Below are 144,179 nucleotides of genomic sequence, written 5' to 3' on the forward strand. Positions count from 1 at the left end.
CTCTGGATATACTTACCTGGCACAACTATGAGAGTAAGAGTGTTTATTCTCAGGACCTTACATGTGCTTTTTGCATACCAGCAGCTTTGCAAATATTTGGTTTAAAAATTCTTTGCCATTTGTAGTGCATAATTAATTTCATATACATATGTGTATATATATATTACCTATGGCCGTGTGTACAAAAACTCTAAAAGGATCTAAAAAAAAGACACCACACTTCGTAATTCATTTTCTAGGATAAACTATATTTTTAATTAATCCCCTTTGAAATTGAAGCTGTTGTTGATCTTTTAAAATGACTATACATTATTCAGCACACTGTTAGATGAACACAGATTTTTTTCCCCCTCCACTGCAAGCAAAGTTTAGAGAATCAGTATTACTTCTGAGGGATAATGATTATGCTTTGATTTTGTTTCTTAAAGATTTATAACTAGACTTTGTGATTGTGAGCTTTTTTAAAAAATTGTTAAAGTTCAAGTAATCAAGAAATAATGTGCAGAAATTAACTTCTTTATTATATTATATATTCTAGTAAGTAAAGATTGTTTGAAATGCATGAATAAAAAATCAGTGAAATTACAGGAGGAACAATGTAATATAGCAATAATAGGTGCATTCATTGTGCATCTGAGAGGAGGAGGGGGAAAAAAAAAAGAAGAAGAAGAGGAGTTTTCACTCGTTTTGGCCTAAAACATTGTGTTCAGGTATCCAGGACTCTGACATCAGAACCCAGATAACACTGGTTAGAACCATAGGGCTTTACAATAAAAGCTAAAATATTGACCATATGATGGCAAAAAGTCTTTATTTTGCAGTTAACTTATTGTCTTCTAGCTACTCTCCGATGAAGTTGGTGGTGCTGTGGAGGAGGATCTCCTTCTTCTTGACAAAGATCGTGATCGCTCAGCACTGTAGGTAACGTGCTGATCATAATTCTGCATCTGAGCCTCAAGGAAATCCCTGTGTTGCTGGCTGATCGTCTGGCTAATCAGTCCAGGGAGAGCTTGAATACTACCAATTAAAGTTTCCAGTTTAGTTTCCAGAGTAACAATTCTCTTCTCAAAATCTTCACTTCTTTCGTTTAAGTCAGAGATCATGTCATACATGATGTTTTGAGTCTGAAAGCAGAAGAATGTAAACAATGGTTTAGATAGATCTTGCAAATATTCTAACACGCAGTCAAATATACATATGCACTCCACACACACACGCACACACACAAAAAAGAAAAATGTAATAAGATGTAGCTTTGTGAAATAATTATGCTTGTAGAATAAAATTATTTAGTATATAAACTTGCTACTAAATTTATTGAGCAGAAATGTAATGTGTTTTGAGAAGCACTTTGAAAGTCAAAATGTAAATGAATTAGATAAAACACCAGACCTTTTTTCAGAAGCTCAGGTGCTTAGAAACGCACCATAATGAGACATGAGCCAAGTTAGTAGTGTAAGCCATGAGAAGACTAAGCATGACAAAGCAGTTACGTACCCTTGACTCTACTGCATTTCCTCTTAAAAGTTTTCGTTCTTTTAAGAAGAACACAAATTTTGTTCATTTGTTTTCTCCTTACATTGACCAAAGTTTCTTATACCGCCTGTAGTAATAGCAGTTGAGTGGGCTGGCTTTGAATTGCAGTGCAAGGAGCACAACTGAATTGCGTACTCTTCCATTTCTGTGTTTTCTTATTCACCTTCCCTCTACAAAAACAGCATATGGCTACAGGAATTATACAGGATGAACTTTAAAATGTCACAGCGAACAGAATTGACGTCGCAGAGGCCATCACTTTCTGTTTTTTTCCATTTCCTTTTGTTGTTTTTTTTTGTTCAAGTGAGGCAGGTAAGTGGTGAAAAACACTGAATTTCACCTTCTTGTGAACTGAGGTTTTAGATTAGACTTAAACTAAAAGTATATATAATTCAACAGACAAACCGGCTAAAGTTCACAAACCATCCAAAGAGAATAAAAACTAACTGAAGGACAGACTGCCTGAAATATAAAGTACTTCCGATGAGTGTAGATAACTCATTTCTCTGCTCTTCCTTTCAAGATACCATAACATAATCCCTTGAAGGTGAAGTATTCTTCATTAAATAATCTCTGAAAAGTCCTTATCAGTTGTTTATCAGGAAGCAGTAGAGTGAAATGTATTTTCAATAACTCAAATTGTCAGGTGATACTCTAAGGTAAAGGAGAAATAAACACTAAACTGTTAATTTCAGTGTTAGAGCCTGTGTGCTATGATTCCTCAAGGTAAAGCCACTTTCATTGGAAATGAAACCACTTCAATGCACAGCACTGCATTGCTGAGGCCTGGCTGCATTTTGTCAGAGGCACAAAGAAGACGTTTCATTTAATAAGCCAAACCCAAAACAAATCCATATTTTCATCTCCTAAACAAAAACCACAACACACACACACACACACTTGTCAACAATAGTTGCATTTGCAAACTCTTCCATTTTGAAAGGATGAATATTAAAACAAGAATAATTGCCTACTAACCTTTGCCAGGTCCACCAAAGTGTTGGCTTGGTCATTCAGTTTCCTTTGTTCCATTTTCACACTTCTTAATCTAAAAAATGGAATTTTAAGTCAGACGCGTGTGAGAGATCACATAAGAATTTCTAAAAAGCATGCATAAAACGAGAACAAGTAACTGCATGGACAATGCCTTGAGTACTTTGTGTAAAGTCAAAACCGCTCATGTGCCTGCTACGATGAGAAGCATGCTTCTTCAACACCACAAAAAAAGGAAAGAGCAAGGAAATGTGATGTCCTTGAGAAAACCGTTTGCCATGATTAAAGTTGAATTCAAAAAGGGAGGTAACAGTTTATCCAGACTACATGAAAGAAAGCCAAAACATTCCTCAAAGCCTCAGTATCGTGACAAGTAGATATAGGAAGAAACATAGAACAACTGTTTTGTTTTTTTTTTTCATCAGTGTTGTAGTAAGCAAGAATCTTCCCATGCCTACATGACTAGATACAGGTATTAGCCCTGTTCTGTCGGAAATGGATTGGGTTGGCAGGTGTTCGAACCTGATGGAAATACAGTGATAAGTGAGTTTCACATTCATTTAAACACAACTCCCATCTGACTAGCAGCTAAATAACCAGCATACTTGCCAATACGCTTAATTTTCTTACATAACTTGTGAATCTAAATATGCTTACATTTTAAACTCACACTAGACATACCTTCACAAGGTACTATTTAAACTAAAGCAGCGAGAAAGTATGCAAGAAGAAAATTATTTTTCACTTTAATACCTAGCTGTCTGCATTACTACTAATTAGTTGTGCACAATATTTGAAAGATACACACACAAAAGTTTTTATAGGTTCCCTGAATCAAAGTAAATTAACTACTGAAGGAGTGGCTTATAGGTGTAATTCTCACAAACAAACAACTTCTTGTGCAAACATGAGTGCTTTGCAGCAGAGAATTACGTGCACTTTCAGTCATTCTTCTGCTGAATGCTGCAAGATACAGCATTTTTCAAAAAATAACACTGATTTACAGAAGACACAAGGTGCCATGCAGTCTATAGTAGGTTATGGGCCAACTGAGCTAACCATCTGATAGCTCCCAAATGAAAATAACTCTGGCAGCATTTTGTGGCGTATGATTTGCTAGCTGCCCTTGGCTGCCTATTTCTCAATTATTGTGCAACTTAGAAGATTAAGTGTATCTTGTAAAGCAAACATGATTTCACTTAGCCATATAAACCTGTTTTTGTATAAACAAGAACTGAAGTCATAACAGTGGCACCAGAGTGTCCGGTATCATACCCACTGCAGCTGTAAAGGAGTTACTCTTCTACATTTCTGTGGGCCTCTAAGTGCTCTAAACACTAATGTGGAAATTCTGATCCCCTTTAAAATAATGACAAAACTGCTAAAATCTGCAGTGGGATCAGAATTGTTTCTCCAGTTTTCTGGAGCTAAACAACATTCTTCAACAGCTGTATGTTTCTATGAGGGCTTAAAGTTATTTTATTTTAATCTAGAGGCAGAATTGGACTCCTTTCCAGGGATGCTTAATTTTCCCACGGGGAAATGGCTACAAATGAATTCCTAAACACAGAAGCAGATGAAGATACATGTTTTTTCAAGAGAAGTCTTCTTGGGAATTGGGAATTTTTTGTTCAAATCTGTAGTTACGCACATATTTCTTATAATATCTGGGCTAACCTCCCTGAGAAAGAAAGTTATGAAAAGTGAAGTGACTCCAACTGTTTGCACAAAAATTGACATTCCAGAAGCCTTTCCCTGAAGGCTTCTTTTGGAGCACAACATTAATTCAGATTGTAGGAATGGTGCTTTCAGAGGCTTATGAGCTGGAGCTATTCTAAAGCAAAAATACGGAGGCATCTCTGAAGTATGGAGATGTATCTTTGCAGTCTCAAAGAGAATAACTAGTAATAGGTAAGTATGTAATGATTTGACTAGAGAATAGTAATCCTACTGTTTCAAAAGCTCTCTCAGTATTTGCAGAACACGTGCTTTCTGCTTTCCTTATCTACCTGCTAAGTGAGCATGTCAACTGTAGAATTTTGAAAATATTTAGAAATCGGAAAAAAAATAAAAAAAGGTACTAGCTGACACCACTGTGATAATTCCTAACCATAGTCAACCCAGAACATGTATCCCTAGGTAATGGCAAGTTTTTAGCTGCATCAGCCAGATATAAAGAAAAATGTCAGAGTTTTGTTCTTAAATTCTTTAAGAGGAAATATGAAACATGTTGACTTCATAAACTTCACTTATCACAGCAAAAGATCATGATTCTGGATCGCGTTTCCATGGCAGCAATCAGACCATTGAAGTTCACAAATAAAAAATCTATTTTTGCATGCAGACAGTGGTAAATTCTGCAAATTTAGAAAGGAATAGCTCATAAAACTTACTTCCGAGCTCTATTTTCATTTTGTTGAAATAAAAAGACAAAACAAAAGAAAAAAAAAAAAAAAAAAAACTGTAAAAGATACTAAAACAACCAGGTGAGCACAGTGAGCTCAATTCAGCAGATGAGAAGTACTAGGGAATTGCCACTGCTTCCAGTCAGTAATTGCCACAGGTGAAGTTATGATGAAGGAACCTTCGAACCTTCTCATTAACTATCATCTGTACATTTGCTTAGCTGTAATTTTCAAGAAATGGCTTCTAATATATTATTTTTTATTATGACAATAAGATCTTCACCTTATTTAGTATGCGTGAGAAGCAAAATCATCCGGGCCAGTCATGGAGAATAACATTTTAGGACTGAACTTGTGAGTTTGAAACTGTTATCAGAGCCTGCTCTGGTTTTAAGTATGAAACTGGCCCTGAAGCTTCATTTGTTTTATTCCTGTCTTCAGCCAAATGATTGGAAAGCTGAAGGAAGGGGGCCAGGAAAAAAATCTAAGAATCCATAAAGATAAAAGAGAGCCATATTCTACCATGAATTTCTTGGACCTTTGAAAAAAGCTCGGAGATGTACAGGGATAGAAAATAAATCACATTCGACTACTCAGCTGCAGCTAGAGGACAGCAAACTGCTAGAGCAATGTTTTCATCCATGAGGCATTCCTTAGCATACTGAGAAAATTTTTCGTGGTTGAATATAACACATTTTGCATACACAGTGCTAAGGGGCAGAGTTACATGTATTATTAACACACCTGTCTGAAGTTTGGCTGGCACAGCAAGGAAGAAACTTACTGCTGCCATGTTCTCCACCCAACCCAATTAATGAATTTTTCGTTGTGCAGGACAACAGTTTACACACTATGAAGCTCTCCTGCGTTTGAATGATACATGAGCTGCAGATCGAGCCTGCTGTGCCTTTTAGATTCTTCTTTGCATACAAGTGCACACACACATACACACAAGAAATAGTAAGGTTAAAATGTTAAGGAATAATCTTTGCAATAAGGCATTCAAGGCTAGCAAAGGATATATATAGGACATGCCATCCTGTACCCTAAAACCCCTGCCCACCCTCTCGCTGTCTCCCTTTCAGTCCTTTAAGCTGAAAAGGATAACTCAACTAGGCTAATACACTTAAATTAATTAATAAAATGCCTCAGCATTTGCAGTCTTTTTATTGCCTCAAGTATATCTGCGGCATAGTAACATTTAATCCTGCAAGTTTCCTTAGTATGAAATAGTAATCAAGGTTATTGAATGCTTAATACCTTCAAGGCTTAGCTACCTATTCACTTAAAACATTGTTATGAAACTGAGAAGCAATGTCTGTAAGCCTAGATTTACTAATAGGAAGTAAGGTAACCTTGCTTTCCTTTCTCTCCCTCATGGAAGATGAGCCAGGAATCCTTTTACTGCACTGAAGTGGATCACATGGACACTCTCCTTGCAAGCTAGCTCACATAGACTCACAGTGAGAACTTACCAAAATATCAGTTCAAAATGAACCTTAAATACTTGATCTACATTTCCCCAAGGATCTCAGAAAACCCATTTCATAGGCCATACAACAAATGGCTTCCTCAGACCAGATGCAGTCATCTAGTAGAACGGACAAATAGTAACATGAGTGCTGACCACTTCTTAGGATGAGCTCGTAGTTCCTGGGGACAAAAGACTCTTTCTCCCCCTCCTCCCATGTATCCAAAGAGTAATGGAATCATCACAGAGGTCTGTTGAGCTTTATGTGCTTTATGGCAAATACATACTATGAATTTCAGTTGAATACTTAAAGTCTGGCATTATTATATTACTGCTCACAGTCCTCATGCTTGTCTTCAAACCTTTGGGAGTTCATTAGGGAGGAAGAACTCATTGGAATTACAGCAGAGGTATTCAAGGGTTGTACAATGTCTGTTGGAATATGATAATTTTCTGTATATTGGGTTCATACCTTACACACCAACACCTGATATCCTCTACTGAGGAAACAGAAGCAAACTGCTGTTAAGCTATAAAAAGGAAGCTTGATGCATACTCTTAATTAAATACTACATACATAATCATAGCCTCTCTTCTACTATATCATTCTGATCTGAAATTACCAAATCTACGAATGATTTTTTTTTTTTCTTTTCTTCTATCTGTTGTAGCTTGTATCTTACTACCTGTAAACAAATACATAACAACAAAGGACAGTTACAGTGGCAAAAGAAAAATATGTCTTAGCTATTTCAGGAAGCATGGGAAACTAACAAAACTACAAACAACTCTGATTTAACTTGTGTTGGGCATACAGAGTTAACATACCTTCTGTTGTAAGCAGGTATACAGTAAAACCTTATTTTTGTCAATCTCAAATAAAAAACTCGAGAACAATATTTTGTGAAAAGGGAGAGAGATTAGGAAATAGAAACTAAAAGAAATAGAGAAAAGGAGGGGAAAAAGGAGAGAAAACAGCTGGAAAGGAAAACCAAAACAAAATAGTACTTACTGATGAATAGCTTGCAAGAATTTGCGTTGATGCTTCCTTACTTTTGCATGGTCTATCTTTTTAACCAGCTTTGTGTTTTTATAAATTAACCATGTTTCCCTGAGTACATTGGCAGCTGCATTTTTCACCTGTTTAATAAAAGAAAAACACCAACCTGACAAAAAAATATTATTATGTCATGGTTTTTTTTTTTTGTGTGTGTGTGTGTTTGTTTTTTTTTTATTATTATTATGTCTCTGCCAAAACATGGGAAATGGGTACACGAAGAAGTTGCAGCAGAAACAGCAGAAAACAGAAGCTGGATCAAAGGCACTACTGAGCAATTTCTGTGTTGTTACTTATGATACGGCTACCAGCTATCTTTGCATCTGAGAATCACCTGTCCTCCTTTAACAGAGCTTGCACCATCTGCCATTTGTGGCAAAACAAATTACAGCAAGAAAATACTGATAATTATCTGCATGGTAATTCACTGCAGTATTTTACCAGATCATAAAGTTCTTCTCGTTCTTGTTGTACTGTTATTACCTTCTTTCTCTTCGCAGTTTTTACAGCCTTTTAAGCATCCTCAGCTGTTTGAGCGTGTTTTTGTTGTTTACATTTTTCTGTCTTGTTTCTTTCTTACCATTCTCAGTGGAGATGAAAAAAAAAAAAAAAATCTCCCTAATTAATGTAGACAATGTTTTGTTTCTTAAGGGTTTTGGATTTTTTTTTTTATTTTAATGAGACTTTCCATAAAATGTTAAAGAGTACCCACAGTTCCTTCCTCCGTTCCTTTCAAGAATGACTGAAAACAACCAACAAAGAATTTCAGTGCAGTATTTATTAACAGAATTAGTAGGTTAGTTGCAAAGGCTATTGATTTTTATATTTTCTCCTTCCAACTGTACATTATGCCAGTTGCTGCAGCATCAAAGTAAGCTACTGCATAGGTAATGGCACTGTAAGAATGCAAAGCAGGAGGTTCCCACCTTGTATGTGCATTGCAGAACCCTGGGCTTGACTTCAGTGGAAGCTACGCCACATTTTAGAGACTTCTGCACAATCTGTGCCTTGCCCTTGCAGTTTTCCCAGAAGATGTGGCTAACTTCAGGTGATGTGGAAACCTCTGTAGTATCTGTGTAATGCTGGCCAGTAATCTGTTATGCACCTCAGACTTGTTTGCTTGGTTTGCTTTTCGTTTGCTTTGAGTGTCACAAGTTTGAAGCTACAAAGCACCACTCAGGTACACTATGAGACTGATAATTAGATTTACATGAAGGTATAAAGGAAAAGCTTTAAAAAGCACAAATGAACACAAGGCTCAAAATCTGGCCAATCTTTGCAAAGCCATCTTTTCTCCTAAAGGACATTTAGAGTTCAGTTGTCAGTTTCAGTGAAAAAATATTCCTATCAGATATTTCAAACAGCAACTTCTTACCTCACCATGGGCAAGCATTGAAGCTGTCTGTAGCTCCTACTCATTTTTGTGTTTCCTCAACAGTGACCTGTTTTTCTTCTATAATGGACTTATTTCATTTTCTAAGATGTTATTTGTGAATTAAAAAAATAGGAATGTCTTATACAAATTGAAATAGTTTCTTTAATGAATTCTAACAATTTCTGAAGTCTTTTTTTTATTTTGTTTTGTTAAATAATCACTTTTGAAGTATTTCTGTTATCTACAAAACATCTTTCAGGGTGCTTCATTACTGTATGCAGCTGAATGAATGCTGTGCTGAGCACACCAAGCATTTGCAAAGACTCCCTCATTCACAAGGTATGAATTGTTTTTTGTTTTTTTTTTTAAGTATATATTCTGCATAGCTTGAAATTCTTACTTATCAGTCATTTCACCTATTTTAGCTATAAATTCTTCTCCTATGCCTTGGATTTATTTAACATATAGCTCTCTAGGTTTACCATATTTTACTGTTGTTTAATTCAATTATCATCCAGCTGGAAGACCCTCCGCAGAAGAATACTCAAATCATCAAAAATCTGCATTTATCCTCAATTCCAAGAAAAGCTCAGAGCATTTGATTTCCTCCTTTCAAAATCACGCTTATGAAAAAGTCCAGTAGAAGAATGGAGCAGGAGACCACTTAAAACAAATGCAAAAATAAGTTAACATACATTTCCTTTTCAGTTGTGAATATAAAGTGTGACTTACTCTTTTAGTTAGCTGGGTGTCCATCATGAAATTATGCACATGTTTTTCAGCTTTGGTAAGTTCTAACTTCCTTGCCACCACAGCTACCACCAGTGCAGTGCACCCAGCACCCTGAAAACAATAAAACAAACCCCCAAAATGTTACTACTGCATTTTGCAGAGTTTTTAGTGGAAGTTTCTCCTTTGTTGTAGAAATACAGCACGCATCAGGTATTTCAAACCTGTTAAATACACTGAAGATGCTACAGCTATTTCTATTGAAAGTAATAGAAAAAGTCAGCAGTTACAGGCTGGTAAACTGTCAAAGCATCCAAATAATTAGTGAGCAGCATAGTTTAAAAGTCCTGCTTTGTATTTTTCCTGCAGTGGTTAAAAATTTGAATACATCCCATTTCTAGTGCATAAGAAAGGGAGGCTGGTGAACAAAACACCTTCCAAAACCCACAATGTTAGTAAAGAAATGTAAAATATACCCTGCTCTTAACAACTGTCTCAAAGTTACAGTAATTGCAAAAGATGAAATAGGATTAGATGAGCATCTAGAGCACAAAAAAAAAAAAAAAAAAAAAGTATCTTTAAATTTGTTTTATGGGCCAAAAATAAACGTGTTATAAATGCAGTATTTACTCATTTTAATATACTTCTAAATTGCCCTCTGAAGATTTCACTAACTTTTTCCTATAATACTTCCACTTTGCTTATTACCATTTAAAACACAGCACACGTATACAACACATTTAGTAAAAGCTGGATAGAGAAAATACCAAGTTCCTAATTGGTGCTGTCTGTATGTATGCATACACATGCATATGCACACATCCATGCTCCTAGTGTCCAAGTTCCTTTGTTCCTTTTGTTCTTAGTCCAACTAAGCTAACTATCTTTGTTACCATTATAACTTTTGTGCTTTTTGGGGGAGGAGGAGGGGAGGGCAGTGAAATGGTTAAAGGGGTTAATGGGAAGAATAAGTTGACTTAAATGTGTAAAGTATTAAAACCTTAACAATAATCTTCACCAAAGTTGACCTCTAGGTGAACCTCACAACCAAGCACTATCTGATTATTATTGAAATATGTAGCTTACATAAAACATCTCATCAGGAAGAGATGTAGCTTAAATAAAACGTTATGAGAATGTATTAACCTTGCCTTGTTTATAAGCATGGTATTCAATGCCTTAAGAAGGCATAGTACACAAACTCCTTTGGTTCTTCCTTGAGAATTGGCCAGGCTTGAGGTGAAATCCAAAAAGGAGAATGAAACCAGATGTTTCTGCCCTTGAAGTAAAGGAAACTTGTTTATCCAATGATATAAAAGCTGGACCCTCTTGCAGCGAAGTTGGAGACCTCACCTGGATGGATACATCGCATAGGATATCCTAGTTGCTGGGAAAGACTCTCCAAATCCTTGCTGTAACCGGGGTTCCTCAGTGACTGTGGTTCTGGATGATGGTAATGTATTAAGGGCAATTGGTGATGTTTCTTTCTTAATCACTGTAATTAATCTTACATTGTAATGATTAGATGCATTACCTTGACATGTTCTATTGCTTCTTTCTTATTTCACCGTGCCTTGTTTTGTTCTTGCTGTCTAATTTCACTTATTATTTTATTGCTTTAATGTAAGTAAAGATAAACCCACTTCTTCAACTTTGTATTGGTGCCCTTTGCACTTTGAAAGGAAAAGCGATTTGTCATATAATGAGAAACAGCATGCATTATATACATCTCAAGGTATTATCTACTTGAACACCATTACTAAAATCAGCCGGGTTTGTCTTTTTTTTTTTGTTTGTTTGCTTGTTTTAAATCTTTACATGTTCTCTTTCTTTCTTTTTTTTTTTTAAAGCATAAAAATCACATTAAATAAATAAGGCTGCATTTAAACTTGCATGTTCAGTCCAACCTACATGTTGTTACACTTGCTTCAGTTATTCTCTAGTGTAAAGCAGTCTCTTGTTGCACATTCAAACTTACTCTATTTTCAGCCACAGAACTTCCTTCCACTTTCTGTATTAATTTATTCTCTCAGTTTCTTTCTGCTCCAATATCTGCCTTGGTGTCTCCAGAAGATGCAGATCTCTGAAGCTAGCTTCCTAAATACAAATTCCACTACTAAACACATAGAGAGTGGAAAATAAACTCACTGGAACTCCTTATTCACAATGTCTCCAATTAAGCCTCCATTTCAATGATAGATCATTCCAGGCAAATCATCCGCTCTCTCAGACAGACCTGATCCTTGCAAAGGTACAGCACTCAACATTCTCTTTAATGTATCCCTTGTGATTTTGCTGCACTTCCCCATCTAGCTTCTCTTCTGTCCTCCACCCAAGATTTCAAGCTTTGCTGTGCCCTCTCCATCTGCTCGCCAGCCCTCTGTGTTGAGCAAAGCTCTCATATATTTGAAATCTCTCTTCATGAGACAAGGGCAGAACAGGGACAGATATAACCATTCATTTGCTTTCCCACATCCCATTCTATGACAGAAAATATGAAGACAACTAACACTGGGAACTGAGGATTCAGGAATGCACCCAGCTTTTTGAGGTCTGGGCAGGAGCTGCTCTCTACCATGTACCCTACACCCCCCACAAACAGTCAGCTCTTTTCCAGTCTCCTTCCTATGAAGGACAGCAGGAGTGAGCTGCTAAAATGCAAGACACTTCCCTACGGGCAGAAAAATAAGAACAACTCCATACAATAGGAAGAAAGGAAAAAAAAAAAAAGGGAAAAACAGAAATTTTTTGGCCCACTCAGGATAACAAGCCAAATGTTGCTCCAGTGATGCAATTTGATTTCTGCCTGCTTACAGCAAGAATGCTCAAATAGGTTGAAGCGGTTAAAACAGTCTGGTCTGGCAAAGTAGTACAAAACAGCTGTTTATGCCAAGGAAAGACAAATACTAGAATCCCCATATGTTCTGCCCCCGAAATAAAAAATCTGGAGGAAAGGTAACAGGCAGAAAGAACACGGTTTGAGTTGCAATTAGGCTTTTAGGACCCATCCTACTCTTTAAAGTGACACCACAGTTACATGGGCCAAAAGCTGCCGAAAAGTGTAGTTTTATATCGCATGTGAAAGAGCCCCTGCAGCAGTGAAATAGTGTCACTGGCATGCTATGAAAGCTCCCTCAATGGCACATATGGGCTACTGTCTTCATTACCACCAGAACAGATTCTTGCAACCGTGCAGCATTTTAGATGCAATTACCCCTCTTCGCTTTTTAGCTTTCACAGTTTCTCAAAACTGCAGAAAAATTTCGCACGATGAAGGTTTGAGCATGTAGCTAACTTGCTCCATTTGCTAGAAACATGCAAGTAGATAAAACAGAATTAACCATCCAGCATTTCTTTCACATGCTGTATGAAAAAGAGTTAGCAACCGTAAAGTTTAAAAACTAATCTGCTCTCCAGAAAAATCACAGAATCACAGAATGCCTTCAATTGCAAGGAATCTTAAAGATCATCTACTTCCAACCCCTCTGCCATGGGCAGGGTTGCTAAGCAATACATGAGGCTGCCCAGAGTTCCATCCAACCTCACCTTCAGGGATGACGCATCCACAACATCTCTGGGGAGCCTGATCCAGCACCTTACCATTCTCTGTGTGAAAAATCTCCTCCTAATATCTAACATTAATCTCCCCTCTTTCAGTTTAAAACCATTCCTTCTTGGCATATCACTATCAGTTTGGGCAGAAAGACAGTCTCCCTCATATTAATAATCTCCCTTCAAGTGTTGGAAGGCCATAATGAGGCCTCCCCAGAGCCTTCTCCTCTCCACGCTGAACGCTCTCAGCTGCCTAATCTTTCTCCACAGGAGAGGTGCTCCAGCCCTGTGATCATCCTTGTGGCCCTCCAACCCCCACCAACAGCTCCACACCTTTCTTGTATTGGACTCCATGGGACTCCATGAGATGCAGGCCAGGACACTGTCGGCCTTCCATCTGTGAGCACACACTGATGGCTCAAATCAAGCTTTTCACTCACCAGAATCCCTAAACCCTTCTCCATAGCTCTGCTCTCAATTTGTGGTGCTACATACCTCGGACTGGCCCAATCTAAGTGCAACACCTTGCATTTCCTCTTGTTGAATCTGATTAGGTTCACAAAAATGTGCTAGCTGAACAAACTTAACTACCAAACCAGGAGAAGCATAAAAGATAAGAGCTGAAAACTGGCTTCTCTAAAATGACAAAGACTCTGCTAATGAACTGAGTAAAGCCTATATTATTGTTGTAAAGATCTACCATTGACAGACACAGATCTTCTGAATGCTTGATTGATATAAAAGATTCTCTGCTGGTGTTCACAAAGTACAAAGTCTGAAAATAGAGACAACACATCCTCGGTCTTTCAAATGGGCTGAACAACAAACGTTGGCCTGGATTTGACTGCATAGTGGTATCATATCTACATCCTTTTGATCATCAGATCTCTCTTTTTAATTTAAAACTTGCATTTATGATCAGTAAAACCTTGAAGCATAAGATTTACAGCCTTTTACACCGGGCAGAACTCTCTTTGATTGCCAAACCTTGTAGCTGCAGTCCTGTATGAAAACATTTTGCTTTATCTGTGAACAACTTCAGGACACTCTTTGTATCTAATATTCTAAGCATGCTATCCTATCTGGAACAAAGAATGATGACTCAAGTTTAGATGCTCACGTAAGTAAGCAGTAATCCAGGAAAGCTCTCCTTAGCTACTTTTATTGCATATAGTCAAAACAAATTTGCATGAATAGAAGTGTGTGTGGTTATACATATGTGGACTCATATATGTACTTACAAACTTGTTAAATTCTTGTAGACTTATTTTCTTAGTTTTACAAGCCTAGATGATGACTGAAAAAGTGGAAGAATGGACTAAGTTGAGACAAAAAAATACAGTATGTCAACAGGCACTGGCTTTTTGACATGTTTATGCTATTACAAAAAAAAAAAAAAAAAAAAGGTGAAATTAATTGAATTTGAAGTTATATTTTAAATTTACCAGCTGAAAAAAATCCTAAATATTCTCTTCAGAACAAAGTAACTATGACTTGACACTGCCTTTCACTTTGCCATTAGACCTCAATCTGCTGCATTCCCTAACTGCTCTGACAGTTAAAACTCTCTTCTTGGTATTTAGATCTGAATTTTTCTAAGCACTGCTTCATCTGCTTGAATAAAGCAAATTCCCTTCTCAATGGCATCATACATGGAATGTTTAACCTCAGTTTCAGTATTTTACACCACTAGGCTCTTCCAACTCATCAGTATGGAAGCAATGTATTGTAGTTCTGATAATCCCCTTTTCAGCCAAAAACCTTTGCACTGTCCCTTGGTTAAGAAAAGCTTCTCCCCAAAAAGCCCAAATCTAATATGTAGTTTTCTTTCAAGTTACATGCTCCCCTACCATGCATTCCAGCCTTTTTTAGGCTATTACTCCAAATCCAAACAAAACAATACTGAGGATTCCTGCTATGCTAAGATCACCTATTTAGATACCACCTCCTCGTTCCCCATTTTACATCACTAAGATGCTGAGCTGTTCAGGAATTGGGAATATCTTATTTCTAGTATTTTAATACAGTATCAATAGGGTAACATGTTTAAAGTATTGAAAGATTGCAGTACTGTAAATGACAATAAATAAATATGGTGGGTATTAACCAACATCATTAAAGATTATGTACACATCATAATGCCAGACCTGACTGTCTTTTTTCTCCTCTAAATCCTGCTGAGCTTATGCATTAATGCATTCTTACATATAGCAGATGATGTGCCTTTTGCCCTCTATCATTCTCTTCACTGAAGCAGCTCACCCTCAGCTTTACGTCCCTATCAGGATTGCCTGTCCAAAGCTGACTAACTTCTAGTTCCAATAGGAAATTGTACAATATGGCAAACCACAGCAGACATAGTCCTGTCAGCTAGAGGTAAAATCTATTGCTGCCCAGAGTGATTAACATGACAGAAATCAGATCTGATGATAGTGAGGTTATGAAGTTTCGGCTGAGATCATGCCTTTCCTACCACTCAACTGACACAACACAAAGTGACTCCAAAACTGCAGAGTTCAGATTAAGAGGTAATAAAACCTAGCGCTTGCAATTAGTGCCCACAAGGGCACTGCTGCAGTGAAAAACAGAGAGGTTCTTGAAGTATCTGCAACTACAGGGTTATGTTTGGTGGTTACTTTTGTTATCTCTTTCACAATCTAAGACAAGGAGAGATAACACTGGCTGATAAACTGCACTGGAAACAACAGCAGTTCAGAAGGCTGTGATTCAGAGAAACCCTATACTTCAAGTAAATGCATCTGGCATTTCCAGTTGGTTCTTTCTTCGGTAAGGTTCCAAAATACATTTACAAGACAACAGTGAAATTTCTACAACAGTCTGGAAGTCATATATATAATATACATTATAAGTATAATGTATATAATATATAATATACATTATAAGTCTGTTCATGTGGCTCTCTGGAAGGTGGAATTAGTGGACCACAAAGGGAAGGGAAAAAAAAATCTTGCTTGAAGTAAAAAAAATATATATATATCCAAAACAAGCAATGGAAAAGTTGAGCGAGGACTCCATCCACAAGACAGAGGCTATGGAAGAGGTGTTGCATGAATGTATTTTGCATTTGTCAGCATTCACTGGGAGAGATGTGTAACTTTGCAACACTGAACCAAAGGAAGATGAGTAATAGGACAAAAACTATACTGTCTCAGTCAAAAATATGACTGAAAATAGTTTTGTATTATTTATGTTTTCATATATTCAGTATTTGCATTGCTACTATTGTCTTCAGGGGAGTTTGCACTGCAGCTAGAATTCTGTTGGATTATAAATCTCTCATCCATGAACAGCAGATGAGCAGATTCCTTTACTTCCCATTAGCCCATAAAGTTTTCAGCAATGCTGCAATAAATAAATAATGAGAATTTCATGTCATACAAAAATAATTGAAATTGATTAAATGTTCCTACGCAGTAAGGGGAAGTGGCAATGGAGGATGAAGTGAACTCTTCTTTAGTAATGCAAGTTGAGTACAGGGAAAGGCTTCTGGAGAAAAGAAATACAATCTCACTTCTAAGAAGGAACCTGTAAATGGCAGTGTTGCTAACTCAGACAAGTCCAGTAACTGAATGCACTGTGGTGGCTGGGTTCCTGGGAAACTCGCAGTGGCCATAAAAGCAAAACTTCCCTTTTGGCAATCATGATGCTGCATACTTAAGATGAAAAAAACTTTTTACTGAGCAAGGAGGCAAAATCCCATTGCACTTAACAAGCAGGCTCATCAGCCTACAAAGCTGATGGGAAACATTAGTTCAATAATTCAGAATGATACCTAATCATGACGTTCTTGCCCAAAACGTATGGTAAATACAAAACTTTCCTAAAAATACGTGTAAAAAAAGTATACCAATGTTCCTGTGTTAAATCTGAAGTTATTGCAGATGAAACAAAACCAACTTATATACTTTCAAAAAAAAGTACAGGTTATCTATCCTATAACAATCAGCTCCAGTCATATTTATGTAAAATGAAGATATCATGGGACAACTGCTTTTCATTCTAGTTAGTAACTGTCTGCCTATGAACTTCAAAAATCCCAATGAGATATGAGTGGGAAAAAGTTCTCCTCTCACACTTCACAAGCTTCCCTGCTCTGCAGTGAAAGAGGCAGAACTGGAAACCTTCAGATCCCTCTCCTACACTGCAGGGAACTTCTGCTCCACACCTGAAGCAACTCCTGTCCTCCTTCTGACCTTGGTGTCTACAGGGCTGTTTCACATCCTTCACTCTCCTCTGCCCCTGGGCAGCAGTTTTTTCTCTTTCTTAAATACGCTTTCTGGAGGTGCAACCAGTATTGCTTATCTCCAGCCAGCAGCTGGTCCCTTCTGTAGCAGCTGGAGATGGGTCTGACTGGATATGAGACACCTGCTGGCCTCTTCAGTCTTCCCATCATCACAACACTGCCATGTAAGCACAATATACACCTTCTAATAGAGGGACTCAGACATTCTTTTTAGAGGAACTCATGAGTTTCCGATCTGTGAAACTTTCAATAGTTTCACTGCACAGTGCAAAAACCTTTAATTGTCTTTTCCATTTTATGTTTCTGCTTGACACGCTATTTAGTTACATTCTATTTTTTTAAGAGGAATTGAAACAGTCTGTTTTGAAACCTAACATCACTTATTACTGAATGATAGCATATACCTGAAACGTAGACCCAAAACACTACCAATTTGCATGAAGAGCTTCTCATATATTTCTATACTTCTAAGGAAACAAAAACTGAGCTGTGTTCCAGTTTTTAACTACTCCTATAGGCTTTTCATCAACAAAATTAGTCAAAACACTGCTATCTTTTGCCATCAAGCAATGCAAATGGTAGGAATTTTAGAGATTCCGGATCAATGTGCAAAATGTTCTAAGCAAACCTTTAAGTGCAAACACAAACTATTACTCCTGTTCTGCTACTATAAAAAGTGGACTCTCTTCTATCAGTTCAGCCAGATATCAACCATCAATTCAACCCACCAAGCAGCATACAAGCGTGCAAATCAAAACACGTATCATAAAAAATTACATAATTCTGCAACTCATCAAAGAATCAAACAACGTGAAGAACTACCTTTTTATATAAAATCCCACAATGTGTTAGACAATATTATGTGAAGCTCTATGTACAATTTTAGTACATTATCCATATGAAGTTCTGTAACACAGTTCTGCTATCTAGCAGCTTCTTATTTAGATACTACAATCTAGAAACACATCGACTACATTGTAACTACCCAAATAGGAGCTCTTCATCTAGATAAAAGGGGTTCAAAGATGCTACTTAAAAATGTTCCAGATTAAACATCAACTTTATTAAATTTAAGAAAATCGTCATATTTAAAGTGTTTCTTTCATAGGATAATTTGGAGATCTTTTCAACAACAGAACCGTTTAAGCTGCAATTTTGGCAACAACGTGCCAAGACTCTGAAAGAACAGTTACTTCATCTAAAGCAATCTTCATACAAGCCACAGCCAACAACCTTGCATACCCTTGCCACTCATAATTTTCTTCTGGCAGGATAAATTTGGCTTACCAGTTCAGCATGTCTGCTTTTCAACTACGGGCAGCTGGCCCTTCAAGAAGATTCTGCATCCTCATTTCTGAATCATATAGTAAATATATATATAGTAAATGCACAAGCTCACCACATAAAGTTCAACATAAAAGGAAAAGAATACTTCCCAGTCCTTGCAAAAGTTGCTTGTATCTGCAGTCATAAGAATGGACTGCTATTATTTAATCCGGCATACAGTTTTTATATGTAATATTATTAAAAAAAAAAAAAAAGTTACTTGCTAACAATTGTGCCACAAACTCCACAGAATTGCCATAATATAGCAGGAAGAACCAATTTTACTTTTTCTAAACATAAAAATTATGAACTGATATGAGTAGATGCCCTGGTGTCACATGAGAGCAGGTGCTTCTCAGTATCCTCTGAGATCATTCATTCATTCAAAGTCTTCTCTTCTTTTGGTCAATAATTACACAACTTCCCACACGTTTTCAAACTTGCCCCCTCTTTTTACTCCTACCAATATCTCCTTTAAACCACTCCAAGGCCCTGCCTCTACAAAGTCATCAAGCAGATGAAAATGCTGCATACATAAACCAGCACAAAGTGCTCCAACTGCATTTGAGCTCAGCCAACTCAGACCAGAACCCGAGAGGTCTGCTTGAATGTGCAGTGATAACTACTGCACAGTGAAGACAGTGTGGGTCTCCTCATCTCTTCTATACTCTGCTCTGACAACAAGGATGCCACTTGTTTCTATCCATCTCTCTTGCAGGCCTACCTAATGCAAAGAGATGGAAGATGACATGTTTATTATCTGATTCATAGTTCACCTGATTCGTAGTCTGCAACTACTGCCTATTGAAATCTCATTGGAAGGCACTGAACAGGCAATCCAGTGATTCAGTTCAGTTTAACTTCTCAGTATACAAACTATTTCTGCATATACCCATGCCACCATTTCTGTACTACACTGTATCAGTATCTTCATTAAAGGTTCAGCCTTTGTCCCATGCAGTCCATTTTCCATCTCACAGAAGGCATTTCCTGAGGCAGAATTGGTACCTGGGCTCCTCCTTCTCTGGAGTTAAGACACCAAAAGAGCCTTGCTTAAGCCACCAGATTTGCAAAGCCAATATTTACTCTACAGTGATCTGTGTCACTACATCTGCATTCATAAGTATTTCTATTCATTCTCCTTTTTACTTTTTTTTTTTCTTTTTCTTTTTCTTTTTTTTTTTCCAACGGGGACCTTATCCAAAAGGACACTGTGTTGGTTATCCACCAGTCTAACAATGCAGTTGCTACTGGATGTTAAGGAGTTACATTCCTCCTCTTCAAATCGCATATATCATTCGATTTTATTTCTTACAATTACTGCACAGTTATCCTGGTATATCTTTTAAATAGACTATTAATCATCCCCATTGAAATAGGAAAAAAGAACAATTCCGTTCTTTTAATATCCCGCTTTTTCCCCAACAAACACAAATTGCTTGCTTCAAGAGGTGCTTTTGAAGAGTGGCTGTATTTAAATAATTACCTTCAAACAATTTAGGCTGCAGGATAGTTCATTATTAATTCAATGTTTCTTACTTCATATCTTTCAGATCCTTACCAGGAAATAAAAAATATTAAAAGAGGAAAAAAAGTAATTCCAAGATCTGAATTTGTCATTGCTCTGTAATTTTCTTCTGAAAGATCATCATTTGCCAAAGCCATTTTGCTGAGAGTTTTTTAGAATGTAATTAGGGATGTCAAGCTTTCAGAGATGTTTTAACATACCAGCGACTCTGCCCCTTTTATTTTTTTGTCAAGAGTGTCTCTCTCGATGTTATATATCCCAAACTCATTACCATGCAACTCTGATTAGAGACTTAGTGGTTCCAAAGTATCTGCAGAATATTTAATCGCTGGAAAAAAAAAAAAAACAACTGGAAAACATAAAACAAACAACAAAAATCCATACAACCCAAGAGCAATTAAAGACCTGAAGGAGTCAGAACATTTTACAAGTTTGGTTTTCAAAGGAACATATCTTGTTTCTGCTGTGAAAAAGAAATGGTTTTTTTTGTGTAAATGGTACATAAACAGTACTTCAATTTTTTTCCAAGCAATGGAAACAACTGACATATTACTTTGCATCTGAATGTAAGTAGTACTGTGAAAAGCAAAATGACAAATATGTCCTATTGTTTCATTTCCTATTTGGTTAATTCACAAGTGTGCAGAATAATATGTGCAATAATCCGTTATCGTGGTTTTGTTTTTACTTTGTTTTCATCTTAATAAAATAATATGGCTACCTACAGCCAGTAAAATAACAGATTGGATGCTGCCATTTACACTACCATAATCCCAACAGCAGTGAAACCCATGGATTAACATCAATTCTCATTACACTTCTGCACAGCATTGAAGCTCCTAAGATTTCTGTTACTGTAATTTTTTTCATACTGAAATGCCAATAGCGCTGAACAATTTGAATGCATATTCATTGCAAGCTAACCTAGAATTTAGCTGCTTCTGATCAGAAAGTCTAGTCAGACATGATAGGAGGAGGAATAATGACCTGATACCTGCATTTTGAAGCATTTGCTTCTTATTTCTCAATAGTGCTTAGAAAGAAGGAAATTATGATAGAGTTCTGTATCCATTCCTGTGGCAACATCTCCTGCTCGTCCTCCTTTTTTCCAAATGAACTTAGAACCACTTTTCATTCTCTCAGGTATCAAAATCCAGCTCAAAATGGGGAAAAAAGAAACACAACCCAAGAGATGGCAGATCTGAGCTTAAACAACCACCTTTAAAAAAACCACCTGAGTCATTCCTCTGTGGAATGGCTATATCTTCCAAATAAATTGTAAATTCTGTATTTAAAGAGACATGCATTTGCCATTACCAGCAAAATGTAGTGGAAGTATTTTCTAGTAAAGGTCAGAGACCCAAAACCCTATTAGACATTCTGTTTGTTTGCTTGCTTTTAAGAAAAGGAAAAAGTGTAAAACATCACAAAAATGCATTAACCTGTTGTACTCTTTGCAGATAAAATGCACTTTTACAAAAAACACATTTTCCAAACGTCTGTTTAACTGAGAAAATTTTTTGCTACCATTTGTTTTCAGCCATAATCCCAATATATCTGCATAAAAAGAAGGTAGATGCTTAAGCTCCATTGTTTATGATCAGTAGCAAGTGTTCAAAAAACATATACATATCTCTCATATATAGTATATACAGTGCTCCTCTCAGTCACATTTATACAGGAGTCAATACAAATAAGAATGGTACGATGAGGAGCTTCTCTTATTTACAGTAGATATGCATAGATTTCCCAGACATTGTAATATGTACTCATATGTTGTCCTACTCCCTGTCTAAGTTTGACCAATTTTGTGTAATATAGAAAAACTTAAGCCCATATGCAGAACAGTTAATTAATATATACTGAACACGCATGGCCCATCAGTGATAACAAAAACTCCAAGTACACCAAAAATTGCACTGCATAAATCCCCTTAAAGCAATGGAATACTACATACAGTATGTTATCAAAATTATAAGAAATAGAAAGAAATTTACTTGAACCAGGTACAAGTAAAATGCATTATCAGAATACAAACCACCATGTTTTTACATTTGGAACTATTTTCAGAAATAGAAAGAAGAATTGTAGCAGTGGTCCAATTACACATTTCCAAAGACAACTGAGAAGATGTAATCTACTATTATTTAATGAAAGGTTCTATTAAAATTTTGAAGATGAAAATTACGACATGGTGGAATTTGTTTTTCTGTATTTCATTACACGTATGTTAAATTCTACCTCAAGAGGAAGTAAACCCTTTATTACCATGGGATGAAGGCCATGAGAAGGATGCAAGTGAGTCTACGTACTTTAAGAGGGTATCAAATAAAAATTTCTCTACGACTACTACAAGTTTTGGGATTAATTGCAGCAAACAATCTCATATCCAATGAATAAATTCAAAAACACTCACCATGATTCCAGTGAGTAAGCAGACTCCTTTCCCACAGTACGTATTAGGTACCATGTCACCATATCCAATGGATAGAAAAGTTATCGAAATCAACCACATGGCTCCAAGGAAGTTACTAGTAACATCCTGCTGATCATGGTACCTGGAAAGAAGAAGAAAACAAATACTTTACTATGAACATTTCAGTTAATTTTTAGTGCTGTAATAAAGAAATCCAGCAACTGGCCATATAACCACAGTTGTATCCCACAGTTGCTTATTTTTTTATTATTTTATTATCTTGTATGTTAGTATTTATTTATATTAGATTCTGTTACTATCATCAAAGTAGCATAAATCTCTTGGTTTTTATTAAAATTTTTCCACCAGGGCACAAGACCTCCTAATCCTCTGCAGTGTCACAAGACATCAGTCTACTATTGTTGTTGTAGTGAGAGACATAAAAGGATGTGTGGGCAAGCCGAACTCAAAGCAAATCTTCGCCTTATAATTAAGAAAATCCCCCTTTTGTGAAACTAAATATAATTTCCTACGTCCCATTTGTTGTCTTAGTTTCAGTATTCAAGTTTAATACAATTATTTGTCTCCTTCAAAGAAAACAAGTTCTGTTGAATAAATTCACCTTCACATGAAATATCAACTGGGAAGCCATGATGGCACATTTTAGGCATAAAATCTATTGTTGACACTCATCCTGTGGGGGAAGAAGGTCTAACAGAGTAACAGAGATGGACAGAGCTGCTCTGCATTATAGACTATCTGCAAAAGCTTCTTCAGATTGCAATAATGCCCACAGCTGCTGTGAAACCTTAGGTTAGTTATTGATGCTGTTGGATCATCACAAGTAGCATTTCAGCCAGTCTCCAAATCAGTAAGTCAAAGAGTGCCATCAGAGGATTTGCTCATAAATCCGAAAGCAACCTGCTTTTGACCACCAAAATAACTGCTTTAGTCTTCTTCCTGGAACTCACTCTCAAAAATGGAGCAGGAATGCAGAATAAGCAGAAAGAAACATTCAGGAAAACTGCTTACATTCACTGCAAGTATATGCAAAATGACTTTGTTATTTTCTTAGAAGTCTCACCTATGATTACACCAACCTCCGAACTCTTTACCTGCCAGCGACTGCATCAACTGATCCCAACCATCTCTTTCACCGTTTGCCTGTGCCCTCATCTCTGTCAGTTTCAGTGCTGTCCTTCTCACACCCTTCATGCAAACTTTTGAAGGTGTTTTGTTCTGTTCTGCATCTAGAGGAATGTGGTAATAGCACACATAGAGCTCCTAATGATGAGGAGCTGACTTAAATAAATACAGCCAGAACAAGAATGGTAGTAACAACAGCAGAGCTGTAAAATTGATTTAACTCATCTCCACTAAGCTCTGCACAACAAAACGAGATCTGGCATTGCTTTTTTCCAGTCTGCTCTACACTACATCTTTTAGATTTCATTCTGCAAACTTAGCATATAAGAGCTGTGAAAAATATGCCGCAGAGAGAGAAAGACATATTTATCCCATTCAGGAGGCAAGAAGAGAGCCTGTGCTTCATACAAGACCCTACAAAGTATCACATATGTGATATGACCCAGAGGCTTTGGATGAGCTTCACAGAAGTGAGCTAAACTCACAACACGTACTCTAAAGCTAGCAAGTCAGTTACATAACAATAAATGCTCATGTAAGTACTTGTAAGATACTTCCCTAATGCTTATCTTCGGGTTTTGAGCCTGGTCATTTCTGTAGTCCAGATGGAAATCAGTTTATCTGCAAAGAACATACATTTTTCCTACATCTTGTCTGAATTTCTACATCTTTTAAATTTTCAGTGCTAACTATATAATGCTATACTATACTATATATAACTATATAGGTGCTAACTATAGAAATGCTGATAGGACATAAAAACTGCCAGAATCTCTCTCATCTGATTAAGATTTTAAGGTTATGGCTCAGCAGTCAAATGATGCACACTATTCAATAATCATCATCAATGCTTACGATTTTGTTGTGACTGGGATGCAAAGAATACTGTATGTCTCCTGTATGGGCTCAACTGCCCAAGAATGGCAAAGCACTCCAGCTAGAAGCCTATTACAAATACTATTTCTCTCACAGCTGTACAATGAGGAACTTCTCATATTAAAAATCCTCCAGTAAAACTGAGACAATGTAAAGAAGAGTTACTGTCCTGATACTCCTGGTCTATCCCAGATTTACAGGGAGATGGACTGGTTTTGTCATGTCTTTCTGTTTTCTTTTGTAATCTGTCTGGTGATTTTTAAGTTTCTGTGGAGAAAATTCTGGTGCATGCATAAGCCATTCTGATTTTAGTAAGATGACAAGAATATCCTTTCAAGTACTATGCTATGTCATTATGCAATGTGATTACTTGGGATTCAAGACCAAGTTGCAGGTGGAGTCTCCTTCCAGTAGAGTGGGAGCAACACCAGAATCTGCAAGTTTGGATTTTGGCTATCCTGTGTCTGCAACCAAATTAAGCCAAAAAACAAGAAAATAACCAAAAAGAGGAAAAGTAATTTCTTAAAGGAGAAGGAATTGCAATGTCATATTTGTACAGCCATGGGAACCACTGAAAAGAAAGACGGGAGATATTTCACCTTTGTTTCGAGGAGGCAGACAGAAAATTTACCCTTTCTGACTTGCTTTCAAAGTCACCACAACTGTAAAGACTGAACTTCTCTGTTCATGCAGGAAAATAAGCATGTCTATCTATCAGTGCACCTCTAATGTCTGTCTCTCAAGGCTTGAGAAAAGCCAGCCACATCACTGTGTTCTTCACTGTTGTGACAGAGCTGGTGTAGTGGACATTATACTGAGGATAAAAGCTACCCACAGCAAACTGGAACAACGCTGTCTCACTCACTGTTAGCTGTCATCAACCTCTACAGACATTTTCTCCTTCCGGATGGATCTTGAAAGATAGACTGGATACAAAAGGCTCTAGAATTCAAAAACACTTTTCCTAAACTACCCATTCACTCTGTTTGAGTGCTATGAAAAAAAAAAAAGGAAACTCAAAAGCTCGGGAAGAATATCAAAATAAATCAAAACTTTCTTTCAGAAAATAAGTTGCGGACAATGCAAAATCCAGTCATTACAAAACAAATTCTAAAACTTATGCTTTTAGGCATTAAAGTTTAGTTTGATAAAGGCTCTTATGTTTAACAAAGCTCTTTTTTTTTTTTTTTTTTTTAATCACTAGAAAAATTATTTAAATTCCACTATTCTTAGTCAATAAAAACTTGGACTAGAAACATGGTGAGTCATTTAAAATTGAAGATACAAGTTAACACTTAATTATGTTAAAACTGCAGCTATATACAGTTTGGTTTCCTGGATGACATCCAGCCTCACAGAGCAGCAGAATAAAGGGACATTTAGAAAAGCTGTGTACTCCCTGGAGGCACGAAAATCCTTGGCTGAAGTTGCACAAGCAGAAGTATAATTTATTGCTTCTGTTTTCCTTCTCCAACAATGAATGTGCTCGCAGGCAGGTGGCACTACAGCTGGAACTTGCTATTCTGCAGAAAAGCCTCCTCCTGTAAAATGCCACAAGTCAGTTTTCACTAACTAGCATGTATCATTCCTGAAACTACTCTAATTTAAACCAAAAATAGCTGAATGGTTAGACTTGTGCAAAAATAAAGTTACTTGATGCCCTTCCAAACCAAACTGAGTGGGAGTTTTACCATTCATCTCAGGAAGATATAAATATATTCCTCAGCTGCTAGGGTTGTCAAAGCTATATTCCAGATTCTTTACTGAACAACATTTTCTGCTGCTTTCACTGTCAGTATAATGATTTTCAGTTCTGTTCTCCTTCAGAATTACGTTCCTATTTGATGATGTTTCATTTCACTGATAAAACATCTCCTTTCTAGCCTCATGCAGTTATCACAAATGGGTATCTTGACATTTAACAAACATTAATCTTATAAAGTAATAAGTAATAGGAAATCAAATAAAATACTTAGCTTAACCACTGGCACATTAATTGATGGTTAGCAGATTCACTTTAGTTCACCTTGCCTCTAAAGCCAGCCTCTGATAACTTCCAACTTTTTTAGTTTTGCTTTCTTTAACACGTCAGTGAAACAACTGAAGATGAAGGTGAAAAGATTTTCCTTTTAGTAGAGAAGAAAATGGTCAGCTTTGATTCAGTATTTTGATTTCAGTAATTATGAAAGAATCTGAAGCTTGCAGTACAAAGCCAATCTGGGCAGTTTACTCTTGTGAAGTCTTAAAAACTTCAGACTAATTATGGCTGGAAACAGATTCAGGCCATTAAATCAGAAATTTGTCAAGATTCAGCACAGATGCTGATTGATCTAACTAGGTATTAGCACTCAATTACAGCACTGGGCCATTCTGTTACTAAGTGCTTGTTAAGTCTTTTTTAGACAGTAGACACTGGTAGCTTTTTTTCTGTTAATACAGATTTTTCTTTTGTTGAAATAAAGAAGAAAATAAAAGAAACCTACAGTTGCATTCAGATGAAACAGGAACACTGACTCACCCAACGATGTCACTGGCAGAAATGCTGCCTACTTTCATGGGGGGGATATCACACCTTCCCTTTTTTCTATCACATCTGTTGAAATCTTCAAATGTTTTATGAACAGCATCAAAAATGTTTTGCCAAAAAACCCCAAATTTAATCCAGTAGCACTACTGAACCCAATCGAAACAACTGCTGCAATCAAGCAGTCTGCATTCCTTCTACAAAGGTTAAAATGATAATTAGTTTACTATTAAGAATATCAGTGGACAAATACATGTAAAATTAACAAAACCAACAGGAAAATGTTAAGTAAACATTATTACACGAGCAGCATCTGTACTATATTAACAAGCTGGAGAGAAACAATAATCTAAAAGACATCAACTGACAGGAGAAAGAGCAATCAACACAATAACAGAAGGGTGAGATGGCATGTTTTAAGAAAGTTTATCATTATTCTGGAATATAAATCATATTTTAAACATAAGTGTGGAGACATACAAGGATTTGAACCCCTAAATACTTTCATATATCAATGCGTGGACATGGGGTAAAGTGCCTTTTGAAAGTTATTTGACTGACACTCCTGAAGGTCTTGTCTTGCTTTCTTGGAGCTGACACTCTTGTAAATCACTATACCTGTCTGCAGCACTTGGAGGTGGAAAGAGTTCATATTTTTTCCAAGAAAAGCCACTTGGTTTCAAATCTAATCAAATATATCAACGTTACTAAAGTTATTTGAAGTGTTACCTACATTTTCTTCTTTATCTTTTAAATAAATGTGAAAGTGTGAAGGAAAGCTGCAAAGGAATTCTGCAAGTGCTGGGAAACTGGTAAACTTGTAAAGGTGGGATAGACAGCAATCTGCTAGAGACTGCAGCACAGATAGGAGTGCTCAGTATACATACACAAATAGTTCTAACATTGGGAATAATGTTAGAACTACTGCTTCAGGTCTTAGACTATATGAAAATGAGTTGTATGGAAGTTCCCAGATAGTTTGTTCAGGGAAACTCTTTCTTGCCTTGTTACAGAAGTGCATGCACACACACACACACACAAATCTCACCCTTAAGGGCTTATCCCCCAACACGATCATGTTCTTACTCCTACCATTTTCTTTTCAGCAATGTCAAGTTTTTTTGTCCCTTCCAGTGGTGTAACCAAAGAGAAACGTTATCTCCATTAAATTCCACAGCAAAATTCCCATTGCCTTCACTGGGATCAGGAATTAGAAATCCAATTTCTTTTTGTCAAAGTTTCAGCTGAGGATTTTCTAAAATGTTTCCAGTTAGTGCTTCCATGCTCACCCATTTCAGAATTTTTACTATGCCTTTGTTTTCATCTCACATCCTGGGTGCCAGGAAACCTCCACTGTTATGTGTATGACTATCAAGAAACATTCCAAGAAAATTGCTAAGCTAATTACACTTCCAGCTTACAGGAAATGTAAAATGTGATGCTTTTCCTCTTCAACATTTAGAAGCATAATAACAAAATAAAATGCTTATCTGGGGACTTAACTATAACATATCCTTCCAGCATGCTTGAGATTCAGTAGAATGATGAACAAGCTAAAGATCTTGGAAAGCCATCTTCTAAGTCTTAAGCCATAAACAGTCCTTAAGTGCTGGAGGCCTGAATGTTTTGCTGGTTCTGCATTCTGCCTGTCAGCAGCCTTTCTTTTACGAAAAACAAAGTAAAACAGAAAACAAAACAAAACACACAGAGAAACTGCCTGGAGTCATCCAGTTGCACCCATCATGAAAAGCAGCACTGTTTCTCCCTATTAATTCTGTTACCGCCATAGTCCCCACAGCAACTTGTTAACAGCTTCCACTTCTCTTTCACCTCTTGGTACATTGCATCTTTGGTGTTCCTACTGCTGAATCTCTGAAGAAAAACATTAATAACTGATAAAATGCTTTTCAGAATGTGTGTGGGTTTGTTTGTTTGCTTGTTTTTTGTGAATAATATGAATGAAATACTTTACTGGAGCTTTAGCATACTTCTTAGAAAGCTTGCTCTCACTGCCTCCTTAGACTACATCAGCAGCCAGAAAAGAAATGTTACCATCACCATCCAAACAGAGCCTGTTTTTATTTTGTTTTTTTTTCTACTCTTTTGTCTGTACCTCCCCGCTTACCACTTTAATGCAGCAAAAAACTCCATTTGTTTTTGGACAAGGAGAATAGTGTGGTTACTATGAAAAACAAACATTACTTATAGTTACAATACATGCTCAATTTGGCTTTTAGCCATGAACTACAAGAATATAAACTTGAACATTCTGAAAAGCATATATGATGTCATATTTGTCCCAGTTTTGTTGATTCTAATAAGATTTGCCTGTGTCAGTTTTCATCAGTTTTAAAGGAAAAGAATCTACAGAAATTGTATATAATTCTAGAAAATTGTGAAAGTGCTGGAAAAAAAACAGCAACAAATAAAAATTATACATATCTGGCTGCAATATGTTTTAGCATCAATCTATCAAAATTAGGGAAAAGCTAGCATGGAAGGTACTGAAAAGATCTTTTAAATAGAAATGTTGCATGGTTCAGAAAACAGAATTCCTAGACTGCCTGAATGAAAAGGGAGAAGAAAGTTAAATACAGATAAAAGGAGGTAGCTTTATTAACAAGTGGTATTTCTTGACATTAGATAAGATGGAAGAACCATATTTCAGGAAGATTTAAAACTGAATCCAGTGGCATGAATAACAAAAAACAACCAAGGTTACAGTAGCAAGACAAAAATGTATACAAGACATGAATCCTCAAATTTCATAGCACAAGGCAAAGAGTAAATGTCAGGCAGTAGGACAAAGTTATACCTACAAACACGTATGACAGATCTGCTAATCTCTTTATGATTCACACTTGACTTCAAGCAGAAGCGATGTTAAAAATGAACAATACACACAGGTATCTGCATGGGCAGAAGGAGTGAGCTACACTTATACCTCACAGCAGGGCAGCAGCATCACGAGCATCATCTTTACTGTCCAGCGCTGCAGACAGCCTGAAAAGCACGAGTCCATCGCAGCAGAGGACAGGAAGACAGAAGAAGCAAGCAGGAGCTAACCAGGAAGGGCCACTGCCTGATACAGCACCACAAACAAGGCTGGGGCTCAGGCTCTCCAAGTTTCTGACTAAGCCCACGCTGTTTGCAGCACAAGGTCCAGACCTATGGCACCGCACTGCTGACGAAGGTGGTGAGCAGAAGCCAGGATGCCCTCACCTTGCACAGGGTCTCTGGCTCAATCCACAGACAAGCAAGCTGAGGGACCACAGAGAGCTTGACTGAAGAGGAGAAACAGCTGCTATTTTGTCTGGCGCAAAAGAGAAAAATGAGCAGTGCTACTTCAACTTTGAATTGAATTCAAGATAGAGAGAGGATGACTCTTCAGTCTACTGGAGAGATACTGCCTAAAAGGCTTAGAAGAGGAGTTGGGGAAAGAAACACATCAGCACCAAAACTAGACAAACCACTTCTCAGTAAATAACAGCTCTGCTTTCAAAGCCAAGTTTATAAAATAATCCGGGAAGTCTTGAGACTACAAGCACACTCAGTAAGAAAAATAAAAAACAAAACCTCCTGTAGATGCTTTTCCTATATCATGCTATGCTTTTCCAGTATATCATTTTTTTACCAAATGAGGTTCAGAACAGAGGCTGTTATAAACATACAGCGAGTTAAAAGAATGCTGTAATGCATGAATGTAATTGGGCCAAACTAAAGCAACATAAATGGCCTTGGAGCAATACTTTTTAACGCTGTATTTTGTAATCTTAGAAAATAAGACATATATCATGTGTATTTCCTTTCTGCAGCTATCCATTTTACAAAGTCTGAAACTTGGTGATACAGTAAGAATGAATATTATTTCAAAGATTTGCTGCAATTTTTCCAAGTTTCTAACAGAAGTAGATGAAGCTGTATAATTACTGAAATATCAATCTTTGAAAAATCAAAGGAAGTTGTTAATGAGCTCTACAGTTAATCCTTCCGTATATCCAGCAGCAACTAATTCCCTGCTAAAATTTTCCTTTATTTTGCATCTTTTATTTTCTCCAGAGATACCTTGATACTATTTTACTTATAAGCCCCCGCTGGGAGTTGTTCTGTTTTCTTCCGTTGTTTTTTTGTTTCTTTCTTTTTTTTTTTTTTTAAGTTCAGAATGCCAAATATAATCATACTTGCCAGAACGACATAAAGGTTAGCCTTCCTTTTCTCCTGGATGCACATGTGGGTAAATGGGGGATAACAGGAGAACTACAAATCATACAGCAAAGACGATGCTGAATTCTCAAAGAAGACTTAGTGAAAAACCAAGCATTCTGAAGGTGTTTTTCTCCCATGGAACTAATAGCAATTATCAGTATGCAAATTATTGCTTTTCAGTATCTTGCTTTTTACTGCAGAAGCTGATGTATTTCCTCTAACCAAAAGGAAGTACAAGCTCAAAGTCATAAAGCCCATTCTATGTGCCCAAGCATGAGAACCTCAACAGTACTACCAGCATAAGTACTTATTCTAATGAAAAGCACGTTGTAAGCAGATGACCAAAAAAAGGTCTGAGAGAATTTATCATTTTCATTAGAATTTAAAAGTGAAATACTTAGACTCATTCAAATGTTCTTGGCACACAGAATCACAGAACGGCCCGGGTTGGAAGGGACCTCAAGGATCACGAATCTCCAGCCCCCCTGCCATATGCAGGGCCAGCATCTTCCACATTTAATTCTAGACCAGAACAATAAGATTGCCCTGCGCAGTACCTTGGAAGTAAAAATTTTACAAGAAACAGAATTTCTTTTTAGCTGGATCTTTGTGGTAAAAAAATTATCTGACTGCCTTTTTGGACAAAGCTCACAATTTGTACCATAGGCAAGTCTGGAAATGCGTTTAATTTAAATCAGTTTAAAATGTACTTGTTTAAGGAATGTATTTTAATATCCTTCCTGAAAGTGACAGGTTGCATTGAGCTCAGCTTCCTGAAGTCACATTGCTTGAAACTATACAGATTTTACTGCATATTCAAAAAACAATTCCAAACATAAAGTCTGTATACTTTTCAGTCACCAGATATTTGTGCCAGTTTTTACCACCAGTTGGTTATCGATGTACTGATGGTGAAAATTAATACACTCACTATGAAACATAAAGAAGTATAAAATATAATTATATAACACTACATAGCATATTAGACAAAGAAAATACTTGTAACATATTTTTACATGTGAAGCTTTAGCACGAGGCAATCAATGTTAAAGGAAAAAAGTGTTCCCCTTTTTCAATTCTGTCCTTTTCATCTCTGATCAAAAGGCTGGGAAAATACTGAAATCATATTGCCTGTAATAAATCTAGAGATAATAAATCCAGAGACACTCACCTACTAGACGTCAAGAAAGGTCATTTACGCAGGAGACAAAATTTTTGTTTCCCTTTGGATGGTATGATGCCTCCACACTGTTGTATGCCTTACATCAGAGTGAAAGCATACACAGATCACTCATGGGACAGAAGTTCTGTCACAAGTCTCACAGTGCAACTACACACTGAAATAATAGTTTCGGTCAGGCTATCAGAAACATAATGCAGCTGTAGGGCTTAGCTACAGTGATGGTAATAAAGGACTACTTTCTTCATTATAGGCCTCTGTGGTGTCATATTTGAAAGGAGAAGTGTTGTCCAGATAGAAAATGCTTAAGAGGTTTCTGCTGTTCGGTGTTAAAAATGCCAGATGCAGTTATAATTCCCTTTGCTCTGTTTTAGACAGTGGCTTAATATCAAATTCTGTGTGAAACTGTGTGAAGTCTAAGTTCTCTGCTTTCTTCTTTTATCTTCTCATTAAAATGAAGGTAAAAAACAAACTGGTATTGCTAGTTTTTCAGTTTCAAGTTTGTTTGCTTTCAGGACAGCATAACTCTCAAGGATCATCTGTCCTGTAGGGATCACTCTTATTTACCGAGAGAAAAAGAAAAAAGAAAAAGAACAAAGATATAAAGAAAAAAGATCTTGCAATGTTTTCTCTAGATATCATGTACTAAAGAGACTTCCTTGCGCCTCCAAACTCTCCTCACCGAGGCTCTTTTATTGACTGATACTTGCAGTAAATACTTTCTGACCTTTCATTTCTCTTAATTCCAGTAAAGAAAGGAATGGAATTCTACGCTCTCAAGGAACTTCAGCAAGCGATGTTTCAGAAAGACAGAGCAGTTACATATTGTTACTGTGCTGTACTGCAGGTAAGAAGTCTGAATTCACAGCTGAGCCCATCCTGAACTTACCTTTTTCACTACCTACACCTGCAGCATGCGTCTTGTGGCTTACAAGCTGAACGTGTTAGAAAAATCCTCTAATGATACAGAATTTACCTATTGTCTATGGATTCCTCAACAGAGCTAATTCCTAGGCAAATCATACTTTCATACTTAACTCTTTGGACAGGGTGCAGGTGAGAAAGCACAAAACAAGGAACTGAGTTCCTGATGAAGTAAGGATGCACAGGGTGGGAACACACGACTCTGTTCTTTCTACACCTTTATTGGTTTGATGTGAATATTTTCTTTACTTTCACCTGTCGCTAATTATTCCTTTTCCAGATTGTGTTCATTAAGGCTGTCAATATAATAAGCATTAAATTTCAACATAGCCAGCAAAAGCAAGAAGACATCTGTTAAAACCTGAAATCTAATTCACAGTGGTCTCTCAGCCCTGTACAGAAGGTGAGGTCATGGATGGGGCAGACTCATGGAAGTGCATACACATGAGCAGGTCTAGTTCTAGAGAACTACCCTTGGGGAGCTACTAATCGTCCTCCTCCATTGAGTTTATTGGCTGAATTGTCCTTCTGTAAGATTTTACATATAAAGGCAACTGAATCCATCTAAAAAATAAGTAAATAAAAATCATTTTAGGGTTCTACAAACACCGTTGCAGAGGTCTGCCGTCTTAACTTTCAGCTGTCCTCCTTTGATGATTATCACTTGAAAGCATTCCAAAGAACAATAAGAAGAAATCTTTTTATTTATTTATTTTTGCTCTCATTTCAAGTAAGTAATGATGACCAACAACACGGAGGTCAAACACACCTTACTCCAATAGAAATCCATAACACTACAGAATAAAGAAGTCAGATATGCACAATAGACGATGTTTGTTCTAGGAGAGGAAGAAAAGAAGTAGATACCAAACTCAAGGTATGTGTCTTGCTCTACTGCTATTGGGACCACTTTATACCTAAGTTATATTTCTGCAGTTAAAAAGTATTCATTGTATAAATGTGCTAATAGGACATACTAACTAAAAAAAAATATTTGAGTAAAATTACTTCTTATTTTAACTTACACAATAATGATCTCGGATTTGTCTAGATTTTTGCACTCAAGAAATTGAATTGTATATTATTCATAGTGAAGGAGGACAAAGACCTTCAACGATACTAATTTAAAATCCCTGGAAAGTATATCAGATGCAGTGTCTTGATTCTCCACACTACTCATCTCCACTTAATTCCTCCCTTAGCCACATGAGCTGTGACAAAATAGAAGTATGAGCAGAGCTGAAGCCACAAAGCCACAAAGCTTCCTGCCTGGGATAGCCCATGTTTTCTGAATGTCTCTTCCCAAAGACTGAGAAATCATAAAGTAAGCATGCAGAATAAATTAAATTACCTGTATTTTGCATACAGACACACTTCCTTTCTGAACAGAATGGGTAGAGCTATGTTGGACATCTACCTGAACAATAGTTTTAAGCAATATAAAAACACTAGCACTTCTAACATTCTTTAATAGTTGCAAATCTAAAACCATTTGGGTAAGCAATGGGTCAGGATGACATTGTTTATGAAAATAGCACAACAGAAGGATGTATGTCCTAGAAACCAGATAAGCATTGCCTAATGAGCCGTACTGTTTATGGAAACTCAGTGGATTCTTCTAAAGTAGTGTCCTTTAGATGAGTATAGCTCACTCTGACACGAAAATTATACCTCTGGAGACCCTTAGTTATGGAGCAAATGTAATAATATCAAAAGTTTCTTAACTGAAAGTAAATCACTAACCACTCACCTGAGAGAGGGCAGATATCTGGGTGGGTCCTAACGTAACTAACATTGTGAAAATAGTACAAAAATGAAAGTTAAGGAATTAACTTAGTGGAATTCTCACCTAGCACCCAACTTTGGGCAAATATGAAATAAACAAAAATCTGTACGTAAAATTGTTTAATTGCATACTGATTATGCAACCCCATATATAATACTACAGTAGAACTTTATGCTGGTTAAGTTTGAACCAGCACACCAAATGTGTTTATAATTCTCTTCATGGAAGAGACAAAAGAGCTTAAATGACTTTAGAATCATGGAATCACTCAAGTTGGAAACGACCTTAAAGAACATCAAGTCCAGCCATGAATTTTGTTCAAGGGCACAACAGACCTATAAAATAGATTCTCTATTTCGTTCTTCAACAAACATTATGTAGTCTAAATAATTAACTGCATTTTCCACTGAAGTTTTGCACATCTTTATATTTTTAGAAATGTATGAGTTTTATGTTGGTATACTAAGACCTTCAGTTCGATGTTCTATCCTACACACAACACAGCCTGTTACCTGAATAAAAGCAAAACAAACAATATTGACATCATTAAAGCCATGCTAACATTATTTCTAATATAGATTTGTATTTTTGTTAAAACAGAAATGAAAATGAACTGATCCAATGTGCACTTCCTGGTACAGATTGTTGCACCTCCAAAACACACTGGAACATTTATCCTTGGCATTTGATTCTTGACTAATTATCTGTGCCAAAGTGTCCTGTTCTAAAAATTAAGAGAAATCACATTTCTTTCCTCCAGAAGTACAATCAGTGAAGGACAACAACATCCTGCTGTGGAACATTGATTGCATCAGCAGTTCTGCTTTCTAGCACACAAAGAACAAAGAATGCAACCGAATCAATCTGATTGCAAGGAGATACAACTGTTTGAGTAAATATCATGCTAAATGCAGTATTATTAAAAATTACCATGCACCACCTTTGTTAAACATTAGTATGCTTAGAACAGATAGAAAAGTAATGCTGGAAGTATTACTGAGAGCTGACAAATGGCTCTGGTGTTAAATTAACTAGACGAAAAATATATTTTTCTTTTGAATACCTTGGGAAAAAATCTACTGCAATTTAACACTGAAGATTAAACAGTCAAGGTTACAATTTTAGAAGCTTATTGGTCTGAAGGCATATAACGATTTTCTGAGGAAATGAATGATTAAAAACAGAAAGATAGGTACTTCTGCACGAATATTTAATCTGAAATCTCACTGTCTAATTTCAGGCAATGCTGCATCTCTATGATTTTAAATATGACCTGCAAAGGTTATATTGTTCTTTCTGAAACACAGTGAAGAATTGCTTTCATTAGATGACTCTTACTTAACGTCAATCATTTGCAAGGTCATACATATGCTAATGCATGCCTAGAAGGATGCAGTCCAGCCTGAGGACTGACAGTAAGGTCACAAAGAAAAACATTTTGTACAATTCTTAGGTCAAAGTAATTAAAATAAGAGACAAAATTATCAAAGCTACCAGAAACAAGCCTGAAGTAGCAGATGGACAACACATTTGTTCTCCACCAGTGTGTCACGTTCACCACAATGAGTCTGGAGGCTGGACGGGGCAATGTTTTATAAGCCCGTCTTTAAGCTTCACCCTCAGATGTACTCAAATAGTAAATTCAAAACAAATCATTGAACACTGTGACACAACTGATTATTAACTAAGTACTTTCCATGCCCTTCAACACTCTCCTCCTGTGTTGGAAAAAGGAAACCATTTCATCTCTTTGAACATCATGTCCTATACTAGTCCTCAAAAGCAGCAGAATACAAGTCAAAAAAGGAAAATGCCTCCAGCCAAACTCCGCAGCTCCCCTCAAACTACATCAAGCTGCATGCAAGAGGACGAAAACATTTCTTGTTCCTTTCACATCAGTTCCTTCACTTTAGCACCTACACAATCAGCTAGGCAAACACTGCCTTCTGACTTTCTGTTGGTTTGTTTCATTTCAAAACAGCCCAACAGCATGAGACAGCTAATACGCAACAAACCAATGGGGGGAGAGAAAAAAGGCAGCATTGGTTCTTGCAAGACTACTTCTTGCAAGCAAACACTAGGTACTTATGTGTCCTGAGTTCAGCTGAGACAGTGTCAATAACACAGTGATGTTTTGGTAATGGGCATGCATGCCCAGGACTGGGCCACCTGGTGGAAGAGCTGGCATCATTATGGTCTGGTAGCAGGGGGCAGGGCAGAGCCAGGACAGTTGGACTGAATAAAGTAAGGGGTTATTCCATATCCCTCGCCACCACAGGAAAGGCTGTAAAGCGGTGGGGAGCGGGAAAGGGACCAGCCAGGCACCAGTCAATGGACTTGTGTTGCTAGCAGGGCATTGGACAGCAGGTAGTTGTTAGCTGGGCATGGGTCAGTGGGTGGGGAGTAGTTGTACTTTGTTTGTTTTACACATATATATATAAAATATTTTTATAATATTAAGTATTTTATAATATTATAAAATATATTTTAGTACGTAGTATAGTTAGTATATATAATATACAGCATATTAATATATAGTGTACATATAATAGTATATCATGCAGTGTACACACAGTTATTATTGCATTTTCCTTCATTACCTTTTCTGTTTTAGTAAACAGTTTTTATCTCATTTCACAAGTTCTATTTTGCTTCCAGTTCTCTCCCTCATCCCACAAGGAGGGATGAGTGGGCAAATGACTGTGTGGTGCTTAGGTACCTGTCAGGTTAAACTACAACATTAAACAAGGGTTTAATTGTGGGGTTTTTTTTTCTTTTTTTCAGTAACTCTCATGTTTGTAAATAAATAAATAAATAAAATAAAATTGACCAGCTATTCTAAAGTCAATAATTAGACAATGACTTAAGTCCTACTAAAAAAAAAAAAAAAAAAAAAGAATTAAAAAAAAGAAAAAAAAAGAAAGCATTAAAGGGTTAGAAAAACCTGGATAATTTATCACCAGTTACTCAGTCAGTACCTGTTCCCAAACACAGATCTGCATGGCTCAAGTGCCTTACGAGAGAATGAGATCACTGAACTCCAACTTGAACTGGCACATTATTATACGTAAGCCACAAGCTTTTAAGACAATTAACTAAACATCTTTATCCGTTTGTGCTCTACTGCACAATAGCCAGAAGACTGGCACTTTCAAAGAGTGTGCCTCACAGCTCTCTTGCTCTGTCACTGATCCTAAGGAAGAAACAATCAGAGATACAAGGATGAAAGAAACCACAACTTCTGCTGCTTTGCTGGAGTGACAGGATGCAAATGTTTACCTTTTCTACAAATTAAAAACATGGGAACACCCATTCTGAAATGGGCATGCATAATATAGTTGTGCCTTGGGCCATAATAACTAAGTTTTCCTCTAACTAGCAGGACTGACACCCTCCTGATGATAACAGCAGTTCACAATGCTGTCACCTATCTGATTACAGCTGCCAAGACATACTTTTATGACCTAAGACAAACTACGCTCAATGCAGACAAAAGCTTCCCACAAAAATGCATTTGAAACATCAAGCAAGTAAGATAAATCAGACAGGGACACATTTTATTTACATGCCAACTCTTGTTTCTCAGAGGACATAGCAACATAGGATACTTGGAATTCCAATACATAAGTGCCAGCAGCCACACACTGCCTTTACAGTTACTTCGTTAACGCAAAACAGCTGGCATGAGAAGTGGCAGCTGCCATGTCGGAATTTCTCTGACGAAATTAAATTGATTTTTGTGAACGAGCCTTTCATTAACTCCATCAGGTTTAACAACACACAGTCTCCTAACAGTAATAAAATTATCCAACTTAAAACACTCTGAGATTTTATAAACATGAAGGAGTTTGAGTGCAGAAAATTATAATTATCTCCTTTCAGTTGTAATCCACTTTCTCTCCACTCACAGAGGGTGTTCCTCCCTCTCAGGGGTTAGTGGCAGTTTCTAAACAACCAAGTAGTGTTCTGCTGGTCCAGGCTCCTGAAAAGGAGCTGTGAGAAAGCCAGATTACTGACAGAGGTGCTATAAATGACAAAAATAGGATGGCAGACATGTTTGCTAGTCTAGTTGGGGTCAGCAAGGATTGTCCATCCACCACTGGTGGCACTGTGGGAGCTGGCAATGCAGCAGCTGGCAGGACGATTGCTGGGTGCTGAGGAGGATGACCCTTCACCATTTCATTGAACTCATGGCTTCCAGGCCAGCAGGAGGCTCCTCAGGAGTCTCACTGAGGTGAAGAGTACCTCAACTGTTAGTCTACCAGAGCACTAAAGCCCAGCTAGCTTCTGGTGCACCAGCAAGTAATAAAGGCTTTCCACTTTCAAGTACTGTACAACCTGCTCACAGTGTTTCTGCATCTTCTCACAATGCCCAAATAATCTTACCCAACAGAGGGGCCACGACACTTCAGGTAAGGAAATTAAAGCATACTTGCAGTGACAACCCCTGAATTGCAAAAAACTCTGGAAATGATAGCTTTTAGTATGCTAATCTGCAAAATCCTGGTCTTTGTCAGAGTACATTCATTTGTTCAGCCCACACAACTCTAAATTCCTTGGGTTTTAAATCCTTTTTGCTTCGTACTCCAAAATTGCAGAGGACTGGAAATATTATTAGTGCAAATTGTCCAACAAGAGAAAACAAATGCTAAGTGCCTAGATTTATATTTACTCGAGCTTACGACTATTAAAAATAATCTCTAACATGACGACCCTCTACTTTGTTATGCCATCAAAATAAAATAAACACCTATGAACAATCTAATGCACTCCAAAGATTAGGATATAATCTTGCAGTCCTGGCATAGCCATAATACTTGGTAATATAAATCCCATTCAGTTTCCATTAAGTTAATTGCTGGTTTATACCACCAGGAGATCATGGTCAGAGACTACCTTAGCATTAACAGTAACAAAAATCTTCTGTCCTACAGTTTGTTACATATTTAATCATTTTGTCATTTCTTTTCAATGCACTACAGCATATTTTATTGTATCAAAGACAGTCTTTGCTGCATACTTTTAGTATTTTCACCTTGTTAAGCTGCCTTGCAAGTCCAATTTACTTTTAAATACTTACTGTATTAATGGAAAAATTAGTCTTTTTAAAATAACAATAAGAAAGAAGCCAAACAGCTGTTTAGTTGTAACAGATGTTACTGCCAGACACTCTCATCTGTCACAAATACAGAGATAGACAACTCAAGGTGATTCTAAATTGCCTTTCATATACACTGGTACCAGTAGGACTAGTTGCACATCTTTTCAGACATGCATCCCTATTTCCTAGCGTTGCAACACCTGCTTTCAAATGCATGCACAATTCCTTACAAGAGATACTTATGACTAAACCCAAGGCTCTTCCTAATGATTTGGCATGATCTGCACATTTATAAACAATCATTTTTGCTCCACCCTCCAGATCCTTGAAGTCAGTGATAGTCCTTTGGCTTCCACTAGTTCCATATCAAATCCCTGACAAGGCTGTAGCCTTGGGCCAGTGACACCACCCATCCCAGCTCCCACCCTTTCCAGGTAGCTGATAATCTGGGGCACTAGAGATACTTTTTATCTTCACTGCGCCTTCCCAGCAGTCAGAGATAATCTCTTTTGCTGGCATCAAAGGACAGGCTCACACACTGCATCATGCATTTCATAAAGGAGCACACTGCAGAGACACCAGCTTAGTGTCAGGCCACTCCAAATCCACATGATGTGCACTGGCAGCATGGTTCTGTGCAGGACAGCTGAACACCTGCCTAGCAGTGAACGTTAAGATCCCATCACCTGTGGAGCTGCTCACTCCTGCTCCTCTGCTGGACAAGTACAACATGGTGCTGGCAAATCCCTATCCTGCTTTGGCACTGCTCTCCAGTGTGAACACTTAGCATGGCCAGCATCCATCCAAATCAAACAGCTCAACTTAAACTTCTATAGCAACGTGTGACCACATTCATCTTCATCTGAATATAAGTACTTTCCAGAAGTAATTTGTTCTCTTTTTCCCTCACTAAAAAGCGTAACAAGCATCACTCAGTACTGCAGTGTCTTAGGTGGAAGAGACTCTCAGATATAACTGTGCTCAGCAGTGCACAGACATGCACTGACAGCCCTGACCCAGAAGCCTAGTCTGAGAAGCAACTCATTTTGTACCAATAGCTTCAGTTTTCCACTAACACACCATAATACGGAGAGCTGCTCTTGGGGAAACTCAAGAGGAAAGTTGCCAATGGATTGTATTTAAACCAAAATAAACCCTGTGTATTTCAGAGAAAAATACCTGCAAGAAGATTCGCGTTCTAATTTCTAACTGAGAAATGTTCTTGATTGTCCCTACAGTCAGAGCCTACAAGCTCTGGAGTACTGTAATAACATGACTGTTTTTGGAAGCATGAGTGTATGTGATGGAATACATCACCTCCTTCAGGGTTTGATAATTAAGAAAGTCATGCATCTCAACCTTCAGACCAAACTCACTGCTATCGAGCACTGCATCTGAGAACACTGTGATCCCAGAACATGTACAAACCCCACTGACAACAATGGATGAAGAAGGAGAACAAGCTTTTCTAAAAACAGGTCATCACGCACTCCTCACTCAGTTTCCCAAACATAACTGTTTAAAACATACAAATGATACCGTGTAGGGTATTTTTGTGAAGAGATTTAAATTACTATAGATTAAACAGGATTGAAATAGATGTCAGGATTTCAAACATGATTGAAGCTTTACAGAAATACTGCTGCCAGGATGTAAGAGGCCCCATGTTTTGGACCAAAATAGGTGAGTGCCTTGTCACTTGCAATGAATTTGGAAGGCCTCCCCTCTAATACTTCATTACTTTCTTTTGACTAAATAAACTTTCTATAAAGCCATTTAAAATAAATAACAGGACACGCAGAAGAAGCAAGCAGACAGAGTCACAGGTGTGGCTCTTGCACTGCACACAGCTCCAGGACCGACTTGTGGGTGTTACACTGAGGTGATTCTCACAAATACATGTGGTTGAAATCGCTCCAATGCAGCAGCACCTTCTTCCTGGAGCACTGATTTCCTACAGGCAGGAAGACACACAGGCAGAGCTGTGCTCCCTTGCGCCCCACCAGGAAAGGAAGCTGCCATTTCAAAAGTCTGAATCAATATAACAATATCTCAGCAATATTCCAACCTTTCCCTTCAAAGAGCACTGGTTTTTAGCATGAGCCTTGATGAAAATTAGGGCTCCCTGCAATTGCCCTTGAACTTTGTTACATGTTCAGATATCGAATGTTTCCATTGGGTTTATGGGCTCGTGTATACAACTGAACTGTATTCAAGAGAACAGGATCAGGGATCCTCTATGAACAGTCTTAATACAATACTTTTTGAACTGAAAATGAACAAGCCAGTAGTAAATTCCCTGGTAAATTGGGGGAAAAAAAATATATATATACATATATATATGTGTGTGTAAAGCTATGGCACCTATGGGTAGCAAAGTCTCATCTGTTGAGTTGTACATACTTTCCACATATACATTAACTACACGGGTAATATACAGGAAGCCATACTTAACTGTTACAGCTGTTTCCCTATGCAGCAGGATGGCCACTACAGTGATGTCTCTGCAATATTAGTTACCAAGTGGCTGAACAGCTGTAGCAAGTACTATAGCTGATTTTGAACTTGACAAGGTAGAAAACAACGCCAACAAAAATATACATATCTGAATGTGCTGAAACAACCAGTAGGAGCACAAGAAAATAAAGAACGTATCAAATATATTAAAAGCATCTTCTAATGTTTCCTTTCTTTGTCTAATTTCTTTAAACTCCTCCCATGCCAACCATCTCTAATTCATCAGTAATTCAACTTACAGACTTGGATTTATATAATTGAATCTTAATTTCTTAAATAGAAGGGATGATTTAATGCCTACAGTCTAAGTTCAGCCAGTATACTGCCATAAAGAGTTACCAGTGAACTGACTACCATGATACAAACTGCTCAATGTAGCCTGACAGCCAGATTAGGAAACTCATGGAACAAGTAGTAAAGCATAAATCCCCATTTATGGGTGTATTTTCAAATGCATTAAGTTACTAGAGCAAGAAGTCATATTTTCAAGTGATAACAAACTGATTTCTGGTTCAGTATGACTTCTTTTTCCTAAAGACTGCTTTTTTTAAGTGGTACAGTAAACAACATTCCTTTTGAAGCAACCCATTCTGACTAGTTTAATGTGTTGCTTAGAATAGGTAGAAGAGAAAATGAACTACTGCTCTTAAAACTGTAATAATGGAAAAGCCAGAGGTTGCATCTTTGATGCTAGTATTGAAATGATGATATAAAAAACAGTCCATAAATTGCTCTTTTGCAAAGCTTTTGGAAAGGCTGCAAGAATGACCATCACCTTCTGCTGAGCAAAAGACAGATCATTCCCTGCAGTATGTTTTGTAGATTACAGACAAATGGAAAAAAAAAAAAAAAAAAAAAAAAAAAAAGCATTTTGTCCTTGAAAGCTGATAAGTAGCCTTTGATAGGCATTCCCATATCTTCAGCCTTTTGCTGCTGGAGAAACAGCATCATGAGACTCTGCAGCTACGTATGCGCTCTTCCACTTCATTCTGTTCTTATAATGCTGCACGTAAATAGAAGGGAATATGGCCTTAAATAAATAAATAAATAAATGGAAAGTCTTCCTACTCTAGTTAGATGACCCCGAAAACATATGAAGCAGTCACAAGATCTTTCTTCAGAATAAGGAGATCTGCTTGTTCTTGTTTTTCTATTCTATTTTGCCTTTTGCACTCCATTCCCCCAAGCTAGGCCTGCTATTTTTGGACTAAAGAAACACCCATCTACTGGTTTTAAAATCCTTTGTTGAGGATGATGACTATATCCCCTGGCTTACTGTACCAATTATTGGTACCTGTCACAATTACAAGATTAACTGTGCCTCTGTTTCTTCCATTAAAATATTTTCTTGCCTTTGAAAAGCTGTAGAAGAAATCACTTAGCTATTAATCCTTCTGGATACACCTGGAAAATGAAATTTTTATTTAGATCACTTGTTCTCTTTTGGGCCTGGTTTACATATATTGAACATACACTGATGTACTTCTATGATGAACTCTTTTGTTGCCTTCAGCATTTGATCAAACAATAAACCTGATGTCTACTGCTAATATCAGGCATTAAAAAATGATAATTCTATTAAAGATTGAATCTGTTTTTATTTAGAAGTTGATTTTGAGATGTAAACACAACAAAAGACTAACCTAACATTTACAGTTAATCTGCACTCAGTTTGAAAAAAAAAAAAAAAAAAAAAATGAAGACTGGAAACTGAATAATTCAGCCTTTTATAGCACGGATTCAAGATGAGAATGAATCGTACTGAATCACTGTTGTGTTGTACATTTAAACAGCTAACTTTTATCGTGACTGAAGAAATCTGACTGCAAGTAGCGTATGTTAGTTTCAGCAGGACAGGAGAAGGTAAAGAACAGCAGTAATTTACAGTATCACCAATGCACAAACATTTTATCTGCTGTCAGTAACTAGACTCATCGGCTACAAAAAATAAAAATGATATATCTTTGCTTCTGAACTTCTGGGACAGAAAAAGTTGTGTGTGTGTTTTTTTAATATTTAGCTTTAAATCTAAGAATTCGCAGTGCTGTGAGTACTGTGTCCAGTTCTGGGCTCCTCAGTTCAAGGATGCCAGGGATCTTGTAGAGATAATCTAACGGAAAGCTACAAAGATGGTCAGGGTCTGGAGCACCTCTAGTAAAAGGATAAGTAACCTGGGACTGTTCAGCCTAAAGAAGGGAAGACTGAGAGGAGATCTAAGCACTGCTTATGAACATTTAAAGTGCCAAAGTCATGTGGAAGGGGACAGGCTCACTTCAGTGGCATGCAGCAAGAGCACAAAGGGCAACGGGTAGGAGTTGGAACAGAGGGAGTTCCATACAATCATGAAGAAGAAATTCTTTACTGTGAGGGTGACAGCACTCTGGCTACTCAGAGAGACGGTGAAGTCTCCTTCTACAGAGATATTCAAAACCCATATGGATGTTTTCCTATGCAGCCTACTATAAGGAACGTTCTTTAGCAGGGGGTTGTACTGGATGATCTCCAGCGGTTTCTTCCAACCCCTGTGATTATGTGATTCCACTTTCACATGGTGATGGATTTCTTTGTTTTGGTTTGGTTTTGTTAAATCAAAGGAAAAAAAAAAAAAACAAACACAGCAGAGGCTGATAGGGGAAAAAAATGCTGACTAAACAACTTAGTCCAAAGCGACTTCACTGCCAGGTGTTAGAGAGAGGTACAAACAGAACTGAAAATGGTGCCAGAAACGTGGTCTCTGCGGAGGCAGAAAATCCAGCTCTGTTTTCAGTTCTGCTGCTGTAAATCCACACTAACTCTGGGCATGTGATATGAGCCATTATGGACATACAACAGTGTAATGTGGGCAAACGTGGCACATGTCATCCTGATACACAGGGTATGTTACAGCCCTGTATGCATTCGGAAGGCAAGCTTTTGTGGGCCTTTTTTTTTATGCAGAGAAAAAGAAAAACAGCAACTACACTCTATGTAACCTAGGAGAACACAAATCTCACGTAAGAGGTAACTTTTCTAAAAGTGTAAAGCATTTTTGTCAGAGTTTTCAAAGATGAATGCTATGCACAGTAACACAAATTCTTGAGAAACAGAAAAACTGTATTTTAACTGCTACAATTAACTGGCATGCATAGAGGTATTTCAGTAACAAGTATAAAGGACTGCGAAAAGTAATCTGCTTACACAGTTCATGATTTACCTACAAAAGCAATGTGTCATAAGCGTTCTTGATCACGAGTCTCACAGATATTATAAACACCAACCTATATTGAGTAAGCACTAATAAGAAATTAGGTTTCCATTATGAAGTTCACATACGATAGGCAGCAATATATCAATGCTGGCAATAAACAAGCAGATATTTACACATGTAATGTAATCTTCCCTGCAAATGAGACTTAAAAACAGAAGTAATAAAAAAACAAGAGTGCCTGACTTGTAGTACACAGTGACACTTCAGTGTTTTCACCACCTTTTCCTCTCAAACTCTGCAGGCATGTTACTCTGGAGCCCTGGCATCCCAGCTGCACTCTGTGCATGAGGGCTGTCCACCATGATTATCGCAGCCACATTCTTGCCCTTGTGGTTGACCTTAAACTGCAATCCTGGAAAATACCTTGCTCATCAACCCAAAGTGTCACTTGCTATAATTAGCATTCTGCGAGCTAACAATACAGCCATTAAGGCACTGGGATAGACACATGCCCTGTCTTAGTTCAGCGAACATCAAGTGATCTGTCAGATGATCATGAAAGTAGTGAGGTCTTTACTTAAAACAACACAGGAAGGTGAGCTCATCTGCCTTAACACATGTAAACTGTCTCTCCCTGGAAAAACAGATAAAGATGCACTTTCGTGTTACTTTCCTCACCAAGAAATGCAGTGCTTCCAAGTCTCTCCCTATTCACAGGACAGGCTGCGAGGGCATAAATCCGACTTTGAATGGAACAAAGTCTAAAAATCTTGCTGCCATTCAGTAGCAAGGCTACCTGCTGAGAAACCACAACTTCACAGTAACGACATTAATTGCAGCCACCTGCCCTCTCATCAAAGACACTGGAAATAGTATAAGAATTTTAAATTTCCATTCTGTCATGTTACAGCTTTGATCTGACTACTAAGTCCTATCTCTATGGTATCACTCTGGCTTGGATGGCCAGGAAACAATACAGAAATACAAAAACAATTTGTGCAAAGCTTTCCATAAAAATACTACATAGCAGTAGCATGAGTGATTTTCAGAACTGTTCACCACCACTTGATTTTGTTCATGTAAATTTCCCTGTCACGAGAAAAAGAAAAAAAGCACCAAACTGTTTACTGTTTCCTATTTTTTGCTAAATGTATCAAAACATATTACAGCTCTACACATTCTGTCAAGCACAACAGCAAATACTTCAATGGTAACATCTACTTATACTATTACATATATTATTACATACTGTTTATATTATGTAGTAATATAATAATAAACAATAATATATATTATTTATATTTTTATATATAATAAATTGTAACATCTATTTTCTGAATCATTTTCTGTACGTAAAATAGTCCATTCTTAACAAATAAAGATTTCCTCTACTTAAAACTGAGAAAGAAAAAAAAGAAAGAAAGAAAGAAAGAAAGAACAGATGAAATAAATGTATTTTATTAGTGTAAACTAAACTTTAACTATGGAGCAAATCAGAGCCATTAAGCTCTCAGGGGACATCCCCTGGAACCACAGCCCCTGCACAAATAGATTTAGTGGCCATATTTGCCCTTTCCCATGACAAATGGCATTTATATCTGTCTACAGCTATGCCAAAGAGGACGTTTCACTTTAGGCAGCAGAGTGCTGAGAGCATTCCCACGTGTGGGGTCTGGAGTTTCTCATATGGAAGTTGTGGAGTTTTTTAAATGCACTACTATACAGGCTATGAATATACTAGTCTTCGGTAGACTAATTAGTAACTGGAAGCTAGAGCCATTACCATTCATTTGGCAAAAGTGCTTACCTAATACCTCAAAGAAAACTAGAAGGCAGATCACACAAAATTGAGTGTGAAATGATTACGAGTGACACAAGTAACTAATTCCCAAAGCCAAAATATATCTCTACTAGTGTTTTTTAAATGTAAAAATAACAAATTGTCATGTTTGAAGGAGCACGACCTTTGACAGGACTCCACTGATAATAGTTAGTTATGCTTGAGATACATCAATCTAACACTCACTTCCATATTTACCTTGTTTTAGTTGTGTTTTGCTTTACTTTTAAGAAGTGATTGATCATGCAGCTTACTATCCCAACAATAACAGTAACTCTAGGTGCACCAACTTCAATTTAGTGTGGAAAATTCATTACTGGTTTGCTACCAGCTTGAAAAAAAAAGTCAGTTTTGTTTGCAACCGTGGAGTTCAGTGTCCCTGATTCCACAAATAAGTTTCTTTGCAGTATCACAGAGATGCAGAAAGGGCTCAGTTCCTGCTCAAAAATTTTCACTGTGACATGCACAAGTTCTGTATGTTTGAATGCGCACCTTTTTAAAATTAACATAATGACACTTCATTGCTACTTTATAATAATAAAACCCAGTGATATGCAAAACAGTGACAGCAATGGATGCTGAAGTTACTCAGAGCCTCTTCACAAGTGAAAATTGGGAAATTCTTAAGTAGATGTTCATGAATTCCTGTGCTATGTTTCTGTGGAGAGAAAACAGGAACAGAAGAATGCAAGAGAAAAGAGGAGAAGTTCTGCAAAAGACAGTCGCACTGGAGATAAGAACATGTTTATTAAAATATAACTGCTATAGCTTGTTTCAATACCTAGAGTGCTTTACCAACCTCCACGGCAGGGAATATTTTGAAACTACATTACTGTTAATCTGGCTTTTTTCTTAATTTATTGCAAGTCAAGTAAAACCACAAGGCATAACATCCACAAGTAACCTGGCAGTTGGCATGCAATTTAGCTGCTGATTTAAATCAGTTAGCTGGTAACTACACAAATAACTCCCCTACCTTGTTTCCAAAATTGGCAGACATGATAAGAAAGAGGAAAAACAAAATGGTCAACAAACAACAAAGCAATAGTAATGACTTAAATATGCTGAAGAAAATCTTCCTGTCTACATTAGCAGAAATTTATCACACGATCTGCTCCAGCTGTTAAGTCTTTCAGAAAGAATCATCATTTCTCCTTAAAATTAGCTCTCATGTTCCTAGATAATTCTATCCAATCAAAAGTTCGTTACCATTTTTGTTAAAGTTATGCTCAAAAAAACTCATTCTCAAGGTGGCAGAACTGATTCTGCACCTACACTGAAGACTGTGAGAAGGGGAGGTTAGAAAAAAAATCACATGAAACGAACAATCTAGCTCTCAAATGCAATTCTTCTGATGTTTAAGAGAAGAAGGAAATGTTATATTATTGCAACTTATCACTCTTCCCCTTGATTTTGCCAGCTTCCAGAAAGACATATTTCCTTTCTATTTTCTTTAAACGGGACAATAAAACTCAGGAATGAAAAAAAAAGAAAAAACCACAGCAAGAACACACACACACACACACACACACACACAAATACATTCATTGAACTTTTACACTGCTATTTTACTCTTAGTAAATTCCTACTCATACACAAATAAACAAATGCAAATATCAATGCAGAATACCTGTTAAATATATTGCATGGCATCTGTCCCCTGCGTTTTAGCCAACATATCCGAAGTTATACCAAAACACTTAAGTCAAACTGCAATTCTACTGTAACCAGTGCAGCATAAAGTTCTCTTCGCAGTTCCTTCAGATTAAAAGGCAAGGTGTTCCTGACAATCAGTGATAGTGCTACACTGACAGAACTTCAAATATTCAGTACCCAGAAGTTCCATCCCATTTCATGTTTAGATCCCCCAAAATAAAAACTGAGGAAGTAAAACAAGAGATTAAGATAGAAAGAAAAGAAAGAAAAAAAAACAGAATAAGCTTACCTTTCACAAGCTCGGACAGTCCACGCAGCAATTATCCACAATGAGATACTAAAAACCAACAGTACTGTTCCTGGACATATTGTCATTAGAGTCTTCATAACAAAACGAGTATTGAAGTTTATCTTATTTAATGCTCCAATGCTTCTAGATGAGGCATCAGTGAAAAGTTTGCTATGCAAAAGCATAACTCTGGCGATAAGATATAGTCTTAAGAACATTGGTATAGATAAAATAATATCCACATCAGCTGTTGCTGTGGATGGAGCGTAAGAAAAGGCAAGTCGAGCTGTCCATGTGAACGTATAGTTCCCAGGTATGGGATGTATAGCACACACCAGTATTTCCAAGCAGATAAAGAAAATACGCTCATAAGTCATGGCTATTCTCCAGTCATCTGCTCCATTGTCCACCATGAACAACTGAAATAATAAAATATAAAGTTAAATTTAGTATGTCATTAACAAACCATTTGTATAATTCCATTCTAAAACACCACAGCATTCAGAGCTACCAATGACTACTAAAAAGAAAATAAATATGCCATTTCAACAAATCATATTACTACACTGCTATGAAGTGAAACATAACTTTGGTTACACCAAAAATATTTTTTCACCGTTTTTAAAGTTGTATATTTTCATACATTAAAAAACTGTATTTTGACACACAATTTCCTAAAAGTTCCTCACTGTTTTTCATTCCTCATAAAACAAAACTCTGAATCAACTAAACTTCAAAATCAATTGCTACTCAAAGCTCATAAACTTGAGAAAAAACGAAGAAGGTATTTTCAGAGTGGAGAGGTAAATAACAAACTGAACATTCTAAGGCTAAGCTCTCTCTCGAATATAGCCATGCTTCAGCCATCACGATATTATAGCTTCTGAAGGCTATGCAAGCTTTCTTCAGTCTTCAAGTACCGACACAGATCGATAAGGAGTGTAAAACATTCTCAGAAGCTGAACAACTCAAAAAGATACTACATAAGGAAAACCCGAATAGCCTGCAAACATCAGAGCAGACCAGGCAGCCAGGCGACATCTATTAGCAGTCGAAAATCAAATGCACTTGTTGGTTCTTGTATAACCAGGCCCTCAGTTCACCAACCAGGAACAAAAGCGCTGACACACTTCACACTGTTTAGTAAATTCCTAGAGAACTGTGAAATAAATACTTAAATAATATTTTTCACCAGCAGTGAGTAGGGGTATGTAAGAGTTTGCAAACAGGCTATGTGCCAAAAAAGGAGTGTTATGACAAGGAAGATACAACTTGACCACAGGAGAAGACTCACTTTGGCTGTTGTCTAAATCTTGACAGAGCTGTTCATTGTATGCATGAGTAAAAATTAAAAAAATAATAATAACTTAAAATTGGATTACTCAAAAAAAATCAGAAGCAATTTAAAGAATGAAAAAAAAATAAATACACAAATAAAGCTCTCCTCGGTAATAGAAAACTATTTCCAGCATGCTACACACGGCGAAAAATACAATTCCTCATCTGCACTGTCATTTATCCTTTCCCATCTTTTCCATCTACCACTTTCCTGCTCTGCTCTGCACTGGTATGGCCTCACCTCGAGCAGTTTCAGGTGCCACAACGTAAGGACATAAAACTACTAGAGAGGATCAAAGGATAGCTATGAAGATGACTAAGGATCTGGAGGGCAGGATGTACGAGGAGTGCCTGAGGTCCCTTGACTCAATCAGTTCGGAGATGAGCAGACTGAGGGGAGGCCAAACGGTGGCCTGCAGCTCCTCACAGGGCATTGCTGATCTCTGTGACAGCAACGGGACGGAGGGAATGGCTCAGAACTGCATTGGGTGTTAGGAAAAGGTTCTTCACCAGACACTGGTCTGGCACTGGAAGAGGCTCCCCAGAGCAAGGGTCATAGACCCAAGCTGCTGGAGTACAAGGAGCATTTGGACAATGCCCTCAGATACAGGGTATGAACTGTGGGTGGTGGTCCTGCGTAGCACCTGGAGCGTGGTCACCCTTGTGGGTCCCTTCCAACTCAGGATGTTCTGCGATCCTATGAACTCCCAAAAGTTTAGAAAAGGGAGCTTGATCTCTCTGTAAGTTGTTTAAGACACACACTCCGCAATCTCCTCCAAGAAAATTCATTTGTCTTTCGCAAAACTGATCCAGTAATTTGTTTTTGGAAATGATCATTATAAATTTATTGTAGCTGTACTGACATTAAAAGAAACAAAGAAGCTAACTGTAGTAAGAAACAATACAAAGTAGATTGTTGTGGTCATATCTTACATTTCTTTATGCTCTTTCCTTCTGTCTTACTTCACTGGGAATGTGTGGCAAGGTTTTGATAGCTGGGGAAGCTGCAAGGATGGTCTCCCTGATTACCATGAGACATAGTTAAGCCTGTTAGTGAAGGTGGTGCCTGTTCCATGGAAACATATTTAAGAAAAGCTAAAACACTGCACGGCCAGCGTGGAGTAAGGAAAGAAGTGTGTGAAACAACCCTGTGAACACCAAAGTGAAAATAGAGGGGCAGGAGATCCTCCAGGCACTGCAGCACGCAGCTCTCCCTGCAGCCCATGGAGAAGACACATGAAGGACCATGGAGAGAATGGTATTCACTGTTGCCCAGGAAGGAACCCACATCACAGCAGCTGCCCATTTCCTGAAGGCACTGCTGCCTCTGAAAAGCCCAGACTGGAGCAGATTCTCCTGAGATGGCCCACAAAAGACCTATGCTTGGAGCAGCGTGAGGAGGAAGGACAGGTATTGTAATAATCAGATCACAACCCACATCCCCCACCTCTCTGTACAGCTTGGTGAGGAGATGGGGCAGAAGGAGAGAAGGTCAGCCTGGGAAGAATCAACAGGAAGGGAGGATTTAGTTTTTGTCTTTGTTTCTTAACAGTCTACTCTACTTTTAATTGACAGAAAACCAAATTTTCCCAAATTAGTCTCTTTTGCCAGTGGTGATTAGTGATCTCCCTATTATCTCAGCCCATAAATTTTTCCTCTTAATTTCTTTCCTTTTCCTGTTGAGGGGGTAGGCTGGCACTTGGCTGCTGGACAAGCTCTGCCCATTGCACAAATGCACAGATCTTACCTCCACTGCAACAGTATTAATAGCAAAGAAACACAAAGTGTTAAATTAAGCTACAGAAACACACTGGGGTTAGCATTCGCTAACACAAGCACATTCACCTTCTTTTACGTGAGATCATTATGTATACTAGAAATTAAATGTAAAACTGATACTGGTAGGAAGACCAATCTATTTATTTATTTATTAACTTAGTGGAAGTACTAATTGTTATTCAAATTACATTATGGCTCAAGCCCATTTGGTTCCTGTGATCAGCCTCTAAATGCCAGTCATATCAAAGTAGTGGTAAAATGGCTATCAAGAGGTGAACCTGCAATACAGATGAATATTAACCACATGAGGGCTGCTTTGAAAGTAATGCCTCCTATTCTACTACATCAGGCCAGAGCCAAAGACAGATGTTGGTGGCATGGCAGTAGAGGTTGAACCTTCCCACCACTATCCCATGACATTTGGTTGCCATGCAACACATGGCAGCAGATGGTCAACCTGATAAAATGGCATCTGACATGGAAGTGTGTATGAAGAAAAGGTGCCTAGCTGAATCCCTCTATGCAGAAAAAACAAATGTGTCCATTGACATATTGATGCTTGCTGATCGTTTATGGAGACCAAACACTGCATGTGAGCACAGTGAGGCGATGTGAGTGCTCCATTTCAGCTGATGATGACTGTGGGTCACCTCCGCTCATGCAGATTTTAACAAGAGCATCATGCAGGCTGTTGCTCATTGCTGGCAAAAATACATAGCTAATGGTGGTAACTATGTTGAAAAAGTGTTTTGTAGCTGAGAATTTTCTATATATATATATATATGTATAAATAATGTAATCGTGGTGTTTGTATCTGCTGTAGTTTCCATGGAAATAAATAGGAGGCATTATCTTCACAATGACCTATGTAAAAAAAGAATATTTATATATATATATAACAATATAGCCAAATTTCTCAAATATTGTACAGTGTTCTGATGGAAAGACTAAGTGAATACCAGGGCCAAGTATTCTAAAGTATACCTTAAGTGGCCAGTGTTTTAAAATTTCTTTTAGAGTTACAAATCCAGCTGAAAAATACAATGGTTTTCATCTGTCCTTTTTACCCAACTTCTCCACAGATTTCTAAAATAATGGTATTTAATGATATATAATGGAGGAAGCAGTTCATAAAAAATGGTATAAGTACAGATTCAATTTAAAAATGAGAATAAAAGAATGTCTACATTAGAAGTTGACCGTACAATCTTTATGGAAGAAAATGTTATTTAAGCATTGATTTGGGGGGAAAAAAAAAAAAAAAGAAAGAAAAAAAAAACTTGGAAGTGTCATTTTAAAATACTTGAAAATATGTTCACTTTTCAGTAGAATAAATCCTGACATGCTACAAAAAAAGAATTTTCTCAGTATTGCTCAACAGAACAGGTTGTGCCTTGCAGGCACAGGAGATGCCTATCAACTTTCCTATCAACCTCAGATGTACCAATTGCTTCTGAGATAAATAATACCTGAAAGTGGTAATATCTTCAGTTATCATATAATGATATTTAGAAGATGAAAACTTGGAAGGTAGAAAACAGCAGAAGCTTCTAATGACCACAGATCATATAAAAATTTATATTTTCACAAAGATATTAATGTTTCAAAACCATGTTTTTAGGTAAATTTCCAAAAAATTCTGTGTCTCTACATTCAAACCATGATGGCTATCTAATACTAGCCTGTAAAAAAGGCTGTGAGTAATAATTAAATTGGGACATATGGAGGAAAAAAACATCTCAGATGCAGGTTTTCCTGTACATTTTATACATTTGCAACTATGTAACCTTGTAAATGCAAATTTCAGTTTTTCTGTGGAAGATGTTTGGAAGGTATTTGTGAATGCCTGTTTGTTTGTCTGAGTAAATTTCCTATTCAGAAAGTGAGAAAGGTAAGTGAATGAAAAGGGAAAGAACAGCACACACAAATGCACAAGCGCTCTCAGCTGCTTTCAGTCAATCCTAATAATAATAATGTATATTAATAATAATGCATGCAATAACCATGCATTAATTTTCAGAATCTACTCCTGTTTGAATGGCGAATCATGCTAGTAATAAAAAAAGAGAACACAATAAAGGAAAGAACAAACTCCTCCTATAGAACTGAGTCCTGTGCTTCACAGACAAGGCCAAACTCCAGTTGAGGTCAAAGATGCTATGTCTGTTGATAGCTTTCCAATTTATTATAATTATTACTTTAGTGTTTAAATGCAAGGTAAGTGCTTAAGCAGCATCCTGCAATGTTCTTCAAATAAAGAATTAGACTTCCATGTGGCACCTAGGGTTCCCAGAAGTCTGGCAGTCAAAAATGTTCTCCCAGCATACAATGAAGATCTGAAGACAGCACAAGTGCAGGAAGAACAATTTAGAAGAATGGAGACTGCACTTCTGCTTCTTTCCTCTGCAAAATATGAAACTAACTAAAAGTCAGTTTTCTTGATTTATAGCATTTCTTGCTTTGTTTTAGAAAGTAAGGAAGAAAAAAAAAATTATGTTATTATATAGCAGGTGTGTTTACTAGAGAACACATTGCGTGATCCAGAGCAATCCAGATCAGCTGCTTAACACACTTAACAAAGGTAAAATTAAAAAACATACATAGTTTTAAAACCTAGCTTTGTTCCCAGCAATGGAACAAGGCTGTCTGGATCTAGCAGGGTGCCAGGAAACATATCACCAGCTAAGCTAACCATAGTGCAGCCTGCTCTGAGCCCACATTCCATCAGTAACCACCCCATACTACACTCTGCTTCTCCTGACTGGTTCTTGCTCTCAGTGCCCAGAGTACAGCAGGACATGAGCTATGCCAGCTTCGTGACACCTGAAAGAGAAAGCTGCAAAGAAACGTTGGATGAACCGCTCAGATTCGCTTTGCACTTTCGCCAGTACAAACAAGTGATCACCATGAATGAATTATCACACCAATAAACCCCAAACAACTGAAAATAAACAAACAAACAAACAAAAAAACCTCTAAAAACTTCTTTTTTAGGTGGTCTGCTGCAACTAGCAGAGTAATGTTGGCAGTATGGGGATGGAAACATTGGTCTCATTCCAAAGTTAAGACCAAATTAAGTTTTGCACTGAATCAGCAATGCTGCGACTGTCTACGAAACACAAAACACAACTGATCACAAAGTAACACAGCTATTTCACCAAACTGATTTCCAGATCTGCGAAGACACCTGACGATCTGTTACATTTTGCTCTCCCTTCCAAGTAACAAAGAACTTCTGATTCTATCCACATAAAGAAGCCAACCTCAAAGGTTGGCTCAACCTCAAACCACCCACATTTCAACATTTTTATGCTATTTTTATGCTAGATAATTATTTTCAAAATGATCACTTAGGACTTGTTTTTCTTCATTCAGTACTAAAAGTAACGTGTTGAGCAGATCACTGCACGAAGATCTGCCACTGCACAAAATGGCTGCGCCTGCTGCTCTTCCCAACGCCAGAGAAGCCTCCATCTTCAAAAGTGATCAGCTTCTTAGTATGGAAAGTGCAACCCATTAAAAAAAGGATGTATTTGCTGAATAACTTGGCACTATTTTTGAATGCAAATAGGGGACACGGAAATGACAGAGCAAAACACTGAATCTGAAGCTGGATAAAATGAGCTTACTCATTCATTCTGCTGAAGGAGAGCACCTGCAATTCTAAACTTGGAATGTGTTTTTAAGGAAAAATTGGTTCCAACACATTGTATATACAAGTATCTGTTTTCTCATCCCCTTCCTTATCATCTACATTTGACATAAATTCTTTGGGTATTTGGGAAATTTTGTGTGTTTGCTTTTTAACTGATGAGTTTTTTATTTAACTGACCACAAGTGAGTACACATTTGCACCACGGGAATCATAAAGTTGTTTTTTTAGAGTCTTTGCCACTTCAGAAACATTTTAAACTGGACACTTCACTTAAGATTAAAATTAAAGAAACTCCAAATATAGAAATGCATGATTTAACCACTGTACTTAACTACTGAAAACCAAGAACGGGGCAGCAGGAGAGAATGGAGTTTGATTTATCTGTGAATTTAAACATCTACATGCACAAATCTTGACTGTATAGAGGCATCCCTGCGTCTGTCATTCACCCTGGCAGGTAAAACTGGGACAAAGCAGAAACAGCCACTATTTATTTCATACCTTTTACTTCTGAAAGCCTGATGTGAGTTTCTGGATAAACCATGCAGCAGATAAAGTCTTTAAGCTGCTTCAAAGATTAAGTCAAAGTACCTTCAAGAAAGCAGCTTTCAACATCAGGTTAGACAACATAAACACAAGTTTCTTTAGAAGTATTTACCTAGACTCGTTCATAAGCAAAATGCTGCTTCATTTGATCGCTGCTAGTTACGACTGAAGTTGCTTCACCAACCCAAACAAAATACAAAAATAAAAAACACTTCAAACGACAAACAAGAGCAACAAAAAAAACCTGAACAACCAGCAAATTGCAACACCTCTTGGCATGTATTATTCTTGTTGCTGCCTTTTAATCATTTGAATGTTACAGCTTCATCAAGCCTGTCTGGTTAACTGGAACTAAAGATGCAGTGTCCTCCAAGTCACTATTTTTCAAAAAAGCCTGCAATCAAATAAGTGAAACAAGTTTGCGCTGCTACCAACACTATTATCTTTTGTGCCTTAAAAAGTAGCTACTCAAGATGTTTTAAACAGCTTTGTTTTCACAACCGTTATGTTCAATATGATAGCCCACAGCAAGGAAAAGCTCGATGACCAGCAATGAACACTCAAAGGAGACAATAAAATGGTGCTACGGGAGCCCATACACATTTGTTTCTCAATTCTTATTTAAAATACACTGCTTAAAAGCATAAGCTCTTTCTTTGCCTCTGGTATCATCTCTTGGATACCCAGACTCAGCATCCAACTAGATACTTTCCTGCAGAGGAATCCTTATCACTGGCTGTGGTTTTGCAAGACATATTACACTGGGAGTTACGTCTGAATAGCCTTTAAACAATCTATTATGATGCCTGTGGCTCCTGTTCTTGCCCACAACTTTGTTATGTGTATTCAATTAGAAATCAAATACGTTACTCTGTTGCTCAGAAATACAGAACCCAGCTCATCCCTTTTCATCACAATAGCTCTACAACATTAACAGGCATAAAAGCTTAGAAGATGCTCCTTGACAGAATGAACTGTTATCTCATAAATTTGTTTATTTAAAGGGGGGGGGGGAGGGCGGTGGGGAAACAACAACGGAAAATAACCCTCAAAAAGATTAAGAGTGAGTAGCTATTCTAAAACATAAAGACAGTAAAGCTCGTCCACTGGTTTTAATTTACGTGCCATTCACAGGTTCATTTCCTTTCAGTCACAAAAAAGATTGTTACTTCTTCAAAAGGGATTTAATTATGAACGACCTGTGACTCTCCAGCAAAATGAATGAGATAATGAAGCTGCTTAGGTGTGCACAGCTCTATTCAGAATTCATCCCTATTCATTCCTTCATGGAGTATCAAACTTAAAATATCAAAATAAAACTATTTTCATCAAGGAACATTTTTCACACTGGTGAATGAATGCAATTGCAGGAGACAAGAGCTGTATGAATCAGTAAGTTACAGATGTATGATCCCCAGCATCTACATTAAAACTATACTATATAAAATACTGTCGTGTTTATATTAACTGAACATTTTTGGCTGCAAAATACATCAATTTCAAGTGTAAAATGCACATGTTTTACCACATTCCTTACACAATATTTTTTTTTCTAGTTATAGATTCACTCCTGTGATTATCTCTTTTGATCTTCTGATAGCCATAAGAAAAAATTATCTAATGCAGTTTTAATTTAAATAACTGGACAAAGCTAATTTACACAACTTCAATAAAAATAAACTGTGGCACATAGATATTTCACATATGATATTCCTGAATGGAATTATTTCCATTCATATTTTCGGTTCTGTGTAGTTCATATTATTAAAAAAAAAAAAAAATCTCCATGAAAAGTCAAGTGCTATTTTTCATTTAACCGAACATAATTTACTTCCCCACAATATTATTCGTTTTGCTGCACACTTTTAGAGTTCCTTGTCAGTTAATAAAAGAATGTTTGCAGAATGAACAATATGCTCATCTTACTGAAAACTAATTATAATATCAATTATAACCTCTCCTCTTAGAGGTATCTGATGTTTTAAAAGGAGCAGTTATTCATCCTCTAGTAAGGATATGTGACAATGATTTTGTGACAACGTGGAGTGGGGTGGAGATCCCATGGCCAAACCCCATGATCATCCTTCAAGGACGAAGACTTGTTGATACGTTCAGAACTGATAAACTACCCTGTTTTCCTGAGCCAGCAGTTTTGATTTACTGTACTGAATTGTATCACTCAAAATCTAACCTGAGCCCCCCCGGTCCCTCTCATATCTGAGGACAAGCTGGAAAGCAACGGTGTTTACTCTCTGCCAAACTGGTCTTCATGAGACACATTCTCATAAAAGACACTCAAAACAACAGCGCGTGTGAATAGGCAGTCGTAAGTACTGCCAGGCCAACCATTAAGTGGTCCGTACATCATAGAAAAACTCCTCCTAAATCCTAATAGAGGCTGTTGGAAGTAAGCATCTTACACACACAGCTTCAGTGCAAAAGGCCTCCAATCCTTTCGGATGTTGAATACTGAAGGATTTCCTATTCTGCCTTCCATATCTTGTACACAACAGTGCTCCTTTCTGTAGACAATGGGCACTTGTAACACCTTGGAAGTCAAAAAGGCTCTGAAGACAAAAGGTATTCTAAAAATGTATTGAACGGAACTAAAACCAAGTATTTTTCACATAAATAATCACTGCATTAATCTGAATCCTATTTCATTTTCTGCTGCATCAAATGTGTATTAAACAAACAGAATCATAAAACTATAGAATTGAGTTGGAACTCAACAAATAGAAAGCGATTTTCAAGTCTATAAATTAACCTGCTGAATTATAGATCAACAATTATAAATAGAAAGAAATCACTACTTCTCAACAGACTGTAGATGAGAATTATCAAAGCTTATTTCTTAATTTTCATGTTATTCAACATACTTCCCCCCCACTTTTTTTTTTTTTTTTTGCTGCAGCAGCAGCAGAAGTCTTAGTCTATGTTTGTTATCCCTCATAACTCAACATAACCTAGGCAAAGGCATGTCTGATATTACTTTTTGCAAAAAGTCAGCAGAAGCAGCCAATATCTCATGCACGTGAACCACCACAGACAAAGCAAAAAAAACCTACACAGATAAAAACAGATAAGTAATCTGGCCTGCATAGTACCCATTACTACTTGTGATGAGTAACTGTAACAGAGTTTGACTTCAATTTTGTTAGTGAATGCAGGACTTTTACTAAAGAACTTTCCATTTATGTTAGTTGGATAAAGAAAGTCCATGAACAATTTTTTATTATAGTCATGTATTACAGAATTAATTCGCACAATACCGAGGTCAAGACACATATTTATCTCCAAATCCATTAGCATCACATTGTTCTGTAATGGTGGAAAAATAACATAAGGTCAGAAGGTGCCTTATCCCTGTAGTTCTAGTGGTTCTGCTGTGGAAGCCACAGCTTACCCTCAGCTTTGCACTTTGCAAGAGTTCTACCTCAGCATGAACTAGCAATATATTTTAGAATTGATTAGAAATTGTCAACTATCAGAGAAAAATAATGATTTTATTCACTTCTACCCAGCACCAATTATTTTGTTTGTTTCCTGTATGACTGAGAGCATCTATATCAGGAAGATGGAAAAAGAGGTCCAGATTCTGTCCAGGAGAGCATACGTAATTTATTTGGGACATGTAACAAAAAGGCACATAAAGTCCTTTGTTTATGGAATGGATAACCTAAGTAGTCCACCAAAACAAAAGTATTTCTGTGGACATATACCTCCTCCCTAGGGACATGCAGTTTTACTATGTGAACTGCATGTTAAATTGCCATGTGAACTTTTTAATTCCACTTTATTAACCTAAAAGCAAATTCCATTAGAGAAATGTGAAATAGAATAGTAAGTTGCTGAGAAACAGTAGCTGTAAGCATGTTGCACACTGCAGTTTTAATTATGTAAAATAGCATTCAAGTAAGAAACTATTTATGCATTAAGTGGGTAATTAGAGCAGTGTACATTATTATGATAATTGGATCATGCTGCGTTCTTCACTTTTCCTCATCTATATCTCCAAACTCTCAACTGAAGTAACAGTAAGAGAAAAACCTATTTTAGACTGTGACAATGATGAATTACATCTTTCCTAGCAATCTTCCAAACACGGGACACTTGCTCTGAAGAACTTAATCAACCACAAACGTTTGGAGGGAGAATTATAAATTTCTGTAGTTTCCCAAATCAACATTCTTATAACATTACAAACACGGCATCAATGGGCTAAAAGGAGAATAAACCAATTTGAAGTTGTTCCTATACACAACGCCAACCTCGTTACTGTAGTTCATTTGCATTTTGCTTTTAGTTTTCAGTTGTTTTTTTGTTTTCGCAAGGAGGGTGAAGGAAATAGAATTCCTTCCTGGAAGGAATGTTGCTGGTAATTTCTATGCTCTTTTCTGGAAACAGTAATATGAGCAATGATTTCTGGCTTAAACATGCCTGGTAGACTGTTCTAAGTCTTAACACACTGATTAAGTTTAGTAACAGCTCCCACTGTAGACTTAGGATAATGCAGTATAATAACTGAGACGCTAAATATGTTAGCACCTCCAGTACTCCACCGGACAACACAGCATCCAAACACCACTTCTTGCCTGAAAACTGCTACTTCACGGGAGACTTCGGTCTTCCCACTGCAGAGCTCGGGACAGGTTGAGGGAGCTCGAGAAGCACGGCGCTTTGCCGGCGGAGCGAACACCCCGGCGGCGGAGCGCGAGCCGCGGGACGGCGCTGTTCCGCCGCCAGGCAGCGCCGAGCCAGGCGCACCGCGTGGAGCTGTCCGCGGTCCTGAAAGGGCGGCGGGTGAACCTCCGCCCCGAGAGGCTGCGAAGGTGCCGCCGCTTCCCTACCGCTCATCAACTGCGCTCTAAGCGGGATAAAAGAAATGTATATCTATAAAAAACACTGATGTGTTCCGCACACATGCAAAACTCCTAGCCCTGGGAAAGAATTCCAGTAAGTCTTTTTAAATCTCCCTTCCAGTCACCTTAAAACGGGGCTGAGGCAGGTGAATCCGAGGGTTTGGTTTAGCTGACTGCGTGACCTGTTTCCAAAGCATAATGTATGTGGAATGTTAGTGGAAAGACTGCAGTCACCTGCTGTGCTGCTAGGCACTCCCACTGACTTGCTGGCAGCATGACTGTTCGGACTTCCTTCTCCACTAAGGTCACTACTAAAAAGAATCGAGAAGCTGATTACCACGAATGGACATTTCTCCTCATTGAATATTAAATCAGCAAGCAGTAATAATTACTACCGTCATCTTATTACTCATATTTTGTTTTATTCTTTGTAGAAAAAAAACTACTTTTAGCTAGAGTGATTTCTTTACATTCAAATTTTAAAAACATATCACACTTAACAGCGTGGTATTGATATTCGGCAGAACTCCTCTCTGCTCAATCCAGCTAGTTTATACAGTACTCCCTTACAATGTTTAAGTCTTTCAGAGAAGAATTAAAATAGAAAGCTTAAACTTGCACACAATTTGATGAATAGCTGGTGCCTCTAGGACACAGACAGCTATCTGTGAGCAGGATTCTACAGAAAATAATTCATGAATTTGCTTGAACTAAAAATTAGTTTGCCTTCAAAAAACAGTCAGCTTTAAAGATTATTTTAAAACCACCAATTATCATCGTTACAGAGTATTTTCTTTCATCTGGACTAGACTCCATATCCACTTAAGCCTAAATATTTTAAAGGAACTTCCTGTTTTCAGATGCCATGTGTAACACAAGTTTATCAGTGTAGAGGGATGTAAGTTTTGCTCAGCATCTTCTTCACCTTGTTTTTAAAAAGTCAAGACTGTGCACAAAAGCAAACTGTTCCGAAATTAAAAAGCTGTCAAACATTGGACAGCTCAGGGACATTATGCCCTTCCCTTCTAACAGGCTCCTTGAACACAGAAATTTTATTTTCAAGATGAATGACAGAGTTTGGAACAACCAATAAATAAAGAAATTACTATTAATTACTATTAAAGTTTTTTAAAGATTGTTTTCATCTGATCCATGATACATCTCTGAAAGAATGCAAAATTTGCAACTATTTCTCTGAAAAAAATAAATAAATCCAAAACAACGACGGGGGAAAAAAAAACAAAACACAACCCAAGTCTCAAAGTAACTACATGGTGCAAGCTCATGCACATAGAGACCTACAAATATTTGGTTATCCTGCATAAAATTTTCCAAAGTTTCTGGAAAATGCTTTGAGTTATTTGCAATGCATTCTTTTAATCTTTGTTCTTAATGCCTCAAGCACCACTTGTAGGACAGCGCATCAGAAAAGGAGGCTCCCACACTGGAACAGCCATACTCAGATTAAGAAAACCCTCTTTGTCAGTAGCTCACAGCTTACGTTATAAAACAGATTTTGATTCCTACGATATTATAAAACTATAGTATAGCAAATTAACTGGTTTTGGAAGTAGAAGTTTTGCATGTGGAAAAACATCATGACAGGAACCAGCCTGGCAAACAGTCTCCAGTAACATAATATTTCTCCAACTTTATAGCAGGAGACTATGATATCCTCTAACATTGGAGCTACACCATTCATTTGCATAGAAGGGAACTAAACAGAATCATAGGGGTCAGAAGGGACCTCTGGAGATCATCTTGTCCAACTCCACTGCAGGTTCTCTACATTAGATTGTAAAGCAAAGTGTCCGTGTGGGTTTCCACCACATCCAGAGGAGACTTCACAGTCTCTCTAAGCAGTTCCAGTGCTCTATCACCCTCAAAATGAAGCAATTCTTTTTCACGTCCAGGTGGAACGTCCCATGTTCCAGTTTGTCCCCATCACCCTTGCCGTGCTGCTGGGCACTACTGAAAACTCTGGCCTCCTCCACTTGACACCTGCACCTTAGATATTTATAAGCACTGTAAGATCCCATCTTCTCTTTTCCAGGATAAACAGTCTCTCAGGCTTTCCTCACAAGATCGAGGCCCCTAACAAATCTATGTAGCCTTCACTGGACTCCCTCTAGAAGTTCCCTGTCTTTCTTGAACTGGGGACTCCACAGCTGGGCAAAGTACTCCAGAAAAGGACTTCTCAGGGTAGCAAAGAGGCTATGGTCTTTTTAATGATCCTCAGGATAACCCTACCCTTCTTGGCCAAAACAGCACACTACTGGCTCATGTTCAACCTGCTGCACACCAGGATACTTAGGTCCTCCTCAACTGAGCTCCTTTCCAGCAAGTCAGCCTCCAACCTACACTGATGAGTGCAGTTATTCATTGCCAGGTGTAGGACTCTACTCCTTCTCTTGCTGAGCCTCATAAGGTTCCCTCCACCCAGCTCTCCAGTCTGCCTAGCTTTCACTCAATGGCAGCTCTGCTTTCTAGTGTGTCAGCCGCTCTTTCCAGCTTTATATCATTAGCAAACTTGGTGACGGTGTGTTTTATCCCTTCATCAGGTCATTAATGAATAAGTTAGTTAAACAAGTACCAACTGCTGGGGAACACCACTAACTACAGGCCTCCACATAGACTTTGAGCCACTGATCACAACCCTCTGAGCTCTGCCAGACATCCAGTTCTCAGACCACCTCACTGTTCACTCACCTATCCCACACTTCCTAAGTTTACCTATGAAGATATTATCAGAGACAGTATCAAAAACATTAGCAGAAGTCAAGGTACATAACATTCACTGCTCCATTCTCATCTACCCAGCCAGTCATCACAGAAATCTATTAAATAAGTTAAGCATTATTTCCCCTTGGTGAAACTATGCTGACATGTTGATAACCTTCTCTTCTTTCACTTACTTGGAGATAATATCCACACCTTCCCAAGAACAGAGGTGAACCTGTCTGACCTGTCGCTTCCTGGGACCTTCTTCTTGCCAGTGAAACTGGCTTACCTCCAGTCTTTAGGTACCTCTTCTATTCTCCGTGACCTTGCCCAGATGACAGAGAGTGGTTCAGCAATAACTTCAGTCAAATCCCTAAATACCTCTGAGTGCATTCCATTGAGGTCCATGGATTTTTTCTGTGTATAGAGTTTGCCTAAATGATCTCTGACCAAATCCTCCCCTATCAAGGGAAGGTCTTCCTTTCTTCAGATTCTCTCTCTTACCTGCAAGGTTTGAAACTCCTGAGGGCCACTCTTATAAGTGAAGACCGAAACAAAGAAGGTGTTAAGTAACTCCACCTTCTGAGTGTCTTCTGTTACCAGGACACTCACCTCATTTACTAGGGGGTCCACATTTTCCCTACTCTTCCTTTTGTTATCGATCTACTTAGATAAGCCCTTCTTATTGTTAACCTCCTTTGTCAGATTTAATTTCTCACTGCATCCTTGCATATCCTGACAACATTTCTATAGTCTTTCCAAATGGTCAGACTCTTTTTCTCACATTTCATAAAATTTGATTTTCTAATTGAGCTTTTTCCACTAGCTCATCTTTGGGGGTCTCCTGCCACCTTTGCCTGATTTCTTACTCTTATTCTTAGGGATGCACCAATCTGGAGCATGGAGGAAGTGGTGCTTGAATGCTAACCTAGTCTCTTAGATCCCCTTAGCTTTCAATGCTCTAACCTAGTGGATACCTCCAAGTAGCTCATCAAAGAGGTCAAAGTTGGTACTCCTGAAGTCAAGGGTTGCAATGACACTTATTGTTCTGTTTCTTCCATGCAAGATCCTGAACTCCATTACTTCACGGTTGCTGCCGCCAAGTCTACCCCCGATCTTCCCACTTCAATGAGGCCTTTTAACTGTCAAATACTCTTTTTATTGATTGCTACTACTAAAAAACACCTTTGTCCTTGAAGCCTGTCATTTCAGCCTGTAGCTGAAGGTAGTTCTAATTAGAAAAATCAAAAGCACCAATGAGTAAGGCATTTTTCACTTCAGAAGTTTTAAATCTATCTTTTTTATGTTTTGGTTTAACTGAAGTAGCAGATTTTAATTTCTTGGTAAAAAAAAATTTACAACTGATATTAGAAATAAGTCTCTCAGACAGAATCTATGACAGTAGACTGTCAATAGTTAGACTTAACATACACTCTGGCTGGTATGTTTCCCTGTCTTTCGCCCAGCTTTTCCTGACAGTTCTCTTTCATACCATCCCGGGGCATTAAATAAAGCAGGTCAGACATGAGTCTTCCTCCTCTTTTAAAATATACTCTTAAAGCATGTTGTTTCTGAGACAGCATAGCAAAAATTACATAACTCACATCACAGATAATTAACCTTGCCACTGAGAGAAACTGCACGGCATGAAATTTATTCACTGGAAAACTAAGAGTGTTGCTGTACATCTACTACAGAAGGCACCAGGCATATCACACACAAAGTGCATTACAACCTAGGGCTGAGCGGTCCTACAGCATCACTGCTGCTGCTGCTTCCAGAGAGGCAAAGCTCCCCGACACCTATGTGACCACGCTGCCTGTCACCTTTCTCTCCACTGAATTCCTGTTAGTGCCTACCGATAATTCGTTCTTCCCGAGGCTACTTACCACCTTCCGAAAAACCGCCAAAGGAAGCATTACCTGGATCTCCCGCGCATGGTACACGATGATGAGTCCGAGCAAGATGATCGTGGAGAGGCTGATAAGGCATTTCAGAGCGAGGGAATACAGCGATTCCTGCAACACAAAAATACCACCGTCCCTCAGCGAGCCCCGCGCGAGGCCGCTGCCAACCCGCAGTGCCCCGGCGGCCGGGCCGGTCTCGCCTCGCCTCGGGGCGGCAGCGGACCGGGGGGCCGGACCGGGCACCGGAGCGGCGTGACCGGGGAGAGCGAGCGACCCGGAGCCGGGCCGAGTACCTTGGTGTAGGCGCCCCAGGACAGCTCGGTCTCGATGACCATGACCACGATGCCGAACATGCCGAAGATCAGCGCGTAGTCGCTGAGGCGCTTGCGCTTCTCGAACAGAGCCCGGCGGTGCCCCAGCTTGTAGCCGATGTTCTGATTCTTCTTCTTGGTGGGTTTGTTCCCGCCGTCGCTGGGGCCGCCCGGGCCGGGGCCGGGGCCGGCGGGGCCGTAGATCGCCAGGTTGTTGGAGTTGTTGTGCTCGGGCTTGGAGACCACGACCTCCGGGCCGGCGGCGTTGGGGCTGGAGAGCGGCGGCTGCAGCAGCTGCGACTCAGCGTCCATCTCGTGCAGGTTCCTGCGGGACGAGCTCAGGTTGCTGAGCGGCCGCATGACGCCGCCGTTGTACCGGCAGCTGCTCATGGCTATTTCGGTGAAGGGATTGCTCTCTCGGCGCTGCTGGGGCTGCTGCTGCTGTTGCTGGTGGTGGTGGGCGCTGCCGCTGCTGCCGCTGCTGCCGGGACTCGCTGCCTGCTGCAGGCTGTGGCACTGGTGGTGTGGAGCGTGCTGGGAAGGCTGCCTCGCTGCACCAGCATAACTGGAGGACGGCAACTCGCTGACATTCAGCTGGCTGCCCTGTCGGGAGGAGGCGACAGAGGAGAGCGGCGAGGAGCGGGTGCGGAAGGTGCCCGAGATCGGCGAGGAGGCGCGGAGCAGAAGCGGCAGGTTATCCCCGGCGGTCGCCGCCGCAGCCCCGTAGTAGGCGCAGTTGTTGCACTGGAGGCACGGGCTCTGCTGCTGCTGCTGGAGAAGACTCGCCTTGTCCAGCTTCTGCCGGCAGTGCAGAGGCGCCGGCGGGCGCTGCTGCTGCTGCTGCTCCGGGCCGAAACCCGGAGCGAAGTGGCGCGGCGCTTCCATGCCCGGGTTGTTAAAGCCGCAGGAGTACCGGACGGTGCTGCACCTTGCGCAATGCGTTATGGTCGGTAAGGGAGAGTCCCGCTGCCGCCACGACGGGCCCATCCCGGCTCCCGTAGAATCCAGCCGCCGCATCCGATTGGCTGGGCGGACCAAAACAACAGGCATGGCGTCACCTGTGGGGGGGGAACCGGCCGTGGCGTGAGGCGGCGGGGGCGGCGCTGGGGCCGCTCGGCCCCGCCCCTGTCGGGATCCCGCCGCCCGTAGGTGAGGGCTGCCCCCGCCCCCCTACCGCTGCCGGGGAGCCCCGCGCCGAGGAAGCCCGGGAGCTCCCGCCTCGGAAGCGGCCCGCCCGGGGAGCGGCGCTGCGGTACCGGGGCTCCCTCCGCCCGGCGCCGCTCACGTCTGCGCCGTGTGCGGAACGCGGGCGCAGCGCCGCTCCCCGGAGCTGTCCAGCAAAACGCGGCGGCCCGCTCGGTTCCGACCCGGAGGGCGCCTTCCTCCCGTCCGCCCCGCGCTCCGTGTGCTGCGGCTGCCGGGCCGCGGGAATTGGGCCGTGCGCGGCGCTTTTCCGACCTGCGGCAGCCGGGGCCGAATTTACTAACGCTGTCCGGTGTCAGCCTACAGCTGTGTAACGGCTGGACCTCATACCGCGTTCAGTTTCCTTTCAGACTTCAGCTTTGTTTTGGAATATCGTGGTTCTGAAACCACGATAGGTGAGAGCGAACAAAAACTTTTAAATCCCTGAGTATAGCGTTGATTATTTTGGAAGAAGCACCCGTAGTATTAGTGTCTGTGGTATTCGATGTCGTATACCACATTTCTTCAGCAGTGAAGTCTTGAAAGAAATTCCACCAACTTCCCAGCTATCTCACTCTGTGCTTTATGTTAAACTGTATTTGGATGCTCTCTTTAGAAGTCAGAGGAAAAAAAAGCAGATTCAATTCTATCTCAGTGATCCTGTTTTTCTGTTTCCAAAGATACACAAATCACATAGAACCTGAAGAATGAAAATCTTGGGGGAACCTATGCTTCTGTCACCGTGTAAATGAAAGTCCTGCACAAACTTGCTGTCAGAATGTTCTGTAGACTAGCTAAAGATTTTAAATGAGAATTGGTTTCATCTTTCCTGTTCCATTCATGCCATGCCCTCAACATTTTCTAAATAGTACTCACTTTTACATATTGCTTTCAACAGAAGATAAAATACTCAGAACCCAGTTTACCACAACACAGTTTTTACAAAATGTGTAAGTCTGCATATTGTACTTAGAAGTCAGCAAATCAATGTCATATAATTTCATCTAGTCTGATCATGCACGATTTTGTTAGAATTGTAAAGGAAAGAATTATCTTTTTAAAGTCTCAGTGGACTAAAATACGTGGTGGTTATGTTCTCTACAGAGAAACGTTTGCACTTATTTATCCGATTCACATATATCAGTTACAAATCCCAGTTTTAATATCCTGCTGATAACCTGTTTATTAGTAGAACTGGCAAGGACATTGCTATTACTCGCTTATGGATATTTCATCTGCTGGCTTGTTTAGTCACATAATGAATCTATCAAGTGAGTATTCCCATGTTTAACACAAGAGGTCATACTAATCACGCAGCATGTTATGAAACTAATCTGCTGCTGGTTTTGTTTCAGTTCTGCTGTACAGCCTGAATGGGACACTGCAGTCTCAAGGTCTATAGAGAGAACTGGTGAGAGCACTTCTTCATAGGTAGGGGGGTAAGCCTTCCTCTGTATGACACAGGTAAATACACAGATGCTATTTAATCAAATATCTTCCCTTTTGAAGTAATTTTAAAGTTCATTTTGAAAAAATGAATGTATTTCAGAAATAAAATACATTGTTCACATGAATTTAGTTGCTGTGTCCATCTGTCTCAAATAAATTTGCATGAACAGCTCTGAACTGCTAAAGAATACTAAAATAGTAACCATGAACCCCTGTGATAAAGCATGAGCTGTTTGATCTTGGAGGCTCTGTTGTTGTTTTTCACCTTTTTGTTATTACTGGATGAAACTGCTCTTACTGATTATCATAAGTCCTGCTGCTTTGCCAAATAGGCAGTTTTTACACGTGTATATGCATGTGTCAATGTGTACACATGTATCTTTGTATGAAATAAGACAGCTGCTGCAGATCTCATTTTATAATTATATTTTTGCAGGTGTTTGGAAAACAGATTTATTTTTTCTAAGCTCACTAATTGCAAGATGAAGATTAATGCTGTTGAGCAAAACAGTGAAACAGGAAGATCAACAGATGCAGGGAAAATTGTATTTTTGAGAGGAAAAAACACTGAAATATTTGAGGTGGCAGCTATTCATTCTAGCAAGTTGTTTGAAAAGCTCACGTAGCAACTAATGAAGACAGAACACCTGCAGGCTGCAACAAAATGTACTAGAAAGCTATTTTGGCTGTTATCCTGTTGCTTGTACTCCTGCCAGGCCCCTGTTAAAATTATGGAAAATTATGTACTTGTAAAAAAGTCAAAGAATGTAAAAATATAATAAAGAGGAAAAAAGAATGAAGAAAAAATCTAGGAAATTCTGTTCTTCAGTATCTTGAAATCACAAGGTCTAGGGTTTTCTAGAATGCAAATCACTAAAGCAAGCAGCCTTGTTCAGATGACAGAAAACAAGCTGGTGTATGGCTGACATATACACAGAAAGATGCCCTTAGTGAAAGCAGAATCACAGTAAGAGAAACAGAGCTAGCACAAACAGGAATATGATATTGCAAGACCCTTCAGACTTATATGTGCAGCAAAAAAATGTGCTTTGTGAGACAACAGCAAAACAGTTGCACAGTGCAGCTGCCAAGATGGTGAGATGGAAACTAACTATATGTGCCATGTGTGTAAGTTACCTTTTGCATAACATCTGGCAGGGCTTCGTGTACCAGATGGCTCTACATTCACCTGCCACTTCTATCATGTACCTGTGAGCATCTCACCCTTACTGGACCTGTTCTGATTTCAAAGACCATTTGAAAGTGTTCCATGGCAGCAGCAGAAGAAATGTCACGACAGTACCATGCAGATTGTATGGCCACATGCTATAAAGAAGAATGCTTTACAGTTTCTGCTATTGATTTTATGCTATTCCACTTATCTGCGTGTTCTTCTTCTCCTTCAGTGTATTAGCAACAAAAATGCAGGTTCACTGCCGTTCAAAACCTTCACCTTTAGAAAAGATGTTTATTATATGCTAAAGATGAGAACACTGGATTGGAAATTTTCAAGAGGGGATGCTTTAATTCTCAGGGCTGCAGATGTAGAGATACCTATAATTGCTGCATGCCTTTCCCCTGAAAGGATTAATTTTGCTTTTTTTTCCTTCCAGCAAAGCTTTTATTACTGATAAACAGGTTGAAAATATGAAATGGGGTTTACAAAAGTTTTTTTTTCCCTAAGTTTACTTCTCCAGGCTTTCTGGGAGTTTTGAAACTATTTGGATATCACACAAGCTTAATGACTTCCTCTCATGTTCCTACCCTTTTTTTTTTTTCTCTCCTTATTACCAGGAAATAGTACCAATAGTACCACCTAAAATGTATCTCTCATCTAGCTAAACGTATTAGCGTTAATACTATACTGCACAGCCATCACAGGTGCTGAGCTGGTGACTATTTGTACAATCAATAAGTGTACAGAGGTGTAAAAGCAATTAGCGTAACAGAGTTTTACGCTAAATAGGATTATCGTAACAAGAAGATAATAAATGGAAAATGCTTACCAATGTTGTAGGCTCACAACATCCTCCCCGAGGAGTGATCTCTAGGAAGAGATCCTTCCTCAGTGGCAGACAGCACTTAAATGGGATTTAGGAGAGGTGGAGCCAGGTTCCACCCCTTCCGGTAGCACAGGTGAAATACCTTCACCTGTGCTCCCTTGGCTGACTCATTGCTCGCCTCAGGTCAGTCAGAGGCTCAGGCCATCATTCAGCCTGAGTCCCGTACTCTATTGCATTATTTTTAATCTGACTGCAGTTTTGTAACAGACCTTCGGCTGAGCACAATTACTGAAATTCTAGCGTCATGCACTATTTCTACTGTAACCTATGTGAAAACTTCAAATGTGTAGAAGTTATCAACTGTGAGAGTTTTAATTTTACAGATTCCAGTACTAGAAAAATTTTTGTCTATTAATACAGTGGGAGTGTTTTCATCTACTTATGGGATTGTGCCTTGCAGAGTAGGCAGTGCACAAACCAGTATTAGCTGTGCTTTTCATCTACATGTCATTTCTATTCAGGTAGCAATTGATCCTAAATAAATTTCATTTACCCCCATTTGAAAAATAAATATTTTTCCGTTGGTACTTTATCATCAATGACTGCATTTAACATCAGAATATTGCAGCGGTATTGTTATATTTGGAAAGTTCATTCTAGTGTAATTAATAATATGATTACTTACTATGTTTTTTTTAATATATTACATTACTATGATATGTGAAAGATAGACTTTGCTTTCAGAAGACGCCTGGCATGTATGATTACTTTCAAATCTTAAATGCCGTGTAGGTTCCTACAGTCAGTACTCCTCCGAAACCAGAATATGAAGTGTACGATTGCTTCTTGGATTGTGTTTACTGAGGTTTTTGATTTAGTCCTGCAGTTCTGATTCCCTGAAAGATTCTACAAATTCAGCAGTGCATTCAAATTGCATATCACAAAATTCTGTTTGCTTATTGTCACCATCATACCTAAAACCTTTCGGATATGAAAGAAGAAGGTCCATGAAATGTGGAAAAAGGGTCTGATCACTTGGGAAGAATATAGGAATGTAGTCAGGGCCTGCAGGGATGCGACGAGGAAGGCTAAAGCCCGTCTGGAATTGAATCTGGCTAAAGTGATAAAGGATAATAAAAAAGGCTTCTTCAAGTATGTTAATAGCAAAAGGAAAACTAGGGAGAATGTGGGCCCCTTACTAAGTGAGGGGGGGGTCCTCGTAACGGGGGATGCTGAGAAGGCAGAGATACTGAATGCCTTCTTTACTTCTGTCTTCAGTGAAAAGGCTCCCCTGCAGGAATCCCACACCCTGGAGGTTAGGGAGAGGGTCTGGGGAATGGGAGACTTCCCTTTAGTCAGGAAAGAGGATGTGCGTGAGCGCCTAGGCAGTACTAAGGTCCACAAGTCCATGGGACCTGATGGGGTGCATCCACGTGTGCTGAGGGAGCTGGCGGAGGTCATTGCCGAACCGCTCTCCATCATTTTTGAGAGGTCTTGGACAACAGGGGAGGTCCCTGAAGACTGGAGGATAGCCAATGTCACTCCGGTCTTCAAAAAGGGCAAGAAGGAAGATCCGGGTAATTATAGGCCTGTCAGCCTCACCTCCGTCCCTGGAAAGGTGATGGAACAGCTTGTGCTGGATACCATCTCCAGACAACTGGGAGAAAAGGAGGTTATCAGGAGTAGTCAGCATGGGTTCACCAAGGGGAGGTCGTGCTCGACCAACTTGGTGGCCTTCTATGATGCTGTCACATGCTGGGTGGATGGGGGAAGAGCGGTAGATGTAATCTACCTTGATTTTAGAAAGGCGTTTGATACTGTCTCCCACGACATCCTTATAACAAAGCTGAGGAAGTGTGGGATAGACGAGTGGACAGTGAGGTGGGTTGAGAACTGGCTGACTGGCAGAGCGCAGAGGGTCGTCGTTGGTGGTGCAGAGTCTGGCTGGAGACCTGTAACCAGTGGTGTCCCCCAGGGGTCTGTGCTGGGTCCGGTCTTGTTCAACATCTTCATCAATGACCTTGATGAGGGGATAGTGGCCACCCTCAGCAAGTTTGCTGATGATACGAAGTTGGGAGGATTGGCTGACACGCCTGAAGGCTGTGCTGCCATTCAGCGAGACCTGGACAGGCTGGAGAGCTGGGCAGTAAGAAACCGGATGAGGTTCAACACAAGCAAGTGTAGGGTCTTACACCTAGGGAGGAAGAATTGCATGCACCAATACAGGCTGGGGGATGAGCTGCTGGAGAGGAGCTCTGCAGAGAGGGACCTGGGCGTCCTGGTGGACGACAGATTGGCCATGAGCCAGCAGTGTGCCCTCGTGGCCAAAAAGGCCAATGGCATTCTGGGGTGCATTAAAAAGAGCGTGTCCAGCAGGTCGAGGGAGGTGATCCTCCCCCTCTACTCTGCCCTGGTAAGGCCTCATCTGGAGTACTGTGTCCAGTTCTGGGCTCCCCAGTACAAAAAAGACAGGGATCTCTTGGAAAGAGTCCAGCGGAGGGCCACAAAGATGGTGAAGGGCCTGGAGCATCTCCCCTATGAAGAAAGGCTAAGTAAACTGGGTCTGTTTAGCCTTGAGAAAAGAAGACTGAGAGGGGACCTGATCCAGGTTTATAAATATCTGAGGTGTGGCGGCCATAGTGGTGAGGCCAGTCTCTTTTCAGTGGTACGTGGAGACAGGACGAGGGGAAACGGACATAAGCTGCAGCATAGGAAGTTTCGCACGAATGTGCGTAAGAACTTCTTCACGGTGAGGGTGACGGAGCACTGGAACAGGCTGCCCAGGGAGGTTGTGGAGTCTCCTTCTCTGGAGATATTCAAGTCTCGCCTGGACGCCTACCTGTGCGACCTGGTGTAGGGAACCTGCTTTGGCAGGGGGGTTGGTCTCGATGATCTCTAGAGGTCCCTTCCAACCCCTACAATTCTGTGATTCTGTGATTCTGTGATGTTCATAACGCTCAGATTTATGTAGTGTTTCTGTTTGTAGCCATTATCTCTCAAAGAAATGTGCAAAATTTATACAGTGGTAGAATAAATAGAAGTAAGGGAAAGGAGGTAGTTATAAAAGAAATGTGCTTCAAGCTGGCTATTGTTTCATAAGCTTGGCAACCAAACAGCTATCTGAAGTGATAGAAAGATTTATGAAATTTAATGAAATCTATGAAATTTTATGAAACTTTTCTAAAGTTTTATGAAATTTTTGTTCTTGGGCATGTAATTCTCTTCACTTCTCTTCTTTATCCACTCTATATCCGTATTACTTAACCAAAAATTAAATGTGTTCCTGAGGAAAAGACTAGACACTTTTAATGTTCAGAAGATATTTTTAAGGGTGTAAATTTCTGCATTTCAGCTGGGTAAAAGCCATCTCTGCAACTCAGTAGAGCTCATAACAAATATGTCCTAGAAGTTTTTCCTCAAGCTAATTTTCCTATGTAAAATGTATCAGTGTTGAACCAGTCTGAATAAAGCTAGTTTTTCTATGGTTCTATAATCTTATATCTCATACAGACCTATCATCTGGATAAGAAACCAGTCATAGATATGGACGAATATGTTTTCCACTTTGTCATTCTTATTGCAGAACAAATAAAGACAAATAAAGTGCGTAGCTAAATGATACTGCTTCAGGTAGGACAGTGCAAATGTCAGGCAATGCTGTGAGTAACATATTGTCTAATTCTCTGTCACATACTACTCAGTAATGCAGACAGTTTATTTTTAAGGACAGAATTCCTCTGTTCAGCCAGCCAGTCTTCTCCAAAGCGGATAGATCTAGCATCAACACTTCTTCACACACCTCATGCCAGTAATGGCAATGTGCTCTGCAGTCTTCACAATGCTGTGGGGCCTGGCATTATCATGTTACAAGAGAAGTGTTATCTTCTTCTCTGGCCCATCCAAAAGTTTGAGCCTTCAGCTTAGTATCATGGGTTGAGGGTTTGTCCAGGTTCCAGAAAATCCATAAGGATCACCCTTTTCCTAAAACAAAATACAGTGCACATCACTTTATCCAGTCAGGGCTGCATCTTGAACGTTTTCTTCTATGGGTAATCCAGGTCTCTACTCCATGCACTGCCGTTTTGACTCTAGCTCATTTCATTTTGACTCCGCCATGTCTCATCACCATTAATGAAGAGATCCAGGAAACTATCACTTTCATCCACATATTGCTTCAAGTAGTCCTTACAAACTTGCACCCAGTGTTCTTTCTGTCCCACCTGGTGCAAACTTTGTGATATTCCAATGTTGCAATCATAGTTTCCAACCCATTGAAGCTGATGATATTCAGCTGTGTACACTGTTCCCTGTTTGTAATCCACTGATTTGCATAGATGAGCTCATTGATAAACTCTTCATTTCATGGTGTGGCAGCTGTGCATGGCCATCCAGAACATGGCTTTATCTTTCACATTGCTGTTGCATGTTGCTGAAACACACTACTCACCACCTCACCGTGCTGACACATAAATGTTCAGCAAGCATCAATGAGTATCAATGGGTGCAACTTTTTCTGCATGGAGGAATTAAATTAGACACCTTTGCTTCATACACACTTCCATGTCTGCCACATGCCATTCTGGCAGACTGTCCCTCTGCTGCCATCTGTCACACAGCAACAAAATGTAACAGCATATTGATGGGGAGGTTCAACTTTTGCTTCCATACCACCATCTGATAACTGCTGCTCTGGGCCTACATTACAAATAAGAGGCATTCCTTTCAGAGCAGCCCTCATCCTTTGCAATACCCCAAACTGTTTTTACTTCATGTGCGAAAATTCAGCATTTATTCTCTTCTATTGAATATGTTGAAAAAGGGTGATTCACTTCAAGCTAATGCCATCATGTTCGTTTATTAATGTTAACATTCAAGTTGCCCTTTCTTTTTCTTTTTTTTTTTAAATCCTGCTGCCCTTCCCGTGCCCAAACCATATCTCTGACAGAGCTGTCATTCCAAGTTGTGAAGCTGCTACAACTGCTAGTTTAAAGCAATTTTTAGTTGTTTGCAAGTGTTCTTTATTAATTCTGTAGAGCCACTTCAGCTTTGCAAGTACTTTTTCAGCTTCATCAAGCTTTTTGGTAATTTGTGCATTATGAGCATATTTTGCTCATAACAGACAAAGGAGAACAGACTTGTTATCTGACATAAAACATCCATTCTTTATTTATAACATGTCAAGTGATGTACTGATGAAAAAAAATGCCACACTGTAAAATGTTTGTCTTTTATTCACAAAAACCACCTAGCCTATTTTTGCTCTGTTTTACCAGAAGTTTACTCTTTAAACTCCCAAAGAAAACTTAGAAAATCAATATGTAATGGTGGCTAAAAGGAAATTTCACAGTTCTCCCTCTTAAATTTTTCCTGTCTTCTGACCCTAGTGGCCAGTTTTGCAGAAGGTAGTAATTTGGTTCTACTTTTTTTCTTTTTTAATTATTTTTGACTGCTGTGAATGCAGGCCAGGTGTCTAATATCCTGTTCATCAGTATGATTTTGCAGAAGGCACAGTGTTGATGGCATCTGCCTATTAAATTGATCGGTGCTGCCATGCAAACAAAAGCAGCATCAACAAAAGTAGATAAGACTGCAAAACTATGTGCTAAGACACTTCCACAGTCTAGAAGTATGATGAAGGATAAAAGTGCCATGCTACCAGAGATGTGTGCCATGCAAATTACAATGAAGTGTCACATTTTTTCTGCCTGGTTGAAACTGCAGTTCCCCCAAAGTTCATCATTTAGCAGTTTCTCCCCTGACTGATACAGTATTTCACTCTAACTAGCAACCTGTTTCGAAGCTCTTACAACACAGAGGTAAATCATCTGAAATTGTATTGAGTAAGTAAATCATTAAAGTCCAGCTCCGGTTTCTCAAATAATTAACTGTTCTTCGGTGTTCCTACTTTACACATTTTTCATGCTCTCTTCTCTGCTTCAATTAACTAGAACAAAAAAGTTTCTACTTCACCTACCAAGGCTGTTAAATTTGATGTTAAACAAAACTGCCTCACAATGTGCTCATGCCTTTGTTATCTGACAGGTAAGACCTGAAGCCAACCACCATAATGTATGCTCCTGCACCAGTGAATAGCTGTTCCTCCAATGCAGAAAAGTTCCAAAAGAACTGCATGAGAATGTCTCTGCTCGGAGCACATTCTGATGTCTTGTGGGGCAAGACTCCCCGGTAAAGCCAGAAAGGGGTTCAGACTTTGCAATGTTCTGTGTGCCTTAGACTAACAGAATAATGCCACATATAAGTTCCATCTTCATGCTTTTTTCTTTTATTGCAGCAATCCACTTATAACTACTTTATTGAGAGTTTCTAGCTCCCTCTGCTGAAAAGAAACTCCTGAACGTGGTATCATCATAACCTAAACTTCCTAATTCTCAATTCTATAGCTGAAAAATAAATTCCTCACTCAGTTTTACTCACACCTTCCAACCCATTCAACTCTGTTTCAAGCACAGCATTTTTATTTCCACAGGAAAAAATTTGCACAGACCAAATGCAGGTGCCAGAGAATATTTGTTTGTGTCTTTTTACACAAAGATCTCTTTCCAGATATAAGCATATACACTTTTTTTAAACCTAGCCTGAATGTTTGCTTTTGAAAACTGTCCTAAAAGACAGGCAGCTTTAATTGCAGAAGCTGGGCTAGGAGGGTAAATCTATAGCAAGTAAAAAATGAGAAGCATTACTTAATTTGCACAGAGGCATGCTTTTCTCATGAAACACAAAGGCTTACATTTGCAGAAAGATGGCTGCTGTATTGTAGGCAAAAATGCTGCCAATACACTTTTGTCTGCATGTGTCACAGTGACTTCAGGACTGTGAGCAGACTGGAAAGTTAGAGCTGATGAACCTGTGGGAATTCACACACGGTTCACACACTGGAGGGGGGATTGGCACCTATGCGTGGTGTGAGGCAATGCGTGCACTTGCACAGCAATGCTGCCAAGTATGCTCATTAAAAAGCCTTTGTAAGTAGTTACAAGCAATTCAAATGGATGAATATTGTTCCTTGGTCTCTGGCCTGCAATGGAAAAGGAATACATGAGAGTAGAAACAGAAATTAAATTAAGACAACAGTCGTTATGACAACAGCATAATAGAACGGCTTGGGTTGGAAGGCAACCCAAGGATCATCCATCCACCCTGCCATAGGCATGGCCACAAATCCCCAAATCTGGTACCATACCAGGCTGCCCAGGGCCCCATCCAGCCTGGCCTTGAATACCTCCAGGGACAGGGCATCCACAGCCTCTCTGGGCAGCCTGTTCCAGCACCTCTCCACCCTCATGTTAAAGAACTTCCCCCTGACATCCAACCTGAATTTCCCTCCTTGATGATGGTATATTGAAACTGTAAAGATGAGCTACGTGAGGTGGGAAAAATGGTAACGAGTGAGAAAAAAGAAACTGCAATTCCAAAATGGAAGTAACAGTAGATATTTGAGGAAAAAAAGTAAAAATCTGAGACATGGGAATTGAAAAGTACAATTATAAAAACGAGAGGTGATGTTTTGGCGAAAAGAACAGCATATAGACAAAAGAAACTGTCTAAATTTGATGTGCCACCAACAAGAATGTCAGTAATTAAATAACAGTGACACATTCTTGGATCAGATTTTATCCCTGTGGAATAAAAATATCATTTTGGCCCAAGTCCTGAACGACAAAAGTTGGTTTGTCTTATGTAAGATGTATGCTCTCCTAAAAACAATTCTACCAGTGATCTTGCTACTTCTCAAGCAATCTGAGTCCTCAGCAGACAGAGGAGAGGGCTGCAACATCCCTCCTCTTCGGCTCAGTTGTTGTGGATGGATAAGTTTCATGAGCACCAAGCTGCCCCTCTTCATAATCTGTGTCCAGGATTAGATGAGTATTTCTCCGTTGGAGGATAATCAGATTCTGAAGGCAAAGAGCACTAAGGACTTGGCAATGGGCAGAGGGATAATCTCTTGCTCTTTTGCTTTTCTGTATCATGTATTTTACTCCTAGGCTCTATTATTTAACATTACAGAGAGCAAATACTTAGAAGATGACTCAGACCAGCTAATTAAGGAGTGCATGTTGTGTATTTTCATAAGTGTTTTCTATGCCTTGCCAGCAGAAATTTATCCTTCCCCAGCCTCCTTTGACACTGATGTGCCCTGCTTGAAAGGGAATGTCCAGTGTAGCACCTAAGAGAAGGCCACAGCATTGCCTTCAACAGAAAGCTGTTAAACTATTCTCATCCTTATTCTTCATCCTGTGATTTGTGCTTGTGTATCTTTGGCTGTAACTACCTGCAATATTCCTTCCTCGGCTAATTTTGTAAGAGAATACTGAAATTATTAATTTATTGCTGCATTAAAGCAATAGTTTCCTAAGATTTCCAACTTCATAACATTTGTTTAAGCCAAGCTTATGTACAGTGTCCAAGCAAAGAACTCATAATTAGTGATGACCACCTCACTCTAACACAATTTATCCTTGGCTTGTGCAAGGATTTACCCAAATTACTTTTCAGGAGACTTTTAAATATTCAGGTTTTCCTAAATGTGTGTGTAACAGACCAGTAGAGTCAAGTGGGCAGAGCCTTTTCTGCTGCACTTGTGAAGAACATGGCATAAACAATTAGCAGCTTATATCAGACTGTTAGAAATAGTATGCCAGATCTTTTGGAACTTTTTAGCTCATTTATTTTGCCAGAGTGATCATTACATCAGCTGCTTAGCAAATCTGAAAATTAAGCTAAATCCTATGCTACTAACAGCTAGTACACTTTCTCAGTTCTTGTATGAGCTTTTATCTCTTAGAACTTGGCTAAAGGGTGCATGTATTCCAGATCTGAACAAAGTGGTGGGATGGTGCCTGTGCAGGCAAAAAGGAGTCATTTCCCTGATTGTAAACCCTTTTTCTAAAATAATATAAATTTGACAATGTCTTTCATAAGATTATGGAACTGGGCATGTGTCTAGCAAACTGAGCAGAAGGCATTAGGACATCTATTTTTCCTAGTGGCTTTCATTCTCTTGTAGCATTATAGTAAGGGTACTAAGTGAATATTAACATATTAAAATAGATTACTTGAATTACACTGGTTGTGGAAAGAGGGAGTAGGTATCACAGTCAGAGGCAATGGATAATTGGAGAGCACTTTATAGCAGTAGTATGGTGGTTAAAAGAGATGCTAAATGAGAACTTTAAAGTACAACACTGAGAAATTTCTATCTAGATGTTGAAGAACTGTGCATATTATTATATTTTTCTACCTTCTTCATATTTCTATATGAAAACATTAAATAAATATGGTTAAGGAATAAGCATGTTCTTGTATATGTTTGTGATTATATGGGAACGAATGAAACAGGAGATTCAAAGGAAAACACTCAGTATCTGCTTCTTACAGAGAGTAGATCTTTAATTTGGGTTTATAAAGCTGTCTGGCACAATATAGCATCTTAGAATCTCCAAATAGAACTATCTGATAGCAGTTTTCTATAAATCTAGAAATTTCCAGAGCTAAGGAATAAAATCTTTGCATCCTATAAGGAGGATCTCACTTGTTTTACCTTGCTGAAATATAAAGAAAAGGTAAGGTCACCGATGAATTTTAAGATATTTAACAACAGGTTAGCTCCATTTAGCTCCAAATAAACACACAAGGGCTGCTCCAAAAGTAATGCCTCATATTTTTTGTCATTGGCACACAATGTAAAATGGTGGTGGTATGGCAATAGATGTTAAACCTCAATGCCAATATTCCTTTCCATGCTTTTGCTGTGTGACAGATGGCAGCAGAAGAGCAGTCTGACAGCATGGTGTCTGACATGGGTTTGTGTATGAAGGAAAGGTGTCTAACTGAATTCCTCCATGCAAAAAAAAATTGCATCCGTAAACATCCATCAGTGTTTGCTGAACGTTGATAGAGACCAAACAGTGGATGTGGGCACACTGAGGCAGTGGATGGTGTGTTTCAGCAGTTGTGACAGCAACATGAAAACAAGCTACATTCTAGATGGCAATGAATATATTTACAGGTGCAGTATGCAGGCTCTTTTTCATTATTGGTGAAAATGCACAGCTAATGGTGGTGATTGTGTTGAAAAAAAAGTGTTTTGTAGCCAGTACTTTTTTCTGTCAAGTGGTTTCTGTATCTGTTTTATTGTGGTCTTTGAATCTGTTGTAGTTTCCATGGAAATGAATAGGAGATGTTGAAATGGTAAATAATCAGCCCATCCCTACCCACACCACCACTGTATTAGAAGCTAATAGAAGAAGAATCTAAATTAGTAGCTCAGTAACGCTTCACAATCTTATCTTCGAATATCTATGATTCTGTATTTACTTGGTTTCAAAAATTCAATTGAAAGGTGCTCATTTATGATAGAAATATGTAATATATGATTCCTTGGATGTCTTGTCTTATTTTAAGATTTGCCTGTTTCACACAGTAGCTCAGTATCTTGCATGGTGTAAGTTACTGGTACCAAAATGTTTCCTTGTAGATGGATTTTTTTAATCATGATTTTTTAATTATCTCTCACTTGAGGAAATCTTTGCAGTAACTGTGCAAAAAGATAAACTCTATCACACTAGAACATAAACAATTTAATACAAGAATGTCTACCTAGTGACATTTCTCTCTTCAGAATATCCATTCCACTCCACAGATAATCACTTAAACCTCTGTGATAAGAACTGGAGGTTTATTAACTCTGTATCACACCAACCATGTAATTAAATGCCATATTTCTCAGCACTGTAACATTTCTCTATTGTCTAGGCACCTAGTGTGATCCATAATATTTACTTGCATGTTACAAATATGAATTTTGTGGGTTACACTGCAAGAGTTAGTCATCTAACTGGGAAATTGAGAAGAAATATGGGAACTTGGTCTCATCAGCAAAGAAATTCCAGCTGAAGCATCATGGCATCTAGCAGAAGAATACACCACACAGTGCTCAGAATACATTCCCAGATCCAAGCTGATTCCTGGGGCACAGTATTCATCACTGCTCCCTACAAAATGCAGGGAAGAATACAATGTGATGATGCCTGCATCATGCTTTGTCCTCTCAGCGCATCCAAGAAGCAGAACAAATATCTTCCTCTGCTTGATGACTGTAATGTGCATCTTGTAGCCACTCACCTAGACAGTCCTCTGAAACTGGTCTATTAATACATATAATTTAAACACTCATTAGTACAATGACAAGAATCCAGGCTTCCAAGACCCAAGCAATTTCCTCAGCCATTAGTCTGTAGAGCTTTGTAACCGCTATTGAATTATTTTGTTCAACAGTAATTGAGGAAACCTTACTCTATATTCTGACAATTAGGAAACTCAGCCCAGAGGGTTTTAAGATTTCAACACACAGAAGAGACATACAGCATAGTCAGGTTCAACAGAGCAAGGTTTTGCACTTGGGTTGGAGTAATCCCAGATACGTAGAAGAACTCCTTGATAGTAGCCCTGCAGAGAAGGACCTGGGGGTCCTGGTTGGTGAAAAACTGAACATGAGCCACCAGTGTGCTCTTATAGCTCAAAAGGCCTATGGTAACCTAGGCTGCATCAGAAGGGGGGTGGCCAGCAGGAACCTCTCTACTCTGCCCTCATGAGACCCCATGTGGGGTACTGCATCCAGATCTAGGGCACCCAATACAAAAAAGATGTGGAGCTGTTGGAGAGGGTCCAGAGGAATGACACAAAGATGATCAGGGGGCTGCAGCACCTCCCCTACGAAGACAGGCTGAGGGGCTGGGCTTGTTCAGCCTGAAGAAGAGAAGGCTGTGGGGTGACCTCATTGCAGCCTTCCAGTATTTAAAGGGGGATTATAAAAAGGAGGGGAATCAACTTTTTACTTGGGTAGACAGTGACAGGACAAGGGGGAATGGTGCTGAGTTCAAGGAAGGAAGGTTTAGATTAGATGTCAGGGGGAAGTTCTTCACAGAGAGAGTGGTGAGGTACTGGAACAGGCTGCCCACGGAGGCTGGGGATGCTCCATCCCTGGAGGTGTTAAAAACCAGGTAAGATGGGGCCCTAGGCAACTGGTCTAGTACCAGATCTGGGTGTTGGTGGCCCTGCATGTCGCAGGGGAGATGAAACTGGTTGATCCTGGGGGTCCCTTTCAACCCAAGCCATCCTACGATTGTATGCTCTTAGATGGTAGGGGACAGACCTAGCCATATGGAGTATTTAATAAGTGATTTTGGGGGAATGGCTAGCAGTACCTGTGAAGGAGGAAGAAGGTGAGAAGAGAAACTAGGCAGTGAGTTGTAAAAATGCCTATTAGGCTTGGCCATAATGTTGAGAGAAGCTTATTTCTGGCCAGACATAGATGTAATCTGGGGATTTATCCAATCATTACATTCAGGGATTATTGGATACTCCCAGACCCAAAGCCTCAAAACCTTGAATATTTATCATACACACTTCAACAAGTCCTCAGTAAAAAGGTATCCTAGCTGATGTTTGGATCCCCAATTGCTTTCTCAGTAAAGGCAGATATATACAAAAATCTGATGGATTTCCTTGGGAAATAAATAAATAAATAAATAAAAATGCGTTAAGAAAGGAGAACCATTTCATACACCTGAATTTTCAAAAGGCATTTCAGAGGGAACCTGGAATCAAGTTCTTTCTGCAGTAAGACATCATTCTCTCCCCAGTCCCACTGTATAATTTATTGTCAGCATTAAAATAGACTGTTATGTAAGGCGCTAATATTTACTAAATAATTTTGTTTACTGAGGCAGAATAGTGAGTCACTGCAAGAAAGCATTTCAACCACTAATTCTAGAGTGGGATTAGTGTTTCTTTGTTCCTGCATATGGGCTTTGGGATTACGCTAGGAAGTAGAAGGGGTACGCATAGCAGCCCTGGTAGTCTTATCTGCTCTTCCACTGCCAGTAAATCAAATAAAGGCAGCTGAATGTTAACAGCTTTGCCATAGAATACAGTGCACCTATTTTATTTTATTTTTTAACATCCTGCCTTCCATTTTGATGTTGTGGCAGGAACACCTCTCTAAAGATGGTGAGGTAACTGCACAGTAACAAAGTCCAATGACCAGTCAGTGCACAAAGGGAGAGATTCTCCCAGCAAACTATTCATGGAATTATATCCTACAAAAGCCTTTCTTATGATTTTTGAGGAAAATTCTTCACTTGAGTATGTTAGTTGAATAATCAGAGCAATGAGATTTGAAAGCAACAACAAAAAAATGTATTGCTTCATCAAGGATGATACACATAATGTTTTCTTCTTTCCTACAGCACATTTTTCCCCTTTCCCTTTTGTTCTATTTCCTAGTAGCAGTAGCGTGTTGTATAAAACTACGTGCAGTTGAAAGCTGTTTAATATTTAAAAGAAAACGAGATAGGATCCTTAGTGTCACTTTTCAACTGACAGCTGATCAGTATTTTTTGTGCAACACTGTTCTTCATATTCCAAAAGGGAATCTTATGCCCACTATGTCTTCACCACAAGGAAGAAAAAATCAGATTGTAGGATTTTACTCCTTTTCCACTGCAGATTATCTCCTTCACTAAAATGGATTTGGGAATGTTTTAGGTAAATTACTATAACAGGGAAGATGTAGATGGGTTATCAATAGAGTAAAAGAGGAACAGTACTCAGAAGTGCTGATTTTATGGAAAGAGAAACTCTTCTGTATCGGAGATATGGAGAGTAAATCAAATCCACTTTCTATATTAATTTCTTCTTCGAATTCTGTATTTCATCTGGCAGCCTACACAAAACCTGTTATGACCCTTGAAAAATAAAGCACAGATGAAAAAATTGAACTTTAACATTTGCAGCTGGGTTATTTATATCCAGTCTATAAGTTTGCAGGAAATTGTTCTCTGCTCCCTTTGTATTGCTGTTCTCCAAAATAAAATTTAAGAAAAAAAAAGAAAAAAAAGGGATCAATTTTAGATTAGTTACAGCTTTTGTAACACTCAGTATTCTCAGTATTGCTGGAAAAAAAACAGTTTTCTACTTCATTTGTATTTGCAGATGAGTTGCAAAAGCTCTGATTTCAGTTTAGAGGAGGTTAATTGAAAATTACTGACACATCAGAGAAATGGATAATTCTTCTAGGTCTCTTCATAAATTGAGAGCTGCATGATACAGTGTATTTTCTATCCCACTACATGTATAAGCATACATTATGTTCATTTGTTGAATTCATTCTAAGTTCAGCGTGCCTGTTTGAAGAAACTTTGCTGCAACACCTAATATTTCCATATTGGTCAATCCAGGTTTGTTTGTTTGTTTTAGAAATGGCTTTAAATTTTGGCTGCCTAATATTTTGACAGCTATACCTGACACATTTTTAATGCCCTGACTTTCAGAAGATACCAGGATCCTGTCTGAAATACCCACCCAATTGAATGCGTGAGGCTGAATACCAGAAGTGGTTCCAAATCAATGCAAGCTCTTGAAAGCATTGGTCTTACTGACTTCCCTGCATAATTGCAGCTGTTGCAAAAATAAGTATAAAATCTCATCATAAAATCTCTCCTTGTTTAAGCCTAACATTTAGTTCTCTGTTTTCTGAAGTATATAGGTCGCTGAAGCAGAGGGGACCTGTTGCTCACCATACCTGTGAAGTGATTGGAGACTGCCTGGGATGTAGCGATACAGCTGTGACGCAATTGTGTAGTTCCCACTCCTGATGGATGTCAAACAGACAAAGAGTAAAATCAGGACCCTATGTCTTAAGTCAACTTCCAGCTTTCCAGGGAGTTAGCCAGCAAAATCCCCTGGAAATTTGTCCTCAAGGAGAAGGGAGTGGTGCAGAACTGGCATATCTCTAAGGAAGCTTTCCCTAGGGCACAAGAGCTCTTAGTCCCCAGCTGTACAAAGCCAGAAAAGGAAGGCAAGAGAACTGGGGCCTGCTGGTCTAACTGGAGAGTGAGAAGAAAATACGCAGGCATTTTTAGAAGGAGGGATAGGTGCCCTGGGAGGAGTACAGGGGTGCTGGTAGGTTGTGTAGGGATGGGGTGAGGAAGGCGATGACCCACCTGGAACTGGAGTTGGAGTGGGGAGAAAACAAGAACAAGAAAGGCTTCTGCATGCACTTAAACCAGAAAAGTCGAGGAGGATGTACTGCTCCAGAGAATAATACAGACAGTCTGGTAACTGTGGACAAGGAGAAGGCTGAATTATTCAGCAACATTTTTTCCTATCTTCAGAGGCAACAGCTCTGCACAGACCCCTTAAGAGCATGTTTTGAAAGGCAGAGACTAGGGAGAGCAATGTCCATCCTGCTGCAATTAATATTCATGCCTCATTTCTTTCCTAACCCCTTTAAACAAGATAGCCCCAGCTGAGAGGGATTTAACAAATGAAAATTGCTTTTGCCACTATTGGACTTGCATTATTTTCTGTGGCAGATCTGAATTGTTTTTGCATTCTGACAACTGTAAGCTAGAGACTACAATGATGCATTTTATTCACAAATATTTCTTCTATGAAATCATTTACTATGAGCTGAAAAAACAAACAAAAAAATGCTTTCTCAACACAGAATTGCTAAAGATCATTATACAGTTTTAAGATTTTTGTAATGGCTGCCAAATATTTTAGAAATGAAATGAAAGCTTGGGACAGGCTGTTCATTGCTAAAGTTGTTTCATTCAGGAGGTGAAGTCATTCCAGAGCAAACTGGAATTCTGATAACACAGAGTTGTCTAGCTTTGGGATACCTAACACCCCTACAGCTCAGTGGGAAAAAAAAAATCGCATGCCATTATCTAATACTCCTTTAAGATACATCTTGAAATATTATTTAAACTCAGCAAAGAATTGGAAAACTATCCCTGTATGTGTTTCAAAGTACAAAGAACAGCAGAAACATCCCAGTGAGCAGGAGCTCTGGGTTGAAGCAATATATTTTTCTGCCTTCCGTAGAGTCCAATCTTGCTGTAAAAGGCTTGAAGCAATATTAAAATAACTCTCTTGTGATTTTGTTTATTTACATGTTTGACACACTTGTGCAGTGGGAAACGTGGCAATAATGTATTAGGCATTATTACACATACTACTACGTTTTGTATAATTATTTTTAAAGGTCACTGAGAGGGAACCAGATTTTAAAAATATATTGTAACATAAAGCTGGATTTTGGTAGGGAAAAACTGCAGATTTTAAACTGTGTGTATTAAGGAGTATTAAGCTTCTCTTGCCTGATAGTAATTGCTGTAGACAAGGTAGGTACTGACTCTAGCCTAGGTTGGCTGCACCTCTGACATCAACCAAAATCATATCATATGCAGGTGAAAAAGGAAAAGATGTTTGTCCTCTCCATACTTTCCCCATCTTTCTCTTCATCCTGGCAGCCATGAACAGAAACACCTATCATGCCTCTTTTCAACACACTGATCTTTACAGTGTGGCTCCCAGCACACATTTTCTGCTCATCATTCCTTCTGAAATGACACACAGAGTGTACAGTATCTCAAATCTGCAATGAGAGCAGTAGGCATAAGACCAAGCCTGAACCAGTGATGTGCAAATAACTGTGTTGAGTTCAAAACTTCCATGTCAAAGTACTTGGTATTTATTGGTGGATTTGCAAGTAGAAAAATTACAGCAGAACAGAAGGTTATTGAGTGAGTCCAGTGAAATTAGCAATAGTGAATAGCAAGTTCCTAACCTTTCTGAACTAGAAAGAAGACATGAGAGCAGAGATTCAACTAAGACTTTTTTATGGGATTGACCCTTAATTAAGGATGAGATGCGTTCCTGAATCACAGAATGACAGAATCACAGAATGGCCAGGGTTGGAAGGGACCTCAAGGATCATGAATCTCCAACCCCCCTGCCACAGGCAGGGCCACCAACCTCCACATTTAATACCAGACCAGGCTGCCCAGGGCCCCATCCAATCTGGCCTTGAACACCTCCAGGGATGGGGCATCCACAGCCTCTCTGGGCAGCTGTTCCAGCACCTCACCACTCTCTCTGTCAAGAACTTCCCCCTGATATCCAACCTAAATCTTCCTTCCCTCAACTTCAAACCATTTCCCCTTGCCCTGCAGTTATCAACCCTTTCAAAGAGTTGATTCCCCTCCCGTTTGTAGGCTCCCTATAGGTACTGAAAGGCTGCAATGAGGTCACCTCCCAGCCTTCTTTTCTCCAGGCTGAACAAGCCCAGCTCCCTCAGCCTGTCTTCGTAGGGGAGGTGCTCCAGCCCCCTGATCATCTTTGTGGCCCTCCTCTGGACCCTCTCCAACAGCTCTCTGTCAATAAGCTCTTTCCTTTTCCAAAAATTTTTTTTTCACTAACAATCCAATGTATGTCTTTGTTCCAGCTCTTCCTCGCAGGCACAAATAACGGAGTTTTATGTGATACATTTCTGTAGGGTGGATTCACTAGTCTTAGATAGGGTTAGCAGGTAGGCAGCACAGGATTTCTACCACAGAAAAGAGGGATGAAACAGACCTCAAGATATCATTCCATTTATTCTTAGCCAAATCCTTTCTGGCATTCCTGACAATACCTAAAAATACAAGTGAGGGAAAATGCATTGGCCTACAAGACAATGTCCACAAAGGTTAAAAAAAAAAAAAAAGCCTTCACAAGCTTTGTAAATGGACAAAAGATATCTCTTACTTTAGGAAAGATGTTGACTGTCTCTCGTGACCTTTCTGTAAGTATACGGTAGAAATACAGCCTAGCTGGGAGCTACAGTGAAAATTATACAAAAGTGGTTAGAATACTCATATTCCCAGTAATTCTTGGAATCCTTGAGTAGATTGTGCACTTAACTTTTTGTGTGTGTGAAATGGAAAAGATCGCCCTCACTTTGGCAGAGACCATTTGAAATGATCCGACATCTGGAGAAAACAATCTGTGCACAGTATTATATTTCAGTGCCAATAATCAATAACACAAATTCATCTCGAAGAAAACCATGCAGCATCTTTTCAGAAAGGGCATAGAGTGATTCAGATGAGAAGATTTATCAATTCAGATTTTTTTGCAGTAAGGCTTCATATGAGGTACTAATAAGAGTGTGAATAATCAAGACTCATTAAAGGACACACAGGAGTGTAACACTTACTAATGGGAGTTCTCTGCTCGTAGCACCACTATTTAGAAATTATTGCATGAGTGGAAATCTTTCAGAGGGGAATAACTGGAAACATAAAGGTCAGAGTAGAGGGGTGGGGACCAAGATTATAGGGATATTTCTTTGACTTAGGGACTATACTGCATTAATTAATAACTGTTTCCCTATGTCTCCTAGATGAAGGAAAAGAAGAAATAGCTCTGAATTGCGTATAGATTAGGCATTTTTCAATTGTGTGGATAGGAAAGGAAGAGAATGAATTGGAAACATTATAACAACACCAACAAAAGAGAATTGTTAGGAAACTTTCAGGCAGAGTTTCTCAAATTGGAAATGCTGTAGAGCTTCCTTGAGAAATTCTCTATAGAGCTGTGCATCCAGGTCCTACGCTGGTAACAATTTGCAATGGCACACAAACAGTTCTGCTGATTCAGTGATTCGGGATTCTGGGGTTATGCTATCACGATATGATGCAAATGTGAGCATGTGTTGGCATGCCTCAAGGGGCACAACATGCTATGGAGCACAAAGCCACGTGTCACCTTCTGTCTGCAGCCTGTCAGAGGCAATACCTCCTTGAGACAAGTACAGCAACGTACCAGCATAAAAACATATTTCTTTTTTGCTCTTTCTGTTTTAGAGCAGCAAATGCTTTTTATTTTATTTCAGCTATAGTTAGTCCTGACTGGTAACTACAGAGAACGTACCTGTGTGTTCACCCTTTCTCCTTTGTTTCTGCTACAGAAAAACAGCTACAGGACGCAGATGATTTAAATGTAGTGTAGGTAATCCATTTGAAAAAGAAAAAAAAAAAAGAAACTTTTCTCCTCTCTCATTGTTATCTCTTTTAAATTAGTACCAAATCATCTCCAGAAAACTCCCCCTTGCCCCCATGGGAAAAAAACACTGCTGATATTGACTTCTGGTCCTAATTTGCAAGGATGATCCTCACTTCTGTTGAGGGAAAAAGTGTCCACTGCTGGTAAACTTTCAAGTCTCAGACTTCTCATCCTCTCTGATCTTCACAGCAATAGCAGGTACAGAAAATACAGCTATTGCTCAATCTTCAAACTCACTTCTTCAGAAAATCACTTAAAAATTAATGAAAATTAATTCAGACATCTGAAGCCAGCCTTCAGCTTGCAGATGCCAGGCAAGCCTAAAGTAATAGATGTCAGAGAAAAGACTGCCTACAAAAACTAATTAAAAGACTAATTTAACTTGTTCATCCCAAATTGCCTGCATTTGTATGAAAGGAATGAAATTTAATAGTAAACCAAAGCAATGGTATGATAGCACCAGCTACCCTTTTATATCTCCACCTGCCTAGAAACTACTAATCCTCAAAGAGAACCACCTTGATCTTGCCACATATATCTTCTCCATCCACGAGTGTGAAAAGCATAGTACAACAAAACAAAACCAAAAACACAAAAACACACATCTGAAAATGAATAAAAGTATAGAAATCTTATTACATGACCTGTCAAAATTTGGCTTAAAGATTTCTTTAAAGATTCTGGTTTGTTTTCACTGCAGATTTTCAAAGATGCAGTTGCTTTGGAAGCAGTTCCTTCAAGCAAAGAGTGAAACAACAAAGTTCTTCACAGTTCAGACATTCTTGCCTTGTAAATCTCCTTTGCTAGGGCATTGCCTAGGTGACAGTTGTAGAAATTTCCTAATGTGGATCAACACTTGGAGGAACATCTCATTTAGTAATTCAAAACCAAATTCTGAGCATGGAGGCTTCCTGCAATTTGCCTGTGAATCCTTATTCTGCCAACAAGCTGGCACACAAAAGTATGTGCTAATGAGTAGATTCATTACTACAACGTGATACACATCATCAATTTTTTTCATTGTCTTTGACTCAACAGTCACTGGCAATATTGCAACACGTAGCAATTACTTATCATATTATTATCCTTCTATATGTGCTCAAAATTTACATATCTGCAAAGCATTCATTTTGTTGGTTTTCTGCACACTGATGTCTTCTCTGAGCACTTAAAACAGGAATTTACATTTCTCTACTAAAACTTTTCTTCACTTATTTTTTACAACCTGAGTGACATTTTAGCTGCTCCGGAAACATTTCCTTTTTCTAAAGGAGTCCCTCTTCTTTTGCATCGTGCCTCTCTCTTTTATTTGTTTGATGAAATTGTCATGTGAGTAAGCAGAATAATTACTTGCACGCATCAGACAACAATAAAAGTAGAAATTAAAATGCTAATGTAGCTTCTTATCTCATGAAAGGAACTCCACAAAAAAATAATTAATAGTTGCAGCTTTGCTTGATGAGAGCTGTGTGCTTGATCCTTTACTTCTCACAACCTGCACTCACAAGCTCTCTATAGTCCCAAATTAGATGGAATACCAAAGAACTTCTCTCAGGCCTCTCTTGTTCTCTCTCTTGGATCCATGCATTGTTTTAAGAAGCCTGCAGCAGGTGCAGCTCCTTGTCAGGAGGGCAACAAAGGGCAGTTAGACCAGAAAGAGCAAAATTTAAACTTGCTTGTTATTAACTACAAAATGTAATACAATCTGGCTTTAAGATTTACAGACGTTAGATTGACAGAAATTAGAGAGCAATGGTCTGAAAGTCCTAAATTCTGGACATTTCTGCATCTTCTTGCTTTCCTTCCTTGCAATTTTGTGGGTGGGCAATAATAATATAATAGGTTCCTATCATCTGAATCATTTAAAAAAACTCTACAGAATAAACAAGTCTGGGGAGATTTGAGGTGCTATTGTTCTTGCTATTGCTCATTATTTTTATGCACCTACAACAGAGTTCAAGGGATGGGAAGGAGATAAAGAGCAGAATTACTGAAGCTCAGTTATACCCGAGTATGGAGTTTTAGGAGGGGGCCAGCAGGAAATAACACTTCTACTTTCTAACCTGAAATCATGTGTGACAAAAGTATTTAAAAAGTTAGCAGAACCAATCCTAATTTAACAACAACGCCAGCACGAACACCTTGCCATTATTGACAGAATGCAGCTTTCTAACGTGCATGATAACAAAATGCAGGGGCAGGGAGAGGAAATGCCTGGCAGTGGGCTCATAGCTGACAGATGACGGGTTAGATCAAATACGTACAGCAAAAAATAGATTTGGGCACCATCTTTGTAATGTTGTGATGGGTATCAATAGCCACACTGGCAACTTATTTGAAGTATCTGACATGGAATTAAACAGTGTTGTTTAGCATCTGAATTCTGAATCATTGCCAGAGTTGAGAATAAGGGAGTATTTCATAGTGCCTGTTGTGTTATCATGCCTCTTGATAAAAAAGAAATAGTCATTTGCCATTAGTGAAGGGTAACACAGATATGTAATCTGATTCAAACACACCTCCCACAGAAGCTGTCAGAAGGAGAAACACATTATTTTTGTGTGGGCATGTTTTCAATGATGTGTCTCCCTGTGAATATTTTTTATTTAATACATTTCCATCTTGGAGATAGCCATCTGTCTATGAGTTTACAGGAAGAAAATACCACAGGTCATGGCAGCTTCAAGTCACATCTCTTCAGAAAAGAAAGTACCACTGGTTCCTGTAAAGGTTTCCAACATAGCTGCTTTTCCTTGAGCAGCAGAGTTATTGTGCCTCTGAATTATAAGCATGGCTGCTTCTTCAGCCACCAGAAATTTGGTTCAAAAATAAAAATACTTTTGAATAAAGTAGCCTTGGAGTGTAATAGCCTGTGAGTTATAAGAAAATTTGTGAACACATTTGGAATCTATTCTATTCCAAATGCTCAGAAAGCACTGCAACAGTAATTGCATTTCTTCAGATGCTCTTAAACTCAGTCCAGCCATTGTTAAGTGAATCATAGGCTCTGCAGGAAAGCAGCTGGTGTGCTTTGTTAATTTTACCAGCCAATTTTAATCTACTGGTGCTTCAGCTTGGTTCTCTTGTTGCATCTGCCCACTTTTTTTTGATTTATACTTGAGTAACTCTCCTGGGCAAGAATGACTTCCTCACAGTACATGGACAGTGCCTGACAGGGACAGTAAGACCTTTTCTCTAAGACAGGCCTCTGAAAGCAGAAATAAAACACATATCAATCTTTTGGTGCCATGTCCTATCTTGGGTTTCTTGAGATGAGGACTTTACTTGAAGTTTTTAATCGCTGTAATTTTTGCCTAATTATGAGACCCAGTAGACGTACAATCACACTGCACTTGGATGTCAGAGAAAAAGCAGCAGATATTGTCTGAAAGATGCTCAGCTCAGTCTTCTTCAGGAAGTAAATGTGGAAGAACATGGGTAAAATAAAGAAAACTGTTGACTGTTCTATCAGTGCTAGGAGTGATAAGTGATACTGAAGAACTGTACATGTCCTCTTCAGTATTTCCTTTGGAAAATTCCGTATGGGAAATACTCCAGAGTGAGAGGAGCTGTTGGTGTTGCCTAGTCATTGAAAGGAGGAGCTTCTAGAGGAGTAAACAAGAACAATCTTATCAGAGAGTATATTATAACTTAGAAGGTAAAACAATACAGTAGGAGGGGTGAAATATCTCCAAGGTAGACTAACCATGCCAAACTACTCGAGAGGAGGCCATCCACTGCTTTTATATTGATGCACAAAGCACACAGGACTTACAAGTCCTTCATTTTTCTGTTTCCATGACAAATAATGATATTCTAGTCCACTTTTAGAAATGGAAAATGAAATACCAAAAATAATAACAATAACAATAATAATGACATCTTCATTCAGTATTTCAACAATAAAATGAATAAAAAGGAAATGCAGCCTATATAGATGTATAAGAGGTCATAGTAGAGAGGACCTGTTTTGTAACAACTTTCCATCTAAAAGTATTTTCAACATCAGTTTTTTTCTCTACTAATGCTTACTTTTTCATGAGGTCATTGAAGAAGTCTCCAGTGGTGTTCTTTCAGTTTGTCTCCAGTTATAAACTCAGTAGGTTGCGGTAAGACAGATAAAAAAGTAACAAAGAAAAGGAAGGAAGGAAGGAAGGAAGGAAGGAAGGAAGGAAGGAAGGAAGGAAGGAAGGAAGGAAGGAAGGAAGGAAGGAAGGAAGGAAGGAAGGAAGGAAGGAAGGAAGGAAGGAAGGAAGGAAGGAAGGAGGGAAGGAGGGAGGAGGGAGGGAGGGAAGGAAGGAGGGGAGGAAGGAAGGAGGAAGGAAGGAAGGAAGGAAGGAAGGAAGGAAGGAAGGAAGGAAGGAAGGAAGGAAGGAAGGAAGGAAGGAAGAGGAAGGAAGGAAGGAAGGAAGGAAGGAAGGAAGGAAGGAAGGAAGGAAGGAAGGAGAGGAGGAGGAAGGAAGGAAGGAAGGAAGGAAGGAAGGAAGGAAGGAAGGAAGGAAGGAGGAAGGAAGGAAGGAAGGAAGGAAGGAAGGAAGGAAGGAGAAGGAAGGAAGGAAGGAGGAAGGAAGGAGGAAGGAAGGAGGAAGGAAGGAAGGAAGGAAGGAGGAAGGAAGGAAGGAAGGAGAGGAAGGAAGGAGGAGGAAGGAAGGAGGAAGGAAGAGGAAGGAAGGAAGGAAGGAGGAAGGGAAGGAAGGAAGGAAGGGAAGGAAGGAAGGAAGGAAGGAAGGAAGGAAGGAAGGAAGGAAGGAAGAAGGAAGGGAAGGAAGGAAGGAGGGAAGGAAGGAAGGAAGGAAGGAAGGAAGGAAGGAAGGAAGGAGAGGAAGGAAGGAAGGAAGGAAGGAGGAAGGAAGGAAGGAAGGAAGGAAGGAAGGAAGGAAGGAAGGAAGGAAGGAAGGAAGGAAGGAAGGAAGGAAGGAAGGAAGGAAGGAGGAGGAAGGAAGGAAGGAGAGGAAGGAAGGAAGGAAGGAAGGAAAGGAAGGAAGGAAGGAAGGAAGGAAGGAAGGAAGGAAGGAAGGAAGGAAGGAAGGAAGGAAGGAGGAAGGAAGGAAGGAAGGAAGGAAGGAAGGAAGAGGAAGGAAGGAAGAGGAAGGAAGGAAGGAAGGAAGGAAGGAAGGAAGGAAGGAAGGAAGGAAGGAAGGAAGGAAGGAAGGAAGGAAGGAAGGAAGGAAGGAAGGAGGAAGGAAGGAAGGAAGGAGGAAGGAGGAGGAAGGAAGGAAGGAAGGAAGGAAGGAAGGAAGGAGGAAGGAAGGAAGGAAGGAAGGAAGGAAGGAGAGGAAGGAAGGAGGAAGGAAGGAAGGAAGGAAGGAAGAAGGAGGAAGGAAGGAGGAGGAAGGAAGGAAGGAAGGAAGGAAGGAAGGAGGAGAAGGAGGAAGGAAGGAAGGAAGGAAGGAAGGAAGGAAGGAAGGAAGGAAGGAAGGAAGGAAGGAAGGAAGGAAGGAAGGAGGAAGGAAGGAAGGAAGGAGAGGAAGGAAGGAAGGAAGGAAGGAAGGAAGAAGGAAGGAAGAGAGGAGAAGGAAGGAGGAGGGAAGGAGGAAGGAGGAGGAGGAGGGAAGGAGGGAAGGATGGAGGAGGGAAGGAGGAAGGAGGGAAGGAGGGAGAGGAAGGAGGGAGGAAGAAAAGAAAATAGAGAAAGAAAAACAAAAAAACTTGCTAGGAATTAATCTTAAAAAGATCAAATACAAACTGGACTGAGGGAGCAAATAGCAGAAAAGTTTATGGTTTCACTTCATATTGAAAGAAATACTATCACCTCTCTACCGTAATTAAACTCATAAATCTGGAGTTCCACTTGCAGAAATCCTAGCAGTTTGTCTACAGTACTCCAGGGATATCACCTGAAACCTGCATAAGAGAAATGCCTGTTATAGGAACATTGCCTTCAACACTATTCCCAAGCAAGAAGACGTAAAGATGCAGGCACATTAGCATATTATGTCAGATGGGGAGTAGGCTTTTGAAGGGAATTTTCCAATTGCCTCCATACCCATTGTTTGATACCACAAAGCAGGCTCAATCTGTTTTCTGTTTGGATGATATAGGAGATGTGAATTTTTCCTCAGGAAATTACCTATACGCTCCAACTATGAATCAACCAGACTAATGCTTGCTAAAAACATCTCACCCTAATTCCCCAAAATGGTAGAGTGTCGACATTAGGCCTGTAGCATTCACCATTTTAGTCTGCAGACCAGCTCTTGCCAGGCTATGATACTTGGGAATCTAGACACAGCTGAAGACATAACAGGAAACAACTGCAGCTCTGGTGATGTAACTGGAAGGCTGAAAACATTTTCTTTGAACTTAGGATATTTTCTATTCCTCTTGAAACTTCCCAGATTTTTTTTTTTTTTTTTTTTTTTTAAATCAAGTCATTAACAGAGCTTTCTTACAGGAAAAGTCCTCTCTTCCTAGATAGGAATAGCACTGAAGTATGGGAAGATCACAGGAAATTAATGCTAAATAGCTGGAAAAACTCAGAGCGCTATTTTGCCCAAATCGTAAGAGGAGATGGAGAAAAGATGGTATAAAATGGCTATGAGTACATTTGGACAGGAGAACAGAGGGAGGGCCCCAAAAAAGTTGAAAGCATCCCAGAGGCTGCTACTATTACTTCTAGCCAGCTCAAAGGTGGAGTTTGATTTGAAGGAGACCATATGACAGTGAATATGGTAGATTGGCCTCTGTTGGAGTAACCCAGATACATATACAGACTGCTTGAGAGCAGCCCTGCAGAGAAGGACTTGGGGGTCCTGGTGGGCAAGAAGCTGGACATGGGCCAGCAGCGCGTCCTTGCAGCCCAGAAGTCCAACTGTGTTCTGGGCTACATTAAAAAAGGGGTGGCCAGCAGGAGAAGGAGGTGATTATGAGGCCTCATCTGCAGTGCTGCGTCCAGGCCTGGGGCCCGCAGTACAGGAAGGACGTGGAGCTCGTGGAGTGGGTCCAGAGGAGGGCACTGAGATGATCAGAGGGCTGGAGCACCTCTCCAGCACCTCTTCCAGTACTTGAAGGGAGCATATGAACAGTAAGGGGTACGACTGTTTACAAGGGTGGATGGTGACATGACAAGGGAATGGTTTTAAACAGGGGAGGTTTAGGTTGGATATTAGGAGGAAGTTTTTCACCCAGAGGGTGGTGAGGCACTGGAACAGGTTGCCCAAGGAGGCTGTGGATGCCCCATCCCTGAAGGCATTCAAGGCCAGGCTGGATGTGGCTCTGGGCAGCCTGGGCTGCTGGTTGGTGACCCTGCACATAGCAGAGGGGTTGGAACTAAAAGAGCATTGTGGTCTTTTTCAACCCAGGCCATTCTATGATTCTGTGATGATTCCATGATCAAAGTGATGGTATTTTAGCAACACTAATATACAGGAGACCATGTGGGACCAAACATAAAAGTTTAGGTCAAAATACTCCTAGTGGATGTAGCAAGAAACAAAGTAATACTATTTTGCAAATATAGATACACACGAGTGTATTTTTAAATGGAGGAGGATTGTGGGTATAAGTGAGCTTGGTAATTTTTTATTCAGAATGTTGAATAATGCTTAACAAAAACAAAAGTCTACACCATTTGTATATTTTAATGTAGAGATGGGTGAGAGGAGCACAATCCTTCACCCTTGTTGAAGAAGAGTAACCTGCTCCTCACATAGCAGCTCTGTTCCCCTGGGGCACAGCACCCCTGCACTGAGCTGTCAAAAGTCACAGGGCAAACAGATGCAGTGAAAAATCTCATTCTCACCGTCAAGGAGAACAGCCTCCCATGTGCTTTTTGCTTCCCTGCAGCAGATTCCTTTTTAGTCCATCTCTTATTAACTGCCAAGTCTGTATCACGGTTTTTTCCTTAGCAGAGCCTGACATTAAACTCAGCCAGAGCAACATAGGAAGAAGGGATGGGTAAAGGGGATGGATCACAGGAAGCAAAAAAAAGATGAACAAATCACTACCTTCTCTTCGGACTTGAACGAGTATAAGAGTACTAGCTTCTGCTAATGATACCATCCATTTAATTGAAGCTGGCTTACAGACTGGATAACCTGGTGCCATACTCATCATCTATACTTGGAAATAAAAATGAAAGATAACCTGCAAAACAAAACTCAAAGTAAAACTTCGTCTTACTATCTGACACAGCATTTCCATAAGAAATACAAGTGACTTAGGTTTGAGGATGTCCTCAGGTTCTAATATGTGACGCTCATGTCATTTAGGACTGCCACAGAAGCAAATTTTTCTCCTTTCAGGGAAAGCACGTAAATTCCTGTGTTAATAAAAAGAACACTGACAGTCACTTTATCTCAATTTGACAGAGTATTTGAACAGTAGCTCTAGGGATTAGATAAAACTTCCTGGGTACATTCGGACTTACCATTATTAAGATGACTATTTATCAAGATCAAATACACTCTCACGCTCCCCTTTTACATAACTATTCAGAAGTTAATTTTTAGAAACCTGGTTCTCAAATGGCATTTCATCAAAGAAGGACTGAGACAGCTCTTGTCCTTTCTCCTTTTCTGCAACTGAGACTTTTATGAAAAAAGGAGAAATTATAGGAGGAATTCTGAGGTACAACATCTGAGTCTTAGAAGCTGTGTTTTAGAAGAAACTGACACCACAGTGCCCTGAGAAATGTCTAATCACTGAGACAGAGAACATACTGCAAGTACAGAGACAGATCAGAAAAACTGGTGGTAATACTGCTTGCTGAAAAACACCTGTTGGCCCTGATATAGGCTGTCTTGTGCAACCACCAGCAGTCTGACAATGAATATTTTTGCTTGGATTTATTATAAAAACATTACTTTAAAAGAATGTTAATATCTTATCAGATATCATGTCCCCAGGTTTCACTTAAAGTCAGAAGATTTGTGAAATGTCTTAGTGAGATTTCAGTTATTGCCTCTGCTCTTTTTAATTTAAGGATCTCTGTGACAATAAAAAACTAACCTCACACTAACTCAAATTCAAGCAGCAGCATGCATTCAGTGACCCTAACACCTCCTGCATGCTGTAGGATTTGAATGTGAGTTCTCTTCAGTGAGATGTCTGTGGTACAGGATGCCTACATAAGGTACCTGTGGAACAGCTGCAGACAAATCACACACAGACAGAGTTCTGGTGCAATCACTTGAAGGATATTGCATATTTTTCACATATTTTCATTTCATGATGTGATTGATGGAAATGTTCCTCTTTGTCAGTAGTGATGCGGTTCAACACATGGCACGCAATGACCTGCGGACAAGGTGGGTCTGCTGCAAGCTTTACAAACTGGTAGTTATCTCAGAGGAGTGGGGAGAGGCAGAAAATAGGGATGAAGGAGTAAGACTGAGCCTGACAAAGAAAGGAGCTGGGGGGCTGAAGGAGCAGCAGAGTTTTCCCACCAGAATAGCTTGCTGAAGATCACACAGCCACTCACTGCAGCAAAGCCAAGAACAAACCTCTACTCTCTGCCTTCCCATGCCCGTGAATCTTAGTATTTGCCAGTTCTTTATCCTCCCTGGATACAGCTGCAGGAGGACAACCCAATTCATACAGATGTGCACAAAAAATATCATCCAAGTACAGAGAGGAAGCTGAGGCTAACCCATGATTCCGGGTGCTTCAACCAAAGTCAAAGGAATCATTGCATTGGCGCTGTATAGGTAGGGCTGAAGAGGATGATTTGGGTAAGTACTGTTGGCATGCTGGCCACATCAGCAGCATTTCATATAAATAGCATCTGCAGAGTGTCGAGAAACCATGCCAGAATAATGTTTTGTTATTTTTACACTCAGATTTGTCATCTTCAGTCCAATCCAAAGATCTAACTCTTGCAGGAGAGGAAAAAAAGGAAAAAGGTCTTAAAACTTATGTTTTGTGAAAATTTCTACATGCCTTCTGAACAGTCACCAGGTATTCATTTATGATATAAGATATTTTAATTTTAATTACATACAGATGAAAAATGGTATCTGTGTCAGAAGAAGAAAATAGACCTCAGCCACAGCATACTTAAACTAACTGGGATGGAGTTTGAATAACATATCTAAAGCCTGTACACAATTATGCAATAGAAACCCTGGTATTTATATTGGCAGTTATTATAGCATTGTTTTAGCTATCTACTAGGGCAGAACAGACATGAATCTACTACAGCAAGCAGTTACAAATGGCCACTGACCACATCAGGTGCCCACTGCTTTCTGCATTTCTGGAGAGCAGAGGAACAGTTAGGTTGTGAGGCACTTGTTCCAAATTTCCCATACCCTCAGAATCTGTTTGGTTGAATATGTGTTGTGCTCATTATTAGGGCACAAATGATTGAATTGATTTTAAGAATGCACAAGTGGTAGCAATGGTACGTCATGGCAGAAGTTAAGATCAAGAAGTTCACGAACTTAAGCTGCACGTTTGCAAGACAAAGCCAAAATGGTCACTGTTTCAGTAGTTTTCTTCATGTAGCTGTGACTATACTTGAGCATATTCTAGGCTGCTTAAATACAAGTGGTGAGTTGTATTACAGCAGTAATAACACCTGTGAGGAGAATAAAGTTAAAAATAGCTAATTAATATTTTACAGATATGTTTATATGGCAATCACTGATAATGCAAAGTTATTATGAAAATATTCTCAATCAGGTTAGAACCATGAAAGCACCGTTCTTTGCACCACACTCAGCAAAAATTAAAACACTTTGAAAAACTTCTGTGGATGTATACTGAAGCCCAATTAGGGAAGTGATTTCCTGCAAATTAAATCTTTAGATGCATTTTCAGCAGGCTGACAGACACAAACATAATGTTACAGCTTTGATCTTGTTTGAATCCTTGGGCAACAGAACATCTTTGATTTTATAGCAGTGTATAAAGGCTCTAAGTTACAGAAGAGCATGGAAAAGTGACGTCAGAGTGAAATTAAGTTCGGTCAAGAGAAGGTTGTGCTGAGACTACAAGACAGAGAGCATAGCCAGAATTTCAGAAGAGAATGGAAATGTTCTAAGATCCACAGTGCCAAAACTGAAAGGGTTTCATCACGAGAGAAGTAAAGACATAAGAAAAGGTAAAGAAACCAAACTTTTTAATTTATCTCATTGATTACAACCTCGTGCTGTTTTGAATTTAAAATAAATAATATTCACTGCCTGAATCCCTCTAGCAAGAAAATGGATGTTGCTTCTGTTTTATCCATAACAGTTCCTAACATCCATATTGCTTCGTTCATCCTCTCCGCAAGTAAAATTGAGAGAGAAAAAAAGAAACTTTTTAAGTTCACCGCTTTGCTTTTTTGACTGAAAATAAATTGCGTAGGCTAATAGGAGATACATGACAACATTTTCCATGTTCCTCTTGTATTTCAGAGTTTTCAACAAATTTAGAGGCGATGCTATCCCCAAATACAGCTACAGTATAAATGCACACTAATCATTATTTAGAAATTGAGCAATTTTTTTTATTATTATTATTTTATTTTATTTTTTTAACATTTGAGAGGTGTTGATCCAGCAAGGCTCCAAAGCAGCTATTCTACTTGTATGAAAAGCATCCCACAATCTAGATATTCTTTCTCACCTCAACACGTAGTAGAAATGCAGATTTGGAAAAGGAAACTCCTAACAACTAAAGCACATTCAAATTAAATGAACATCAGATAACCAAAGAGCTGGATATGCTTTAGGAAAAATAGATTGCACAATAATAACAAATGCTCAACAGGGATGTAAGTAAGAATTATATAATCCAGTTCTCCCTTGTTTGAGCCTTCACCTCAAAAGACTTTTCAGCTGATAAAAGCATCTGACTGGCAAACTCCACGTTCACCTAAATATGAAATCATGTCTCAGCTTACCTTTTGTCCCACTATCAGTCCAGAGGGATGCTGTTCTGATACTTTGTCTTTCCACCTAGAGACTGGTCAGACATCCCCTAAGAGCTCTTACTCCCAGCGTACAGTGACTAACCGTAGGATGCAGACACACAGCCTTCCAGTATCCTCATGTGTTTGTCCATTAAGGAGTCCCCTATTAGAATACAAGGGGGCAAAATCTGTAGGTTTACTTCACTCACTTCCCATTTCCAACTGAAACGTTATCTTGTCTCCTTACAGTGAAAAAACAGCAGATGAAGAAAAAGAGATCAATTGTACACAAGATGTAAAGTTGTTTTTTTTTTTAAAAAAAAAGAGTACTAGTGAAACATTCTGAGAAATAAGACCAGCTTCTTTCAGCTACTGAGAAGAATAAGGAAAAATATCAAAGGGGAACTTCTGTGCATTCAGGAGAGAGATCTGACAGGAGAACCATTTATTGAAGTGGAGGGGGATGGCTACAAAAACATTTGCATGACTGGCAGCCTGAAGAACCATTTTCCTTTTGATTTCTGTTCTTTGCCCTACAGCTGCGCCTGGATATAAAAATATAATTGTTTTCATACTCTTAAGAGACAGTGTCTCTTCGGCTTCTAAACCTGCTCCAACAAACCAGCGTTTCCTATCCTTCTTTGTCACCCATCTCGTATCAAGTGCTGTTACAGACTTAGCAGAGGTGCTCAAGCATTTGAAATTCTCAGTGAGTGAGTGCAGCATCTGGCTGTACGTATTTGCTTAGAGCTAAAGGAAAAGCTTGGCGTGTGATCAGGAGAGTCCAGTCTGCCATTTATCACACAGACCACCCAGAAACGTAACCTCCCATCCAACATGGATACTTAAAACTAGTCAGGATGGCCAACAAGAAGAAAATATTCTTTCACAAATAAATAAATCAATTAAAATCAGTTACTTCTTGAGTTCCTCAGCAAGTTAACAATACAGATTGTTCTGTATCTCACTAACTTTTGTCATTGTCTCTGTATACTCAAAGTGCTCTGGATGAAAACCCTTCTGCTGATTTTCATCTGTGCTGAGCAAGGTAATCATTGTACTGTGACTGCTATTATATTTGAGATAAGACACCAACCAACTTCCTGGTGGGAACAACTGTATTTAGCAGGCCTGTCTTTAAAGACACCATATTTCAATAAGTCATATAAGACTTTTTTTTCCCTTTTAATGATCATAGGTTTTATTTCCCACAGTAATCATAAATTCGTTTCTCTTCAAGTCCACTCAGTTTTCTGTGCATTTTTAGTCCAAGTTGTATAACCTCCGGAGATTCCTGAAATAAACAAATCAAAGAAAGCCATTTGGTAAAAACAGGCTGACAACAAAAGTGGAAGCTACTAACTAAGAATAAACCTCTGACCTAGAAGTAAAACAAACAAAAAAATGCAAATAAGCACAAATCCAAATGCAAAGCAGCAAAGCTGGAAAGGAAGCGCTTAACAAAGAAAATTCAGTGCAATGGAGAAATCTGTCTCTTGTGAAGGCTGAGATGAAAAGGAAAAAGGAAAAGAAACAGCACATCATACGAACAAAAAGTGACATAAAAACAGGTCAGCTGTCCTGAAACTGGGTTAACAGTAGTTAAAATTAGCAAAACCTGGGACTCCAGTAGTAAAGCAATACATCCCTGTGCTGAAATCCCAGAGGTACAAATGTCCACAAACAGCTGACAGTGTTTTACAAGTAGCTTTTTAGCAGAACGCGTGGGAAATATCAGCAATGTTTCAAGAAAAAGATGGAGAAAATGTCAGGTTCAGTGACTCTTTCCTTTGTGGAGTGAGTCTTTCCTTTGAGGCTCACAGGCATGATGTGGAGTTGGTCCATTTAAACTTGCTGACCAGGAAGTGGAAACACCTACCCTGCAAAGGAGCAGCTGGAAGACTTACATCTCAGGCAGCAAAACTGAATTTATTTGAAAGCCACCTCATTCTGATTTGCTTTAATGAAATAAATGGTATGTGTTGAAAGCCTTCTTGTGTCTGGCACATCTTGCACTGAGGATAAAATACGAGATCAAGGTTTGTCACATCAGTAACTTGAGAAACAACTGATTTGTCCTGCTCCTTGCTGGAGTTGCTGTCTGCCCATGGTGTCAAACCACCAAATTGCTTTCCAGTGAACCCTGTCTCTCTGACAGGTTAACTCAGTAACTCAGGCTAACTCTGACTCAGTAAGTCACCTCAGTGCCCCACTGCCTCCCAGTTACCTAGCAAATTAACCAATCCGAATAACTTGCTTTCCCAAAACTCCCAGTTCTATCTTTGAACAAAGAAGCATAGAATCATGGAATGGCCTGGGGTTGAAAAGGATCACAAAGATCATCTTGATTCAACCCCCCTGCCATGTGCAGGGTCACCAACTAGCAGACCAGGCTGCCCAGAGCCATATCCAGCCTGGCCTTGAATGCTCCAGGGATGGGGCATCCACAGCCTCCTTGAGCAACCTGTTCCAGTGTACTATTATTTAAACTCAGCAGGCAGCTGAGCACCACATTTGCTCACTCCTCACCCACACTGGGATGGAGGAGAGAACTGGAAAAAAAACCCAGCAAATTACAACTTGTATGTTGAGATAAAACCTACTTAATAATACAGAAAAGGAAGACAAAAACCAAAATAATAGTAATTATAATAATATAATAGGTTTCTAAAATGAGAGATACTAATACAGAATAGGAAAAGTAAAGGAAAATAATAGTAATTATAACAATGTATTATCTGTTTCCAAAATGAGTGAAGTGCAGTGCAATTGCTCAACACCCACTGACCAATGTCCATGCAGTCCCCAAGCAGCTGCTGTTTTCCCACCCCCTGCCAACTCCCCACTGATTTTAAGGGTTTGGGTTTTTGTTTTTTTTGTTGTTGTTGTTGTTTTTTGCATTACATTACGTGGTATGGATTATCCTTTTTGCCAGTTTGGGTCAGCTGTCCTGATTATGCCCCCCTCCCAGCTCCTTGTGCTGCCTCAGCATTCTTCACTGGTAGGGCAGTGTAAGTTGCAATGACCTTGGCTTCCTACAGCACTACTCAACAACAACAAAAACATTGCTGCATTTTCAACGTTGCTTTTATTCCCAAAGCCAACACATAGCATCATACCAGACGTTTTGAAGGAAAAAAAATCAACTCTGTCCCAGGTGAAACCGGAACACACACACGCTCAGTAGACAGTGTATTTACCATCTGTGATCCAAAAGAATCTATAATCTATTGCATCAGTGAAGAGTACTATTCATGAAATAAAAAAGCCTTAGTCTTAGGTATTCCTAAAGCCAAGATTTATAATCAGCCTACTGGGATTAGCTTAAGTCTAAAAAGCATCCCAGAGATGAGATAACCTTGAAGGTCAGAATTTTAACTTCCACACTGTCAGGAAACACAACCCAAACCCTCAGGGAGGAATTGCAAGGCCTGAAGAACAAGGAGCAAATAATGCCTGGAAGGCAGTGGGCCTGCCTGTCCAAAAACAGCTTGTTAGTAAATGAACAACAGCTCATACAGATATATACATACACACAATGCACAAGTTCCAAAAGTAATGCCTCCTATTTTATTTTGTTGGCCCAGGATGTCAGAAGTGGATATTGGTAGCACAGCAGCAGAAGTTGAATCTTTCCACCAGCATCCTGTTATATTTTGTTTTTAATACGTTTTTATATTTTCCCATGCAACAGATGCTGCAGAGGGGCTGTCAGACAAAAGGTCCTTGTATCTGCTGTAGTTTTCATGGGAACTCTAGTTATTATAATATTTCCTCATAGTTCATCTTTGCTTAGAGAGGCAGAGTGAAGTGAAAGGAAACCTCTAGCAACTGAAGAGCAGTTTCTAAATAGCTTTGGTGGAGAAAAGACATTGTGGATAAATTAGTTTTTTAGAGAAAAAAAAAAGAAGGAAACTTGAATTTTAGGAAGACACAGATCAATTTTGACTGAAAAAGTGAGTATGCAGTGCAGGATGTAACTTCAGACTGAAATCCCCAGTGTACTCCTCAGCTGCTGAGCCAAAACTTGTACTCAGGACATGCAAGATGTACATCTCAGAGAACATCAGCTTTGGTCACATGTTGCAGCCAAAAGAGGAATCTGAAAATAATTACCTCCTACCTATCACTCTATCTCTTTTTTTCTTCTTTTTTCTTTTTCAGTAGGAAACAGCTTTTCAATTGATGAAATAGTTCTGTATGGCCTTAGTTAAATGCCATGGAAGATATCATCAGTAAGGGTATCTGAATACTGCAATAGCAACAACGAAGAAGAGTATATAGATTGCATCAGCCATTTCACTTCTCATAATAGTTTAATTTTTTTCCTTTAAATTTTGGAGGATTTTTTTGTTCTTCCAAAAAACAAAAAAAAAGATAGTAAGAGACCTCTGGTCCACACTGATGTCCATAAATTACGATTGCTTCTAGCAGGTTGGAAAGGTGGGAATTTACACTCAGGAAAGAAAAGAGTAAAAACTGTAATATCTGATAAATCATATAGAATCTCTCATCCTTCCTGCACCTCTGTATCAGTCACCAGCCTGCCTGACTTATACATGCTCTTCTTTGTGTTACCAAAGATCTCTGATCCAAAAGGAATAATAAAAAAATTGTTCTGCATTTGAAAAGTATAACTAATCCTTCAATGATCCATTCTCTGTTGCTCACTGTTTTACTTACACTTTGTAAGTAAAGCTGTAAGTTAGCTGAGTTAGGAAGGTGAGATCTACAGTCAGGAAGAAAAGGAAAAAAAGAGAAAGAAAGGAAAAGAACAGTTTTTCAAAAGGGAACCACGACTAGAAAAAAAAAAAAAAAAAGCAGGTAATTCCACTAGAGCCAAGTTGTAAATTATGCAATTGTTTGGCTCTGTTCCCCACAACAGATGGAGTTTTTGCAACCCTGGGCAGTTATTTTCCTGGAGGATAGAAAGAAAATTATACATCCCCTGGTACACTTCTGCACCATGGAATGCTATTACAGAATTTGTAAGACACAAAGAAAGTGTAAATCACTTGATGCAGTAGTACCCCTAAATGAGACCTCAGCTGAAAGGAAACAGCAGAAAACAGAATAATGATAAACATAATTTCAATATCTCATTATCACCCGCTATAAAATAATCAGTATAATTTGAAAACCCCCTTCTTCCAAGACAGTATGAGCATATATGTTACCTAACAATATCCAAAGCTGTTCAAATGATTACAAGCATAACCAAGTTAATGAATGCTTCAGTTCTCAAGATTGATCATTTGCTTTTTATGTTGGGAGTTTTAAATGCATGAATAAAGAATCACGAAATTGTAAAATCGTTCAAGTTGAAAGAAAAATCATCTAGTCCAACCCCCCTGCAATCAACAAGGACATTCACCATCCACAGCTCCATCAGGTTGCTCAGAGTGTGGCCCATCCTGGCTTTGAATGTCTCCAGGAATTGGACATCCACTAACTCTCTGGGAAACCTTTTCCACTGCTTCATTACCCTTCTTATAAAAGACTTTCTCCTTAAATTCAGTCTAAATCTCCCCTCTTTAAGTCTGAAACCATTTACCTTATCCATTCTTCTTGTTAAGAAGCTTTTGATATCCATATTTCCCCCTTGAAATCATTCCTATCTCAGATAACTGACCTTCAAAATACTTCTCATCCACATCAGTCATTCAATAACTAGTCACAGCACCTGTGAGCTTTGTCACTCAGCCTTTACATACTGCTTTTTTATTTTCACTGTACTGGGTAAGCTGATCCATATAACTTTATTCCATACTTAAATTTGCTAATTATATTTGAGTTTCCACAGGGAAATGTAGAGTCTGCATCAGAGAAATGTGCCAAGTACAAAACTGCTCAAAAACAGAGGAATATAGATGCTTTATCACATTAAAGCTTGCAGAATAATTATAAAATTAAAAATGAACATAGGGCTTATACTGAATTGGAAATTACTTCTGATTACAAGAAAAGTTACTATTGGAGCTTATGGTTTTATTAGTACTGTATAATTTTTGAAGGTCAGAACGAAATCTGGTTTTAGATCATCTGGGGACTGCCATAAAGCTACTTTTCCTGTAAGTCAATGATATAGTCAGATAATCAAACACTTGTTGGCTTGACTCATTATCTAAAATTGACATCCCCTTCATTCACAAATAGGTCTAGTATCTACCTTCACAGACAATGTTATCCAGAGAACATGAAAAATTATTTCCTAATTATTTCCCCAGTCACTCCACCACCATCGTCTCTCTGCACATATCTGTAAATGAGATCACAGGTTCAGGGCAAACCTCAGCTCACCTGTAAAGCGTGCTGAAAATAAAAGAAGACTCCAAGTTTAGTAAACTACATGCCTAGATAGACTCTATTATTTTTCACATAGTTCCTATTCCCCCATTAGCATTCCAGAAGACAATAATGCATTGTGGCAAAGTGAAACTCTAACCATGCGATCCACTGACAAATTCAGATACAAAAATATCTTATTTCCATCAGATGTGCAAAGGAGTATGCATGTATGTACATATAATTTGAGCTGAAAAAAATGAAGAGGTGGTTATAAAAAGAAGGATTTAGAGCTCCTAATGTCCGTGCAAAGCCGATGTGATGGACACTGGCATACATTCCACATTTGATCAAGAAAATAATATCTATAGTCAAGTGTGGCCATCAAGTCAAGAGGTAAGAACAAGCAGTTCTCCCTCCCTTCCAGAGGATTTTTCCCTACCAAGGTACCATGATAGAGTACTAACAGGATGTGAGACTGCCAGTCACCAGGCATCTCAGCTTTCTGGTAACCCAATGCTGAATGTGCATGTTAGAGAAGTGTATGTAATTGCTCCTCTGTGTCATCTAACCAAACCTTCAACAAAAACTCTGAAATACAGGGGCTTTAGAAAAAAAAAAAGTTTATTTTTCCCCTTCTTGCTTAATACCTGTAGGCATTAATTTTGATCACTAAATGAAAACGTATTATGGGTAGAACTGAAGGCTTCTTACACTTTAAGAGCATTTGAATTAAAAGGTTAAGACAAATACAGTTTTACTCTTCCCTTCGCTGCTTTTTATTCAGTTTTCTCATCTGCAAGCAGGTGTTGTCATCAACAGTTATATCAAAGTCCCTTTTGAGTTTAATATTTACAAGCTATTTCCTTTTTTGTTTTGTTAGCATTTTCTCTCATACATATTAATTATTGCAGACCTTTGTCAACTTGTGCTAATATCCAACCACAGTCTCGTTAAAAGGGAAATGTCAAAGATTACATTCAAATGAAGGATGACATTTCAGTCTTTGCATATTCCATGATTATGGCTCTTTCCTACCTTCTAGAATCTGGAGGAAAAATGGCAAATTTAAAGAAAAAGTCTTCCCTGAAGCTCCCTATATGTTTTATACAATAGATAGCTCTCCAAACCATCCTTCCAGTGTCAAAAAAAGAAAAAAAAAAAAAAAGATACATAAAAAAAAAAAAAGAAATTAAAATCTTTCAAAATAGAAATGTTTTATTTGCCAGGTGCTAACAGAGAACTCAGAAAAGTAATAAAGTGGATCTCACTCTTCTGCCCTTTTGCTCTCCCTTATTGTGTGCTGAGAATAATGCATTAATAAGTGCTTCTGCTTCCCTTAGAAAATATTCACTACTTTAAACTGATTCATTCTTGTTGATAGGTTTGTACCTGCGTGTCCAGAAGCAGCAAGGTCAGGCTGTTCTGCAAGGAAGACAAACCACAACCGAGCACCAAAAGGACAATAGAGGCAGTGACTCATCAACAAAGGTACAGCACCATCAAGACCACATAAGAAAAACAATGTGAGGGCATAGTGTCCCTGCAACGCAGCTCAGGTGGAAAACAAAGGTGAGAGCTCAGCCCAAAAGCCTGTTCTAAGAGAACAAACAGTGAGATCCCTGACCAGGGCTTCTCAACCCTCCTGGAAGCAAGCTGCATAGCTGTTCTCTTAGACTTGGGCCCATTCCCAGGAAGTCAAACATGGAAGAAAGGAGAGGCTTCAGATGCACTCATCTCAGACCCTAGAAGTCAGGGAGAAGAAGATACAAGAGTAGGTTTTGTAGGATATATAGAAGAAAGTCATACAAACCAAAACTTGTGTTTGTTTGCAGTTTCACTGAAAACATTTTTTGTAGCCAGCAAGGTGAAGGACACTGCAAAGCACTAGTCTCAGTAGAGTTTGAATCGAGTGCTGTCCTCTTTCTTGGGGTCATCTCAACGACCGTGTTACACCCACACAGAATTCTTAAAAGTTTTTCAGAACTCAGAAAATCAACATTGAATTTAATGGGTAAGTTACATCTGGAACTTAAATAATCTTAAAGTGAGTGTCCTTGAGAATCACTCAAGTGAGACATCCATTTTTATCATCTACTTTTCTCCTATGGAATATCTTACGGTATTTGAGCACAGAAAAGGCCACAACTGACTAAGAATTAAGATTCAAGGAAAAAATAAAATCTAGAACAGGCGAAGAGAGAAATATTATGAGGAAAAGTTCTTGAAGCACAGATCTTCTTTTGCCACAGTGCCTTAGACTTATGGTTTGCTATAATTAACACTTGAAGAATCTATTAGAGTCAGTAGATCCATAGAACACACCAAGTTAGAATAGACCCATAAGAATCATCAGGTCCAACTGCTGGCTCCAGACAGAAGCACACAAAGTCCAAAGCCTACATAGAATCACAGAATTATAGAATCCTATCACAACCTATACTGCTAAAGAGTCTCTTCCTTTCTTTCGTGTAACTCTTCTTTAGATATAAAAAAAAAAACTGCTCTCAGGTCTGACCAGAGCCTTCCTTTCTCCAGGATGAACAGCCTGAGCTCTCTCAGCCTCTCCTTATAGGGAAAGTATTTCATCCCTTGGATCATTTTTGTAGCCTTCTGGATATCCATTTTTCTCCTGTACTGAGGGTTCCACATCTGTATTACTGTATTCAGATGTGGTCTCATCAGTGCAGAGTGAAGGGGCAAGACCTCCTCCTTCAATCTGCTGGCCACACTTCTGTGGATGCAGCCCAAGATACGTTTGGCTTTCTCTGTAGCAAGAGCAAGTTGCTGTAATCTCTCCTTTCACCTCACAGCTTCCCTTCAGAGAGGGTATTGCTCTGACCCAAGTGCAAGACCTTGCCCTTGGCTTTGCTCTAACTTGCCTGAGTCTCTCTGGATGGCATCCCATCCTTCAGGCATGCCATAACTTGGTGTCATCCACTAACTTGCTGATATTGTACTCCATCCCACTGCCAGGGTAACTGATGAAGATATGAAACAGCATCACCAGAGGGACATCATCCTTCCATACTCATTAGCATAGCTTCAGGAGGGATCTATTCCGTGATCTTCCCCAGCACAGATGTGAGGCTGACAGGTCTGTAGTTCCCTGGTTCATCCTTTCTGCCCTTCATAACAATGGGAAAAAATGCCTTTTTTCCAGTCACCTGGAGTCCAGACTTCACCTAACTGCTATGACTTTTCAAGTACCATCATGGGTAACCACATCAGCCAATTCCATCAGGGCTTTAGGATGCATCTCTTCAGGAATCATAGACTTACAGATGTTCAGGTTCTACAACTAGCCAAAAACCTGACCTTTACTTGCATCAGGATGGACATATGGACATTGCTCCCTCTGTCCTGACCTTTCAAACCATCCATTCATTGACTCTGTGCAGAACTGTTTCCTCTAAAGACTATGGCAGAAATTTCCTGGTATGAACAAGTGCCTGAATAATCAAACTAAACATGACTTACACATCACTTCTCAGCTTGAATTTAAAGTATACCGATAATTATGTCTCAGTATATTTTCTTAGCACTCGTAGTCTTAGCTTGATATCTCAGTAATGCACAGCATCAACAGTTACATTGAGGTTTTCTAGCTCTTGGTGGGATTCAGAACTATGCCCACTAAATGTTCCCTAGCATACTGAAAGATAAGCAGTGACTATCTAAATTGAAATACATAAGTTCTATAGTTCCAACTTGCAATCTTTCAGCATGCTGGAAATGCAAATTAAAATTTAAAATAAAAATTAATAATAATTAAAAATTAAAAATAAAAAAAATAAAATAAATTCTGTTACTTCCCAATAAATTTTCTCAAATATTATATTTTATATATATACATGACTGAATAGAGAGTGGAAGAATCTCAATCACATTACAAAATTCTTTATTTGAATCCTATAGTAGATCAGGAAGCCTCTTAGTATGTTTTTACACTCATCAAATATTTCATATGTCATAGTCAAAACCATCAGCTATGCATTTTTACCACGAAGAATAAGAGCACGTATGATGCACTTGTAAAAATCTGCACTGTCATTGCACCACCTCCCAACTCACTGTGCTCACATTCACTGTTGGGTCTTGATACAGACTCAGCTAGCACCAACGAATTTCAATGGAAATTTGCAATTTTTTCCACGTGGAGACCTTCAATACACAATTCTTTGTCAGATGCCATCTTAAAGACTGCTCCTCTGCTTCCACCTGTTGCATGGCAACAAAATGTAATGGAATATTGGCAGCAAGGGTCAATCTCTACTTCCATATAGGCATCATCCACAATCCACACTATAGGCCAACAAAATAAAATAGGACAGATTACTTCTGTAGCATCCCTGTACACACAGTTGCATTTATGTGATATTTTCTGTTAATAGGGTTACTTTTAAAAATCCCTCACAGGCATGAAATGAAAGAAAATGTTGTAAGAGGTCTTCTGGACACAATCTTTAAGAGTTGTGGTGATTTCTCCCCTTGCCCCTTCTGTGACTGAGCAAGATTTCTATGGCACGATTCCCAGTGGGAAGGGAAGGCAGAGCTCACCTCTAGCTACCTGTCCCCACTGCCTGGCAGGAGGTGGTGGTAGTGCTGCCTTGTTATTTCTTACTGTAAGCTTTTATTCTGATTGGAATGCATTTCACACCTCTCTTCTTTCATCACGATTTCATCCTCCTGTTCTCAGTCATTTTTAAAACCAAATCACAATAACTTCTTTTCCACCCTATCCAATCCCATCCAATGCAAATAATTTCTATGTATCTAATGTTATGTATCTAATGTATAGCTAAGCAGTACTGTGCATACTCCCCTTGAGTCTTCAATATCCTGAATGCAAGGCACAAAGAAACATATTTATGAATTCATCTTTCCTGTAATTCATTTCTGTTATGACATAATTTCTATGGAAGGAAGGAAGGAAGGAAGGAAGGAAGGAAGGAAGGAAGGAAGGAAGGAAGGAAGGAAGGAAGGAAGGAAGGAAGGAAGGAAGGAAGGAAAAGGTAAAAAATAAAGAAAAGTAAGCTGCAAAAATTGCTATGAATTATAAGACTAGAATCTCAATATTTCTGGAAGTACTTTTTGTATGGAAAATTAACAAGATTTAACATGCACTTCACTAGATATCTATTTCTGTCTTAAGAATGAAAGAAAATTAAAGTACAATACTACAAGCACATTCTTATTTCTGCATATTCTGAGCACAATGTACGTTTGGGAAAGAATCTTCAACACTAAATGCAATGTTGACATGAAAATTTGTTAATGAAGATGCATAAAAAGATGCACTAGAATTGCAGAATTGTTAGCAAATGGACAGAACACCAAATATTTAACAGCTGCAGTGAAAACATCCTCAAATTAGCAAGTTTCATCCTCTTCTTCCCACCCAAGCTTTGTTGACTACCTCAACAAAGATGTGGAAGGTCTTGGTGAGTTAGAAAGAAGTTGAATCATATGATGTGCTGTTCTAAATTAAAAGAGTAGAATAGGTATATGTTATAGCAATAGCTCTGCTATAGTTCACCCTGCTGCTATGGCACTCACAGATGCTTTATATTCTTGTTCTCACACTTAGCTACCATTAAAAATACATTCTAAGATGAGACAGTCTTTTAAATTTCAAAATAAAATTAAGCATGTTTTTTTGTATTGTGTAATATTTTATGACATGACAAGAAGACAGAGCATTATTTATAAACCACCCATTTACATCAGTTTTTAAAACGTGCAAAGGAGCAGAACAACAGGGTTACTTTAACACTTGGAACTTCCTAATGTGCTTAGTGAGCCAGTTTCTGCAGAAGCACCACTTTCCAGCACTATGACAAATGATATTACTTGAATTTCACTTTATCAGCTCTGTTTATTGCTAGAAGGAAAGTCTGCAATTTTGATAGGTGGGCTTTTGCCTTTTGCATATTACAGATTAGCTATGTATTTGCCAAAGAAATATTTCAATGCCTGGTCTTGTGTTTATCTTCTAGTTGCCCCAAAGGAAGTCTGAATGACTACTGACCCTTTTTGCTACAGCTTTTGCCCAGATGTAAGACTAGGGTAGTTGCTTCTATAGCTATAGAGAGCTATAGGTTATTTTTGAAATGCACGTATGCTTGACAAAATAACTATTCAAATTCTGGGCACCTATGCAAACAAAAGAAATTTCCTTAGATAACACTTCTTTGCTCACACAGTAAACACAGGTTCATTTTGATAAAAGAACTAAAATTTCTCTTTTCTCCACTTCACTTTTGAAAAAAGACTCCTGGAATATAAAACCAGCTTACTTACATATAAGAGCAGGTGATTATATGAGTATTTGTGTTGTTATCGTGAAAGATGAGGCAGATAGGTTTTATCCTGACAGGACATTTAGGTGATATTTAGCACTCATGAAAAAGCAAGTTCTTTTTTTGTGTGCTTATGAAATAATAATAAATAACAGCAATGACCCCCAAGTTTTTCATTTAATCATTAACATATTACAGACAATGCTATTAATTTATACAGTAGAGTCGCAACATTTTTGTTATTTTTCCATGAGGAAAGGAAATAAGATGGTAAGGAATATCATCTGTGGTTTACAATCTTTTTTGAGTCCCACAGTGCAGCAGAGTGGGAAAACTAAGGACAATTTGCAACACATGCAGTACAGGCTGATCTATATCAATATCACAGTAGCTATATTTGCCACCATACAAAACTTGAATTCATTCATTCATTAACAAACAGGTAACTCTTACTAAGGCTCATGTATAAAATACAGAATTTTGGCTTACTATCCTTATTAGGATATTAGACAAATATTAAACATAGGCTGTATTTTGATCCCTGGTAACCTTCTCATTAGTACAGACAGAACAGAATCCAATAAATGTGTTTATCTACACCTATATACAAGAGTCATGTTCAGCTTTGCTTTGCCTTGGACAAGGTGGACTCTGCTGTTGTTGCAATAAAAGATAGATACCCAATTTGGTGCTACAAGTCCAGTCACATTCCAATAGGCTCTCAAGGAGTTTGTCCATGCTCAGTGAGAATTCTTACATTTAGCTTAGTTAAGTTACTGCTCTTTATTGAAGCAATAGATGACAGGTCCTTTTGGATTATGATAAATACACTGTCTGCAGAGCATGTGTGAGTACAGTAACATGCACAGCACAGCTGATGTGAACAATTCTGTAGAGATTTCTAAGTTTCCTGGGAAATAATTCAATATAAACTAGTGTTGAAATGTTACCCAGTAGCTGCTCCTATGCAGGGGAGGGAAATCCACTGGTCCCAGATGTCAGTGGCGTCCTCCTGTCTGATCTGTGTTGGTATCCTTCCTAAATTCCTTTTCTCTTAAGCCATTTTACACTATTTCTTAATTTCAAATGGAGCTCAAGTGACTCTAATCAGACATACCTTTGTTGCAATTGGTGTAGTAGAAAAATGAAAAAAATGAAAATGAAAATGTCACCCTGCTGACTTGGAGTGACAACTATGAGCTTATTAATTCCATAGTAAGACTGAGTTCCTGTCCCTGTGATGTTATCACAGATCTGGCTAAGGTGTTTGCACTCTGCCCCATGCTCCGTGCTGTATTTCTCACAGTCAGCACACCAAGCTTCCCTAGTGCTGCTTACAATCTAAGTTTTGCAGGTTTTACAATTGAGAGAATCTGAGAGAATAATTTCAGATTAAACTAATATTCTGTTTTGTATATCTTTTTACTAGCATTATTAAATATCATCTCTAGTTCCTCTCCATATAAAATTATCTATCAGGGGCAATGTGAATTCAGATAAGGCAAGCTTTCCAAGTGAAAACTCAGCTCCACTGCTGGAGCCATTCAAACAAAAATGACACAAGTGAGAAGGAAAAATAAAGCTGTCTAGAAATTGATAGAGCATAGTGGTTGTACCTGGTCACTTTGCATCTGAACATTAAGGTCAGCACTTATCCCTTGGAAAGGGCAAATGGATGTTATTTATTCTGCTGTGTACACTGATTTCTGACTTTCATCAATTTTATATTAGTGGTCAAGAGTATGTTTAGGTCAAGAGTATTATTTCTAATGTTTGCTACTGAAATAGAAGAATCGGGTACTATAACATCCTGTACTGGTTATGAACAAAAGAAGAAATATAATAAGAATACGAACTCGAGAAGGACAGCTTGAAATAAAAGTCTTTGTTTTTTTGGGAACAAAATAAAATAAAATAAACAGATGGAGGAAAAAGTTATGATCTGACTCAGATCTGACTCAGTTTTCAAAGCACGATGTTAACCTGTATGACAATGTTCAACTTCACAGACTTACACTTTTCACACAGCTTCAAAAGTAGCATGCAAGCGTCCTACTTTACTTTTTTCAAATGTCATTGATATAATGGTTAGCAGATGATGGAAACCACTGCTGTTCAACTTGCAGAACTGCTTTTTTCACATTTCAATATACTACTCATTCTCACATCCTGTTCTCACATGCTGAGAACATTAATGAATGTAATATTTTATTTGAATGCATTAGTAGAGAAATGCTGTGCTTAAGGTAATTTGCTAGCAAAATTTCTATTTGCTTGTGTGTTTGCTAACAATTTTGAAGCAGAAACTTCCATTTACCTCTTTCAAGAAATGGCTGTTGCATAGGACAGGTCTTTTTGCACAGAAAAAACAGTTGATTTGTCTTAATTCATAATTTGCATTTCACGTATTTTATAAACAGAGGAACTGCAGAATTTTTTTAGAACACTATTATTATTTTTTTAATTTCATGTTGTGATAAAAAAATTCCAGTTCTTCTGCTTGGATTCTAAACAATGTCTTGCCTTATGCATCAATAAATGAAAGATGGTGATCATTACTGAGACCCTGGCAGCTATTCCCAGGATGCTAACAAAAAATTTTCTCAAGCTATCTGGAAACATCTTGACTTGGAAGAATTAATCACACATTCAGTATCGGATTGGACAATGCCAATCCCTGGATGTTCTGCTACATCCAATTGTCAAAGATTCAGGATCTGACTTTTCTCCATTAATAACTGACATTGCTGATTCTGTTCTTCCCAGAAAATACTCACTGGTGTATTTTTTTCATTTCAGTAACATCATTCAGCTGACCTTGACTACCAGTGCAGATATTATAAAATAAATGGAAGTATTTTTTTCCAGTGATGAGTTTTTATTTTTGCTATTTAACCTTCTTGACCTTCTTTCCACTGCCATAATAATACAACCTCTTTACGTTTTGTTAAGGCATTCCAAAGTCTTGTTAAATTATTCCTTCATTCCTGGGCCCATTGTCTTACCAGCAAAAGAATATATCTGACTGGGCACAATAATTAGGGATTGAATTTCTCCTGTTATCATTTCTGGCAATCTCTTGTAAAGTTATGGCTCTTCATGTAGTTTCTATTTTCTCCTGTACAATGGCATTCTGCATTATGCAAGAAATGACCTGGTGACTGGTCTTTAAGAGCTTACTTTGGATGACTGCTGGCCATTGTCTTTATGAACCTCAGTAGAATGAGTTTTACTTACTATGTACATATCAATAATTTTTCATTATTAATGTCTCTAATAAAGTAATTTTCACATAAACACACAACAGATGTGAATAAAACGAGGCTGCACTACATTCAAAGAGACTGAGAAAAAAACAGCAACCAGCTTTGCACTTGCTAGTGATGAGATCCCTCTAGCCAGGGACTATATGAGAAAACTCTTACCAGAAAGGGCAGAATCATTTCCATTGCTCTCTGAATATAATCATTTATTACTACAAATTGAATACAGTTAATGTTCATAATGGCACCCTGCAATTCTGAGTCTTATAGCCTGCCTATAATGGCAGCTTGTTGGTCTTGCCTTGCTTCCATTGGGAAGGTTGTATTCTGCATACACAAACTAGAGCTTTCTTTCTGTGGGAAAAGGGGGCTGGGAGGAGAAAGAACCTGTGCACAGCCCAGGACATGCTCAGGACATGCATGCAAACTGCTAGGCAACAGGATGGTTTTGTGCAACATCCTGAGCTAGGAAGTTATCCAGCATGCTGTAAAACATGAGTGTTAAACCTTTTGGCTTGACTGGGCCACACAGAGTGGAGAAGAATCATACTGGGCCGTATATAAATTTTATAATATAGTTAATGTATATAAGTAAAAAAATTCTTTTTTAATATATATTTTCATATTTTTTTAATTAAAACGTTAAAAAAAAAAAAAGCAACAGAAGCATAAAATTAGTAGGATATTTAACCTTGGTTTTGTGAAACTAAGCCTGATTTGATGGAAGGGGCTGCAATTCTCAGTGAATTTCAGGGTGCTCTCTAGAAATTTTTGATACTTTTCCTGTACTTCTCCCTTGAAAACAATTGTTCACAAATGTAAATACTGTCACACAGCAATGACAGGAACAAGGCATGATGAAGCAAGGGATATTTTTCTCTGGTAAGATGGGGATTATGAAAATCTATTGAAGAAACAAGATCGATTTTTTTCTTTCAGTTGGATGCCTGATTGCAACTCTATACATTTCCTTTGAAAATTCATGGGTGATATATTTATATCAACCAACAATGGAGTCACAACCATCCAAAAAATTGATGTTTTTTCAGAAATCTTGAGACCTATTCTCAAATTGCCCCCATGTCGTCAGGATAGTAAATAAGTGCATATCACAAATCTAATTTTAAATGTGTCACAGATTATTTTGTATTTTTTGTGAGCTTTTAAGACATAGAAAATGACAAAATTTGTCAGTGCTGTACTGTTATGGTTTCACCTGGGAGGCAGCTAAGCACCACACAGCCATTCAATCACCTTCCCGCACTGTGATGAAGGAGAGAACAGGAAATAAAATAGATCTCATGGGTTGAGGTAAAAAAATATTTACTAAGACATAAAAGGAAAATAGAAATAAAAAAAAAAATGTGATGATAATTCTACAACTGCAGAATTACCTGTGAATTATTATTATATAGAACTATATAACTACATAACTATATACATATGTGTATGTAATTCTATATACCTATATAACTATGCATTTGTGTACAATATATATAGTATACTATAGTATATAGTATATATATATGTCTCTACACAACACAATGTCTCACCACCCACCCACAGATGCCCTTGGCAAGCTGCTCACTCCAACCAGCCCCTCACAGCTTTATAGACTTTCCTGTCTCCTTACAAACAAGAAATGTGTGTCTCCGCAGCCACACACACGGAGCTGGGTTGAAAGACTCTTTATTAGTAACCACTGTGCTTTACTCACAAGTGGCACAAGTGCATGTCATCTGTAATGCATGCAGGTTTTGATCTGAGTGTGTGCGGTGAGCACGAGAGGCAGAGTTATTGCTGCACTGCTCTCTCCCCTCCACAGCATTTGTGGGGTCATCTCTGCAGTCCACGCTTTAACTGCACAGTTAATTCATGAAATATACCCCTAAACGTTGTGTAATAATGTTAAATGTTTACATTCTTGTGGGGCTGTGGGTTGGACCCTTCCGCTGTGCAACACGCTGAGGTCTTTCTCAGTGATGCATCCTGTCTGTCTTTGAATCAATAATATCATAATGTGTTAGCCGGAAACAGATTCAGAAACAATTTGCATACTGACAGCCAATTTCCATTCCTGATACATTTGCCTCTTCCTGGGGCATGTTCAGTGGAGAAAAATGAACTAATGCAGAGCACAGCTAGATCAACACATCACTTCAACAGAAGCTCTATGTGCCCCAGAATAACTATTTAGGGGAAGCCAATTTATTTCTACAGACATTCAAAAATTCTTGGGCGCCTTGGATCCTAATTAAAAATAGCCTGTGATGAATTGCTGTGACTACTTACCTCCCAGACTTCTATTCATTACTCCAAAATTTACATCTGTGCTACAGCAGACTCTTGCTATATGTATAACCTTGTGACTTGAATCCAATTATTTATTTGGAATATCTCTCTCACACATAGAAAATTGCTTACAGAGCTGCATTGCCCAAAATAGCTATTCTTTGAAATAAATCAAATGTATTCATTTGGCTCACTTGGCTATCACTGAGGATAATTTTTCTGATGTTCATTTAAGGTAGGAAGTAGGAATCAAGAATACACATCACATACAGAGTGAAATGTTAGTGAAGAAGTTCATAGTGGAGCCAAACAAAATGCTTACACTCTCAGCAAAGAAAACTGTAAGTAATGCTCTCCTAATGGCAGAGCTTTTTCTGAAATTAAGGCCTTCACAGCAGAAACTGTGCACTCTATTGTGCACTCTGTGTACACTCTAATGCTTATACAGCAGTGCACATGACCCTTCAACAGAAGCCTATGCATCTGCTAGGACATGACTGCCAGAAACAGCATCACACTGTTCTTCCCTCAGACTCTAGATATGAAGTTCTAGATTGGGCAGGAAAGAGTGACAAGATATTGGGGAAATGTGGCAGTACGAAGAAGGCTGTGTACATTCTCAAACTCAGCAAAAGAAGGCACAAAATAGAAATGCATCAGCTTCACTTGTGAATAACTTTATAAAAGCTGGCTAATTAAAGGAGCCCAAACACTGACAGTGGTATTTTAACTTATCTTCTCATCAGTATAATTAAAGAATTCTTTACAAATTTTCAAAATTTTAGAAATGTATCTAGATACTGCCCTAGGAATTCTTCTAAGGTACATTTAGGTTAACTTGTAGGATATTAAATAGCTACAACAGTTATTACTGATTTCTACTTCAATAATGAGCCAAAAAACATACAGAGAACTACTGCATTTTACACTGTCACAACAATCTATTTAATTTTGCACATTTTATCTCTCATTTTTTTTCTTCCCAGACATTGAACAGAGATTTCTAACTTCCATCTTTTATCACTGTCAAAATGACAAGTCACTCTTTGGAATTCCTCTTTGCAATGAGGAATAATAGAAAGCAATGGGAACATTAAACCTGTCATAAGTACATACTAAGAACCACAGAAATCACAAAGTACGTTGTAGAAGGTTGCAGTGAGGTCTCCCTGGACCTCTCTCTTCTCCAGGCTGAGTAAGCTCAGCTCTCTCAACCTTTATTCATAGGAAAAATGCTCCAGATCTCTGATCATCTCCAACAGTTCTGCATCCTTCCTTTGCTGTGGGCCCCAAGCATGGATGCAATACTCCAGCTGGAGCCTTACAAGGGCAGAGTGGAGGGGGACAATCACCTTCCCTTCCCTGCTGGCCATCTCTCTTTTGATGCAGCACAGCATGTAGTTGGACTTCTGGGCAGCAAATGCACACTGCTGGCTCATGTCCAGCTTTTCTTCCACCAGGACCGCCAAGTCCTTCTTATCAGAGCTGCCTTCTATGAGCTCTTCTTGCAGTTTGCACACATCTGAGATCGCCTTGAGTGCTACACTCTGCATTTGGCCTTGTTGAAATTCATTAGATACATGCAGGCCTACTTTCTGAGCCTGTCCAGGTCTCTTTGGATAGGATTCCTTCCTTCTGTTGTGTCAACTGCACCACACAGCTTGGTGTCATCTGCCAGTCTGCTGCGGGTGCACTTGATCCCACTGTCTGTGGGATCATTGACAAAGGCCTTAAAGAATGCCAATCCCAAGATGAATCACTGGGGAACACTACTCATCATTGCAGCAGGGAGTTTCTTCAGATCCCTGGGATGTATGTCATCCAAACCCATGGACTTGTCCATATTTAGAATCATGAGATGGTCTTGAACTTGCTCTGCTCTTCCACTGAGAAGATTTCACTCATTCAACTCCCACCTAAAGGTCAAAGAACACAAGAAGCAATATAATGGCATGTTTCTTAATACAGTAAACAGGCATTACATTATTTTACATAGCCCAGTAAATTTTTGGTATGTACATTCACACATTCCTTGTTCTGCTACAGAACACTACCATTCTGCTGCTTCCATTTTAAATACTTCAGATGATTTGACTTGGACATATCTGTAGGGAAAACTAACATGTGCTGCTCAGCCAACCTCCTACTACCCACATGAGTTCACATCCCATTCCACTTGTTTATATTTTTGTCAATGCTGGACATTCTTGTTTCATCATATGCCCTATTGATGCAGAGAAGACATTCCAAACCTGTCCAAACCTCTCCTAGAAATAGAGGTTCAGGGAGCTGGGGGTTGTTCAGTCTGAAGAATAGAAGGCTACAGGCTGACATCATTGCAACCAGCCAATTCTTAATGGAAACTTACAGGTAGGACGAAGGACAACTTTTCACACCATCTGATAGTGATAGGACAAGGGAAAAGAGTTTTAAAATAAAAGTGGGGAGATTTAGGGGTTTTTTAGGGTCTTTTTTTTTTTTTGCTGTGTGTTTCTTGATGGTGGGGGGAAGGGTTCATCTTGGAAGCAGAACACAAAACTGTCTATTCTGTTGGGACTGGATTCAGCCTACATATCTGGAGACAAACTGGAGCAGCAGCAGTTGACACTGTTCTATTTCAGTATTCATCCCCTTCAGCACTGTGCAAGTGACCAAAACAGAAAGAGATGAGGGAGACTACACAGTAGGCTCCACACAAATTTCCCCATTCTCATTTAGAAAGAGACGACAAAATTTCAGCTGAGTTCAAGTTTTTAAATGTAACAAATGTAAACTACTTTTCCAGGAGATGCACTCAAAAGAGAGGAGGAGAGAGGAAGGGTGTTATTTTAAAGAACCTAAAAGAATTGACTGCTTAAAAGATGTCACACATTTCCCTCCTCTGTGCTCTTTTCAGTATTCATGCAGCCATTTCAAACTTTCTCATTTCAGTGGCATTAGCTAAAGTGCACTCATTTTCCACTGTCATTTTCTATACTATACAATTAAGGATTATTTTTAACCTCACTGTTGAATGCTTCCTTTCTTTGTCTGAACAAGTAGTTAATTCCTTCTACACTGTTAACCAAACTTTTTCCTGGGCTTCAATTGTCAGAAATTATTTCAGTACACAGCTGTGTTAATGGTACCACTCTATGGCAGCAAATAGATAAGTAAACCAATAATGTCTGTGTTTACAATTGACCTCAAAGATCTCCTGGAATGACTCCTGAGTTAAATAAAACTTTTTGCACACGTTTTCTTCCTGCAGAACTGCTGCAGCCAGTAGAATAGCCCAACCACTTCAGTTCACACCGGGCATTTATAAGCAATGACTCCAATGAAACCAACAAGCAACAGTCCTTCTCCAGATTCCCAGAAAATTTCACATATAACTGAGTAGAATTGACCTCTCTCTGTTTGTTCTAAGGCTCTTATAATAACATTACTGTAATCAATACACAGAATGTATTGATAGTCCTCTCTAGGCCCACTGGGAGGTGTTTGAATTAGATTTTCCTCTTTTCCTTGCTGGTATAAATCCTATTATGCTGACAGATCTTCGTACTCTGCTACAAATGAAAAAGAACAAATGTTGTTTTTCTGACCAAGGCGGCAGGTCAAGTGACATTTACCTTTCTACTTTCTCTGGAACTTTCATGTATTTGTCATGGCCAAAACTGTCCCTGTTCTAATAGTGTTTACTGCAGTGAAATAATGGAAATTCAAGAAAGGCAACAGAAAGTGTTATCTCCAGCAGAAAGAGAGCTGGCAGATTTCTGTAATTAAGTTCCTGGTGCACTCTGTCCCTTTTTTACTTTTCCCTCAGTCAGTGGATAAAGTTGGACTGACTCCTAGAACGCTCTGCATGTTCTGTTAAGAGTCACTGCACATCTACAGGTCACTGATCAGTTCAGTTCCTGCAATTTTCCATTTATTAATCTGATTTCTTAATTGTTTCTAAAGTAACAAACCACTGGTGATTCAGGCCCATGGTGACCTCAGGTCTACCCTTTCCAGACAAAGCCATTCCAGCTGGTCCTGACTGCAGCTGAGCACTCCTGCTTCTATTACAACTTGACAGGATCCCATGAGCTGCTGTACTTCAGAAATTATTTTGCTGAGAAAGTTTTCTATTAAAAACAGCCAAATAATGGTACGGTAGAATGAACAATAGAATCATTCAGGCTGGAAAAAACCTTCAAGTTCATCACATCCGAAACAGTGGCATTTCCTATAAGTTTAACTGAAGACTCTTCCCCTCTTCTGCAACATAGATAACTCCCAATTAAATCTATCTGCAAACCTGAATTGCTGCACAGTTAGGTGAATTAAAGTGTGATGTGCTTCCTTTGCCTTTCACCCAGTCATTTCACTCCTCAATTGCTCCAGTAACAACTGAATACTACTTTTTTGTTTTGGTGTACAATGTTATGGGACTTCCGTGCTTGTTCCTAGCATTTTCCAATGCCTTCAAAGCTTGTAATAATATTTAAAGGTAATTTTGGAAAAAAAATTACTCCAAAGTTTGCCCATCCTGCTGCTGGTAGACTATGACAAGTTCACTGAAAGAACAGCTGAATTGAAAAGAACTCTACAGAAAGACCTGGAAGCAAATAAATTTAGATTTTGTACAAGAAATCTAAAACCCAAAATCCTAAACACAGAACTACTCAACAGGAAACTTAGAAACTTGTCTCAGGTAAATGAGCAACAGTAAAGGTCTTGCAACTTCCCCCATTTTCTACTTTAGCTTGTCTTTGATTACCTATTGCATTTCAATGCACTTGAGTCACAGTGAGACAGGTCTTTTCAGCACGATGCTCCTAATGGATTTTTAGGCCTTTGAAACTCAGCAGTGGTGACATTGCTGTGTCATGCAGTTTGTCATCCCACAGAATCACAGTGCTAAGCCCCTTTACATCAGAGGAAGATCTGCCTTGCTGGTGCATCATTTGCTTTGTGTATATTTATTATTATTACCATCATGTATCATCATCATCATCATCATTCTCCTATTTTTCCCTCTTCCTTTTCTCTGTCTTAGCAAATAGTTTTCATCTTACCCCAAGTTCTACTTTGTGTTTCTTTCTTGGATTCTGTCTTCCATCCCACTGGGAGCTGGGGGAGAGCAAAAAGGACAGTGCAATGTTTTGCAACCTGCTGGCTTAGACCACAACACAGAGAAGCCATTTAGGACAATTACTATAATCAGGAAACAACTCTCAATCTAAAGTTACTTAATATTAGCTTACTTTGTTATCACTCAGTTTTAGAATATAGCTTTCCCATAGTAACTTAAAGTCATTGAAATGGCTTCTGTATTGTTATATTTAAAGTATTTCACTCATTAAAGTGAATTGAACTGTTAGCACAGTACTGAAAATGCTATATAAAGCTTTTATATCCTGAACAGGTAATTTAGTATTCTCTAACACAGCAGGACACTGGAAAACATACATTCAGTGCTTCACATACTATTCTATTAATGTTTCTTTCATGCTTGCTGCAAACATTGTGTAATCAGTAAATGCAGGCTTTTAGTAAATTGGCTCTAAGCTGACAAGTCCTGATACCAAGGGATTCATGCTTATAAGAGACATTGCTAGTGCCAGCATTGAGTTCATACTGAGTCAAAAATTATCTGCCACTAATACAAAGAATAGAAGAATCAAAAAATTTCCTTATGTCAAAATGAGGGGGGAAAAAACAAAGGCAGAAGCAAATAAATTTGAGTAAGGAAAATGCAAAGAAGAAAGGAAGAAGCAGAATACTGTTCTGTGGTACAGTCAGAAATTCTGCAAAGAGAAGTTCAGTGCAGGCAGGATGACCAGTGAATGCATGGGATGGACCCAGTAGACTTCAGCTCCAGACATACCATTATAAGTTGCTTGCTGGAAGACCCTGAAGCCAGTAGAATAACAGCAGCATACCTCTGGTTTGTTCCTTCATACCTCCTTCTTTCATAACTAATTAATCACAAAACTGAGGTTTCTTTTGTGTTCACACTTCAGTAACATGAGACATATATCACAAATTAGTATAGAAAATCTGCTTAGAACAGTGTTATGAAAACTGCTTTCCCAGATATAATAAAGCCACCCTTACAGGCTATGTTCTGCTCAAAGCAGAACTGCATGTCACATTAGGAATTAGGTAAATCAGGCTACTCACATAAAGGTTGAGTATATTAAACTTAGAGAAACAATAGGGAAAGACCAGCGGGACATGTCGACCTCTCTGCTGTCAGAACCAAAGGAACCGTGCAAACACGAGGGGAGGAACAGCCTAAAGAAAGGCTTTGACCAGTCTGACTGGGGCAGCTTTTGTAAGGTAAAAAGGTCAGGCTGAGGAGGACGTCTGACTTCATCCCCAAGACCACCACAGGGAAACCCTCGCTACCAACTGTGCATGGGGGAGAGGGCAGCAAGTAAATGAGGCAGTGAATGTGTAGATGAATCTTGTGAATATGTATATGATCTGCTTATAAATTTGTAATGTTTTTGCTCGTTGGTGTGCAAGTCAGGATGGAACGATTCCCCTCGCACCCGGTGTCTGCACAGCATTGATTAAAACGTACCTGCTTTTATAACTACTTTGTGGTTACAGAGTTTGATGCTGCATTCACATGGATATTTTGCTTTGATCTTAAGAGAAAATCAAAAAGTTTAGGACAGATATTAAACAGAGACAAATACATAAAAGCACCTCGATTTCACGTTTCAAAATGTAACTTCATTCAGGCTAAACTTGGAAGATATTTAGGTACCATTAACGAGAAAAAAGAATGCTCCTTTTCAGCTTAGTGTGTTGATCGTGCCTCCAGCTCAAAGAAAATCTGAGTTCAAGTCTGCTCTCTGTTTTATTCAAAGCCTGATCTTTCTAACCATCATCACCCAGGCACGTGCCTTATCTGCCAGCTAATAATGATGCTGGCACCAAAATTTCTTCCTCCCAGTATTAGTGAAAGTCTCATTAGTTCCTTCATAGCTCACAGCCCAGTTTCATTAAAAAATAAATTAGAACCCTAACTCGGAACTGGAAACCAAAATAATTTTTTGGATTGAATCTCTCATTCCTGAGAAAGAGCCCACCAGTAGAATAAAATCATTTTTAAAGACAAACACTTCAAGGTTTAAGATCTTCTTCCTTCCTTCCTTCCTTCCTTCCTTCCTTCCTTCCTTCCTTCCTTCCTTCCTTCCTTCCTTCCTTCCTTCCTTCCTTCCCCTCTTCCTTCCTTCCACTCTTCCTTCCACTCTTCCTTCTTTCCTTCCTTCCTTCCTTCCTTCCTTCCTTCCTTCCTTCCTTCCTTCCTTCCTTCCTTCCTTCCTTCCTTCCTTCCTTCCTTCCTTCCTTCCTTCCTTCCTTCCTTCCTTCCTTCCTTCCTTCTTTCTTTCCCTCCCTCCCTTCCTTCCCTCCTTTCCTCCCTCCTTCCCTTCCTCCCTCTCTTTCACAGTAACAATATTTTTAGAAATCATTCTCTCCCAGGCAATTTGAGCACTAACTAAATGACAAAATAATTAACTACCACAATGCTTAGGCCTTCCTTGTTCTCTATGTACTCTGTATGGATTGAAAAGTAAAGAGAAATAATCCTCTCATTTCTAAATAATATGGAACCATTTTTACATTTATGTCCTATTTATTTATTTATTTTTTCCTATGGCATTCGTTCATCTTGTGCAAATTCAATCAAAACATGTAAAGTTGAAAGTTTTCTTCAAAAATGTCCTACTCTCCTCAGAAAATATCTAATTGAGCCAATGTCATCTTCTCAGAGGTCAAAGAGAATGTTGTAATTCATCTGCCTGATAAGCCATAATTTCAGAGTGTCAGTGCAAATATGACGGGGCAGGAGGCTCCCCATCCCTTTCTTCTTCCATAAAAGCAGTGGAATTCACAATAAAGATTAAACTTAGATCATTTACCTTACACAAACCCATGCAGGCTAATCAGCACAAAGGTTACCTTCATGGAAATTTGTCCCTGGTGGTATTTGTCAGAACTATTCCCACATTTCTACTGACGTAAATAGCAAAAAACATTGTCTATTCCAAATACTTGTAATTGTAATGAGGATTTGGGGAGCCGTCCCACTGGACTTATACCCTGTTTGTCTACAAAGGAGCAGCCCACAGCAAGCAGCAGTGCGTCCAGAGATTTCTCATACATCTGTTGCTCCAGGCTTTGACCCTGGACTTACCCTCAAAACAAAAATTCCCCTTTAGATGAAGTATTCTGCTGACATGGATGCTGACACAGAGTGAAAGACTGTGGTTAAATTTTTAAAAGTTCTGAAGTTACATGGAGGAAAAAGGCCCATGGAGATCCCTGTCATACTGGGAATATCCTGTGGAAATCATCTGTCTTTCTTTCTGTTCACAGGCTGGTTTAGCAACGGGGATCAGTATATTAGTTTAAGGACCAGTATATTAGTTTAGCAAAGAAATCAATGAGTGCTGGTTCTGAAACTTTACAGTTTAGATTTGCACGGTGCAAAACTTCACAGAAGCACTGAAGTCACAATAAACCACTTTTCTCTTTGCACCCACTAGGTGCAAGGACTTTTCCCTTGGATTCCACAGATATTTTTTGGGCTATAGTGCACCAAGTTAGAAAGTTGCTCATCATGGTGTGAGAAATAGAAACAATAGATGCAATAAAAACGTGTCAAATTGGAGAAAAACAGGTAAACATTGACTGAATGTCATCGTGATGAAGTTGATGATGGAAAAATGAGAAGGAAGTAAGTGGTCAAAGACCACCAGAGGTCCCTACCATGTATGCCCAGGGGGATATTAGCATATATTAATGAATTCTTGGAAAAGAATGTATGCCAATGTACTGCATATGTGTGTCTTACCTGTTTAAATGTGGAACTTGAACTCTGAGAATTGTCAAGTCATCCAGAATATATATCATGAGGGATAAAGGAAGACTGCTTTCTAATTCCACATGGGAGTTAGTTTTCGTCACTGATTTCGGATGGCACTGTATTACACACTAACAATTATTATATTTCTTTATTTCCCAAGAATTAGTTTAGTCTTCTATACTTAACCAAGAGCTAGAAGACAAATTAAACAAATGTCAATCAATAAATCAAGAAAAGAAGAAAACAGCTGAGCCACTTTGTATTTCTACCCTCTGCATTCTGTACTGTTCTTACTCTTTTTGTTCTGAATTTAGGCTGCACTCCCACAGAGTAGGTATTCCTATGCACTGAATGTTGTTCACTGGCAATTCATGGGAAAAGGCTGGAGAAACAAAACTGTGGCCATGAATATAATTTGCATTATGAAAATGTTCATTGTTAAGAGGCACAAGGAAAAAATTAAAAATCGTAATTGACACATAAAACTTAACCAAGCTTTGCATACATTCACTTAAAAATAACATTCATGCAATATTTGTCTGCATGAGAAATTCCCAGTGAGCATAGAATTTTGCTTTTCCAATAGACAACTTTGTATTATAATCTGGCAGCAAATTGCTGCATTGTCTCTCAAAACTTGGCTATTTTCTCTGTTAATAAACTCTACTTCTACAGAGAGGTATGGACTCTCATAGTCTTTGACACATGCTCGCTTTTACTGAGCAAAATGTGAAAAATCACTATTTTCTCTTCGTATTAGTCCTAAAATTATGCCCTTATGTTATCACTACATATCACAACTAATTAGATAAAGCAAAGTATTTTATTAAAAGCAAAACTCTTGATTTTATGAATGGCAACTCTTTCTGTTTCTTAAGATGTTAAAATTTACAGATTGCAGCTCAACATACAGCCTTAAAAAAACATGATTAACAACAGAACAAAATAGAGATGGTCAGACAAAAATCACTTAGATCACTTAAACACCTCTGTAAAATAGGTGGATATAACTATGCTGTTTTGTCAGATACAATGCAGGCAACTGAAAGAAATAGAAGTTCATTCCTGTGCACTTGCAGATTCTACAACTACCTGTTTCCCTGGTCACTTCTTGGATAAGAAGTATTCATGTACAAGTGTTGACTTATTCATGCACAAATACAGTAATGAAAGCAATGAAAAGGAAAACCATCACCACCCTGCAGACCTGTGCTGCCTCCACTCTGCAGTTACCACACCGAAATAACATATAAGCCCAATCAATACAGCACCTCCTTGCTAAGGCAATTAGTAGTATTGCTTTTACTTATTAATCCAGTTGCGAACACCTCTTTAAGTACAGTGCTCTTTTTTCTTGATAATTGAATAATTTATCAAGTAAAAATCCAGTCAAGATTAATAAACAGAGTTCTTTGATCATGTGTAACCAGCCGCTTCAAATAAACATTTTGCCCAGAGGTTCTGCTGATCATGTGTATTGGAGATTTATTCAAAACCTGGGAGAAAATATCAAAGAGATGAGCTGCAATGGGACGTGATCTATCTGCTTGCTGAGCACAGCAGTGTGCAGCTGGCCAACACAGCTCCCTCAGAAGATTCACAGCTGTCAATGAGAACCAGAGCTGAGGCTTCAGGAGCTCAAAGAACACAAAGCAACACCCAAATGACTGAAGTCAACTCTAACATTGCAGCCACTGCCTAACTGGTAGTTCTCTGAGGGCTCCAGTTGAAAAATTTCTTGCTCCTCATATTAATTTTCACTGCATTCGAAGCTATAAAAGTGTCCTTTGATAAGGAAAAAGGCAATCTCCATTGTTTTTACAACTTTTCAGTTCATGAGAATTAACAGGTAATTCCCGAGTAAATGCTAGAAGTGCATAAAATAGTCTCTACTTCTATTTGTTTTTCCTGTACACTCACCTTAAAAAATGAGTACTTAACCATCTGAGAATCACTTTGAATTTAGCACATACAACAGCTTCAATGCTAGAATTCAGTTTGGCTTTTTGAATACTATCATCTTTTCCAAAACTGTGTAAACTCAGCAAAGTATGCAGCAAATACAGACTACAGCTTCCAACCTGGAGACACTGCTACTCCACATACTCACTATTTAACATTTCACTTGTTCAGCAACAAATATACAGTGACGCTCAAAGTTAAGCAGAACTATATTTGCACTCATTTTATATTGTGTTATATTATATTGTATATTCTCACAGTCTCAGAGGACTGGACAGTGCTGAATAAAGGGCTAATTTGTTAAAGCTGTTGAGCACAAGCCATAGGAAAGATGTGCAATACCTCAACCATAACCCAAGGGGCCTGCTGGTTGGTCCAAGGAGCCACATCCTAATAACTGAACCAGCAGAAGCCAAAATACTTCTTCAAACTACATGGGTATCAGAAGTACGCTGCGAGGAAGACATACGGCCATCATCCCCACAACCACCAGGTGGCACTGCACACGCATATGAGCATTAATTAGGGGTGGAGTTCGGGGCGCAGAATGGGCGTGGAATATTGTAATGCAGTCCTAGAAATAATTGTAATAACCACTCCTTTTCTTAGGAATATTATGAATGTGCATGCATTCGTTCTATAAATAAAGATGCTTACCTGCTGTTGGTGTGCAGGTTAGGAAGCACAAGCACAGATGAATAAACACACCTGCTTTATAACTACTTACGATGCATGGTTACAGAGTTTGATTCCACCTGACAATTCTCAAAATAGATTTTTGCTTCATTTTACATTTCATTTTCTACAATTTCTTTTTTTTTTTTTTTTTTTTTTCCCTAAGGAAATCAGCTCCCACGCACACATAGTCTGCAGCACAGCAGGGGACCGTGGTGTGCAAGGAAGTTCCTGTAATTGCCCCCAGGGCAAGGAGACAGTCACCCAGTGTCAGCCAGTCCTTGTGAGAGCTGCTGACAGGGGCAGGGATGGGGCCAGGAGCCCCCACATTTTTCCCCACGCATACAAAGGCATCATCTGTGTGTGGTGTGACCAGGTGACAATCTCCTCAGCCTGGTGAGCTGCAAGAGGAGGTGGAAAGATTAAGGAGTATGAACAGGAGATAGACTAGTGGAGCAACACTCTGACATCCTTGCAAGAAAGGCAGTGGGAGGACAGTCCACAAATAGCAGCGGATCCCTTACCCTCCACCCATCCTGCAGAAGGAGAGGACCTAAGATACCGAGAGTAATGGAAATGTTTGATGTGGCAGGCAATGTTTGATGTGGCAGGCAAATGCCCTTCCAGCCTACCTCGCCTCCCCAGATTACCCTTCCACAACAGATGTGAGGTTCTGCAACTTGAGAGCTGGGCAAACGAGGATGTCAAAGAAAGTCTACCCAGGGAGTTGTCTAGGGTGACTCAGTCAGTCCCCCACCTGAAGATAACCTCTGCCAAGAGCAAAAGTAGAGTACTTGTTAAAGACAGCTCCTTTCAGAGGGGGACAGAGGACCCATATGCTGACTGGACCCTTCCTTGGAGAAGTCTGCTGCCTCCCTGCAGCCCGTGTCAGTGACATTATTAGGAATCTCCCTGATCTCTGATTGTTACCCAATTTTGATTGTTCAGGTTGGCAGTGATGATGTTGAGGGGCTGTCAAAAGGGACTTCAGGTTAGTGGGGCAATTACTTGAAGCAATAGGAGCACAGGTGGTGTTTTCCTCAATGCCTTCCTTAGCAGGGAAAAATGTTGAGGAATAGGAAAGCCCCCTGATCGACACATGGAAAAGAAGCTGGTGCCATTAGTGGAATTATGCCTTTTTTTTCAGTTCTGAGGCAGCTTACTTAGCACCTGGCCTGCTGGTGACAGATGGGACTCGGTGTCTGAAAAGGGAAAAAGGACTGTAGACCATGAGTTGGCAGAGTTTGTTGAAATGCTTGTAAGCAGGTTTGAAGGAGGAAGGAGATAATACCAGGCTCTCTGGAGATGAGCCTAAGGGCAGCATGCTGGGGTCTGGGGTGACACCAATATGCCAGCTGAAATGCATCTTTTTGCTACTTTCCACTATTTATCAACAGTCCTGGTCGACTGCAGAGGTCCAAGATGACTGGAGACTTGACAACGTGACTCTGACTTACACAAAGAGTCAGAAGGAGGATCCAGGAAACTACAGGCCTGTCAGCCTGACCTTGGTACTGGGGAAAGTCATGGAGTAGATCATCTTGAGTGCAATCAGGAGGCGTGTGAAGGACAACCAGGGGGTCAGGCCTAGTCAGCAGGAGCTCATGAAAGGCATGTCCTTCTTGATCAACCTGATCTCCTTCTATGACCAGGTGACCCACCTAGTGGATGAGGGAAAGGCTGTAGATGTACTCTATCTAGGCAATAGAGAAGCCTTTGACACTGTCTTCCACAATATTCTCCTGGAGAAGTTGGCAGCCTATGCTTTGGATAGGTGTGATCTCCGCTGGGTAAAAAACTGACTGGATGACCTGGTCCAGAAAGTGGCAGTGAAGAAAGTTAAATCAGCTGGTGACAGATCACTAGTGGTGTTCTCCAGGGGTCAGTACTGGAACAAGCACTGTATAATATCAATATTGACAAGGGGATTGAGTGCACTCTCAGTAAGATTGCAAACAACAATAAGTTAGGAGGAAACATTGATCTGTCTGAGGGTAGAAAAGCCCTACAGAGAAGTCTGGACAGGCTGGATTGATGGATTGAGGTCAGTTGTAGGAGTTTCAACAAATCCAAGTGCTGGGTCCTGTGCACTGGTCACAACAACCCCAGGCACTGCTTCAGGCTTAGGGAGAGACTGGAAAGAAAAGCAAGGAAAAAAACCTGGGAGTGTTAGTTGACAGCCAGCTGAACAAGACAGCAGTGTGCCTATGTGGCCAAAAAGACCAATGGCACCCTGGCTGCTATCAGATACAGTTCAGCCAGCAGGATTAGGGAAGCTTTCATCCCCTGTACCAGCATTGGTAAGGCTGCACCTTGAGTACTGTGCTCAGTTTTAGGTTCCTCACTATGAGACGCTGAGGCCCTGCAGTGTGTCTAAAGAAGGGAAACGATGCTAGTGAAGGTTCTGGAGAACAAGTCTCCAGAGGAGCAGCACTCAAGTGAAGTAGGATTGTTTGCTCTGGAGAAGAGGAGGTTCAGGGAAGAATCTGTTGCTGTCTACAACCATTTGAAAGGAGGTTGTAGCTAGTTAGGTTCTGTCTTTTCTCCCAGACAACTTGCAACGGGACAAGCGATAGTGGCATTAAGTTATGCCAGGAGAGGTTCAGGGTGGATATTAGAAAAAAACTCTTCTCAAAAGAGTGATGAGGCAGTAGAACAGATCTGCTCAGGGAAGTGGTGGAGTCACAGTTCCTGGAGATGTTCAAGGAATACATAGACATGCTGCTCAGTGACATGTTTTAGTGGGCACGGTGGCGACAGGTTGATGTTTGGACTTGTTGATCTTAGAAATCTTTTCTAATATTAATTACTCTATGATTTCTCAATAACACCCATGCACAGGTGGGTGCACCCATGCACTCTATTGGTGTGGTGGGCACAAAACTGAAGCTGCAAGAAGAGAGCTTGAGTACATGTCAAAACGGGCCATAGGCTCTCCACACAGTGGAGATTGTCTGTCAGGAGGCATCTGAGACAGAGCACCTCAGCCCATCCGTTCTGACTTGCTTCCACTGGTGGAGCACCAGACTTTCAACAGCATCTCTACTACTGAGCACTGCAGTCACAGTGCTGCAGCTTTGACTGCAGTGAGGAGATAAAGACCACTCCAACCTAACAGCTGCTGGCTCTTCCTCTCCAAATTTTGCATCTAACTATAGCAAAACTATATTTAATAAAAGCAACTATTTAATTCTGTATTGATATTACAGAATCATGGAATCATAAAACATTTTAGGTTGGAAGTGACCTTAATAATCATCTAGCTCCAAAGCCCTGCAATGGGCAGAGACACTCACTGCTGCAGTTTGCACACAGCCTCATCCAGACTGGCCTTGAGACCTCCAGGGATGGAGCATCCATGGCTTGCTTGTGCAACTTGTTCCAGTGCCTCACTACCATCACAGGGACAAGTTTCTTCCTAATATCTAACCTAAATCTATCCTCTTTTAGAGTAGAGCCATTACCTCTTGTCCTACCACAGCACCCCCTGATATAAAGTCCCTCCCCATCTTTCCTGATGATCCCCTTTAAGTACTGAAAGAATACAAAGCTGTCTCCTCAGAGCCTTCTCTTCTGCAGGCTGAACAAACCCAGCTCCTTCAGCCTTCCTTCACAGGAGAGGTGCTCGAGCTCTCTCATCATCTTCGTGGATTCATCTGGACCCACTCCAACAGCTCCATGTTTTCTTGTGCTGAGGGCCCCAGATCTGGATGCAGTACTCCAAGTAGGGCCTTGCAAGGACAGAGTAGAAGGGAACAGTCACTTCCCTCACCCTGCTGGCCACCACTCTTGATGCAGCCCGTGATCCTATTGCCCTGCCAGGCTATGGACACAGTGTTGACTCATTCAGGTTTTTTCTCCAATACTCTCATGTCATTCTCCCAATCATCCCCCAGCTTGCATTTATGCTTAGGACTGCCTCAAGCCAGGTACAAGCCCTGCAGTTGGCAAATTAAATCGTATTTCCAGGGACAGGACAGTAATGGCATTGATCTGACTTCCAAAATCCATTAAAGTCATTATAGCAAAGATACCTAGTCACACATCTCACTTAACACAGACTCAGCACAAAGCTGTGGGACTTTCAGCTCGATATTGTCTTAGCCCGTCTTAATACCCCTGGAGTTTTCCATTATTCAACAAGCATCAAGTTAATATGGTAAGGCTCCAGGCCACTTAATGCCAAGGATACAACACCTGTAAATCAAGAACACTGGCCAACCCACTGTAACCTCACTTGTTTTTTTAAGTGGGCAGATGAGCCAAGCGAGGAATCAGGCATCAGAATGGCAATCACTATATATAAAAACAAAAAGTAAGCCATAAAAATTAATAGCAGGCAATAACAAGATTTTGATCTACAGAACATTGTGAGTAACACTGGACATGTTTATGAGTGCAGATCAGAAGATACTCTTCGTTTTACATATGCTCCCCGTTGTCTCACTTCTGCAGTTTTCTTCTGGATGTAGAGCAGAATTTTGCTGTCTACATAACATGGTCTGACATGTAATACAAGAAGCTTTTCATGCACGTAGGCAGATGTACAAGTGTGGAAAAGTGAAGATTACTGCCCATCTGTTTGCATGCTGATTTATCCCTTACACCGAAGTACCAAAATGATAAACTGCACTGCGTGTGCTTCCATCTATTGCCAATATTTTACAAGTATTGTCAGCTGTGATACAATTTATGCTGCATATCAAACGGAAAGATCTTTACTTTGACAACTGGATGAAAAATGGTGAGAAAACAGAATGGGAACAAAAGATGACGAAGGATCACTGCGGTTTCACAGACAGTAGAACAGTGAGCTATTCACAACCTCCAGTGCTACACTGATAGAAAGCATCTGATCTCGTGCTTGGAAGAAAATGCCTCAAGTCACTCTGTCACAGAGTTCAACAAATGAGTAATCTTCAGAAAAACAGATTCTGCTACTTTCCTCTTGATCAACACTAAGCAAAATGTACTTGAATTTGCAAGCCTGTGGCATCTCTATAAGCTGGTAAAACAGCAGTCTGCAGCCATTTCTCTTTCTTTCTCTCTTCCTTCTTTCTTTCTTCCTTTCTCCACCCTTCTTCCTTATTAGTGTGCAAAGCATATCCAAGGAGGGAATTGTTTGTTCTTTTATTCACAAGCTGGAGGGCTATTCCTTTGCCATTCTATTTATTTGCTTTCAATTGCAGTGGGGAACTCACTGTTAGCTGTTCAGCATTTTCTGCTCAGCTAGCCTCCTGGGAAGAAGGCATTTTCATAAATTCTATGAATGGTACTGAGGTTGCCTCTAATACTCCATCTGCCTTGCTATTTTGCAAGCAAAACCTTATCCTGCCACCATTTCCTAAGATAAAATAATATCCTAATTAAATGAAAATGCAAAGAAAGCAAGTTAGATTCTTTTTGTGATTTTTATGCTGCTTTTTGTTTTTTGTTGTTTTATTTAATAGAAAGAAAGCATTACCTATTACAGCCTCATAGAAAAGCTACCACTGAAATATTGTAGGCATAAGTCAAGGAAGGAGATACTCAATTTTTTCATGAAAAAAGATTGCTCACTTAATATCATCACCTTCTGAGCAGTGGCACGGCATTACCACAGAGAAGAAGATTTGTTGATCTATTTTCGTTTTAAATTTCTAGGATGCAGTTGCTCTTTTACTGCTGCTTTAGAAAAGCTAAGGTGAGATGTGTTACTACAGTGAAAAAAAAAGGATCAGTTCTTATTTGCTCATTCCCCTTTCCATCCAGGCATCACTCCCATGACACGGAGGGCCGTTAACTTGGCAACTGGAGCTAAGGGTGGCCTCCCTCAGACCAACCCAGGTTAGGACACCATGAACAGGATGCAGAAAATGCAGAATGGGAGGAGGGGGCAAATGTCAGGTTCTGAAACATTGGGGGAATGCCCCCACGGTGTTCCTGTCACGAGGGACCTGGGAGCTGCAAAGTGGCCCACCAGCCACTGTGTGGAAAACACATCCAGGCAGATGTGGTCGTTCCCCAACAGGCCTTCTTCTCTATCAGTGGCAGCACGATGGATGAGGAGAGCAAAAAATGCTGGCTGCAAACTGCTGGTCAACAACATGGTGGTCCAGGTGCAGCAGTAATACAGCTTTACTGCTCGTATGCGCTGGAAACAGAAATGCACCACCGGACCTCTAAATGGCAGAAACTGTCTGACACCTTTCAGAACACACCTTGTCCTTTCCTTTCTGATCTGCAGCCTGCTCTTGCATAGCAGTGGGCTCTGAAAGGTGGCAGTGTGGTCTCTGGAAGAAGTGGCAGCTGGCACAGCCACGGGGGATTTGCCACAGGGTTCCACTGCAGCCAATAAACTTGCCGTGGGCCAGCAGAGGTAAGCCCTAGCAGGAAATTCCACACACTGACAGATGCTAATTCAGGTCTTTGTGCTGATACACAGAGCACCACTGAGAAAAAAATTCTCCACCATCCTGAAAATCCACATGCCTGGAAGCACAAAAGGGATAATAATAAGCAAGCTTTAGTTTGCATGCCAGCAGAACATGTAGTCTTTTCTGTATGCTGTTAAACACCCAGGGCATTTGCATTAATGCAGTGATTACATACATAGATTAAGTGAAAATTACAAGGAAACAACAAAGTCCTGCCATATATTATGGATCTCCGCTTGCATCCTTGGATTAGCAAAACAATTTGAACTGCAATTTTGGCCCAACTTCCCGTCTGAATCCCTGTATTCCAATTTCAGCTTAGGCCAGATTTGGACCACTGGGTCTAAAATTCAATGGTGCACACACTGATTACACTGTGATCAGAATCTGCTCTATCAGAATTCGTTTTCTTCATTTTTTGACTGTGTACAGCAAGCATAAGAAGGTCGATCCGAGCCCTCATTCCAAAAAAAAAAAAATACAAATAATAATAATAAAAAAGATTATTTATATATAACATAGCAAAAAAAGAGTGAGAATTTTCTGAGATCCAAAAGCTGTATGTTCCCACTACTTCTTTTTCACTTTTTGTAACAGAAGGGCATAACTATTTCAGCTGTGAAGCTATTAATACTTCCCCAGGAACTAACAACAGTGAAATCACAAACAATATACGTGATGAATAGTCATTATCACGTAATTCAATGCCTTGCATTAATTCTGCAGGAAAATGAAATCTAAGTATTGTTGTAATTATCTGTAACCAACAGAAAATTTTCCCTTTGTATGTGATAGCATATCACTACAGCTAACATAAAAAAGCAGCAGATGAAGTGACAGGCTTAGTGTCAAAACGCCTCCAAAATGCATCCAATTACTGAAAGTACTGGCAACTTAGAGTACTAAAAACCAGTAGGTGACCACATCATCACACCCCAACGTTGTCTTATAATTATTTCATGATATTTCACACACTGAGTTCGTAAGCATGTGATGAAGAGCCTTCAACTTCATGTGCTCCATTTCTTCTAAGTGAATTTGAAAAAGAAATCCAAGACGTAAGTGCTAACTTGCAGTTTCTAGATAGGAGTCGATGCAGTAAAAACACAACCCTTCAGTGTTCACCAGTGTTATGTTTCTCCTTGTCACTCCATGCCAGAGCTCCTTTTTGCCTTTGGCAAGTAGCCATACCTCAGTGGAAATGAAAGGTAGCACAAAGCAGTGATAGTGAAGGACAAGGGAGGCCAAGTCCTGCCCCTGATACGTGTCTCTCACATCATCTCAGCCTTGAAAACAAACTCGCAGGTTGTCCACAGTGCCTGGTTAATCAATTCCCTCTGCCTGCAGTGCAGAACCGCTGCCATAGCCGGTTTATCTGAAGTGCTGCTCAGCAAAAGCCCGCAGGAGACAACACCAACAGCCCTGTGAGCTCCCATCTTAGACTACAGGAGCACTGGCCTTAGCCAGTAATGCACTGAAATGCATGGTTAGGGAAAGCATTCACGGTGATGCGGAGTCAGGAACAAGGACAATTTGCAGCCTTACACTGCTCCACGTATCAGCAAGAGGAAATGGGCCAGTGTCTCCAGTGGGTAACGGCTCTGTATCCTCCTACCCTTGTAATTTTGCCATTGAATATATTCTGGCTCCATTAAAAAATATACATATATACACAATTGGACAAATTACTCCTTTCTCTTACGTGACTCAAATGTTTCCCTCTCCTTTTCTTTCACAGGAGAGCATTAGAAGAGGGGACTGAGATGGTCTCGTTCCAGAGTGCTGAAGAAGAAACTGAATACTAATTTTTCTGTAAGGTTAGGATTTTAAAAACTCTGCTCAGATCAATAATGTCACTAAATAGCTGCTACGAACAGGAAGCACCCCTACTCGATTTGTAAAGTTAATTAGGATTAATTTGCACAGCTGGAGGCAACAAATACAAACCTGACATACAGTCTGCTGTCTTCAGGCATGGTTAAAGTCCCAATTTAAGCTGGAGAAGAAATGATTTTGTGTTGGTTTTTTTTTTTTTTCATAGCGCCTGGTAGGGTGCAGTGTTTTGGCTTTAGGAGAAAAACACTGTTAACACACTGATGTTTCAGTTGTTGCTGAGCAGTGCTGCACAGAGCCAAGGACATTTTATTTTTCCAGCTTCTCATACTGTCCTACCACTGAGGGGAGCTGAGAGGGCACAAGGAGCTGGGAGAGGACAGAACCAGGTGACCTAAACTGACCAAAGGGATATTTCTTACTATATGGCATCATGAAAAAAAAATAATAATAATAAAAAAAAAACCTTGAGAAACTCTTTCACTTGTCACTTTGCTGTGCTGTGTGATCTTGGCTTATGATATGATAAAATTACTGGTCAGGAAACTAATCTGGTGCTTGTACTCAGCATCTCAGTCATATTTGTGTTTCTGGAATCACATTTTGGAGCCTATTAATGATTACACATTCTGCTTTGTCTTCTTTGGGAGCTGGATGTGAGGGAGAAAACACTTTCCACTGATTCCTCACCACCCCTTTCTCTTTCACATTTCATTTCTTCCCATAGGTTAGTTACAATAGCTTTTAAGAATTTTGAATATTCCTTGGATGTTCCTATTAGTATGACTCCTGAATGTATTCCAAGTTTTCTTTAAGATTCAACAAGGTTTAAGAATACCACCCAGAGATCTGCCCTGAGGTTGGATAGTTCTGGGTGGCAGGGAGCATGGGATGATATGGGCAGAGAGGTGGGCATCCCCAGTGGTTTGGAATCTCACTCCTAACAACTGCAGAATCCTGAAAAACCAGCAAAATACCTGGAAAAGGCTTGCTGACATCCTGGCACTTCTAGAAAGGCACAAAACACTGCAGCGTGCGGTGGCCTGGCCATGCCCAGCAAACTCTTTTTAACAATATTAATCACCTCATGATACTGTAAAGTGGTTGATCAGGAGACTAAGACTCAAGTTGCAGTGTTAGAAAGCAGGTTTTCTTTATCATCAATGCTGGATACTTGGGTGATATTCTCCTCCTATCATTATGTCAACATTATTGATGAAGATATTAAAGAGCATCAGTCCCAGAACCGGCCCTTAGAAGACTCATCACTGGTCTCCATCCAGACACTGAGTCACTGACCACCACTCTCTGGACTCCATCCTGCAGCCAGTTCTTCATTCATTGAACAGTCCACCCATCTTTTCAATTTGGAGAGAAGGATGTTGTGGGCTATTGTGTCAAAGGCCTTACTGAAGTCCAGACAGACAACTCCATCAAAAATGCCACCAGGTTCATCAAACAGGATTTGCCCTTGGTGAAGCCACGCTGGTTCTCCCTTACCACCTCCCTGTCTTCCATGTGCCTTGGCACAACTTCCAGGAAGATATGTTCCACAATCTTCCCCATCACAGAGGTGAGACTGACAGGTCAGCAGTTCCTAGGCTCATTCATTTTACCCTTCTTAAGAATGGGTGCAATGCTGCCTTTTTTCCAGTCCTGATTGCGATGGCTTTTCAAATATCATTGAGAATGAGTGGCTTGGCAACCACATCAGCCACTTCCCTCGGGACCTGGGATGCATCTCAGTGGCACCCATAGATTTGTGGATGCTCAGGTTCCTCAGCTGGTCACAAACCCAATCATCAATCACAGTGAGAGGGACATACAAAAAATTCCTCTCCTACAAAGACAAAAATTTGAGGGCTGTGCAGTGAGCAGTTGTTAGAGAAGACCGAGGCAAAAACATTGTTAAGCACCTCAGCCTTCTCCTTGTCTGTTGCTACCAGCCTGCCTGTGCCACTCACCAGGGGATTGCGCCCTCCTGGATTTTCCTTTTCTGACTGAGGTATCTGTAAAAGCCTTTCTAATTCTTCTTGGCATCCCTTGCCAAGTGTAGTTCAAATTTAGACTTGGCTTTCCTGACCCATCCCTACACAGCCTAGAAGCTTCCTTTTGATTTTCCAACAGTACTTGTCCCTGTTTCCACTGCCAGTGCCTGTCCTTCTTGCACTTCAGTTTGACCAGCAGGTCCCAGTTCAACACACCAACCTTGCCTTCCTGTTCTGACTTGCTGCACCCAGGGATGGAGAACTTTTGTGCCCTGAGGAAAGCTTCCTTGAAGATTTGCCAGCCCTGCTCTGCACCCCTACTTGTGTGGACAGTTTCCCAGGGTGTTCTGTTGATTAACTCCTTGGAGAGCTGGAATTTGGCTTTTCTAAAATTCAGCTTCCTTCAGCTGGGCTATTGGCCTCACCTTCAACCCTGGTATGTTGCCTCTAGGCTAGTCATTAGCAAGCCTGATTTTATCCCCTTTGCCCTTCAAATCTTGCTTAAAGCCTTACTGACAATCTCTCCCAACTCCTGGGCCAGAATTCTGTTTCTCCTTTGAAACAGGAGGACCCTTCTTTCACCAGCAGGCCTGGTGCTGAATAAAGTGCCCCATGAAATTAAAAAAAAACTCCTTCTGTGTTACCAGCCTCTTAGCGAAATGTTGATAAGGTGGATGAAATGGCTGGCTGACTTTGAAAATATGAAGAAAATATCTTTCTCCACTATGACCTCTGTCTTATCAGTGGAGAAAGAAAAAAAAATAAATTTCTTACCCGCCCATACAAACCAGCACCTCAGCTATTAGAAGTAAGCATCCCTCTGCTTGGGAGAGAGGGTACGGTAGGTACACAGCACGTACCCTGAACACTGCCCTCTGGAACCTCTTCGAGTGCCTGAACGCCCTCTGGCGAAGAACCTTTTCCTAACACCCAGCCTGATCCTCCCCTGATGCAGCATGCCATTCCCTCAGGCTGTGCCACCGTCAGCAGAGAGCAGCAATCGGTGTCTGCCCTTTGCTTCCCTCACGAGAAAGCTGTGGGCCACCATGAGGACTCCCTTCAATCTCCTTCTCTAGGCCAACCAAACCTAGGGACCGTAGGCACTTCTCAGACGTCGTGCCCTGCAAACCTTTCCCCATCTTCATTTCCATCCTTTGGATGCTTTCTGATGGCTTAATGTTATTCTTACACTGCAGCACCAAACCTGCAGACGGTGCTGGAGGTGAGGCTGCGCCAGCACAGAGCAGAGCAGAGCAACCCCTTCCCTCACCCAGCTGGCCATGTCGGGCCTGATGCTCCTCTTCACTGAATCTCCCTGCTTTGGTACAGTTGCACTGACACACAAACAACGACTTTTGGTTTACGCTTGAGTGAAAACAAAATTGAAAGTTATCTTGGGCAACTGCAAGAATTGGCCTTCAATAATACAATAACACAGAAGGATAAATGTAAAATTTCGAGACGGTCCAGAGAACAACAAAGCTATGAAAATACAGTCTTTGAGAAAGATCCAACAAATTGGGGTGTTTTAGACAGATGGAAATAGATTGAGGCCATGCTGCTAACTGACAATTACTTGTCCAATCATCGGTGTAATTATGGTAATTAGTATGCAATGATGAAAGAAATTATTGAATGTTTCCACAAGTAAGGAATGCTCACGAGCACCAAGAAGCTTACAAAGCACGTCCAGCTTTTATTTCTGGAAACAGATGGTAACAATAGCAATACGAGACACAGTGTCTGAAATGGTCTGAAATGTTAATTGGTACTCATGCTATTTTCAGTTGGGGAGAATTGGAATGATAGCAGTAAAAGCCCGCAGATGTGGATTCATTATTTACCTATGTCTGCTAACAAGTTTAAGATTTAAAACAAAAGCAGGAGGGTGCCAAGTAAGGTGCAGAGGCTGAGGTCT

At 39.3% G+C, this 144,179-nt stretch overlaps 1 protein-coding gene across 2 annotated transcripts; it reads right to left on the bottom strand.

The window, feature by feature from the left end:
* Positions 1 to 227: 227 nt before the first annotated feature.
* KCNN2 (potassium calcium-activated channel subfamily N member 2) lies at positions 228 to 71,696 on the bottom strand. Of its 2 annotated transcripts, none has more exons than XM_085213053.1 (8): positions 71,641 to 71,696; positions 66,986 to 68,061; positions 66,708 to 66,803; positions 49,885 to 50,303; positions 22,653 to 22,794; positions 7,418 to 7,545; positions 2,515 to 2,584; positions 228 to 1,124 (listed from the first exon to the last, which is right to left on the bottom strand). In XM_085213053.1, exons 2-8 carry the CDS (start codon positions 68,051 to 68,053, stop codon positions 837 to 839), a joined length of 2,211 nt encoding a protein of 736 aa, XP_085069179.1. In that variant the 5' UTR covers positions 68,054 to 68,061; positions 71,641 to 71,696; the 3' UTR covers positions 228 to 836. The 2 variants fall into 2 exon arrangements, with proteins under 2 accessions (XP_085069179.1, XP_085069178.1); XM_085213052.1 differs by lacking the exon at positions 71,641 to 71,696 and adding an exon at positions 9,570 to 9,680.
* Positions 71,697 to 144,179: the final 72,483 nt, after the last annotated feature.

The sequence above is a fragment of the Meleagris gallopavo genome, chromosome Z (genome assembly GCF_905368555.1).
Source record: "Meleagris gallopavo chromosome Z, MGAL_WU_HG_1.1, whole genome shotgun sequence".
NCBI lineage: Eukaryota > Metazoa > Chordata > Aves > Galliformes > Phasianidae > Meleagris > Meleagris gallopavo.

Bases quoted from the DNA above. Each gene is read 5' to 3' on its own strand.
- KCNN2 (XM_085213052.1), bottom strand. From the start codon at position 68,053: ATGCCTGTTGTTTTGGTCCGCCCAGCCAATCGGATGCGGCGGCTGGAT. The intron at 50,304-66,707 runs GTAATGCTTCCT...TTATTATTTCAG, and splicing joins ACCATGCGCGGGAGATCCAG to TTGTTCATGGTGGACAATGG. The intron at 22,795-49,884 runs GTAAGCTTATTC...TCTTCTTTCCAG, and splicing joins ACTGTCCGAGCTTGTGAAAG to GTACCATGATCAGCAGGATG.